This window comes from Arvicanthis niloticus, chromosome 29 (assembly GCF_011762505.2).
Source record: "Arvicanthis niloticus isolate mArvNil1 chromosome 29, mArvNil1.pat.X, whole genome shotgun sequence".
Lineage (NCBI taxonomy): Eukaryota > Metazoa > Chordata > Mammalia > Rodentia > Muridae > Arvicanthis > Arvicanthis niloticus.
In genome coordinates, this window is record NC_133437.1 from 5,178,295 (window position 1) to 5,322,473 (window position 144,179).

Sequence of the window (144,179 nt, forward strand, 5' to 3'; positions counted from 1 at the left end):
GATAAAAGAAAACATTTCAATAAATGGCTCTGGCCTAGAAGAATTCAAATTGGTCCATACTTATCTTCTTGCACAAAGCTCAAGTCTAAGTGGATCAAGGACCTCAACATAAAGCCAGATTCACCGAATCTAATAGAAGAGAACGTGGTAAACAGCCTAGAACTGATGGCACAGGGGGAAATTTCCTAAACAGAGCTCCAATGGCTCAGGCTCTAAAATCAAGAATTGAAAAATGGGACCTCCTGAAACTGAAAATCTTCTGTGAGGCAAAAGACACAATCAATAGGACAAATCAGAAACATATAGACTGGGAAACAAAATCTTCACTAACACTACATCTTATAGAGAGCTAATATCCAATATATATATTCAAGAAGTTAACCTTCGAAACAACCCCAAATAATCCAAAAAATTCGGTACAGAGCTAAACAGAATTTACAACAGAAGGATCTTTCATGGTTGAGAAGCACTTAAAGAAATCTTCAAAATCCTTACTCATCAGGGAAATGCAAATAAAAATGACTCTGAGATTCCACTTTACACCAAACAAAATGGCTAAGTTCTCAACATCAAGTGACAGCACATTCTGGGGAGGATGTGGAGAAAGAAGAACACTCTACCATTGCTGGTGGGATTGCAAGCTGGTACAACCACTCTGAAATCAATCTGTCAGTTCCTTAGAAAATTGTAAATAACTCTACCTTAAGACCTAGCTATACCACTCTTGGGCATATATCCAAAAAATGCACCATACCATAAGGATATGTGCTCCACTGTGTTCAATGGAGCTTTATTTGTAACAGCCAGAAGTTGGAAATAAACCAGATGTCCCTCAACTAAAAAATCAAAACAGAAAATAATGTTAACTTACACAATGAAATACTATTCAGCTATTAAAAATAAGGACATCATGACCTTTAAAGGCAAATGAATGAAACTAGAAAATATCATCCTAAGTGAGGTAATTCAGTCCCAAAAGGACATGCAAAGTATGTACTCACTAATAAATGAATATTAGACAAAATGTACCGAGTACCTAGGATACAACCCACATATCATAAGGAGTGTATCAAGCAGAAAGACCCAACCAAGTGAGGATGGTTCAATTCCACTTAGAAGAGAGAAAAAAATAATTATGGGAGGCAGAGAAAGAAGGAGGGATCTGAGTGGGAAAGAGGACTGGAAAGGGAAAAGAGGAATAGGATCAGGGATGGGGGAGACAGGAGAGAAACACAGAGGTCTAGGAGAATGAATGGAGAATGCTCTAGAAAGTACCAGAGACCCAGGAGCCAAGAGAATCTCAGGCCTCAATGGAGGTGAGCTAAGACAAAATGACCAACAATGGAGGAGGAAACTTGAAGAGTCCACTTCCAGTAGATAGACAGGGCTTCAGTTGGAGGGATATGGTTACCAACCTACAGGTAAAACTTCTCATTCAGAATTGTTCCTGTCTAAAAGAAATTCATAGACAAAAAAAAAAAAAAAAAAAAAAAAAAAAAAAAATGGAGAAGTGACTGAAGGAAATGTGGTCCAATGACCAGTCTAACTTGGAATCCATATCATGGGGGTTGGAGGGGCACCAAAGTTTGTCATTAACTGATGCTACAATGTGCTTACAGACAGGAGCCTAGCTTGGCTGTCCACTGAGAGTCCCTACCATCATCTGACTGAGAAATACTAAGGTACTTAACACCCAAACATTGGACTGAAGACTATTGGCTACAGACCCCTATGGTTGAAATAGGGGAAGGATTGAAGAGGCTGAAGGGGAGGTGACCTTGTAGAGAGACCAGCAGTCTCAACTAACCCAGACCTCAGGGAGCTCCCAGAGACCTAGGCACCAACCAGATAGCATTCATGAACTGGTTTGAAGCTCCCTGCACATATATAGCAGTGGACTGCCTGGTCTGGCCTCAGTAGGAGCTGTGCCTAATCCTCAAGAAACATGAGGCCCCAGGAAAGGGGAAGACCTCGTGCGTGGTGGAACACCCTCTCACAGGCAAGGGGGGGAGGAGGTAGGGGATGAGGAACCATAACTAGGTATACTTGAGATGGGGGGGGGGAGCTTTTTCTTTAAAACATAAAATGTTTTAAGAAGTTCAGGCAGAAATTTCATATTAATATATGGAAGCTCTTTGTTGTGCCATATCTGGAGCACATGCTAAAGGACTGTGCAGCTTGTCGCCTACTGCTTATATTGGGTCATAGGAATGGTTTTCTTGTATAATGCTTTTATACCCCTGGTATTTGTTTACTTCTCAGAAAACATTTAAAAAAAAAAAAAAAAAAAAAAAAAAAAGACTTTCTCTGGAACCACAATGCAGCTGGGAACAGGACACTTCCAGTTTCTATCTGTGCCTTGTGACCCTGAGCCATAGCCTCTATATCCTAGTTCCACCCAGAAAAATCTTTTCCCCCAGGAATGTTGACATATCCAAGCTCACAGGCTCACAGGAGGGACAAGCTCCAGTCAGAGAAAGCAAGGACAGCTAACACCAGAGATAATCAGATGGTGAGAGGCAAGTGAAGAACATAAGCAACAGAAACAAATGTTACTTGGTATCATCAGAACCCAATTCTCCAACCACAGCAAGCCCTGATACCCCAACACACCTGAAAAGCAAGATTCTGATGGAAAACTCACATTTTCTGATGCTAGAAGACTCTAAAAGAAGGACATAAATAAATCCTTTAAAGAAATACAGGTGAACACAGGAAACAGGTAGAAGCCCTTAAAGAGGTAACACAAAATTTTCTTAAAGAATTACAGGAAAAAAAGCAAACAGGTGAAGGAATTCAACAAAACCATCCAGGATCTAAAAATTAAAATAAAAACAATGAATCTCAGGTGCAGAAGATACCATAGAAAACATTGACAGAACAGTCAAAGAAAATGCAAAATGCAAAACAGCTCCTAATCCAAACATCCAGAAAATCCAGGATACAATGAGAAGACCAAACCTAAGGATAATAGGTATAGAAGAGAGTAAAGCTTCCCAACATAAAGGTCCAATAAATATCCTCAACAAAATTATAAAAGAAAATTTCCCTCCTAACCTAAAGAAAGAGATGGCCAAGAAAATACAAGAAGCCTACAGAATTCCAAATAGATTAGGCCAGAAAAGAAATTCCTCCAGTCACACAGTAATCAAAACACCAAAAGCACAAAAAAAGAAAGAAAGAGAGAGAGAGGAGAGAGAGAGAGAGAGAGAGAGAGAGAGAGAGAGAGAGAGAGAGAGAGAGAGAGAGGAAGGAAGGAAGGAAGGAAGGAAGGAAGAAAGAAAGAAAGAAAGAAAGAAAGAAAGAAAGAAAGAAAGAAAGAAAGAAAGAATATTAAAAGCAGTAAGGGGAAAAGGTCAAGTAACATATGAAGGCAAACATATCAGAATTATACCAGATTTCTCTCCAGAGACTATAAAAGCCAGAAGATCCTGGGTAAGTGTCATACAGAACCAAAGAGAACATAAATGCCAGTCCAGGTTACTATACTGAGAAAAAACTCTCAGTTAACATAGATGGAGAAACCAAGATATTCTATGACAAAACCAAATTTACACAGTATCTTCCCATAAATCCAGCCCTACAAAGGATAATAGATTAATAACTCCAACAGAAGAAGGGAAACTACCCCTAGAAAAAGCAAGAAAGTAGTCTTTTTTCAACAACCTCCAAAAAAGATGGGCACACAAATATAATTCCATCTCTAACAACAAAAACAACAGGAAACAATAATCATTTTACCTTAATATCACTTAACATCAATAGACTCAATTACTTAAAAAGATATAGATAAAAAGATACAGACTAGAAAAAAAAAAAAAAAAAAACAGGACCCAGCATTTTGCTGCATATAGGAAATATACCTTAGTGACAGACACTACTTCAGAGTAAAAGGCTGGAAAAAATTTTTCCAAGCAAAGGGTCCCAAGGAACAAGGTGGGGTACCCACTCTAATATCTAATATCAAACAAAATGGACTTTCAACCAAAAGTTATCAAAAAAGATGAGGGAAGACACTTCATAATTATCAAAGGAAAAATCCACACAGATAAACTCTCAATTCTGAACAACTATGCCCCAAGTGCAAAGGCACACACATTTGTAAAAGAAATGTTACTAAAGCTCAAATCACATATTGAACCTTATACAATAATAGATGGAGACTTCCACATCCTGCTCTCCACAATGGAAAAATCATGAACACAGAAACTAAACAAAGATATAGTGAAACTAATGGAAGTTATGAACCAAATGGATTTAAGTGATATCTATAGAAAATTTCACTCTAAAAGAGAAGAATATACATTCTTTTCAAAACCTTATGGTATCTTTTCCAAAACTGACCATATAATTGATCACAAAATGAGTGTCAGTCTATGCAAAAAAAGATTGAAATAATCCCATGGATCCTATCAGGTCACCATGCATTAAAGCTGATCTTCAATAACAAAAAATGCAACAAACAGAAATCACAAATACTCATGGAAACCGATCAACTCTCTACTCAATGATAAATTGGTCAGGGAAGAAACGAAGTAAAAAATTAAAGACTTTTTAGAATGTAATGAAAACAAAGGCACAATATACACAAACTTATAGGACACAGTGACATAGGTGCTAAGAGGAAAACTCATAGTTTTGAGTGCCTCCAAAAAGAAAATGGAAAGAACATATACGAGCAGCTTAACAGTACACCTGAAAGCTCTAGAATAAAACAAAGCAAATACACCCAAGGAGTAGATGGCAGGAAATAATCAAAGGTATGTCTGAAATCAACCAAGTAGAAACAAAAAGAACTCTACAAAGAATCAACAAACCAGGAGCTGGTTCTTTGAGAAAGTCAACAAGATAGATAAACCCTTAGACAGATGAACCTGAGGACAAAGAGACAGTAAACAAATTAACAACAAGAAATGGAAGAAATTTTAAAAACCATCAGATCCTACTACAAAATCCTTTATTTAACTACACTGGAAAATCTAGACAAAATGTATGATTTTCTAGACAGATTCCAGGTCTAGAATCAGGATTCAATAATCCCTCTAAACAGTCTCATAACCCCTAAAGAACTAGAAGCAGTCATTAAAAGTCTCCCAACCAAAAAAAGCCAAGGACCAGTATGTTTTAGTACAGAATTCGATCAGACCTTCAAAGAAGACCTAATACCAATACTCATCAAACTATTCCAAAAAAAATAGAAGAAAAAGAACACTACCCAATTCATTCTGTGAAGCCACAATTATGCTGATACCTAAAACACACAAAACCCCAACAAAGAAAGAAAATTTCAGATCAATTTTCTGTATGAATATTGATGCAAAAATACTCAATAACATTTTTGCCAACCGAATCCAAGAACACATCAAAATGATCATTCACCACGATCAAATAGGCTTCATCCCAGGGACGCAGGGATGGTTCAATATATGGAAATCTAACCCACTATATAAACAAACTCAAAGGAAAAAAAACCATATGATCAACTTATTAGATGCTGAAAAGGTATTTGACAAAAACAACACCCCTAAGTGTTAAAAGTCTGAATGATCAGGAATTCAAGGCTCATACCTAAGCATAATAAAAGCAATATACAGCAAACTTCTAATAGCAAACATCAAACTAAATGGCGAGAAACTTGAAGCAATCTCATTAAAATCAGGGTTCAGACAAGGCTGCCCACTCTTTCTATATCTATTCAATATAGTACTTGAAGTTCTAGCACAGCAATTAGACAAAAAAGAAAGAGAGAGAGAGAGAGAGAGAGAGAGAGGTCAAAGGGATCCAAATTTGAAAAGAAGTCAAGATATCACAGGTTATAAGGTAGTATACTTAAGTGACCCCAAAAATTCCACCAAAGAACTAATACAGCTGATAAACAACTTCAACAAAGTGGGTGGATATAAAATTAACTCAAACAAATTAGTAGCCTTCCTCTACTCAAAGGATAAATGGGCTGAGAAAAAAATTAGGGAAATGGCACCCTTCACAATAGTCACAAATAATATAAAATACTTTGATGTGACTCTAACCAAGCAAATGAAAGATCTGTATGACAAGAACTTCAAGTCTCTGAAGAAAGTAATCGAAGATCTCAGAAGATAGAAAGATCTCCCATGCTCATGGATTGGCAAAATTAATGTAGTAAACATGGCCATCTTGCCGAAATCAATCTACAGATGCCCTGCAATCTCCACGGAAATTCCAACTCAATTCTTCATAGAGTTAGAAAGAGCAATTTGCAAATTCACTCAGAATAACAAAAAACTCAGGATAGAGAAAACTATTCTCAACAATAAAAGAACTTCTGGGGGGAATCACCATCCCTGACCTTAAGTTGTACTACAGAGTAATAGTGAAAAAAAAAACAGGATGGTATTAGTATAGAGACAGACAGGTAGATCGATGTAACAGAATAGAAGACCCAGAAACAAACCCACACACCTGTGGTCATCTGATTTTTTTTACAAAGAAGTCAAAACTATCCAGTGGAGAAATGACAGAATGTTTAACAAATAATGCTGGCTCACGTGGCGGTCTGCATGTAGAAGAATGCAAATTGACCGATTCTTTTCTCCTTGTACAAAACTCAAGTCCAAGTGGATCAAGAACCTCCACATCAAAACTGAATCTAATAGAAGAGAAAGTGGGGAAGAGCTTTGAATATTTGGGAGCAGGGGAAACCTTCCTAAACAGAACCAAACTGGCTAATGCTTCAACAGCAACAATCGACCTCATAAGATGGGGATCTCATAAGACTGAAAAACTTCTGTAAAACAAGGAACACTATCAACAGGAAAAAATGGCAACTCACAGATTGGGAAAACATCTTTACCAATCCTACATCCTATAAAGGACTAATATGCAAAATATACAAAGGAGCTAAAAACCATCCAGTGGAAAAAAGACAGCATTTTTAACAAATGGTGCTGGTTTAACTGAAGGTCAGCATGTAAAAGAATGCAAATTGATCCATTCTTAACTCCTTTTACAAAGCTCAGTCCAAGTGGATGAAGGACCTTCACATAAAACCAGATACACTGAAACCAATAGAAGAGAAGGTGGGGAAGAGCCATGAACACATGGGCACAGGACAAAATTTCCTAAACAGACACCAATGGCTCAGGATCTAAGATCAACTATAGAAAAATGGGATCTCATAAAATTAAAAAGCTTCTGCAAGGCAAAGGACACTGTCAACAGGACATAATGACATCCTACAGAATGGGAAAAGACCTTTACCAATCCTACATCAAATAGAGGGCTAATATCCAATATATACAAAAACTCAAGAAGTAAGACTCCAGAGAACTAAATAACCCTATCAAAAATATGGTACAGAGCTAAACAAACAAACAAAAAATCCCAACTGTGGAATCTCAAATGACTGTAAGGCACCTAAAGAAATATTCAACATCCTTAGTCATCAGGGAAATACAAATCAAAATGACCCTGAGATTCCACCTCAGATCAGTCAGAATGACTAAGATCAAAAACTCAGGTGACAACAGGTGCTAGAATGGATGTGGAGAAAGAGGAACACTTTTCCATTTCTCATGGGATTGCAACTAATACAACCATTCTGGAAATCAATCTTGTGGTTCTTCACAAAATTGGATGTAGAGCTACCTGAGGACCCAGATATACCTCCTAGTCACATACCCAAAAGATGCTCCAACATATAACAAGAACACATCCCCCACTATGTTAATAGCAGCCTTATTTATAATAGCCAGAAGCTAGAAAGAACCCGCATGCACTTCAACAGAGGAATCGTTACAGAAAATGTGGTACATTTATACAATGGAGTATTACTCAGCAATGAAAAACAATGACTTCATAAAATTTGAAGGCAAATGGATAGAACTTCAAACTATCATAATGAGTGAGGTAACCCAGTCACAAAACACACATGGTGTGTACTCACTGATAAGTGGATATTAGGCAAAAAGCTCAAAATACCCATGATAAAACTCACAGACCATATGAAGCTCAAGAAAAGGGAAGACCAAAGTGTGGACACTTCAGTCCTACTTAGAAGGGGGAAGAAAACAATTACCGGAGGTAGAGGGAGGGAGGGATCTGGGAGGGAGAGAGGAGAGGGAATGAGAAAGGAAGGCATAATCAGGTGTGGGAGGGGAAGGGGAAAGAAATACAGAGGGTCGGGAAATTGAACAGAGATGTATAGCTGTTGGAGGATGGGGAACTGGGGGTAGCAACTAGAAAGTTTCTGATACCAGAGAAGCAAAAGTTTCCCAGGATCCAACAGGGATGCCATTAGCTGAAATACCCAACAAAGGGGAGATAAAACCTGCAGAGTTCATACCCAGTGATTAAGCCAGGCCCATGTTGGAGGGATGGGGTCACCCACCCATCTCAAAATTTTTAACCAAGAATTGTTCCTGTCTGACTGAAATGCAGAGACAAAGAATGAAACAGAGACTGAAGGAAAGGTCATCCATAGACTGTCCTACCTAGGGATCCCTCTCATCTACAGACACTAAGTCCAGACACCTGATATAACTGTCTCTTGAGAAGCTCTGCCAGAGCCTGACCAATACAGATGTGGATGGTGATCACAATGGTGGAGTTAGAAAGAGGAGGGATCCATGGCTCCAGTTGCTCATGTAACAGAGGATGGCCTTATCTGGCATCAACTGGGAGTTGAGGCCCTATGTCCTGTAGAGACTTGATACCACAATACCCCAAATTAAGGGAATGCTAAGGCAATGAGGAGGGAGTGGGTGGGTGGGGGAGCTCCTTCATGAAATCAGGGGAGCAAGGGTGGTGGGGTAGAGGATTTCAGAGGGGGAACTGGGAAGGGGAATAACATTTGGAATGCAAACAAATAAAATAACCAATAAAAAGAAGAGAAAAATACTTTCTCAGTTTAAAAAGGTTGAGGGCTGTTTAATTATTTGGGATTTGAACATTGTAGATTTAAGCCACTAATGTTTACTGGACAATCTGGAGGACAGTATAGAAATGAAATAAAGGCACAATGAAGACTAAGGAGCAGCTTTGCCTGTCCAAAGAGCCAAAGGTTACTCCAGTTTACAATGCTTTCCGTCTTCTCAGCAGAGGTACACCATGCCATGGAGTTATATGTGGCTGAGGGACAGGGGATGAAACCCTACTAAAAGGAGTGTGAGGAAGAGCACTGATGGTAGCCAGCTGGAGACAACACTCTGCAGAATGGGGTTTGACTTTCTGAGTTTGGACTGCTCCAATTCCATCTCATGTTTCAGTAGGCTGGGAAGAAACTTAGTTCTGGACAAAACTGTGAAGTTACATACATGTTTGGTGGATGTACTATGAAAATATAGCAGTTTCGTGTAAAAATGGAATGTGGGCTTGGCCTAACCTTTGCAGTATACATTGTCGTGCCACCTAACCTTGACTGCCAACTTACACGATTGAGATATTTCTAAGAGATAAGGAAAGCCTGGCCTGCCCAGAAAGCTGCTTGTAGAACACTGACAGAGGGAAGAGACATCTTGAATGTAGTTTCAGCAACTGCAGGCTAAAGACTTGGATGGAAGGAATGGAAAAGGGGAGAACCAGCTAGAGCATTCTCTTTCTTTACCTCTTGGATGACATTGTACCAACTGTTCTGAACCACTGTGTCCTATCTCTGCATGATGGACCAAAGCACCAAAACCATGAGCCACAGTAAATCACTATTCTCCTTAAGTGATTGATGCCAGGCATTTTTGAAGTCAAGACAAAAACTGTGGCTGAGACAGCCTTGACAGGAGTGTAAACTTCAGCAAATTTCCAATAAAAACAATGGAACACATACCAGTAACTCTCCAAAGAGACAATGCTTTCGTCTTTATTTCTTTTCTATTAATCACTCTTAATATTCAGATTATACTTCACAAAGTTATTTGTAATAGTAAGGCCTAGTAACTTTTATCAAACAAGAAATGATTAAGTATCTTATAGAATATAAGTCTATTAGAGAAATATCACTAAACCAATTAAACGGATATTTGTTCAGAGTTTAGCATGCAGAAACATGGCTAGAATATGATTCTGAGTGAAATATTATAGTATTAATTTCAAATGTTTCTTGTCACATAAAACGTATATACTTAGGTAAAATATTGAATCATGAAACTAACTTAAATGGTTATAGTTAATGTTTGTGGCATTCAGCATGAGGATGAGCGATTTTATTTTTTCCATTGCTGCTTTCTACTTCTTACAAATTATATTAAATTAACATTGCACTGGTCTTCTAGCTGAAAGACACAAAATATAGTGTCTTATTTAAAATACATTTTTACCTGATTCTTGCTTGAGGTATTGATAAGACTAATATAGCAGCATATATCTATAATTCCATAGTTCAGTGTATTTTATTTCACAAATTGCAAATATTATCTTAAATTTATCATTTGCTATTAATTGTAGAATTTTGGTAAGGGATGTTTTAGAAAACTCAAATCTTTTTTTTAGTTTCTTGAAAAGGATTTTTGAATACTTTAATCTTTTGTATTAAAAATAAAATATATTTGCTGCAAATGACTATTCTGTTTGCAAAATTATACTTCATATTAAGGATTTTAATTGTATTCTTTATATATTCCTTACATTACATTTCTTTTTATTGTGTTCTTTATATATTCTTTGCATCACATTTCTTATAATAGTTAAATTTCTATCACTCTAACACAGGCAAACTCAAGAATAATTCATTTTCCTGTTTATTCTGAGACAGGGTTACATTCAATTGTCCAGGTTAGCCTTTAACTCAGCCTGTAGACTTAGCAGGTCTTGTTTCATCCTCCTGAGTAAAAATATTAGCCTAAATGATAAGGACCAGCTAAACACATTAATTTTTACATATGTTTTACATTCTAGAGAAAGGGTTTAAGACTTTCTGCTTGATATCACTTCTCTTGCTATATATAAAGTTAGTTGGGATATTGACATTCTTGAAAATAGATGTTTTCCAAAGGAACTTGTCTATGCTCTAGTTCTGCAAAACAATTGAAAGTGAAAGACAGTGAATGTTCAGAATGGATATTTATTATTCGGACATCTAAAATTGTGGTAGTAATGACCACACCATCAAAGGGAATTCTAAGAATGTTTGATAATCAGAGAATTTAAGAAGAAATAGTTCCCAACATTTTGGCCCATTGTGTATATTGCATCCAAATTAATCATATTAAAGATTGTATGGCAGAGCACAAAGTTGTATCAAAATTGTTCTCTACATCTCAATACATGGTCTTGTATATCTTATATAAAATTCAGCAAATAAGGATAGTTTACTTTTGAACAACTCATTGGTAAGAAAGAAATGAAATCTTAATCCCACAAGATAAGGCTCCATTATGCCTTAAAATATTGGTGTTTATGCCAGAAATTTCCTTTGGTATGTTGTGGTAACCCAAAATAAGACAAACATGCCTGCGCAGAGTAACATTGATATGGGAAGTATTTTGCCATGAAACTGTATTCAGAAGAAAGCACTAACAATGAGATTTGGAAACAAGTCCACAAATTCGGTAGGTGAACATGCTTGTGAACATGCCTATGAACATGGAGGATATGCCAAATTCTTTATCTACTCGTGTGGCTTAAGTAATTGAATGCACATCTAAAGCAATTTCGCTGTTATCAATATTAATGATGATAAAAATGCGACACTGAAGAAAGTTCTTCTTAACATTACAAATGCCCAGTTAGTGTCTCATGCTGTGACTAAGATCTAAGCAGCAGAGATTTTAGATTGGAGAAACAACTATGGTATCTGACGACGCTGATAAACTATCAGAACTCCAGTGACCAACTGCATTCAATTATCATCTGCTTTTATGGGTCTATTTACTATTTCTTCCTAAAGCAAAAAGTTAATAGTAGAAAAGCACCCTAATGACTATAGCAAATTCATGACTTGGAGTTTATTATAAGGGTGTTCTCTATGTTTTATTTAGAAATAGCTGAGTGGAGTTAACAGGCAACAGTCCAGATTACCTTACATGGATAGCTGGTTTTCAAAACATCAGAAATCCTTAGAATTGACATGACAAACATTTCAGTATTAATGTTCATTTTCATTAGAGACCTGTCTGCTCCGGACAGCTTCCTATGTTAAATTCTAAGAAGAAATTGAGCATCCTTGGAGTTACTCCAGTTGTGGTGAGACAGCCACTAGGCAAGAATTGCCACTTTCCTTCTACAGACAAATTACTGTCCAGAAAAGGACACACTTGCAGAATAGTCGACTGATTATATCTGCCTAGACAGAGTAATCAGCCCTTAATAATTCTGCAGCACTAAGGTCTGTCAGATGATCCTGGGCCAGAAGGCAGAAGAACAGATGCTCCAACGTTTTGAAGTAGAGCGAGTGTCCAGGTGTTCAGAGGTCTCTATAAATTGGCTAAGTTTTAGAAGCTATGCTTTGTGCTTCCCACAATTATAGTCAACTCAGTCATTCTGGATTTCTGATGGGGTTGAAAACTTATAGCTATTTACCTTGAGAGAAAAGATCTGACATTCATCCTAAAGCCAGGTTCAGAACTAAATGTTTTAGTTAGGAGAGATGACAGAGGTGCTGGTAGGTCAACAAAAGGATGGACTGGGTATTAGGACTATCTTGTACCTCACTGGTACAAATTGGCATAATTATGCTCTAATTGTATTTTGAGAGAAAAGTTTCCTTTTAACAGGAAGGGTGATGTGTAGGAGGAGCTAAGGTGGGAGGAGTACTGAGAGGAAGAAAAGGAGTAAGAAGAGGAGAAGAAGAAGGAGAGGAGAAGCTAGGTGATGAAAGAGAGATAGAGGGGGGAGACAGGGAAGCAGATGTTCATGAATCTCCACCAGTCAAAGATAGTAGATATATCTAGGTTGGGTAGTGGGTTACACCTCTGATTGAACAATACCAAACTTATAAAGCCTATGATTAACATTTTTTAAAAAAATGTATAAATGCAAAAAGGAAAAGGGGGCATGGGATAGGGGTTTTCTAAGGGGGGAATGGGGAAAGGGGATGGCATCTGAAGTGTAAATGAAAGATCTAATAAAAAAATATATAATAAAAAAAAAGAATATCTTTGGAATTTTTAATGGAATCAAGGAAATGTTATAAGAATATTCCACGTGCAAATTTTCAGATGTATATGCTTACATTTATGTCTATATTCATAAGTATAACTGTGTATTATATTATGTTTATAAGTGTAACTGTGAAAATTGTTAAAAGACAAAGAATTTTTAAGTCATCTCTTGTCTCTCTATACAAATTAATAAAATACATTGTTTTAAAAAAAAAAGTTAAAAAAAAAGAAAAGCACCCTAATAAAATGCAATTATTTAAATATACAAAATAGTAAATCAACCACCGTATCTTCTAACAACAGTAAAGATAACAATATATACAGATCAAATTATTGAATGGCTCAACCTAAACCTAGGTAGAAATTGTGTGTTGTAAGTGTGTGTGTGTGTGTGTGTGTGTATGTGTGTGTGTGTGAATTCCATTCAACAGAACAGACTATGCATACCCTGTGACATTTCCTTTTAACATATGTGTTTTATTCACAGCAGTTAATTCTACTATTTTGTAAACAAGTGCACTAAAATATTTTATTGCCCTAAAAAATTAAAAGCCGTACTTCAGAGGAGTAAAAGCAAGCCTGGTAGAGTAAATCTGACAAAGTCCCATGGCTGGGGATCTCATAGGCCCTAGGAGTGATCCTACTATTATTACATTTTTAAATGGACCTAATATCAAAGTGACCTCTAAAAATGTATATCTTTATTCCAAGAACAGTGCAGCTGCCAGTCCTCATGATTCCTTCTACAGTGGATAGTGATTAATGTAGAAACTCACAACTGGTCATAGCAGAGAATGAACGTATTGGAGATACTCAGCCACAAATGGTATATCTATTCCATAAAGCCTTCCTACAAGGCTCAGAGAATACTATGGTGGGATATTCAGAAAGATTTTAAGAAAAGCAGGAAAGGACTGACAAAAATGAACTCAATAGGAAATGTAGTTGATGACATAACCTCAACAGAAGATCAAGCCAGTCAACACTCTAGCACGGTGTAGGAGAAGAGAAAGTACTGACAAATCACTGGCTTCTATGGAGGTAGAGCCAGTCTTCTTTAGTTGTCTCTGGCAGGTCAATCATGCTCCAGTGGACGGCTCCACACCCATGCTTATATGAGTAGCACGAATTAGACTCTGTGAGGTACTTTTATGAAAAAAAGATGAAGCTTGTGGTAGAGGAGCAAGGATATAGATTTGGAGGGGTTAGGATAGTAGTGGGCATGAATATGGTCAAAGTACATTGCATGAATGTATGGATTTTTGAAAGAGTTTTAAAAAGCATATTGTATTACAATCTTCTTAAGGTTGTGTAGCTTAGTGTTCTTTGAGGACTCCTAACAGTGTGAGTGGGTGTCTATGATTCTTTTGCCTGCTTTTCCACCCCTTTCATCCTACTGGCTTGCCTCATTTAGCCTTGATATGAGGATATGAGGTTCATTTTATTATAACATACTTATATTTACTTGATATCATTCCGAGGCATGCACTTTTAAGAAGGGAAATAGAGAAATGGGTCTGGAAAGAGAACAGAGTAAGGACGGACGGGGAGGAGTGGAGGAAGAGAAAACTCTGGCACTGATGTACTTCAAATACTGATGTATTGATGAAAGAACAATACATTTCAGAAAACTGTTTCTTCACATAATTTCTCTTTACTAAATTGAAATTTTAAGAACGTAGTTAATTGGTTTTATATTTCTGTTTTCTTCAAACTTCTGGATACACTAAGTAATACTAATTGCTTACTTAATAAATTAATTCATCAAATAATAATTTTTATTTCCATGTGGCTTCTATATTTGGTCAGCATCAGATTCTGATAAGGAACTTTTAAATTATTTTAATTTTATATCAAGTTACCAAAATTTAAACAGATTTTCTGATAGAATATAGAATATGAAATGGTTGTTTTTATTCCACTTCTCCTCAATTTACAGGGTAAATCCATGTTTGATTTGATGAGTAATTATATTTAGACATTTATCTGGCAAACTTGAATAAATTTTTCTAAGATGATAGCTCAGTATACTGTTTTTAAAGTAACAATATATAGCATGTAGGATTTACTGTGACAGCTTCTAGCATCAGCAATAGCTAACATTTATATAGCATTTCCCATGTGCCAGGCTACTAGCTGATTCAGGCTACTTGCCAGGCACTACTGACAGATTTTATGTATATTATTTTGCTTAATTCTCTCAATAATACTATGAATCTAGGGTTATTTATTCCCATTTCATATATTAGAAAACAGAGGTTATGAGAATTAAATAAGGTGTTCAGGATTATGCATGTGATAAGTAATACTGATTTCATTAGAAAGCTGGTCATTTGGTTCACATGGTAACTGAATGATGCATTAGAAAGCTCGCTTGGTCAACTGGCTTCAGAATAAGTGTGAAAGGCTTCAAAGTCTTCTAGATAATATTTAAGTGAGAAAGATAATATTAAACTGCAAAGTTTCCACTACACAAATAAAACCTGTCCTGAATTATTGGAATTTATTGCTGGCAGTGAACTCATAGGCCATGTATCACAGACTCTTTCTTACAATTTTTTTGTTGAATAATGGGCACCTGTTCTATAATGTCCAAACCTGGTAGAAGATCCTCAAGGAAGTGACACTTAATGTATTTGCCATCCTTTACCCAAGATTAAGGTTTGTCAGCCAAGACCAGTTAATGTTATTAAGAAAGATGGCCCACCTTCCTAGCCCTCTTTCACACCCTCAAAACTCCCTGAATTTTGGCTAGGTGATAGAGATACCCCAAGCTGGCAGGCCATCCTTTGTTTCCTGCCATCTGGCCTATGACATGCTGCCTCTTTGGTAACAATATTCCAGCTTTAGGATAACCTCATTGACTTGCAAGTTGTTTCTGGTTTTCTTTATATCTGAACTTAATATGTGAACTGTCACAATCTGGTTATCAATAATTGAGGACATACACTATGCTCATTGTTATAAAGTGTGGAATAGAGATTGAAGGGAAGAAGAGATTGCTTTGTTATGTGATACCAAGACCCGTTAACCTGCAACTCTGTTTCTGGATGTTCAGGGCTATGTTGTTTCTGAAAACAAACGTTTTGTTTGTTTTTTGTTATTTTGGATTTTATGGGGAGGGGGTTGGGTTTTATTGTTTGATTTGGGGTTTTTTTGTAGTAGACATTTTATAAGTATATTAAAAAATGTTTACTCTATACAAGCATTCCACAAATGGATCTGCATCTTATAAACTACTGTCGTTTTCCAGTTTCTTTATCCCTTTGATATTTTGTTATGACTTCAGCTTTACTATTTATGTCATAATTAAGAAGTCAAAATTGCTTAAATTTGAATCTCTAAGGTGAAGATTGATAATCCTTAAAGACTTATACTCTTTGTACCTTACATTTTAAAGTATTATTTTGTTTTCATTATGTAGGTAAAATTATTAGGAATACAAATAACTACATTCACTTAAAATAACATATCAAAATGAAAATTACGATATACAGTTTTAATAATGGTTACCATTTAATGAATATTAATATTGCAAATGTGTAAAGACTGCATATACTATATTAATGATCACATAGTAATGAATACACATTCACTGTAAGTCCTACTCAAACTTCATGGCAATATTTCCTGTGGACAGGACCTTTATACTTGGGAAATGCACAGCCATTCAAATAGTTAATATTTGAATCTGAGTCACTATTGAACCTGGATATGACAGTCAGTCCTGTAGATTTACCAATTGCCTCTCATATTACATATTATTATGCAAGTTCATTTGAAGTATGTTGTTGACATGTATTCCCTTTGTATCTTATTTTACTGCTTTATACCATGCTTACATTGAGAAGATGACAGATACTATTAACTCCTGTTTTGGGTGTTGTATATTTTTGCAATTCCATGAATATTTGTCTACCTTGCTTTGTGATACACTTAAGTTAATTAAAAATTGTTCGATTCCTTTGGATCTGGTTTTAAGATTTAATAATCAGGACACAAACAATAGTTTAAGAGAACCAACTATTGAGATACAATCTTTCTGATTATTCTACTAGGGATCTTGTAAGTACAGAAGCTTTCCCACTATGGTCCTGAATGGATATTGCACATCATTACAGCTTGCCCAAAGATTTTGTGGTTCCTTTCAATGCATGTGTTATACTGTAGTGTTTGCTTGAGACAAACCACAAAGTTCTCCAGGCTCTCCTTGTTCAATCTTACCTTTATGACATCATTACTGTGGACATTAGCTGACTTCATTGTTTTAGATTTTCTAATCCATCTTCTCAATTCAAGGTGTCAACTCCATTTCCCCTAGGCTTCCTCTCCTCATGACATAGGCCAAGCACTCTCTTGTGACAGTGAATGGGGCAACATAAAGTGCTGGTCTCATTTGTGTTTTATGTCTGAAAACCATCACTAGTACTTTTTTCTGTCTGATGCCTTAAAATATGTACGGTTTGGTGTGGTTTGGTTTGGTTTGAGTTATTTCTTATGGTATGGTAAATCAAGGCCTGCTAAATTTAAGTTTACAAAGAAAGAAAGAAAGAAAGAAAGAAAGAAAGAAAGAAAGAACCTATTATAACATTATTGATAATATGTTTTCTTTAAACATAATTTGAGCATTTTATTTTTCTTGAAAAGTTATTTTACATATCAGAAAGGGGATTTTCATCATGAAAAATATCTGATTTCAAGTTTAATTTTGTGAAATATAAAAAATAATAAAAATATTTTTTCATAGGTTTCCTATCTCTAGGGTAGTCTCCTTTTGTGATTTCTTTATTGTTTCTAGTTCCATTTTTATGTCCTGGATGGTTTTGTTCAATTACTTCACCTGATTGGTTGTGTTCTCTTGTAATTCTTTAAGGGATTCTTGTGTTTCCACTTTAAGGGCTTCTACCTGTTTACCGTGTTCTCCTCAAATTCTTTGAGAGTGTTATTTATGTCCTCCTTAAAGTCCTCTATCATCATTAGAAGTGATTTTAAATTTGAATCTTGCTTTCCTAGTAATATGGGGAATTTATGACTTTCTTGTGTGGGAGAACTAGGTTCTAATGATGCCAACTACCCTGGGTTGCTGATCCTTATGTTCTTACATTTGTCTTTTGCCATCTGGATCTCCTTAGTCTGCCCTGTGTCTGACTGGAGCCTGTTTTTCCTATTATCTTGGTTGTATCAGAACTGTGTAGAGTGGGTATTACTACTGGGGTAAGAGCAGGGGCCCAAAATCTGCTCAGTGCTCAGGCTCAGACAGAAAAGTACCACTGCTCTTGGCCAAGAGTGACTTCCTGGGTCCTAGTGGGTCCCAGTTACTCCCTGTTTGGGGCAGGCATTGCTGTCTGCTTACCTAAGATACTGCCTGGGTTAGAGCTCCTGGGATCCCTGCTTCCTCTGGGTTCTTTGAGATTGGAGGCAGAGTTGCTGCCCGAGATCTGCTCAGTGCTCAGGCCCAGACCAGAAGAAACAAGTGCTCCAGGCCGGGAGTGATTTCCTGGGTCCTTGTGGGTCCCAGTTACTCTCTGTTTGGGTCAGGCATTGCTGTCTGCTTACCTAAGATACTGCCCGGTTAGAGCACCTGGGAGGCCTGCTTCCTCTGGGTTCTGTGAGATTTGGGGCAGAGCTGCTGCCAGGGATCTGCTCAGTGCTCAGGCCCAGACCAGAAGACTAAAAATATATTTTTTTTTACGATGCAGAAAATAACCAACTGAAAAACCATGTGCAGGCTTTTTAATATTCTTACTATTACATCTCAAAACTCTTGTAATAATGAGTAAAACCTATTTAAAAATTATCTATAAGAACCCCTAAGACTCTAATTTATTCATAAAACATTTATTATTGAGATATCAATTAGTCTCAATATTGTTGCATTTTTCAACATATTTTAATGAACCCAGTATTTGCCACCTTCAAAGATCCATCTGCATTACTTGATATATATATACACACACACATACATACTGTATTGGGTGTTGTGTATTTTCTATTTCTGTAAGTATTCTCATGCCTTATTTTATGGCAATTAAATTAGCTAGAAATATTTTATTACATTAAACATTAGCTATGAAGATCAACTTTTAGGGATATCATAGATATGTCATATATATATTATATATATGTTATATATATACACATACACACATACACACACACACATATATATATATATATATATATATATATATATATATCAGATAAATACAATGAAGTGGATTATGTATGACTCTTCACACCTTGGAGATCATTTTGATAACTTTTATAATAAATATTGTATTAGGATATTTCAGGTGAGTGGCTTAGCATGTTTAAATTCCAGTTATTCTGCTTCATAATGTTGACTTTTCACTGGCTCAGATATTTATACAAATGCATATAAGTAACAAATAAATATTTATCAGAGCAGTACCTGTAAAAGAATATGAGTTCTGTAGATGTTTATTTAAACATACTACTGGTTAATTGTAATCAATTACAATTGATACTTAACAAAACTTGGGATATGCTTATCTATGTGTAATAACAGTGGATTTTCTGAGGTTTGTGAGTGTAAGAAGCCCAAAGTTTGCTTTCTAGTAACTTTCTAGAGTTTCAGAAAACTTGATGAAGGTTTTTTTAAAAACTAATTTGATCAGCAAGTGGAACGTTGTGAAAAGAAGGTATGAGACAAATCATAGGTATTCTGCTATCCTGAGCAGTATGAGAACACACTCTTTTTCCTCCCTCTCTCCCTCTTCCTCTTTTCTTCTCTCCCTCTCCCTCTTTCCCTGTCTCCCTCCCTTTCTCTCCTCCCCTCCCTGTTTCTGTGGAATACCAGTGACATGCCTAATGCAATGCTAGATCTAGTAGTTACATATACAGTTTGTTCATGAAAGCTAAGGAAGAGCTTCAGGAGCCAGCAGAAGATATTGAGAGTTCCAAGTCCAGGCTTGCTAAACCACAGCTTCAAGAAATGCCCATTTACACCTTTGAACACCAGATGAAGAACTAAGATGAAGGCAGAAAGTAAAATAATAAAGAACATCTATTTAAGAAGGCTTTTGAATAACCCAGAATTTGACTAGAGTTTCCAAAACACTGGTAGCCTGGTTCGTAACCTTAAGGAGAAACAAAATTTTAAGAAAAAATTCAAATTATAACAAATTAGAGAACAAGCTTTTGACCTCCTAATTTTTTGACAGAATTATGTGCCACTAATTTTTAGGTCTTGTTATGGATACACACAATGCAGTGTAATAGTTTATTCTTTGAAGACATGGAGCTATTATCATCAGACTTATATCATAAATATAAGGCTAAATAATAACTATTAACCCAAGGACATTTTTATTTTTATATTTAGATTCATTTATTTTATTATTTTGTGTGTATTAGTGATTTCCTGTATACATGTATTGTGTCTGGTTCCCATTTAAGTCAGAAGGGGACAGCAAATCTCCTGGAACTGGAGTTACAAAAGGGTGTGGGCTGCCATATGGGTCCTGGCAACCAATCCCAGGTCCTCTTAACTGCTGAGCATTTAAAGATTTTTAAAAATATTTAAATGTGTATTATAGCCCAGTGTTTCCAAGTTCTCCTGTTAGCATCATACATGATCATGTATGTAAACCATGAATAGTGAACTTCAGAGGCATTCATTAAATACAATATTAATATCAAAATAAGTCCTACAAATGAATTTGTGAAAAAAAGTATGTAGTTATGGAAATTCATATCCCAGGATGTAATATATTTGTCTTAGAGTCATGAAGATGTGGTAAAGAATTTAAGTTTTGTTACTTCAGATATTTATTATCTTCAGAGTATGAGTAATATTCTTTAATCTTTTCAAACTTCAACTTTTTTATTGAAAAAAACAGTTTTTGTAAAATACTGGAAATCATGTCTGTTTGGGCACAGGGTATTCACTATTTAATGAATATTATTTTTAATGACGACTCCCTTAACAATACAGGGTGATATGTGAGACTATATCAGAATATGTTAAAGCCAGAATATAAACAAATATTAGTGATGTAAGCAATTGGTAATGATCATTGATTAACCATCTAATCCATTTACAAACTCAACTTTGGAGAACAAATAAAGATTAAAAGAATAATTTGTGGGAAAGAAGTTTAACTGCCTGCTCACTTATGTGCTTCTGAGGTGGCACATAGGAAGTTTGGGCATCTTTAAACTGGCTGTAATTACCACACTATGATTCATCTGGGTAGTCTTGAGTGGGCTAGAAAGGCATCTGTGGTGTAAACCTTCTCTCCATTTATGTTTATAACCTAGGAAAAAGTCATGAAAAATATAACGCCCGGATTAGGAATGGAGGCTATATCTCAAATGGACAGTCCTTGCCTTAATTATTAAAAGTGTTAGAAAAATTTTGGTCTTTTAAAATGTTTTATTACTAGAAATAAAAAGGAAGTACCAGACTAAAGATTGGTTACGGAGTTTTTGAAAAGCATAAGAACTATAGACACTATCACTAAGTCAAAGAAAACATGTACAACAAGAAAAAGTACACTCTAAGAATACTCTTCACTCATGTTGAAGACTGTGGGAATGGAGATATTCTAGGTGCATGGGGATGGAACACACTAGAGGGCAAAACTTGGACCAAATGGTGAATGGATGAGTCCCTTAATTTGACAACTACCAAATAAGAATGTGGTTGACTTCTTCTAAGAAAATCAGTCTCTAATACATTTGGAACAGTGGACTAAGCAAAGGCAATTTGAGAATTCATGATTAGCTAAAAGTTTAGCAAGTTCTGGGGCAACTTGATAACACTTGAGCCTCTCAAACAACATGTGTCTGTTTATCTTCACAATTTCCTATTAACTTTCTCAATTAGGTAATTATAATTTGAAAAAAAATAGAGGCCATCAAAATATGTCATTAGCCTCAACTTACACATTAAAAATGAAAAGTTCAAAGAAAATGTGTGCCTATCTAGATTCTGTCAGTGAGGTTGAACCTGGGAAACAGGGCTGCTAAATTATCAGTCAGGTAGCATACACATGTCTTTTTACTCAGATACTCTATACTATTTTACAAATATGTAGAAATGAAGTTCACCAGGTCAAATCTAAAGACTATGAAAGATCACATATTAGATTGGAGAATATCTTAGGTGCAGATCTACTGTTTATATTTAATCTACTGGTCTGGTTTGCTCTGGATTTTCCCAGCTGCGTCTCAGTTTTCTTATAATGGGATGGTCCTAAGACATCTCTAAAGGTAGTTTTGGTTCCTATCACCATTCCTTTTCTAACAAGAAACTGGTGCTCTTTGTAGTGGCATTTCAAATGAAGAAGTGCTTAATTAATCACAGAAACTTGCTTTGGTGAGGTTTACTTCTCGGCATAGAACCATGGGGGAAAACACAGCAATCAATAGGTCACAAATATATCATATTCCTGATTCGTTTGGGATATTAGAGAAATTTTCTCTTTCTGAATTTCATCTGAGCTAACCTTAAAATGAAACACATTAAGAGACTGAGAGACTCTGGCATTTTTAAGGTCTCACACAGCCTACAAATACAAGGAAAGAAAAGACATTTTCATCACCTATTCTAGTGAGAGATACATCTGTCTTGTCATTTTAATGGTTTGGGAGGTGAAGCTCATGTTTGCTTTGTAGTCTGTGCATATTTTTTTTCTTGCTTTCTATTTTACTTTGTAGTAAACTGTTAATTGTCTTAAGCTTCCAAACATAACCAGAAGAAATGAGAGAAATGAAGTCCCCCCCCTTAAATGTATATAAGATGAGTGAGTAAATCTTCTGATTTAAAAATGAAAAGGAGAGATATGTTTCTAGAGATCTTATGAAATTTGGGCTGAGGTATTTACTCTAAAATTATTTTTTCTCATGAAGCCACACTGTTTCTGACTGGACTGTGAATGATGTCCTTTCTAAAGGAGGAAGGACCATGTGCCCTTTTTATCTCTGCTTCATTTCATTTAGTATGCGTGGTGGGCATGGTGCCACTCTGACTTTTAACCCTAATGGAGAGAGAACACAAGTTGACTGGCAACCTCTAGGGAAACAAGAGCTTTAATGACAATTTGAGTGTAAAATCTGGTCTCTGGAAGAAAGGTCACCACATCTGCATAGCCCCTGGAGTCAGGCTTAGAGCCCTGTCTGCTTTCAAATAAAGAAGCATTTGCTATATCTTAAGGCTGCTTTAGTTTGAGGTACAAGAAGCACATGACAGAATCAGGGGAACTGAGTGATGTTTGTGCATGTTTGACTGCACTCTGCATCCTAAAAGACGACTTTGGAGAAACCCAATCAATACTACAAGCATGTCTCAGACAGCAGGCTTTTTTTATTTCTGTTACAATAATGAATTGACGTCTCCCAACAGCAGGTATAATAAGCTCAACTCAACCCTTGCTATTCAATCACCTTTAACTGGTTATAGCTATCTAAAATTCACTGTTAACTGTAGCTTTACAATGCCCCATTGGCAACCTTTTATAGCTCTCTCTGCACAAAAATGAAAAAACATCAAAAACTCCTCTCAGTGCTATATACTCAGTGCTTCCTTGTATTTGCAAAAATGTTTTCCATTTTTATTTGAAGGCCAGTGGAAGACATTCAGACACTGCCCACAAAATGAAGTGATTTTGTCTTCAGTTAAAAATTATTTTGCCATTACTGTTAGCCCAGAGTTCCTATCATCATCATTTCTTATTGAGAAGTGATTTCATGTTATCTGTTTGCCCCAAAGCAAGCTAATGTTTTACAAATAAAAGTGAAGAAATCATTACTTTTGAACAAAACTTGTGTGGGTTTTTTTTTTTTTTTTTTTGATGTTTCTGAGTTTTTAAGTATTTTTCCTACAGATTGAAAAGGGGATTAATCTGTGCATAGTGGGAACGGATTAGTATTTTTTACTTATTTATTCACATAAATGAGAGAAAAAAGAAATGCTCATGAAGAATACAGTAAAATTGTGTCTTGGAGCGTATCCAGGTTTAGAACTCGCAGTTTGAATATAAATAATCACTTTTGCATAAGTGTTTCATATAGTTTTAATTTAATTTTAGATGCCAAGAATTTAATATCTTGGGGCTAATTCAACACATAAAACAAAAACATCCAATTGGGCTGTTTCAAGGACATATCAAATGAGTATCAGTCACTTTAAGATTATAATTTGATCAGTTCATAGTGTTTCATATATATGGGTAAATGTCCTCAAAAGTCAGCTTTGGGGAGTAACGAGTGACCCATGGAAATACCTGTGGCCTACTGACAAAACTGGTTCATAGCCATTGCATTTTAATTTCCAATTTATTCCATAAGCTTTGTTGATAGTGGATACTTTGAAGTTTGGCTTTTGTGATGTGAGGTGCAGGATGAGGCAGTGATAACAATAGCAAGAATTAGCTACAATGGCATAAAATAGGATTCAGTTTTAATTTCATTTCTAGAATCAGTACCACCAAAAATATAAGGGAAAGCAACATTTTGTAAGTAGGATAATGTGGTAATTAACACTGTGAGAAATTTTCTAAATTTCAGTATTCTGGAAAATGGTAACATGTGTATAGTTCAATAATATGGTAAATTTTTTTATACATTGGTTTGTTTTATAATTTTATACTCTGAATTCAGAATCAGTTTGTTTCTGTTTCTGAACAAATGGAAACTAAAGGTCCCATGGAAGCAGGTTTGGCAAAACCAAGCTTAAGAGTTCATAATGAAAATAGTGTCAAACTCAATTTCCCTTCCACTACCAAATAATTCTGAAATGTTTTGAAGTAACACTAGGCTGTAAAGTAATGCAATCTGCAAAATATCACCAATATTTCCAAACATGTGGTAATGATTTTCCTCACACTTAAAAGTGGCCCTGATTCTAACAATAAGTGCAGTTGCTTCACAAAAATGTTGATTTTTGACAGGTTTGCAAAGCACTTTTTATTAAGTACAATAAGTGATCACTAAATTTTCTGAACACTTCAAAGATACTCCATTTTAGTAGAGAAATAGCAGTGGTCAATGAAATCCTCATTGCCCAAAATATACACGAGCCACTAGGCTGGCATGCTAATGAATTAGACTGTTTATCTTGGAGACATTTATACTTTTAACAAGTATCACTTCTAAAACTGGGAACTCACCTAATTTCCTTTGACACATATTGTTTAAAACAACTTCTCACAATATTTAAAACATACAATGCATGCTTTAGTAATACATACATAAACAAAATTATAAATACTGATAAAGCATTGAATTTCTAAATAGATCTGAACTATAGACTCTTGGAAATCCATATTCATCTTAGAACTTTATAAAAGGAACTAAACTATTAGAATACCCTTTATAGTGTTAAAATGAAAGGCACAGAGAGAGGAAACTTCAAGTCCACTTTCATAAACAAGTTTCCTGTGTTAGAAACAAAACATAGCATGTTTTATATAGGATATTAATGACTGAAAGAAAATTTACACTCATTATGAAATCACAAATATTTGTCATTTTTTGATATGCCTTTATACAAGGTATTTGAAGTTCATCCACTATGAAAGAAAATTCATAGATATAGCACAGACATGGTCTTCTAAGTAAACAGCTGGCTTGCATGAAATCAGTACCTCTCCTATAACTGCTGGTAATGGATTGTTGCCTTGATTTTATACCACTTGACATCAGATTACAATACACTGAATAAATGTTAACCTATAATCCCTTTACTAAAAGTGAACATTGTTTGTCTTCCCTTGTAGAGAACACATTGATTTTCTTTTATTGGATGTTCAACCATTGCACCTTAGATTGATTACTTGGAATTAAATGTACAGAGAACATTTTTATTATTCTAAAACTGCCATCTTCACATTGAAGAGATGCACTCCTCCCCACCCTCTGTGCTTACAGAATGTACATTCAGCCAAGTCATTTGGATTTCTTTAGTTTTCCCATTTTGTTTCAGGGCTGCTGTGATGCTGACCCTGACTCTGCCCCCATGACCCTTGACCCAGACGCATCTGACCAGTCAAGGCTCTAGGGGTGGCAAATTAATAGAAGCCCTGCTTGTTAATTGCATAAAAGAAAAGCCGAAGAATTCATCACCTCAGTCATGGCCAATGCCTCCCTTTGACCCCCTTCTCCCACAAGGCTTTTGTTGGTGGCCACATCTGTGGTTTTGCTACAACCTACATATTTGCCATATAATTATTCAGCATCAAACCTTATTAATCAAATCGATGCTGTGTTTTAAATGGAAATTGCAGGATTAATACAAGCATTCATTTCATCTTGAAAATCTTGATGGCTTTAGCACATGGAATCCAATTGGAATATAAAGAAGAGATGTAGAGACCTGATTGAATTAGGGGAGGCATGGTGCACATTAAATTACATATGCCAGCAGGGTTCCATGCTTTTGTAATAAAATACTGCTTTTGCATCCATACGTTACATACCTCTTGTGATTTTCTGTTACTCACTAGCACTCTCACAACAAGCAAGTACATAAAAGGATGCCATATTTTTAAAAGATGTTTTTTAAAAATATTCAACATGCTTTAAATATAAAAATGCTGTCTTATAACTGTCATGTTGAATATAAGAAATTATCACTAGATGGTATATCTAAAATTATTTTATTTTAATAATTTACATCTGATACTTTTTATGTGATGGAAGGAGACAAGTATATAAAACCAACCTTTAATAGCCATTTTTAAAACTCTGAATACCTTTATAGGAGTTAAATAATTGGTAATTCCATTAAGAAATTTAAGTGTTTCATATAGGGCCTGGGAATATGTTTATATTGGTATTATTATATTTATTATAGAAAACACCAGGATTGAAACCTAGAGACCAAAGCTACACAGCAAGAATAATATTGACAAAGGACACTAAGATATTAGCCAAGCTCAATAGCTTTTTCTTTGGGGTTAACCCTGACCTAGTGTGAGATTAACATTCACACATCAATAACTCACAGAAACAAGGTCAAATTACATGGTTTACTTTTTCAAGTCAAAAAGTAATGCAAGGTCTAGAAATTTTCTTCTTCTGCAAAGACTCTATAGCTTTTGTTTCAAAGTGTTGTGAATCTGAAAAAAAAAAACAAGTGTCACTGCTTCGTGCTGGGGTGTGTGAACACAGAGTAATTACATTTACATAAGACATTGAAAGAGTGTAAATGTCAACATTTATAAAACTTAAAAAAATAACAAATAGTTACAAAACTAGTAAGGTAATTTGTTTAAGAGTTCAGTTGTGGAATTCTTATCATTATTTAGAAATTGAGTGTCTTAGACGCATTCTAAAATTATCTAGCTTTACTTAATTCAAAGGTCATGTTTTATCTTATTGACAAGCAAACATAAACTGGCTTCTAAGTTTGGTTGACTATATAGTTTTTGGTTCATGTCCCACTATATTATCTTGAGATTGACTGGGCTAGTGTTCCCATGTTGTACAGAGAAGTGCCCATCTGGCTCTTCCAAGATCAAAAGATCCTCCAGCCTCAGCCTCTGGAGTATCCAGCAGTACAGGCATAGGCCACCACACCCAGTGTATTTTCTTTTGTTTAAAAAAATGAAACAAAGCTCTTTCTACAAAGGGCTCTGATGTCCACATGTACCAGTGTTTGAACTGCACAAAGCCACAGCCTTCACATTTATAACCTTATGCTTGTGTGGTTTGTTGAGCTTTTCTTTATCTACCATAAAAAAAAAGAAATAGCTTGCCAATGGAAACGGCATCCCATATTTTCTCCCAGTCCCGGTTAGGTATACAGCACAAAACTTGTACTACTCTGTGACATCCAGCTTATTATAGATATCCAAAGTTATATGCAGATGCTTGCTTGCCATCATTTACTGACAGGCCACATTGAGTGCATTTCTAAAAATAACTTCATCTGGAATAAAATTTAGGAACACAATATGGAAAATGTTCGATAAAGGAGAATTATTTTGTGGATCACATCTAAATGCGAAGCCTCTGCCACATTCAACTTTGGTATACTTTGAGAACAGAAGAGTGCTCCTACACTTGGCTGAAGCAGGTCACTGACAAGAAGCATGCCTTCCGAAGAGCAGCTCCTGTGAGCCTGTCCTGTCTGGCTGGCATGAGGTTAGGCATCTCTCCCAGCCCTGCACACAATGCTGACATTTTGAAAGATGAATGTTTTTGAAATTATTATTTTAAAGATAAAACAAGAGTTAGTGTTGTAATGACAGCATATTTGTAACACTGCATTTGACGATCATGAAAAGAGGCTACTAGAGTATTTTTGTGATACAGATATATGATTTTAATATATTCCTTGCCATATTAGATGATTTTACTTATCCAATGTTATGTATACCTTATGCTTAGTTATGAGACAATTAGTTGTAAAATAAGTCAGATTGGCAACCACAGAGAGGATTTTAATAATAACATGATATATTAGTTAGACATATGTTACATTCCACGTATTCACTATAATTACCATGATTCAACATTTATCTGTGACTAGTAGTTTTATGTTGGAATAAACTCAGAGATAATATGGTTTATTCACCACACTGATATTAGGAACTTAGATTAAAATAGAAAATTTCAGAGTGAATGAAACTGTTAACCCTACAAATAATCATTTTTGAGCATAGTAAAATTTTGTGTATTAGTAAACATGGAAAGGATGGGTGTGTCTATCATGAAGAATTCATTGCAAAAATGGAGAGAGAAACCATGGTTGGGGGGGAAGGCAATGCAAATTTCCCACACAATGCTGCCAATATAGAAAGGAAAATTCTGTTGTGTCCCCCTTTACCAGAAAAATGTGTGTTTACTGGAACTTCTGTGATTAATAGTCAAAGAAAAGCTGTGAAGTGCATATGTGGTACAACATAAATATTTTAGGATCAGTTGGTAAAGAAATATGCATATGAAACACTTGCAAGTTTAAGATTTTTTTTTCTGGCCCAAAAATGAAAATGAGTTTGCTGAATTTCAGGGGATCCAAACCGTTTGAGACTTGCTGGAAATGTATACTAGATCTGGAGAGAATAAAACTAATTTTTTTCTATGCCTGTGGTAAAAGTAATTATCGTGTGTGTTTAAATTACAAGGAAAAACATAGATAAAGAAATATCTGAAATTTTCCACTACTGTGTAGTTAGTGTCATAGTTTGGAAAAGCTGGTGTGTTGGATATTTGGCCTGTAGCTGAAACTGCTGTTTTGATATGTTCTGAAATTTTAAGAAAATGCAGTATAGCTAAAGAACCAAGGTAGCTTATCATAGAACCTCCCTCTCTCAATCTGTCTCTATGTCTCTCTGTCTCTGTCTCTGTCTCTCTGTCTCTGTCTCTGTCTCTCTGTCTCTCTCTCTGGTTCTTGTCTATTGTTTAGGTGAATCATTTTAGTCATGGACAGAGCCATGTAAACTAAACTAAAGCTGTAAACTGTAAACTAAAATAAATCACTTCTCCTTCAAGTTCTTCTCCCAGACATTTTGGTTACAGTGATGATAAAGTTAACACAGTTAGAATCTCAAGAAAAATAATGCCTGCCTGTTTCAATCATAGAGAGGACAGATCAAAGGGAAGATTCCTAACCAGTCACAAAAACAAATGTCTCTTTGTGTGTTACATGTGTTGCGTGGTGTTAAGGCTTGAACCCAGGTCCCCAGCAATGCACAGGGAGCATCATACCATAGATGGTTTTAAAAGCAATGGATAGTAATACTGAACTTGTCACATGATGCTATTCTTTGAAGTTATTCTATTTAGTTATTGTCCCAAATTTCCACAGCAATATTTTAACTTGATCTTCTGGAATATCAGTGAAAAACTGCATTTAGACAAATGCTTAAGTATTTTTTTCTGGATGATATCTCTCTGGCCTATGAAAAAATGCTTCATTACAATAGTAAATATATGCTTCAAGAAGATGTTCTTTTCTGTAAAAGAAAAAAGAATATCTTTCTCTGCTAGTTTCCTTTATAAAACAAAGAAACTCTTTAAATTTGTTAATGTACTAGTCAGATATGGAAGTAAATAATGTATACATTGTTCTCTCGATAAGTCTCTAGTACAAAAATATTATAAGATAAATAACAGTTAAAAATAATGTTTCTTTTCTTAACAGTAGAGGGTGATGATAATAAAGAGTGTGTTTGAAGAACTCCATCACCAGATAACAAGCTACAAACACGGAGTCATTCAGGAAATCATTTTCAAACAAAAGCCTGATAAAAGATAGGAATTTTTCAAAGAGTGCACTTCCAGTCTTGAAATGATGCTTTATGCTTAACAGAATTCTTTGCAAAAGTATGTGTGATATATTTGTTCAAATTGTATAAAGGTTCAAGTCTCAATAGTACAATGTGCAAACTGACCAGCAAATGGACTGGGCTGACCTACAAGCTTTGAATTGCCACCTCAATTGACAAAACTGGGAGGTGATTTATTTTAATTTAGGGATTAAAATCAAGTTCCAAAACAGTGAAGAAAAAAAAGAATTAAACATAAATCCACCCATTCAGTGATCTCTTTCTAAAATCTTCCTCTAACCAGGAGTCTTTAATGAAGGTCTATCACACTAACGTATTATGTGTTTTTACCGACTAAACTAAAGACACAGTCTGAGATGATATCCAGTCTCACAGCAGCCCCTCAGATAGCCCAGGACATCTCAACAAACACTTGGAATGCTACCAAACCCAAGACGCCACTCCACATGATTTATGATGTCATTAATGTCAAGCTATCAGTGGACAAGAGTAAAAGAGACAACAGCAAAGCTGACTAAAAACAAATAGTTTTGATTAAACTCAAGGACGTTCAGTACAGCTTTCAGCAAAAAGGCATTCATCATTTCCGAAGCTGACCTTGTTTCTTTTTTTTTTCCCCTAACTTTGTTTTTTAAAACCCTGAATGTAAACATAATGCATGTTGGTATGCTTACAGACTGAGCTGTGTCTACTCCTTTAGAGACATCAAGCCAGAGCTACAGCAGTGCTTCCTATGAGCAGACGGGGTAACTTATTGACCCTTTTCTTTAAATTCTCCCTTCTTCTCACCTTTGAGTTCCTGGAAAAAAAATTTTGGTATTTTTAAATAAATTCTTTCAAATGTATTCAGATCCTTTCTACTCAATTCATTTGTTTAATGTTATTTTATAGTAAAGGAAAAACAGTAAAAGTTAGAAGTAATGGGAAAGATAGTAACGAGATAAATGAGAGGAGCGAGTTGTTTCCATGTAGAGATCCAAGCACAAACAATCCAGGGTACAAACCGTGTTTTCTAGAAACAGTCAAATTGTTCCTTTGAGTAACAGTACATTTACTGCTTGTAATAAACAGACACAATATCCCTTCGGTCTGACACAGGCTTTATTTAGCACATACAAATACGTATTTTTGCTTAAGCGAAAATGAAGATTAAAAAATGTAGAGTGGAAACAAATGATATTTTGGAGATTATGGGTTTTTTTTTTTCAGCATCAAAATTGGGCCAAGTCACCTAAGGAAATCTTATTTCATGTCCTCTTAAAAGCTTTCATAACTCATCCAAACAGGAGGAAACTATGAGTTTAGATTTATAAGTATATTTTAAAGACAGCCAGTAAACCCACAGGTTTTTTTTATTTTTATTTTAAGGTTTTCAACAAGGTTCAAATGTTAAACAGTGGTATGTTCTCAACATATTTCTAATGTCTTTGTAAGCATCCTAATTCTTCTAGTCCAATCATAATTTTATTTCATCAAAGTATGTTAAACCATAAGCTTTGCCGGGTGATAAGGCTTTCACAGGCATTAGGTAAATTAAATTATTCTCAATATCAGAATAAAATTATATAATATAGCTTTTAAATTTTATATTTGTATTTTGTAAGTTTTCTTTAATTCAATAATCCAGAATGCTGTAGTATTAATAAATGATGCAACACACCCTCTAAAGTAGTGTTCATTTTCATCTGGCATCCTTTGTTCCTAAATACTTAAAACAATCTTCCCAAAATGAGGTATATTTACTCTGATTAGCAAAACTTTCTGCTGAGAATTTTTATGGGAAACAAGACAGACTGTTTTATAAGCATTAACTGTGCATGAGAACATTTGTAATATTACCCTTGGAGAATAATAAACAGATACTAGAGATTGAAATTCTGACATAGTTTACAGAACAATAATCCAAACATCTGTTATAATGACAAGGGATTTGAGCAGAATGGAGCATACATTGGAAAGCTATGCTACTTTTAGTAGAGTTATAACATTAAATCAAAGCATTGCAGTCAAGGCAGCTTGCTGCTAATATAAACAGTTTTCTACATATTCCTGGGCCACAAGCCAGATCTCAGAATTCAGTTACAAGCACAAGGTCAAGAGGGAATCAACAGTATGAAATTACTGCCTATGAATCAAAAGGATAAATGGATAATTAAATACGAAAACAAATTAGGAGGTATACTCTCATTTAACTCATCAAATGAATTTGTCGAGCAACTTTATATATGAAATCTGTTTGCTGGAGCAAGATCAGTGAAAGCCTTAATGTAGTTATTGATTAAGCCCAAACTTTCAGCATTTTCCCTGAGTAAGGCTCACCATATCATTTTTCCTCTATGTACATGTTGGAGTCCAACATTTAATTATAATCATGAAGATAAATCTCTTGATATTATTTCCTTTGTGAAAGAAAAGAAATCACTCTTAAAACAAGTATAATAAATATAGAAGCTAGTTGTCTTAAGCCCAAGCATCTGAGAGAGACCTAATATAGAGAGCAACCAGCTTCTGTATATTTAATGATAAAACTCTAATTTCATCTTTATTACAATACATAAAATCTTGCCTCTACTGTTTAATGTCTCAAATTTTCTATAAAATTAAGTTTTAAGTAGATATAATTACAATACATTCTGAGATCAAATTATTGAATATGAATATATTTACATAAAGAATAACTGGGCTAAATGAGCTAGTTAAATATACAAGTAAAGATAGTGTCTTTAATCTTTCAAATTAAAATATCTACTTTCTCAGTCTAATAATACATGATATTGAAGATAAATAAAAGCGATGAAATACACACTAGTCTGAGATTTCTTTAGTTTTGCTCATGACTATATACACCTTCTATCATAAAGAAAAACATGTCTAATGCCTTCTATTTTGAAAGATGCTCATTTCTTAGCTCCCCCATCAAAGAGATCACAAAATGCTGAAAGTTACCAAAATTTAATAGTGATTAATATTGTTCTGAATTCTTTCAAAGTGCTAATTATGAAATGACAGTCTTCTAACATAAATGAAAATATGCATCTATGATCATCCTACCATAAGTGCAGGTGATGTTATCTCATCTCAAAGGCTAAGATTAGTCCTAATATGGGAGACGTGAACACACATTGACCTTTCCTCTTCATGAATGCAGCTCTCTAAGCTGTGGATTATATAAAAACTACTTCAGAAGACTGAAAGGTAGATAGCAGAGAACTATCCGAAGAACTATCTAAGAAAGGGAACGACACCAGAGCTGGAAGATCTACTGAATGAATGATGCATTTATAATTTTGAAATTTTATCCCTCCTGTCTTTTATTCTGCATGTAATACAGTGTCAGATTTGGAAATGGGCATCATTTTCCATCAGACACGAGGCTGACAAAGAGAAGCTCTCCAGCTCTGGCCTGAAGAAGATAAAAGAAAACTTGTAATTCTCAAGAGGATGTGAATAGAAATCTTTTTGCTTTCTTGCTTTTGTTCTCTACTCTGTGGTGCCTTATAAATACCCAGGATGTCCTGAATCCAATGTCTAAGGAAGGAGAAGCCTTCCTTTACCTCAGGTAGAACAGTGTTGTGAAATAGATTAAGATATTCTGTTAACATTTTTAATTTTTTTGGTTGTTTTGTTTTGCTTTGTTTTTTTTTTCCTGAAAGATTAGTAATCTCCGAAGAATAAAATTATCAAAGAGGTGAATAAAAGGTTAAAATGGCTAGAAATTACCATTGAAACTACAAAGAGAATACAGCTAAGAAAAAACAGTTTTGTTTAGTTTCCACAGTTTGCCCCTGATATATTCAGATATGAATCAGAACCTCATTAACATACCAAAGGCTCTGAGGATGAGCTAATGGATAGAATTATGTTCTGGCTTCAGACTGATCAATAGATTATGCATAGGCAGCAAAAAAAATAATAAGACTGCAATGGCTGTAAAAGTTAAACTGACTCTGAAGCTATAGCTTCCAGAAAAATAAAAATAATTATTAATGAGATGTAAATATTCTCTAATATAATATTTAAATGACCACAATATAGGCAAAACCACTTCGTATATGATGCACTGTGGAAACTTCACCTTATATAGGAAGATGAAACCAAGAGTCTGACTTGACACAGAGTGTATAAACTGGCAAGTACTTGCAAGAAGTCTTAGTATGTTTCAATTGGCAATAGCAAACTCTCCTGAATCAAATATTGAAATAGGAAGTGTTAGCAAGTAAAAGTTACATGCAAACAAGCTACTCATATCTGATTTAAATGCATCTAAACTGGTGAATAACATCTTGAGAGAATTCAATAGACAGCTTAACAATGGTGGATGAGATACTGACACTTTATTTTCTAGAATAGAAGTAAATTAAGTCCCCAAAGATATAAAAGATTTGAACAACATTCACAATGAGCTGTTTTGCAACACTTTCCTTAAGGAACTGTGAACAAATGTCTACTTCTACCAGACAGGCAGCAAAAACAAACAGAGGTATAAATACCAAAGACCAACTTTGTAGACTACTGAATTTTATTGGAGTTATTTAGAGGTATACCAGTGAGGGTTTCTAGAGAAGCAGAAATGGCTCAGAGACAGATGCATCACCAGTGCTCACCTCAGCACAATGGCAGCTCAGAAAATGAAACCTACAGTGCACTGTATAGCCTGCAGACAAGTCAGCAGGTTGAAGAGTGTCCTTTTCGGTAGTGCGGTTGATGTGAGTTCTTCCAAGGAGCTTGAGTGATTGAAGTTTCTTCCAGGTAATTCAGTTTGTGAGAGAGTATGTCTCAGCAGTCCTTTACTGTATATACATGCTTGCTGAGGCAGAGACTTAGTATATTTTGTCTGTTTTAAGGATTTCCAGAAGCTGTCGTTCTGTTAACTTTCTGAACTTAAAGAAATGCTTCATCTCTCACCTAGAACAACCTGTTTTTTTAATTATTATTGTATTCGTTTACATTTAAAATGTTATCTCCCTTTCAAGTTTTCCCTCCACAAGTCCCCTATCTCCTTCCCCCTCCCCGCTGGCCTGCTTCTCTGAGGGTGTTCTCCCACCCAACTACTTACTCCTGCCTCAGTGCCCTAGAATTCTCCTACACTGGGTCATCGAGCCTCCACAGGACCAAGGGGCTCCCCTTTCAGTGATGCTCCTTAAGGCAATCCTCTACTACATATCCAGCTGGAGCCAAAGTTCCCCCCATATGTTTGCTTCATTTGGTGGTTTAGTCCCTGGGAGCTTTGGGGAAGTCTGGTTTATTGATATTGTTGTTCTTCCTATGAGATTGCAAATCCCTTCAGCTCCTACATTCCTTGTCCTAACTTTTCCATTGGGGTCCCCACGTTCAATCCAATATTTGGCTGCCTACATCTAGATCTGTATTGGTTAGGCTCTGACAGAGCCTCTCAGGTTAAAGCTATACCTGGCTCCTGTTAGTAAGCACTTCTTAGCATCAGCAATAGTGTCTGGGTTTGGTGTCTGCAGATGAGATAGATCTCTAGGTGGGGCAGTCTCTAGATGACCTTTCCTTCAGTCTCTGCTCCACTCTTTGTCCCTGCATTTTCTTTTGACAGTGGGAATTCTGGATTAATATTTTTGAGGTGGGTGGGTGGCCTCATCCCTCAACCAGGGGCCATGCCTATCCACTAGGTATCTTAAATTTGTTGTAAATGTTGATGGTGTGATTAGTAGTTTGTCAATTTGATTGACTTTTTCTTAACCCAATTTCTGGCTTGATTATTGTTCGTGTTCTATTATTTATTTTCAAATTAAGTGCAGCTATTTTTTTCTTGTTTTAAATATATACTTCTATTTATCTCCTTCTTCTAAAGACAAAATCTCATGTTTATTGGAGATATTACCTACACACAAATTTTGTACATTAATTCATCTTATTTTATGTGTAAGTGTTTTGCCTGTTTGTACATGGAGGTCAGAAGGAGACACAAGATTCTTCGAAACTATAGTTATGGATGGTCTTGAATCACCATGTGGGTTCTGATACTCAATTTATGTCTTAAAACAAATTTAAGAAAGCAGTTCAATTTGATGTACTGTGAACAATAAAATAATTAGGCACATTTTTAATAAAATAATTTTCAGAAAAATACATATGTGTTTGTATACGTACCCAAACCAAAATGTGATGGAATAAATTAATGCATTTGTGTCTATGAGATAGTACCCAAATTGGACCACAGATTCATTATAGACAATTACCATTTGTTCTTTATTTCTCATTCACTGATGAGCTGAGCCCAAGATCCATATAAAAATTCAAAGATCTCCAAGTAGGTCTAGTGTTCTAATTTGTAGATTCATATATATTATTTTTAGTTATATCTATATTTGTGTTTCTGTGTGCCTATTTTGGTCCTGTGAATGCAGGTGCCCATGGAGAAGGCCACAGGTAAATAATACTATTGGAGCTGGAGCTATAGGTAGCTGAGAACTTCCTGAAATGATTCTGGTAACTGACACTGATGCTCTGCAAGGTCTGCTCTTTACTACTGGGTCATCGCCCCATCCACAGCAATCTACTTTTGAGAAGATTAAATTTGAAAAAATAATATTTTCTAATATTAAAGTTTCCTATTTGTAACCAAAACTGTGTTTCTCACTCAAGGACAGACATACAGAGAGATGAGAGTAGTATAATAAATAGTCCAGAAATATTTTTTTGCATCTATGATCAGTTAATTTTTACATGAATTTCAATACAATTCAGTAAAGATGTCTTTAAAATATGGTAATAATCGGAATATTGAACTACTAGATGAACACATGTAGAGAGTGAATACGAATTCCTGCCTCAGAATGTATATATGAACCATAGATCTGAGTATATATGTTAAATTTATAAAAATTGTAGAAAGAGAAAAAACAGAAGTCACCCTTTTAAACTCCATTAGGCATTTGTTTTTCTTATAAAATATATAAAAGGTAAACAAGACAAAAGGAAAACTAAGTGACTTACTTGAAAATTAAAATGTTAAGCTATAAATAATGCTATCAATTTAAAAGTACCCACTAAATGAAAGAAAATATCACCAAATATAAAATATCAGCTTTCGTCTTACTGTGATAAAGTGTGAGAACAAAATTTGAAAGCAACATTGTAACAGTAACAAAAATCATGGTCAGCAAAGACCACCAACAATTTGTTAAATATAGTCATAATAAAATATTAAGTCCCTCCAGGGGCAGGATGACCAAAAATGAAAAGGCATGCAAGGACGTGCCCAGACAAGTCCAAACAAGCCCAAGTGAGTAGTGGGCTATCTGGTGTACGTCCGTAAGGACTGGTGACTGCAGAAGCAGACGTGCATTTCAGGCCGCAGGCTGCAACCCTGGGGGATGCCCTGGGGATCTGGGGGAAAGGTGCAAGACCCTTCCCCATCGGGAGGTCAGAGGATCTGACCGTCAGGTTTCAGAACGTAAGAGATGGAGTGCTCCTACTCGGGGAGAAGACGTGGAATCCTTCTCCATCTGGGGTCGCTTTTGGCTGGTGCTATCAGACCAAACATGGTCAAGTGTGTTGTTTATGCCACCCGTGGCAGGGGTGAGCTGTGTTGTTTGTGCCACCCATGGCAGGAGTGAGCTGTGTTGTTTGTTTTATATGTTCTTGGACTCTGACTGATGATTGTCTTTTCTTTCTTCTAGACTGAAACTACTGTGTAAAACATCCTGAGTTAAAAAGAGATAACAAGAGATAGAGCCGCTGGTGAGTGCTGCTACAGAGCAGAGAGGTGGGCAGGTCCTTTGACAAGGGACATCGAAGTTTAGGTGGCCAGCCCATAACAAATCGGCAGCTTTCCACCTGCTGCCTATGAAGATAGGTAGAGCCCAGGTGATAAAAAACCTGGCAGAGGAGAGAGACATCTTCCTTGAGCCATGCTGGACAAAACAGCCGCAGCAAGATTATTCACCTGAGAGTTATAATTATTTTTTTTAAAAAAAGAGAAAAGGAACTGGTTAAAACTGCTTACTTAATTTAGTTTAAAACTTACTTGTGAGACATTCTTAATTTACACAAGAAAAACTGATAATTTGCCCTGCTCTGTGGCTAGGAGAAGGGCACCAGCTGAAAGAACCTTGAAAAGAACAGACTGTATTCATACCCCATCAACTGATCAGGCTGTGGTCAACAGCAGGTTGCAGAAGGTAAGGGACACCCAAAGGCCCACGCCAGATCCCATTGACAGATCTTGAGAGAGCTACATGAGACCCCACTAGTTTTCACAAAGGCACATGAAGTTAAGCAGGGATCAGATAAGTTACCCACAGCCTTTCTAGACTAGCTCATAGAGACATTCTCTCAGTGTAGACAAGGCTTCAGAGGCTAGAGAGAAATGATATCAGGGAGAAAGGAAAAGAGTAGAGAAAGAAAAGAAAGATAAGATAGATGGGATCATAGACAGAATTAAAATTATTGATGGTAATAGCAAGTGAGAGAAGGTTTAGTGTAAGTCTAGAAGAAAGGAGTGGAGAAGAGGAGTGAAAGATAAAAGATTTACTGTAAGTTGCTGTGAAAGTCTAGAGGAAAAGAGTAGAGAAGATAGAAAGTCTAGAGAGAGGTGAAGAAAAAGAAAGGTGACAGGAAAGAATTTACAGAAAGCAAAGAAGAGGGACTCCAATCAAAGGGAGATAAGAAACTTTTTGAAAAGACCAGTGTGCACATTGCAAGTAAAGGAGCCAGCTTTGGGGTCCAAGAGGGCCCTAACAAATAGAAGCCAGGGCCAAGAAATCCCAGGCCTTGAAAAACACCTCAAATGGTGAAGATATTAGATTTGTGTGAAGACAGCAATTAAGATAGACAGGGTCCTCCTCCAGGCCAATGGGCCAAAATATATTTATGGACTACCTGAAAAATGGTGGACTAAGAGATGGGCTGGGTATCCCATTCATTTATGGTCTTCCTAGACTGTTCCTACCCTCTATTGGGTTGAGACTTACTCCCCAGGATGGGGGCCCAGATGGACTGCAACTAACTGACAAGAACTCATGGGTAGAGGAAAGGCTTCTCCTACTGACTCCAGCCGGGAGCCGAGGTAACCTGCTTTACAGACGGGAGCAGTTTTCTCCATGCTGGTCAGAGACAAGCCAGCACTACTGTGGTGGACACAAATGTCATCTGGGCTGACTCCCCACCCCTGGGATCATCGGTGCAGAGAGCAACATTGGAACTTGGGGCTGACAAGAAAACCAACATCTGCATGGACAACAGGTATGCCTTTGCCACAGCCCATGTCTGCAGGGCTATCTACCAAGAGAGGAAACCCTAATGAAGCCAACAACTTGTGAGTACTCATTGCTGAGGATACCAAAAAGAGAGAAGACTCAGTGGCCTGAGACAATAACGGGATAGATCAAGTGGCTTGATACGGGAGCCTGTTCCGGTTGTGGGCCTAAGAGATGGCCTCACTTAAAACACAGAGTAAGAGAAAGAACTTAGATTACTAGCCATCCTGCCAGCTACTATCTAGAGGAGAAGAGGCAATGGTGCATACAAAAAGGGAGAACTATACTCCCCAGAAAGCAAAGGATTTACCAGGCTAAATTTACAGATGGACTCTTAAGATATGAGTACAACCAAGCAGCTAAGAGATTTAAAGCATATAATAGACCTCAGGTGTTGGGCTAGAGAAATAATAAGATAGTGTAGGATATGCCAGCAAGTAAAGGCTTATGAGACTTAGAGTGAATAAGAAAATACCTAGAAGAGAACAGCCTAGAATAGAAGTTTTCCTGAGGTTTTCAAGTGTCTGAGATAATTAGATCAGATAACAGACTTGTTTTTGTCTCTAAGATAAGTCAGGAATTGTCAGAAATATTAGAGACTAATTAGAAGCTCCACTGTTTATACTGTTTCCAAAGTTCAGGACAGGTAGAGAGAATATACAGAACCCTAAAACTAATTGCCCTCTGGAACTGGCGCTGGCTAGAGATTGTCCCTTGTCCTTATTCCATACCCAGAATGTCCATCATGGGTGAGAAATGATTTTTCAGGCTACTAAGAGACTGTTCCTGGAGCTGTTGATCATCCGACCTTCTTGAAGTTCATCATCACCACCTGTGACTGATGCCAACTGGAGAAGATCCAGACACCTGAGTAACCCCCTGCTGTTTAAGACATCCCCCACCTAGAGGCACAGAGATAATGCTGCCTTGGAGGGTGGGACTCAGTGTGTGTACACTCAAGGTTAAATGACAACTTGTGATTCCAAGATTGAAATAGAAATGTGAATTCAGAGTTATATAGATTTGTTCCTTTTACAATTTCTCTTTATTATGTATGTGATTATATGTATATGTAAAAGTCAGAGGAAATGTTTTGAGACCCCTAGTCAATAGAATAGAGCCCAAGAAGCTCTGCTAATAGATACTTAGTGCCTAAGATTGATAAATGGTGAGCTTACAGTTCAAGATTAACCCTTTATATATCTACTTCTGTCTTTGATGAGGTCAAAGATTATTTCGTACTTGTCCAGCTGGTCTCCCCGGTTTATTACCACCCTACAGGCACTTTTGAATATGAGTTTGAGATACACCCTATACGCTTCTGCAGAGAGCCTATTTCCTTGACCCTAGCTGTCATACTGGGACTTGGAGTGGCCGCAGGTGTGAGAACAGGTACTACTACACTAATACAGACACCCTGTTATTTCCAATAGCTAAGAGCTGCCATTGATATAGATTTGAGAGCCTTAGAACAATCAGTACTTCCCTCTCAGAGATTGTTCTGCAGAACAGAAGAATATTAGACTTGCTGTTTCTTAAAGATGGAGGACTGTATGCAGCCCTCAAAGAAGATTGTTGTTTTTATGCTGATCACATGGGGTAGTCCGAGACTCAATGCAGAGACTTAGAGAAAGGTTAGATAAAAGACAGAAAGAAAGAAGGACTCAACAAGGTTAGTTTGAGTGCTGGTTCACCCACTCTCCTTGGATGACGACACTGCTCTCTGCCATGGCTAGTCCCTTGATAATTTTTTTTTTTTTTACTTTTGGTTTTAGGCCCATATGTGATAAATAGATTGCTAGCTTTTGTTAGAACCAAAATAGATACTGTTCAACAAATGGTGTTGAGACAAAGAGATGAGATTCTAAGAGTCAAGATAGAAGATACTGATCTTTAACTTTAAGATTAAAGTTATTTCAAACAAAAGGAGTAGGGAATGTGAGAACAAAATTTGAAAGCAACATTGTAACAGTAACAAAAATTCATGGTCAGCAAAGACCACCAACAATTTGTTAAATATAGTCATAATAAAATATTAAGTCTCTCCAGGGGCAGGGTGACCAAAAATGAAAAAGCGAGCAAGGACATGCCCAGACAAGTCCAAACAAGCCCAAGTGAGTAGTGGGCTATCTGGTGTTTACTTTTCTCTCCCCCTTTTCAAGAAGTCCAAGGTTTCATGGTCAAAAGTAACTAGTCATCCTGCCAGCTCACACACAGCCGATTCTGCAAGTTGCTGATGTTTGAAATATCCAATCATATGTAACTGTGCCAAATTTTCCTGCTCTCCCCAACCCCTACCCATAAATATCCCAAGTTTCCTGGGTTCTGGGTAGGAACCTTTATCTCCTGTGTGAGATATGTTCTGGCCTGAGGGCCCTCGTCATTAAACCTCCTCTGCAATTGCATCAAGAAGGTCTCTCATGTGTCCTTGGGGGTGTGCAGGTCCGGACTTGAGTGAGGGTCCCCTTTCGGGGGTCTTTCAAAAGCATGTAACCAAGCTTGCTTAAAAAGGAGAGTGAATTTGCTGTATCTTACAACTTCAGAAAGATATTCCATAGCAGAAAGGGACACAATGGTAGCCAAGGCTGGAGATAGTGATGCTGGGAGATCTCATCTTTAGTTGTCAACACACAGAGAGTGGTGAAGCTGTGTACTCTCAAAGCCTGTCCCCAGTAGAATACATCCTGCAGCCAGACTCCACCTCACAAATGTCCCATGACCTCCCCAATTTGTATAACTAAACAAGGACTAAGTGTTCAAATATAGGACATTTCTCATCAAAACCACCACATAATTTATTGGTTTATTTAATGACTTGCATCAAAAATACAAAAAGAACTCCTACTTCTTGATCACAAATTACAAACAACATAAATGAAAATGGGGAAAGGATTTGGGTTGACATTATTCTGAAGAAGATAGGCAATAAATGGCCAATATGTAAGAAAAAGGTATCAGATCATACACATTGAGATAAGAATGGCTGAAAGACAAACAATTATAACTTTTGTTAAAATTCAAGTAGATTATTATACATTGATTATGAATACAGTTAGTAAAAATCTTCAGGAAATAATTAGCAGATCTTCAGAATATGATGCATAGGGTATACCCATATGGGTTCAAAGAAAAAGAAATATACAGTACCACAAACTTTACAAGGATATTTTTAGAACATTATTCATATTAGTAAAATATAGAAACAAATCAAATCTATATTATCTCATAAATCCAGATATTATGGCATAGCATATGGCTAGATAATATGCAGTGAGTTAGAACGATGGCTATGGCTCTGAGCACTGGCTTCTCTTGCAGAAGATTGAGATTGGAGCCCTAGCACACACGTGACAGCTGACCACCATACATAACTTCTGTTCAAGGATATTTGTTGCTTTCTTCTGGCCTCTGTGCATACTAACCAAACAGGTGGTATAACATACACATAGAGAGGAACCTACCTACTACATAAAATTAAAATTAAAACAAGTTTAAGATCTATTTAAATGAAATATTATTACTAAGTAAATCAAATAGACACAGAAATTTGTTATTAGCAGTTGCCTAGAATTAGAGTAATATAGGAGAAAATTAATAAGAATTATTTGTGGGAAGTCGACAGAAGGCGGCTATCATCCATTGTAGCCTTCTTGAGCCATATACCCTGAAGAGACTTGATTACATTAGCCTACAACAGCTGAGCACACTCTGATAACATCTTGCTTTAGATACCCAGGATTTTCACTTGGGTGTGTGAGCCTTAAAGGTGTGTGACTTAAGGGTTTGACTTAGAGATCAGATTTAGAGATAAGACTTAAGGGCATGATTAAAGGTGTGACTTAGAGGCGTGGCTTAGAAGTGAGACAAATAAAAGGTGAGAGGCAGACAGAAGAATGTATCATAGAATCAGAACAATTTGGAATAACAGAGAAACAGATTATTAGGCACTCGGGAGTACAATTTGGAACTAGGAATTCGGTTAGAGAGTACAACTTGGAGTAGGAATTAGGTTAGAGAGTACAACTTGGAGTAGGAATTAGGCGTTGAGGAAGAAGACACTTGGACTAGAGAACTCGGAAGAAGAATTATTAGGTATTAGGCACTTAGCACTTGGAAGAAGAAACTTGGAACTTGGAGGCACTAGGGACTAGGAACTCAAGACTTGGAACTTGGAAAGAAGAAGACTGAAGAATAAATGGGATTGAATCACACTCTGTCTGGTCTCCATTCCTCATGTCCATCTTCACTCTCTCTCTTGCTGGACCCTGACCCTCAGACTGGAGCAGCCTGAGGCAGTACAAGCTCTAACAAGTTAGTCCTCAAGACTTTTGGCAGTGCCGGTCCCAACATTGATAGAGTGGTCCAAGACATTTCTGGCCCCCAAATGTGGGTCAGCTTGGGCCTCGACAATTATTAATACTAATAGAATCAAGGGTTGTTTCAGAGGAGATAAATGTACCACCAACCCCATGTATCGTTATCATTACACAACTTCAATAATCTAGTAAAATGTTTAAATGTACATTATATTAATAATATATATATACATATACACATATATATACATATACGTGTGTGTGTGTGTGTGTGTGTGTGTGTGTGTGTACTTTTGGCCTTTCAATTAAATAGAGATAATGAGAAAACAGTACATCTGAAAAACAATGGATCTTGTTTTGCTGGATCTTGCCAAAAAGAAGACTGTCTTTTCTTTCTTTTAGAGATACATATATTATCCATCTATACCACTTAATGTTTGAACATACAGTATTTATGATTGGGAAAGAGTATCCCATTTGATCTATGTATAAAAAAATAATGTATGCATTTATGAACTGGAAGCAATTTTAGATATAGTTTGTTCTTAGAAATAATAAATTGAGTGGCTGTAAACATTGTGGGCTGAGATTTTTTTTTCAGACATGTTTTCTAACCAGTTCAGTATGTCACTAATAGTGTCACATTGTAGCTTATAAGGATAAGAAAATGTTAACAGTGGGAGACAATTTCAAAGCCTTTGCAAAATTTGTTTTACCACTATCCATGGAATTTTTTATTTCTCTTCATCCTTATCAGCATTTGGTTTTCACACACTCTTGCTACTTACCCACTTTTGTGGTTTTATAATGAACAATATCTCTTTACCAATGTTGCAAGGGCTCATGTTTCTCTGAAGAATGATACCCCAGACTCAAGTAGTATGTAAAAGCAAAGAGTGTTGTATTCTGAAGAAGTACAGCATGTGAGGGTGAGAGGAGTGGGTCTCCCATTACCAAGATGGAGACACTCAAGTGAGCTCACAAGCACTATTCAAAGCACATCAGGGGAATTCCAGGGAGAAGTAGGTGACCTTTTTCTTAGTCTGTTGGCTCTGTCTCCAGGGACATTCCAGAACAACTGCTGGAGCCTGGGGGCCTGGAAACTGTTACTGGGGAAGTCTGGAGACTGTTGCTGAGGAAGTTTGGAAACAGTTGATGATCCATAGGCCTTGCCTCTGGCCACGCAGTTTCTGACTAGTTACTTGAGGCCTGGGGTGTTTGCAGTAACTGACTTGCCTGGACTAGTCTGGACTTGCATAGTTCTTCAAAACAGATTTAGGCCTACTCTCGTGAACTGTCAATTTGAAACTTGTCATGGAGTCAGCCAGTTTCATTCCCCACTTCAGTAATGGGCCATCTTGAATCCTTGAGATGTCTCTAAGGTCTGCTATTGTTTGAGAATCATCAATTGAATGGATGAACAATGGAAATCTGTTCTTTGACAAAAGTAATTGAAGCATTGATTATGCAGACAAAGCTAACATCAGTAGGATAAGAGACATCAGGGCAGAGACAAGGGTAGTCAACCAAGATCATTGAAGAGAGACTCATACCAACCCTGAGATTGTTCTTTTTCTATTCTTCTGTCTTGTAGTCTCTTTCTGACTAACACCATAGATTCTTTGAGCACCCCTGAGTGGTCAACACAAAACAATATTTCTCACCTAAGGGTGCTGAAAGAATAGGCCTCTTCTGTTCTATCAGGCTACTTCTGCCAGGGAGGGTAGGGAATCCTGCAGGGCCATGATGGACTTTTCCATCTCCTGCATATCTGCATGTATTGCCATTTATAGGGCCTTGTAATTTTTATCTTGCAGTATTAGGGCTGAAACCCCTACACTAGTAGCTCTAGCCAGGCCTATACCAAAGAGAGAACCTCCTTTGTAACACAGCAAAAATGGCCACCCTTTTTACCCCATTGTTTGGAGGTGTTAACTGGTTGATGACATCTTCCTCAGAGTAATATGTCACTATAGGATAGTGTTGGCAAGTGGGTGGTGTAGCAAAGTGTAAGCAGCAAGCAAGTAGGATCAGGAACACCAGAGTTGCAGTTTCTGTGGATTTACATGGTGTGATGACCTTCCTTTGTTCTTATGGTAGTTTGTCTGGAAGTTTCCTCCATTGGGACCTCAACTGCTGGGTCATTTCTCTTTTGGCTGGCTTAATGTGTGGGTGGTATATCCATGTCCAGATCCTGTCTACCTTAACAGCCCCTGGAAGAGTCAGAATCAAAGTGTAGGGTTCTTTCTAGTGAGGTGTCAGAGTCGTATGGCTATGTCTCTTAATCAAGACTTCATCAACTGATTCAAAGTAATAGAAGTTGGATAGGAAGCACACTCATAAACCTGGTGGATGGCAGGCCAGAGTTGTTTCTGGACCCTATGGAGAGCTTTTAAGGATTTTAAAAGCTTATGTTTTTATTTAGCTAAGATATCAGACTGGAGGTTAGGCAGCATGGGAGGTGAAGAACTCTAGGGGTTTTCACCAGCCTTACACCCACCTGCCTCAGGTCAGGGTAGGCCAAGTTCTAGCTTCTTGAGTAAAAAATTCACAGAATGTACTTGACCCTCTGGAAAGTCCCATGTAGAGTTTGAATGCATGTCATGCTTGCTAGCCAGAAGATTTAAAGGTCAATATGCTTAGCCAATAGATTTGAACTGTAACCTTGCTGATGTAACCTGTTCCCCTAAAAAAGTATAAAAACTGTTTTTAATAGCCATTCGAGGTTGTCTTCTCGTCACCTGCCTCAAGGGACTGATTGAGGGTTGACCCTGTCATGTCAGGAAATAAACCTCTTGCTTTTGTATCAATCTGCATCTCGTTGTCTCACTCAGGGGCATCTTGAAGTAAGTACCACTGACCAAGGGTTGGGGGTCTTACAGAGGCACCCTCTTATATAGTATCTCAAAGGGATGAAACCAAAAGTACAAGGAGTATTCCTAGCCCTATTGTAAGGTAGGAGGCATACCCAGTCACGAACAGTTTCAAGGGTTAGTTTGGCCAAGGCCTCCTTCAGGGTCTGATTCATCCTCTCTACTTGCCCTAAACTCAGGGGTCTCTATGCACTATGTAATTTCCAGTTGGTCCCCAGCATCTGTGCTAGAGATTGAGTTACCTGGGAAATGAATGCTGGTCCATTGTCAGACCAAAGCAGGGTAGATGTATTGGCTGGTTTTGTGTCAACTTGACACAAGCTGGAGTTATCACAGAGAAAGGAGCATCAGTTTAGAAAATGCCTCCATGAGATCCAGATGTAAGACATTTTCTCAATTAGTGATTAGGTCAGAGAGGGCCCATTGTGGGTGGTGCTGTACCTGTGCTGGTAGTCTTGGGTCCTATAAGAAAGCAAACTGAGCAAGCCAGGAGAAGCAAGCATCCCTCTGTGGCCTCTGGAACAGCTCCTGTTTCCTGACCTGCTTGAGTTCCAGTCCTGACTTCCTTTGGTGATGAACAGCAATGTGGAAAGTGTAAGCTGAATAAACCCTTTCCTCTCCAACTTGCTACTTGGTTATGATGTTTGTGCAGGAATAGAAACCCTAACTAAGACAGTAGGCAGTTCATACCTGGGTATGGGTTTTAGAAGTTTCATTGCCACTACTCTGGCAGTCTCCTTCTTTGTAGGGTAGGCTTCTACCCATCTTGAAAAGGAATCTGTAAAAACAAGCAAATACTTATATCTATATGTTCTTGGTTTTATTTCTGATTAATCTATTTCTCAATTATCTCTGACTATTGACCCCTGATTCTGGTTCCTGAAGTAGCTCTTTGAATGGAGCCTGAGGGTTTCACAGCCTGGCAGGTGGGACAGTGTGAAATTACCTGATCAACCAAGTATCTTCAGTAATATATTTTGTACCTTGCCACCTGTAGCAATTTCTCCAGTTTTCAGTGACCTAGGTGTAAAGCTTGATGAATCTGATGAATGAGTGGCTTTTCAAAGGATGGTGTGGCTGTTAGAGCTCAGCGACCATCCATATCTACTCTAAACTCCTTGGCATTCTGCTTGATCTCCTCTGTCATCAGCAGTATATTCAGAGATGGCTTGGAGTTTGGGGAGCAGCAAACCTACCAATATGTTGGGAGTGGATGCTTGTACAGCCTTCCTTGTGGCTTTATCTTCCCTCAAGCTATTTCTGATGTCCCTTTCTGGTGCCCAGGTCAATGAATTATGACCAATGTGAGACAAAGCCATAATACTCCCAATAAAGTAAATATTTCTTCCTTACTTTTGATGGTTTTTCCTTTAGTAGTAAATAATCCCTTCTCTTGGTACATGAACCATAGCAAAGGCATATCTGTTGAAAGTGTAGATGTTAGCAATGGCCCCTTTCATCAGTTTTAAAGCCAGGCTTAGAGCCTTTAGTTTAGCTTTCAGGGCTGAAGTTCTCAGCGGCAAAGCAGTTGCCAAATAACAGAGTCCAAGGCCACTAGAGTTGGCCCTGCATACCTAATTCCATTCTGGATGAAGCTGCTTCCATCCCTAAAGTAGATATGTTCCATGTCTGGCCAGGGTGCATCAGTCAAGTCTGGCCTGACATTATGGAAGTATACGGCAATCATGTATAGAGAAATCATGCTGCACATTTGAGGATGGGTCAGGAAACAGGGTGGCTGAGTTTAGGAGAGCTGATGAGTTTATGTATGTGAGGGGAATTCAAAAGTAGAGCCTGAACGTGCACCAGTCTGGCATTGGACAGTAACCAGTTGGGTGGATTCTTGAGGGTTTCCTCAATAGCATGGGGCAGGGGGTGATAACAAGGTCCTGCCCCGTGGTTATTTTGTCAGCATCCTTGATTAGCAGAGCAGTAGCAGCTATGATCTGTAGGCAGGCTGAACATCCTTGGACCATCAGATCCAGCTTCTTAGATCAATAAGTCACAGGCCTTTTCCATGGTCCCAAAGTTTGGATGAGAACCCTCTTAGCTATTACCTTTCTCTGATCCACTTATAAGTAGAAAAGTTTGTGAATGTCAAGGAGGGTCAAGGCCTGTACCTCTAATAAGATTCTTCTCAGAGTCTTAGAAGCCATGAACATTTCAGGGGTTTATTTTGTTTTGTCTTCTTGGCCCCTGGTGGTCTCATATAATGGTTTGTCTATGTCAGTGAACCCTGGCACCCAAATTCTACAAAACATGGCAGATTTGCAGAAATTCCTGTACTTGTCTTTGGGTTGATGGAACTAGGTGGCTGAGGATGATTTGCTCTCCGGCATCCAACAGCATGTGTTGGCCTCTGTTAGAGTATGTACTCCAGATAGGTGACCTCAAGTTGACAAATCTGGGCCTTCTTAGGCATTCAGTAGCCAAGTTGATTCAGCTTCTGTAGCAGGTCTTGTATGGCCTCCTGGCATGTCTTTAAGGGGGGAGGGTTTCAATCAGGATGCCATCTACATACTAAAGCAGTTATTTGGGTTGGGCCTATAGGTACTCACTCAAGTCCTCATGTAGTGCCTCATCAAAGATGGTAGGTGAGTTCTTGAATCCTTGAGGCAGGTTTGCTGAAGTCAGTTGTCCGTTGAAGCCTCTCTCCAATTGTTTCCATTCATAGGAAAATAGAGGCTGGCTTGTGGGTGCCAGGGGCAGCCTGAAGAAGACATTCTTTAGGTCAAGCACAGTATATGTTGTGTGCTCAGGAGGGAGGCTGCTCTGCAGGGTGTGTGCATTTGGAACTGTGGGATGGATGTCTTCAACCTTCTTATTTACCTCCCTTAAATCTTGTACAGGTCAATAATAACTAGAATGAGGTTTCTTGACTGGAAGAAGGGAGTTTTTCATGCAAGAAATCAGAATCCCTGCCTCTCAGAGCTGATTAATGTGAGGTATGATCCCTGTTCTGGATTTTCTGGGCATTGGATATTGCCTGATTTGGACTGTGGTAGCCCCAGATTTTAATTGGACTAGAACTGGGGGCTGATGTTGGGTGAGTCTCATTGGAGATATATATATTTTCCCAGACCTTGGGGACTTCTGTCAGAAACCTCTTAAGTAACAGGCTTAGAGATAGGGCTGGTTGAGAGAACAAATTATATTCTTCTTCTAGGGTCAAGGTCAAAATATGGATAGAGCCATTCTTATCCACCACTTCTTTTCTCTCTGGGCCAAATGGATTTGGGTTATCATTTTTGTGAGGACATGGACCTGTCAATGGAAATGGACATTTGGGGGTGACCATAAAAGAATAGGTTAGCCATCCCACTCCCAAGTCCACCTTTCTTCAGGTAGTCCATGGATGGGGTTTAATTCCCATTTTCCGTTGCACCCATGCTTTTTTATTTGACAGAAGCCCCAGAAGTTGTTTCAAAACAAAATGCTGTGCCCTTGTGTCCACCAGAAAGTCTATGGGCTTCTCCTACACCTTTAGGGTTACCCAGGGCTCATGGAAGGGGTTGGGCCAGACACCCTCAGTCATCCAGTTCTTCTGATTTCAGAATCTTTGGGCCTTCTTTCTGATTATTCTTAGGGCACTCATGCTTACAGTGGCCTTTCCCTTGCAATTGGCACATTGTTACCTCTCTAATGGAGGGCAGGTTCTTTCCTCCAGTGGGGCCTGTCTTATCTTTGCCCCTTCCACAACTTAGGTTTTTCTGCTCTCTTTCATCAGGATGGTTGCCAGTTGTGGTAGGGAGTAGCACAGTAGCACTTTCACCAGTGCTCTGGTCTGCGGATCCTCAGGAGTCACCTGGTTATTGAAACCCTTCTCAGCTAAATACTAACTCAGTCATTTGCTTGCCCACAAAGCCATCCAGGTGCTGATGCTTCTGATGGATAACAAAAGGCCTCTCAGAGGCCCCCATCAGAATCTGATGCTAGCCTTGGAGCCTCTCCTCACCTTCAGCAGTGTTAAAATCCCATTTGGGTTGAGTCAAAGGAAAGGCTGAATGATTGCAGTCTAGATTTGAGTGGGCAGCACATTTGCAATAATTTCTGGGCTGCTCCCACGATCTTCTCTCTCTCTCCTCTGTTGTGAAGAAGACCTGAAAGAATTGCTGACAGTCATCCCAGGTGGGCAGGTGAGTCAGCATAATTGAATCTAGAACACCTGTGAGAGCTGAAGGTCTTTCTGAAAATGGAGGTTTCTGCAACTTCCAATTGTAAAGATCATTAGTAGAAAATGGCACATTTGTCATAAATTACCTCTCCTGAGGATCTAGGGGTCCTATAGTCTGGAGAGGTAAGGCCATAGTAGAGTCTGCCTTTAGGCAGTATGTGCCTGAGTATGAGGTGGACTACAAGTAGAGTCAGGAGAGTCAGGGGCTGCTCTTTCCTCTGACTTCAATGGGTAGGCAAGGGTAATGGTGGTAGGAGCTGGAAGATTGGGAGGGGAAAGATATCCTTCTCTGGAGCAGAAGTGGGGAGCAAGCCAAGAGCAGAGGCTTTAGAGGAAAAAGGTCAGGGAGTGATGAGACTGGTAACAAAAAACATCTCATATAAAGAGGGGGCTTCTTGATTAGGTATTACCACGTTGTGATATATGGCACTTGCTCCATGTAGCCCCTGGCCTCATAAACTATAGCCTTCACCCTGCAAATGATGGGGAGATGAAAAGTTACCTCCTCAGGCCATACTATACTACTTTATAGGTGGGCTGTTCATTCCTGCAAAAATGGTTGGTTTTCTGGGATGAACAACCAGACACGAGTTTTCTGCTACTCAGAAAAGTCTGTAAAAAAATGTTCAGGACCAAGCCCAGTGGGGTCCTCTGTGTCTGTCCCATTTTAGAAATAAAAATTTGTACAAGCAGACAAAAAGCAAAAATACAACAAACACAGAAATACAAAGAAATATGTTTCTGGGAAAAAGGAAACAAAATGAAAAGGCTATTTCAGATGGTCTTTCTCTCTACGCATGGGAGGCCCACAGACCCACAGTCCTCTGTTGCCTCTGGCTGGGTGACAAAGTACATGCACTTTTTGTCCCTCTCAACCTCCAGATTAAACCTCAAACAGAAACATAGAGATGGATAAGATGAAAGACCACTGGGAGCCAGACTTACTGTTGGACTCTAAGATCTAAAACCAGGAGACATGCTCCCCCAGAGACACTCACAGACCAGATGGGAATTGCTGCAATAACATGAGGTTTAATGATAATAATAATCCAGTGCACTGGGGTTCTCTTGCGTACTGGCAAGAAGAACATTGAGTTGAGGTTAAGAGCAGTTTTTATACAGTTTAAGGGGTAGAGTAGAGAAACAGTGACTAGGCACAATATAATTGGCAGGACAGTGTGACTTTTAAACTGATTGGTCTTTGGGGAATGTGGTGGCAAGGACCTCCCTTGTCTGTAAGTGGCAAAGGTTGGTCTTCCTGCTAAATGTGTCTACTTGCTCTGGGCCTTCCTCACCCGCAGGTGGGTTCCCTCTCCTGTGGTCTGAGGAATAATAATCAGCCTCTCCCTTCCTCCTCTGAATGTTAATCCAGCAAGTGTCCTCTGACTAAGGAATGTTATTTAGCCTCTCCCATGGGGTGAGGAGGGGACAAGTGTTTCAACATTCCTCTTCACAAACCACTTCACTATTTGGGTCAGGTGGTCTCCAGCAAATCCCAGACAAGAGCCCCAAATGTAAGGGTCCATGATTCAATGAAGAATGATATCCGGGATTCAAATAGTCTGTAAAGGCAAAGAGTGTTTTATTCTGCAGAAATCCAGCATGCAGAGTTCTCCCATTACCAAGATGGAGATGCCCAACTGAGCTTGCAGGTCCTATTTAAAGCACATTAGGGGAATTCCAGGGAGAGGTGGGTGACCTTTTATTTTAATCTATTGCTGAGGAAGTATGGAAACTGTTGCTAAACCATTGCCCTTGCTGTGGCCATGTGGCAGGGCAGTTTCTGATGACAGGGCAGTTTCTGACTAAGACCTGGGTTTTTGCAGGAACTGACTTGCTGGGACTTGCCTAGACTTGCCTGGACTTGCTCAGTTCTTGGAAAGAGAGATTTAGGTCTAGTCTCCTGAACTGCCAATTTGAAACCTATCATGGAGTCAGACTGTCTCAATGTTATTTATATCTCCCTAATAGTATAGAGTGAAAAATTATAAAGGCCATTTTATGAAATATGTGTAGATTTTTCACCTTAGACCTTGGACAGAAAAGTGCAGATTCCAGAACGAGGAACTGAAAATAAGATTTCAGGCCTTCATACCCCAGGACACTTGCTGGATGAATTACATTCCTCAAGCCTCAAGCAATAGGCCCACCTATGGGTGGAAGAGGCCCAAGGCAGGAAGACACATTCCTAACTACAGATAAAGATGCTGCCACCTAGGTGGGGCTATAGCCAGGTAATAGTTAATCTGAAATAATTGGTAATGGCAGGATAGGACACAATGACATGATAAAAACCACATTTTTGAGAAGAATGCAGGGTGATTTAGACATGACACTAACCATTCAGGGTGGGTTTCTCTGGAATGTTTCGCTATTCTTATGTTATGTATCCTTGGCAACCCCTCAGCCCCGCCCCACTCCCCTGGTTTGTGGTTTTTCTCTTTAAAACGCTCCACGGACTGGATGTTGGGGTTGAACCCCACTTCTGCGGGAGTGCATGGTGAGACCGCTGGCTGCCAGGCTTCTTCCCTAATAAACCTCTGCTGATTGCATCCAGGTATGGTTTCTTGTGATCTTTGGGTGGTCGTGATCTCCTGAGACTTGAGGAAGGGTCTCCCGAGTATGGGGGTCTTCAATAGCAGCTGATTTCTAGGAACTTTTGCATATCAATATTAAATTTAATGTCTTTTTAACACATATTACAAATGTCTCCATTTAATAGTTGGTGTGTTTTCTTACTGACAAGATTTTTTTTCCAAAAACATTTTGATATGAGGTACTTAACATATATGTCTGTTGAAACTGTTTTTTTTTTTTTTTTTTTCTTTATTCAGTGACTTTTCTATTTCTCAACACAATCTTTATTTGGAAAGATATTTTTTACTTTTATTTTATGTGTATGAGGGTTTGCTAACATATACATATATGTACCACTTGCATTCCAGAGGCTGGTGGGATCCATAAAATGGCATCAGATCTCCTGATGCTGGAGTTATAAATTGTCATAGACTACCACATGAGTGCTTGGAAGCCCACCTGGGTCCTCTGTAAAAACAGTATGATCTCTTAACTACTGAAATATTTCTGTAACTGTCATTTTTCATATCAATAAAGAGAACTTATCTACAATTATTTTAGGCATTATAATTTTTTTTATGTTTTTCAATATTATAACCCTCCAGCTTTAATTCTCCTTTTTAAGATAAATTATTTTATTTATATCCCAATTGTTACACTTGCTCCCACTCCCTCCTCCCAGAGTTCTTTACTCATTCCCCTTCCCCTTTGCCTCTGAGAGAGTGCCCCTCCCCCACTGCCAGGCATCCTACTTCCCTGGGGCATCAAGTTTCAACAGAATTATGTGAATCCTCTTCCACTGAGGCCAGACAAGGCAGTCCTCTACTACTGCTACATATGAGCAGGGGCTCATGGACCAGCCCATGTATGTTATTTGATTGATGAATTAGACTCTCCAGTTGGTGGCTTAGGATCCCAGGGTTCTACAAAAGTTGACACCGATCATCTTTCTATGAGATTTTCATGCCTTCAGCTCCTTCAATGCTAACTCTTCCATAAGGATCTATGACCTCAGTCCAATGGTTATTTGTAAGTATCTGCATCTGTCTCAGTCAGCTGCTGGTAGAGCCCCTCAGAGTACAGTCATGCTAGGCTCCTGCCTACAAGCACAACATGGCATTAGTAACCGTTCGGGTTTGATGCCTGCACATGGGATGGATCCCAAGGTGGGCCAGTCACTGGGTGGTCATTCTTTCAGTATCTGCTCCATTTTTGTCCCTGTATTTCCTTCAGACAGAAAGAATGCTGGGTCAAAAATTTAAAGGTAAGTTGTTGACACCATCCTCTCACCAGGAGCAAGAGGTTCAATCTACTTCAGGTTCAAGTTTCCCACTGTTGGGCATTTTAGCTAAGGTCACCTCCATTTGGTCCTGGGAGCCTCTCACCTCACAGGTCTCTGGGACTTTCTAGAGGTCCCCTGACTTTCATCCATAGGCACGTGCGAAGACCCCCAAACTCAGGAGACCATTACTCAAGTGTCGGGAAATCACAGCCACCCAAAAATCACAAGACACCGTACCTGAATGCAATCAGCAAAGGTTTATTAGGGAGAGTTGGCTAGCCAAGGTCAATTCGGTTCACTCACTCAGGAGTTGAATTGACAAAGCCAGTCAGTCTGAGAAGGGTTTTTAAAGGGGGAAACCACAAACCTGGAGAGTGTGGAGGAGGTGAAAGGTTGCTAAGAAAATATAACAATAAAAATAGCGGAGTATTCCAGAGGAATGCAACCTAAGTGAATCAGGGTTATGTGGTATTCTCAAAATGTAGTCTTGCCCTGTCATTAGCTCAACTATTTCTCAGTTGGTGCCCTGTCACTTGTCCTGTCATTGTGGTTACTAGCTTCCCAGCCCTACCTAGATGACTTGCATCTTTTTTTGTGGTCAGGAATATGTTTTCCTGCTTTGGGCCTTCCCCACCCACATGTGGGTTTTCTTCCCTGAGGCCCGAGGAATGTTACTCTTCCCCGAATGTATCCTGGGGCAGTGAAGGCCTGAAATCTTACATTTAGTTCCGCTTTCTAGAACCTGCATTCTTTTGCTCAGGTCTAGGGGTAAAGAAAAAGCCTGTATATATTTTATAAAATGGTCTTTATAATTTTTCACTCTACACCTGCATATTTCCATTCATTCTCCTGGCCCTCTGGGCTTCTTTTCTATCTCCCTCACCCCATCCCTGTTCCTTCCCCCTCTCCCCTCCCACCCAAATACCTCCCTCCTCTGCCTCCTGTGATTATTTTGTTCTCCCCTTCTAAGTGAGATGGAAGCATCCTCACTTAGGCCTTCCTTCTTGTTAAACTTTTTAGGGTCTATATGTTATATCATGGGTATGCTGTACTTTTTGGCTAATATCCGCTTATCAGTGAGTACATACTGTATATGTCCTTTCGAGTCTGAGTTACCTCACTCAGGATATTTTCTAGTTCCATCCACTTACCTGCACAGTTCTTGTTCTTAGTAGCTGATGTCCTAGTTCTTAGTAGCTGAATACTATTCCATTGTGTAAATAAACCACATTTTCTGTATCCATTTTTCAGTTGAGGGACATCTGGGTTTCTTCCAGTTTGTAGCTATTACAAATAAGGCTGCTATGAACATAGTGGACTGTGTGTCCTTGGGGTATGGTGGAACATCTTTGAGATAAAATACCCAGGTGTGGTATAGCAGGGTCTTCAGGTAGAACTATTGTTAATTTTCTGAGGAACCACCAGATTGATTTCCAGAGTGTTTGGATAAGGTTACACTCAGCAGAAATAGAGGAGTGTTCCTCTTACTCTAATCTTGGCCAACATGTGCTGTCAACTGAGTTCTGATCTTAGCCATCCTGACTGGTGTGAGGAATCTCAGGCTCCTTTTGATTTGCATTTTCCTGATGACTAAGAATGTTGACATGTCATTAAGTGCTTCTTGGCCATTTGTGACTCCTCTGTTGAGAATTCAGTGTCACTCTGGACCTCCATTTCAAATTGGGTTATTTGTTTTTTTTGGAGTCTAACTTCTTGTGTTATTTATATATGTTAGCCCTCTATCAGACTTAGGGTTAGTTAATATCTTTTTACAATCTGTAGATTGCCATTTTGTCCTATTGACATTTGTTTTATAGAAGATTTCAGTTTCATGAGGTTCTATTTATCAATTCTTGATCTTAGAACCAGAGCCATTGGTGTTCTACTCAGGAAATTTTCACCTATGCCTAATTCCTGTGCCTAATCTCACTTCTACTTGATGACATTTCTTGTTCTTATGATTGAGCCTCTAGTAAACTTTGGTTTAATTTTTGTAATGTATAAGTATGTGTAGGGGCTTTCTCATTTTTCTAAAGAATTTATTTAAAATGTACTCTTTGAGCAAGGTGATAAATATGGATCTATTTTCATTTTCCTACATATTGACAGCCAAGTAGACCAGCACCGTTTATTTGTTGAAGATGCTTTCTTTCTTTTTTTTTTATTGTATATGTTTGGCTTCTTTGTCAAAGATGAAGCACCTGTAAGTGTGTGGTTTTACTTCTGGGTCTTCAATTATATTCCATTGATCACTGTGTCTGTCTCTGTACCAATATCATGCAGTTTTTAACACTATCAATCCGTAGTCAGGGCTGGTGGCTCCCTAAGTCATTCATTTATTGTTAAGTATTGTTTTCACTATTCTGGGTTTTCTGCCTTTCCAGATGAATTTGAGAATTGCTCTTTCCATGTCTTTAAAGAATTGTGTTGGGATTTTGATGGGGATTGCATTGAATCTGTAGATTGCCTTTGGTAGGATGGCCATATTTACCATAATAATTCTGCCAATCCACAAGCATGGGAGATCTCTCCATTTTCTGAGGTCTTCTTTGTTAGGAGCCGCGGCGAGCGGAGATAGCATTCGCCATTACAAGATGGCGTGGGCATCCTGTGCTCCCACAAGTAAACAACTAAACTGCGCAGGTGCAAGAGGCAAAAGCGCACCAAGCCACTGCCCATCCCGGGGCGTAATATGGGGTGATGAGTGAACAGCCAATCAGAAGTGAACATTCCACTCTAGGGTGCATATAAGCAGTGCCTTTTCCGGGCTTGGTGTCTTCCGCTTCAGCTGATACAAGAATAAAGCCTCGTTGTAGTAACTACCTGAACACTGCCTCCCGTGTCTCTCTTGCGGGCAAGGGGACTTGGAAGGGGCGCGGAACATCTGGTGCCAAAACCCGGGAATTTCAAGGTGCCGCGGAGACCCCCCCACCCCCCGAGATTCGGGGCGGGTTAAAAGACTACAGGATCGAGGTACGTCTCTGAGAGATATGTTTGGGGTGGAAGCCTTTGTTGCGAGTGGATTTTCACCCATTGCCACCGCTGCACTAGTTGGCCTCTTGCTTGTGCTGTTTTTGCTTTTAGCTTATTTGTGTTGTGGGGATCCAGCTCGCAGCACAGCTATTAGTGAAAGTCAAGATGTTTCAAGAGAGGTCCACTCCAGGGTATCAGAAACAGAGCATGTTAGCCGGCATCAGGCCAAGGAGCCTGGGGAAAAAGATAAGGCCAAGGAGCCTGGAATGGAGAAGCAGGCAAAAAAGCCTGAGCAACAGAGACAGGCCAAGGGACCTGGTCAAAGAAAAGAGTACTCAGAAGGAACAGGGGCCACTGCAGGGCCTGTTAAGGTTAAGGACCCTTCACCAGCTGGTGAAGAGAGAATGGAGGTCAAAAGGACCACCCTATACCCCATTAAGGAGCTTGCAGCCATAGACCTTAGAAGCTCCAAAGAAGAAAGCCTAGAGGAGGAGGCAGCGGCCTATGCAAAAAATAACCGTTCTGAGATAAGACTAAGAAAGACCTTGAGTCCCTTGGCCCTGCCCTTGCCTCTGGCCTATACCCTGGGCAGCGTCTCTAATTCATTTCTCAGCCCAGGAGATTGGAGACAGCTACAGCTGGCATTTCCAGTCTTTGAAGGGGCAGAAGGTGCCCGTGTTCATGCCCCAGTAGAGCATAGGCAGGTCAAAGAATTAGCTGAGGCAGTACACGCATATGGAATTGGGGCTAATTTTACCGTATCCTAAGTGGAGAGATTAAGTGCAGCTGCTATGACGCCAGGAGACTGGCAGGACACAGTGAAGGTGGTACTTAACAATATGGGCCAATATTTGGAATGGAAAGCACTCTGGCATGAGCAGTTACAAGCACAAGCCAGAGCTAATGCAAGCATTGAGAGTCAACAATTATGGACTTTTGACATGCTGGCTAGAGTTGGCATACACACAAACGGCCAGACCACTCATCCCTGGCAGGTCTATGCACAGATAGCATCAGCTGCAATAAAGGCATGAAAGTCTCTCCCTAGGAAGGAAGGCAGTAACCTTTATTTGTCCAAGATAATTCAGACATCTAATGAGTCTTTTTCTGATTTTGTGGCCCGAATGACCGAGGCAGCGGGTAGGATTTTTGGTGACCCAGAACAGGTGATGCCATTGATAGAACAAATGGTCTTTGAAAATGCTACATCGGACGGAATGCCGCACAGTCATTGCCCCTCATAGGAACAGAGGGTTACAAGACTGGTTGAGAGCCTGTCGCAGCTTGGGAGGTCCCCTTACTAATGCCGGACTTGCAGCAGCAAACTTAGAAATGGCTGCAGTCCTCCTTAAAGGTCAGAATCGTGGAAAATTCCCTCTCTGCTGCTGGCTGATTACACAGATGACATTATTATGTGTCATAAGGATTTAATTACTTTACAGACCTCATACCCTTTATTATTAAACACCTTGGAACAGTGGGGTCTGCATGTTGCTACTGAGAAAGTTCAAATTTCAGAAATTGGCTCCTTCTTAGGGACAGTTATCTATCCAGAAAAGATAATTCCTCAGAAATTGGAGATTCGTAGAGACCATTTACATACTTTGAATGATTTTCAGAAATTATTAGGTGATATAAATTGGTTAAGACCATTTTTAGAAATTCCCTCGGCCGAGCTGAAACATTTATTTGATATTTTGGAAGGGGACGCTCATATTTCCTCACTGAGGGCCTTAACACCGGCTGTAAGCCATGCTCTACAAGTAGTAGAAAATGCTTTACAAGATGCCCAACTAAAACACATAGATGAAACCAAAACCTTTGACTTATGTGTTTTTAAAACTAGACACTTACCAACTACTGTGTTATGGCAGGAGGGGCCCTTGTTATGGATCCATCCCAATACTTCTCCTGCAAAGACCATTGAATGGTATCCAGATTCAGTTGCTCAGCTTGCCCTTTGTGGACTAAAAGCAGCCATTACCCATTTTGGAAGGGAGCCTAAGGTTTTGATAGTGCCTTATACTGCCAATCAAGTCCAAATATTAACGGCGACCTCTGATGTTTGGGCAGTGCTGGTTACTTCCTTCAATGGTCAAATAGATAATCATTATCCTAAGCACCCCATTTTACAATTCGCCCTAACTCAAGCTATCATATTTCCATATATTGTGTCTCAGGAGCCACTCCCAGATGGAAAGGTAGTTTATACAGATGGGTCAAAAACAGGAGTGGGTTCCTATGTGGTTAATGATAAGGTTATATCCAAACAATACCATGAAACCTCACCTCAATTTGTGGAATGCTTAGTGGTGTCAGAGGTTCTGGAAATTTTTCCAGGTCCCTTAAATATTGTTTCAGATTCCTTCTATGTGGTTAATGCAGTAAAAGCATTAGAAGTTGCTGGGTTAATTAAGACATCTAGCAGACTTGTAGAAGTTTTTCAAAAGATTCAGCTTACCCTGGCTAAGTGAAGATTCCCTGTCTTTATAACTCATATTAGGGCTCACTCAGGCTTACCAGGACCTATGTCTGGTGGAAATGACCTGGCAGATCGAGCCACAAAGTTGATTGCAATTACCCTTTCACCAAAATTGGATTTGGCTAAAGCCTTTCATAAAAGGTTTCATGTGACAGCTGAGATGCTACAATGTTGATTTAAGATCACTAGAAAGGAGGCTAGAGATATCGTGACTCAATGCCAAAACTGCTGTCAATTTCTACCTGTTCCCCATACCGGAATTAACCCTCGGGGAATTAGGCCATTACAGCTCTGGCAAATGGATGTTACCCATGTCCCATCCTTTGGCAAATTACAATATTTGCCTGTCTCCATTGATACCTGTTCTGAAGTTATGTTCGCCTCTCCATTGACTGGAGAAAAGGCGGCCCATGTTATTCAACATTGTCTTGAGGATTGGAGTGGCTGGGGAAAGCCTAAAATCCTTAAAACTGACAATGGACCAGCCTACACTTCTCAAAAGTTTGGACAATTTTGTCGCCAAATGGAGGTGACACACCTGATGGGTCTTCCTTACAACCCTCAGGGACAGGGCATCATTGAGCGTGCTCATCATACCCTTAAAACTTATTTGATAAAACAAAAAGGAGAAGTTGAGGAAGCTCTGCCCACGGTGCCACAGGTTATTGTCTCTCTGGCACTTTTTACTCTTAATTTTTTGAATTTGGACAGTCAGGGCAACACAGCAGCTGATCGCCATTACCTGGAACCAACTAGGCCAAAAGAAATGATAAAATGGAAAGATGTTTTGACTGGTCAATGGAAAGGCCCGGATCCTATTTTAATAAGATCCAGGGGAGCAGTTTGTGTTTTTCCACAGGAAGAAGACAACCTGTTTTGGTTGCTGGAACGCCTGACACGATGCCTCACAGTTGTGGACGATGATTCCTCAGAGGGTTCCCCTATGAATGCTTTTGATCGCTACATTGATTCTCCAAGCTTGGGTTCCTAGTATATATAGTCAATTTAGATGGGCTATCCTATATGCTTTTCCAAAACCTATGCCCTTGCCTTCTTAAAAGGCGCCGCTTCTGCTAAACAGAATTTCTCCTATACCTTTAACTATACCGAGCAAATTAATGCCTCACTCCAGTTTGTGTGTATCCTCCATTTCTTTTCATCTTATCCAACCACTCCTTTAATACTTGTACCAATGTAACTTGCTTTATGTCCCAGTGCTGGTCTGCTCTTGTCTATAAGCAGGCCGTAATAGCCAGAAACCACAATGGATCCCTATCCCTGTTCAGATGTCTGGGACCTTGACTTTATTTCAACAGAAGAGAGATTTTGATATAACAGCAGCCATTGTCACTGCTATTACCATCTCTGCAGCTGCAGCTGTGACAGCCGGCATAGCCATGGCTAATCAAGTTACAACAGCTACTGTTGTTAATCAAATTTCAGAAAAGACTTCTGAGGCTTTGACCACTCTACAGAAAGTGGATGCGCACTTGGCATCAGGCATTCTGTTGGTCAATCAGAGAGTTGATTTTCTCCAAGCCCATGTGGAACAACTCACAGATGTGGTTCAAATGAGCTGCTTGTCAGCAACCCCACATCTATGTATTACACCTCTGAGATTTATGAACGATACACTTATTCAAAACCATAAACTTTCTGCTTATTTACAAGGGAATTGGACTAAGCAGCTGGACCAGATGCAGCAGCAATTGCAAATCCGGATCTTGAACCTTAATGGAACACGAGTGGACCCTGTTATCCTTGGCGATTTTACTTCTTGGCTTACCTCTGCATTTTCTTTCTTTAAGGAAAGGATGAGGATAGGCCTGTTTGGTGCAACCCTATGTTGTGGATTAGTGTTCATGTTATGGTTGGTCTGCAAGCTCAGAGCCCAACAAAAATGTGACAAGGCCGTTATCGCCCAAGCACTGGTAGCCTTGGAGCAAGGATCTTGCCCTGAAATTTGGCTATCTATGCTAAGAAAGTAACTGATGACTGAGACCCTCAGTCGATGCGCCCCAAGAGTTCAGCCCATTGCACTGAGTCGATGAGAGGTCTAAGTCTAGCCAGCCCTTGCCTGAATAACCGTGGTACCTAAATATTTAGAGGTGTTTGCAAGTGGGTACTCGACAGGGAATGTTCCAGGAGTGTGGATAGATTTCCTGAAAGTATGCCTGATTGCACAAAGGTTTCATGCCAAGAAACCTCCTCCCCTGGTGGTGCCCCAGGGTGGAGGCTCCCTTTCCCCGACAAAAGGCATCGAGATGGGTATGGGAAGTATTACTCATTGCATGATGACAAGAGAAGAAACCCATTACAATATCTTATTTTGCACAGGGGATCAGGCCTCTGCTTTCTCTCACTGAGTTGGTGCAGCGCTTGATAGGCAAAAGGCTGTTCCATCTTAATAAAATTGAAAGGGGGAGATGTTAGGAGCCGTGGCGAGCGGTGATAGCATTCGCCATTACAAGATGGCGTGGGCATCTGGTGCTCCCATAAGTAAACAACTAAACTGCGCAGGTGTAAGAGGCGAAAGTGTGCCAAGCCACTGCCCATCCTGGGGCGTAATATGGGGTGATGAGTGAACAGCCAATCAGAAGTGAACACACCACTCTAGGGTGCATATAAGCAGTGCCTTTTCCGGGCTTGGTGTCTTCTGCTTCAGCTGATACGAGAATAAAGCCTCGTTGTAGTAACTACTCGAACACTGCCTCCCGTGTCTCTCTTGTGGGCAAGGGGACTTGGAAGGGGCGCAGAACACTTCTTTAATTTCTTTCTTGAAAGACTTGACGTTGTTGTTGTACAGATCGGTTACTGTCGTATTTCTTTGGTTAGAGTTACCACAAGATATTTTATATTATTTGTGGCTATTGTGAAGGGCGTTGTTTCCCTAATTTCTCTCTCAGCCTGTTTATCATTTGTATCAAGGAATGCTACTGATTTGTTTGAGTTAATTTTTATATCCATTCATTTTGCTGAAGTTATTTATCAGCTGGAGAAATTCTCTGGTAGAGTTTTGGGGGTTGCTGTTGTATACTATCATATTCTGCAAATAGTGATACCTTTATTTCTTCCTTACCAATTTGAATAGCCTTGATATCTTTTTGTTGTTTTATTGTTCTATATAGCACATTGAGTACTATTTGAATAGATATGGGGAGTGTGGGCATCCTTGTCTTGTCCCCTATTTTAGTGTGATTGCTTCAAGTATGCCTTCATTTAATTTGATATTGGCTATTGGTTTGCTGTATATTGTACATATGTTTAGGTATGGACTAAGGATGATGGTTTTGATGTGTTCTTGGATTCAGCTTGCAATTATTGAGTATTTTTTCATGGATATTCATGAGTGAGATTGGTCTAAAATTCTCTTTTATGGTTGGGTCCTTGTGTGGTTCAGGTATCAGAGTAATTGTAGCTTCATAGAATGAATTAGGTAGTGCTCCTCCTGATTCTATTTTATAAAATAGTTTGAGGAATATTGGTATCAAGTCTTCTTTGAAGGTCTGGTAGACTTCTGTACTAAATCTATCTGGCCCTGGGCTTTGTTTTGGGTTTGGAGGCTTTTAATGACTTTGTTTATTTCCTTATGGGATATGGGCCTGTTTAGATAGTTTAGCTGGTCTTGATTTAACTTTGGTATGTGGTATCTGTCTAGAAAACCATCCATTTCACCTAGAATTTCCAGTTTTCTTGAGTATAGATTTTTGTAGTAGGATCTGATGATTTTTTGAATTTCTTCAATTTCTGTTGTTATGTGTCCCTTCTTATTTCTGATTTTGTTAATTTGGATACTGCCTCTGGGCCCTTTAGTTAGTTTGGCTAAGGGTTTATTTATCTTGCTGATTCAAAGAATCATCTTTTGGTTCTGTTGATTCTTTTTATTGCTCTTTGTTTCTATTTGGTTGATTTCAGGCTTGAGTTTGAAATCTACTCAATATTAATTTCAGCCTTGATTCAACTTGTCTTGGGTGTGTTGCTTCTTTTTGTTCTAGAGCTCTCAGTTGTGTTAAGTTGATAATGTAAAATATCTCCATTTTTTGGTTTTTTTTTTGTTTTTTTTTTTTAACCAGGGCACTTAGTGCTATGAATTTTCCTCTTAGCAATGCTTTCATTGTGTCCCATAAGTTTAGTATGATGTGTCAACAGTTTTCTTAAATTCCGGGAAGTCTTTAACTCCTTTTTTATTTCTTCCCTGACCAATTTATTATTGAGTAGAAAGTTGCTCAGTTTCTACATATACATGAGCTTTCTGGTTTATTGTTGTTGTTGGTGGTAGTGGTGGGTTTTTTTTTTTTGTTGTTGTTGTTTTTATTTTTTTTCCTGACATTGAAGACCAGCCTTAGGCCATGGTGATCTGATAGAATGTATGGACTTATTTCAATCTTCTTGTATCAGTTGAGAGTTATTTTGTATGCAATTACATGGTTAATTTTGGAGAAGGTACCCTGAGTTGCTGAAAAGAAGGTGTATTCTTGTTTTAGGGTGAAATGTTCTACAGATATCTGTTAAATCCATTTGTTTCATAACCTCTATTACTTTCATTGTGTCTCTGTTTAGTTTCTCTTTCAATGACCTATCCATTGGTGAGAGTGTTGTGTTGAAATCTCCTACTATTATTGTGTGGGTTTCAATGTGTGTCTACAGTTTCTTTTATGAATGTGGGTGTCTTTGCATTTGGGGCATAGATGTTCCGAATTGAGACTTTCACTTGGTGGATTTTCTCTTTGATGAATATAAAGTGTCCTTTCTTACTATGCCAGATAACTTTTGATTGAAAGTCTACTTTATTATTTATTTAGGATGGCAACTCCAGCTTGTTTTCCTTGGACTACTTGCTTAGAAGTCCTTTTTCCATCTTTTCTGTCAGAGATAGTGTGGGTCTTTGTTATTGAAGTTTGTTTCTTGTATGCAGCAAAATGCTGGATCTTGTTTGCATGTCCAGTCTGTGAGCCTATGCCTTTTTATGAGTGAATTGAGTCCATTAATATTGAGAGATATTAAAGGCAGATGACTGTTGGTTCCTGAATTGTTTGTTTTTGTAGATGGCTTTATGTGCTTGTGGTTCTCTCCTTTTGGCCTTGTTGTGAAATGCTTAATATCTTGTTTTTTGTTTGGTGTAGGTACCTTCGCTGTGTTGGAGTTTTTCTAGTATCCTTAGTAGGGCTGGATTGGTAGATAGTTACTGTTTGAATTTGGTTTTGTCTTGAAATATTTTTTCTTCATCTATGTTGATTGAGTGTTTTGATGGGTATAGTACCCTCAGCTGGCATTTGTGTTCTCTTAGAGTCTGCATGACGTCTGACCAGGCTCTTCTGGCTTTCAAAAGTTGAGAATTCTGGTGTAATTCTGATAGGTCTACCTTTGTATGTTACTCAGCCCTTTTCCCTTGCAGCTTTTAATACTCTTTCCTTGTTCTGTGGGTTTAGTGTTTTAATTATTATGTGATGAGAGGATTTTCTTTTATTGTGCCATTTATTTGGTGTTTTATAGTTTCTTGTACCTTTATGCTCATCACTTTCTTTAGGTTGGGGAAATTTTCTTCTATAATTTTGTTAAAGACATTTTCAGGTCCTTTGAGCTGAGAATCTTTGTTCTATTCTGATTATTCTTAGATTTTGTCTTTACATTGTGTTTTGAATTTCTTGGATGCTTTGGGTTAGAAGGTTTTTATGTTTTAAATTTTCTCTGACAGTTGTGTCAATCTCTTCTACAGTATCTTCTATACCTGAGATTCTCTCTTCTATCTCTTGTATTCTGTTGGTGATACTTATATCTGTAATTGCTGATCTCTTTCCTAGCTTTTTCATTTCCATGTTTGTCTTCACTTGTGTTTTCTTTATTGTTTCTACTTCCACTTTTAGGTCTTGGACTGCTTTATTCAATTCCTTCACCTGTTTGATTGTGTTTTCCTGTATTTATTTTAGGGATTTATTTGTTTCCTCTTTAAGGGCTTATACCTGTTTACTTGTGTTTTCCTGTATTTCTTTCAGTGAGTTACTTACATCCTCTTTAAAGGACTCTATTATCTTCATGAGATAGGATTTTAGGTCAGGCTCCTGATTTTCAGATGAGTTAGTGTATTCAGGGCTTGCTTTGGTTGAAGATCTGGGTTCTGATGATGCCCACATATATTGGCTTCTGTTGCTTATGGTCTTGTGCTTGCCTTTTGGCATCTGGTTGTCCCTGGTGTTTGATGGTCTGGGTAACTTTGTCTGGAGTCTACCTCTTTTGTCCCTGGGTTGCTTCAGGTCTCCTGGTATGCCTGCAGCCCTAGATGTACCAGACCACCTGTGGAGCCTTCTAACTGGGTGCTCTTCAGAGAGGCAGAGAAGCTGGTGATCTTTTGCTCTGGGCGCAGTAGATCTCCTGGGAGGCCTTCAGACTGTTAGGTCTTCAGAGGAGCAGTCAGGCTGATGTCCTGTGTGAAGATGTTCTCCAGTGGGGCTCTAAAATTGTGGTTTCTGTTTCCCTGTGTGCAACAGAATCCAAGGTGGCTTTCAGTCTGTTGGATCAGTTGCCCTGAATGACATAAAGCCCCAGGTGGTCTTCAGACTGTGGTATCTATTGCCCAGTTGCCCTGTGTATAGAAGAGCTCCTTCAAGCTGTGGTGTCTTCAGGGGAGCAGAAAAACTCACAATCAGTTGCTCAGTTGCCTTGTGTGTAGCAGATCTCCTGGGATACAAGTTGCCCCATGTGCTGCAGATCTCCTTGCATGCCTCAGGCTATAGTGTCAGTTACCCTGAGTGCAATGGATCTTCTGGGATGGCTCAGGATATGATGTCTCCAGAGAAGCAGACTAGCTAGCAGTGTGCCCTAGCAAAGACCAGGCAGAAGGTGTGGGGTATTCGGTGGGGCAGTCAGGTGGTGATGGGTCCAGAGTCCACTGGACTCCCAGAGGCAGCTCTGGGAATTCTGGAGGGTTCTTACCAAATGCTCTGAGTGCAGCAGATCTTCTGGGATGGCTCAGGGTATGGCATCTTCAAGGGAGCAGACTAGCCAGCAGTCTGCCCCAGTAGAAAGGTCCCAACATGTGGCTTTCTATGCAAAAGAAAAACCCACATACTCTACCAAATACTAAAACAAAATACTAAAACTAAAACAACATATATACAGTAGAGGACTACCAGGTCTGGCCTTTGTCAGAGAAGATGCACCTAACCCTCAAGAGATTGGAGGCCCCAGGGAGTTTAGAGGCGTGGAGGGTCGTGGTGGGGACATCCTTGTGGAGACAGGGGGCAGGGAGTAGGTATGGGATGTGGAACAATGGACTGGGAGGGGAAGAAAATATGGAGATTAAAATAGATAGATAGATAGATAGATAGATAGATACATAGATAGATACATAGATAGATACATAGATAGATAGACAGATGAAATAGATTATTTAAAAAAGTATTCTTTGAATTTAAATTATTTCAATCAATGTTCTATGTATACAAAATGGGTTTATATCTAGGCACTCTGTTGCATTTATTGATGTTGTAGATCAGTTCATTAATACCAAATGATCTTGATTACCCATGTTCTTTTAATTTATGTACAAGCCTTCCAACTTTTTCTTCTTTGGTGTACTTGGATATTCTAAGAAACTTTGACGCTTCCTGTAAGACTCTCTGTGTTAATATTTACATAATGTCTTGCTAGCAGTTGGAATGGATGCTGTGTTTTGTTTATGTATCAAATTAGAAAGCATTAATATTTAACATTTAGAAATGTATTTAACATTTATTTCTTTTATGCTTTATTACATTAATCATTATGTCAATTTTCATACATGTGTCAATTATATGATACGAGTTTTATAATAGTGAATTACAATATGAAATTTATTGTAAATTATTTTAAGGATTTTATATTTTAATTTGCTAATAGAGGTTGTATAAAACAAAACAAATCCCAGGTGTTTATTTTAAGACTATTAGTCTTTTCCATATAAATAACCTCAGCAAAGAAACTGTGCTGGTCAACTACTCTTGAACATGAGACTTCCCAGGAAGGGCTTGATAACCCAGCATCACTCTGTTGGAGAAAACTGATTATCCCTCTCCCAGTAGGTATAAGTGAAAACTCAGTTGTAAACCTTTACACTCACACACTCACTCACTCATTCTATTATTATTTTTAAAGTATATCAAAATAAAATATAATAAAGTAAATCAAAACTATCACTCCAGAGTTGGACAAGACAAAGCAACAGAAGTAAAATACACCAAGAGAAGGCACAGAATCAGAGACTCACTTGTTTGCTCACTCAGGCATCCCATAAAATATGTCATGTATGTCTTAAAACAGGATTGTTCAGAGAATTTATTCTGTATTTATATTAACGTTGATGGAGAAAAATTTAATAAAATCAGATACAGATAATGTTAGATATAGAATTTTTGTTCTTCAAAATTTAACTGTAGAAATTTCTACCAACCAACTCTCTAAACTTTTTGTAAATTACAAATGGATATTGAATTTCTAAGGTCCATGGTATGTTTGTATGCATTTTCTTTTTTGCTTGTTGATATAAACATGTTTTTTTTAAATGTCAAATGATCACTTATAGGTAGTAAATATGCCTTTGCTATACTATATAATTGTTTTTGCACAATGTTGGATTTTATATTAATTTATTCTGATAAATTTTGTATATTTATTCATGAACAATATGAACTATTTATTTCTTGTCTTTTTTATTTAATAATGAGTAATGCTATCTTTATAGAAAGATGTATTATTTCTTTTACTATTTTCTGGAATAAGAGGTGAAAGATAATGTTATCAAGATAGCTTGAGTAGACAGGGCAGTGGTGGTGCACGCCTTTAATCCCAGCACTTGGGAGGCAGAGGCAGGCAGATTTCTAGGCTAGCCTGGTCCACAGAGTGAGTTCCAGGACATCCAGGGCTACACATAGAAACCCTGTCTCAAAAACAAACAAGCAAACAAACAAACAAAGATAGTTTGAGTGATATGAATCTATTATCCCAATCTTAGGAGGCAGTGCTAAGAGTATTATGACTTCTATGCTAGCTGGTATTATCCACAATGTGTTCCAGGCAAGCCTAGACTATACAGTAAGACATCATCTTAAAATTAAAATTGTATTAAAATAAAATTGTATTAAAGTTTCTAAACTGTTTAATAATAATCATTAATTACTTTCATAATAAAATGGTCTTAGTATATAATTTCTGATTTCTATTATTTTAAATTTGAATAAATGTTTTAGTACTCAACATGTGAAATACACTGGTGACTGCTCCAAGAGAATGTGAACAGAGTCATTTCCATTTTGTTGAATAAAATATTCAATAATGCAAAAGATTGAGCAAAAGAAAAATTCTCTTTCAGATATCACACCACCACTGGAGATGTACCACTTTCACCTGTCAGTTGCAGTTATGGGTAGTATGGATCTGTAACTAGAATATTGAAATTTTCTATTCTTTATCTTCTATATTATTTTAATTGAAATACAATTATACCATACTCTCCTTTCTTACCTCCTTCAAATTCTCCAAGCTACCCTGTTTCTAATTCTTCCTATGACCTCCCACAAAGTTGATTGCCTTTTTCTATTTAATTTTATTTAATATAACATATGTATTTGTATGCATACATATGCTGTGTCCATTATTTTGTTTGTGTATATTCAATTTCAAGTCTGATCACTCTGGATTCTTGACAAAAAGGAAATCAAGCCTGATAATGAAAACCTACCCAGCTTTTCAGGGCTAGTGAGGTCATTGACCACAGAACAGAATCTACTACCACCACTTTTTTAGACAAGCATTATTCTTTCTTCATTCTAAATCTTATCATTATACATACAGGGAAGTGTAGCTACCACTCTCACAAAAGAAACTGCTCTTTAAAACAAATGAAGACCATAAGAGGGGCAAAAAGTAAACCTGAACATAAAACAGGTAAGAATGGATGATGGGAACTCAGCCTCAATACTTCCATGTACAACATAGCTGTGACCATCACTGAAGAGGAAGTAGAAGATTAAAAAAGGCCAGGATATGAGGAAGTCTGATATGAAGCAATTTCTCCAAGAAATGAATGTATAAAGAGATGCAAACAATAGCAACATCAACAGTGTGTTAACTTGAAAGGAGTAAAGATTTGGGGGATTCTACACCTATACAAAGATCTTGAGACAACCAAGGACTCCTGAGAGAAAAAGAACTAGCCTTTTCCAGGCCTGCATCTTCCTGCCCTCCACCATTGGTTGTCCAAGGCAGAGTGGTCAGTCCTAAAATTATTAATCTTTTTAATTTTACTGCTTTTGCCTCATATATCTGACAATCCGCTAGGGACAAGCACAACAACAATTCTTACATATACTTTAACGAAAGCACTAGCATTATGCACTGTCTTTTTTTCTTTTTTTAAATATTGGATAATGGCTCCTGTTCTGACATCTGCTTTGTATGATATATTTCTGTGTATTTGTTTTTATTATTGTTTTAAAATTTGATATTTAACACTATTTAGAATTGTCTTTACTTTCTTTTTAATCTATCCACTCAATTTCTATTAATTGGTATATTTGACCATTTAAATTTTAAGAGATTATGAATATAGTAGTTTGAATAAAAATGTACCATACTTACAAGTTAAATTCATTAGTTGCATCTATCTGTGTCAGGAGCCGTGGTGAGCGTGACAGCATTCACCATTACAAGATGGCACGGGCATCCTGTGCTCCCACAAGTAAACAACTAACTGCGCAGGTGCAAAAGGCAAAAACGCACCAAGCCACTGCCCATCCTGGGGCGTAATATGGGGTGATGAGTGAACAGCCAATCAGAAGTGAACACACCACTCTAGGGTACATATAGCAGTGCCTTTCCCGGGCTTGGGATCTTCCACTTCTGCTGATACAAGAATAAAGCCTCGTTGTAGTAACTACCTGAACACTGCCTCACGTGTCTCTTTCGAGGGTGAAGGGAACTCAGAAGGGGCACGGAATATATCTGTATATTCTTTGTCTGCATGTTTTCTTTTTTTAGACTGGTATTAATTATGCTATTATAAAACAAGTGTCTAGGCAGTGGCTGTTAAGTAACAAAACAAACAAGGACAATTGAATGTAGGAATATTAATCAATTTTCACATCTCAATTTTTAAAATAATTAGTGGTAGTTGATTAGAATAAAGCATATGAAAACAAAATGCTGATTCTAGTTGAAAAAAATTCTACCATTAGTGAAGTGCTTTTTGTTATTTGGTAAAAAAAAAAAAAAGTAGGTGTTTGAGTGTTCTTACTTGGAGTATGCTCTTTCTTACCACTAGTTCATAAGTAAGTACTGAGTAGTTTAAAATTTTTAACAATATGGTTTATATATACCTATCTTTTTACACATCCTCATTGAGAAGACAATGTATGTTTAATATTAATGAACTATTAATGTAATTAGTTGTAACTAATATAAATTAGTTTCCTATCACATATTTACTTGCGTGAATAATTTCAACTTAATTTTACTCTTCTTCCTAATGAATATATAAATAATTTAATTTTGAGTAATGACTACTATAACTAATGTTACTTATATAGTAGTATTAAATCAGTCTGCATATATTTACTTTCTCAACCAGCTTAAAATGTTAGATTTTTTTCCATTTGAGTTCTATTTCCATTAGTCTTACAATATTACACTCACTAAGGTCAAATATAATCAATGTGGAAATAATTTGGGCAGCTTGGAGTTCTGCAAATTCATATAAAGTGGCTGGGTTCATTTCATTTTTTTATGTTAGGTGACAAAGACTTTCAGCACATGTCTGTATGAATTTTTTAATATCATTGCATTCCTAGAAAAATTCTCCAATAGTGGATCCATCTCAAATATTAAGGTGAGCTTTTGTATCTGGTATTAGTCAATAATAGTAAAAGAATCTGAAACATTGACAGAACACTCTGAGAAAAGAAATTTGGGTTAACCACTCAATCTTTAATTTCAAGCCTAAAAGAATTTAATAATTTTCTCCATTTAGATGCAACATGAAATATGTTGTCTGTTGTCTCTATTTAAAAACCTAACATAGAATAAACTGGCTACTCATTATGATTTTGTAGTTTTATGAACTAAATGAATTTAATTCACATTATCAATAATATTATTTAAAAAAATAGGCCTTAAACCTAAAGCAATATGAGTATAGCTTTTTGAAGACCAGTAGAGCAGCTCAGAGAAGTACTAGGGAGGCATAGAGTGCATGATTTTGGATTGAATCCAGCCATGCTTCAGAACTTCCACTATTTTATCCCATAGACTATTTCAGTGTAACTGTTTGACATGGTGCCCTTGCCAGTCTCCTAACTATATACCCTTTGCATTTCTTTGGGCTTGCACTTAAGACTTGAAAGTAAGTACAAAGTGAATTAGATAGAGTACTATGTTCTAAGATGCTTTAATACAATTAGATACACTAAAGTCCAGCTTAAGAGAAAACAGAATTTTCAATTATAAAAGTTAAAAATGATCTAACACTTCTTGATTGTCCAGAGACAAGCCAATCTCCCTCTACCTCTCCCTACCCTCCCTCTCCTTCTCTCGCAATAGTAGGTTTTGCATTTCAGTCATTGAGCCATCAAGTTTTAAATTATTAATTGTTCATGTCCAAACAAACGTTTATGCCTGAGACTGAATGTCATATAAAAAAGTGTCATATTGAAGAAACTGAAGCAGGAATGCTAAAGGCCTTGGTTCGCTAAATGAATATTGACTGGCTCATAATGCTATGATATAAGCTTTAGAGAGTCTCAAGCCATATGCTCACTGCATCTGGACCAGTTTTTTATCTCATCTCAAAGAATCAGAGTTTTGCTCTATTTAAAGGTGATCAGTCTGATTTGGAAAGTATCTCTAAATTTCCTTTAATTCCTACAGATGAGCAATGACTAGAAGATAATTATGTAGTCATGTAATCTTCACTACAAAACATGGTTCATGATAGATAATGTGCTAGCATGTAAATATAAACTATTGTCTATACTGCTCAATACATAACCAAATGAAATTAAATCTTTAAATCCTCTCCCCTGGCAATGAGCAAAGAAATACCTTGTTGGTGGTAGTATTCTTATATCAGTCAGGGGCAGAGCAGATGGCAGTCCTTTGTTCATCCTAGCTTGATGCCTGGCTATGGAGAGCTTTTGGGGCTGCTTGGCAGGAATCCGACATTGGCCAAGGACAAGGAAATGGGCTTTAGGCAGGAATCTGACATTGGGCCATGACAAGGAAGTAAGTTCAGGCAGGAATCTAATTTTAGGCTTAAACAGAGAAGTAATTTCAGTCAGGAGTCCAAGTCTAGGCTAGAACAAAGAAGTAGGCCTCATAGGCCTCAGGCATGAATATGACTGTGGGCAAGGACAGGGAAGTAGGCTCAGATACTTTTGTCATCCCTATGAGCCCTTAGAAACAGCAAGGGTGATCACAGGGGTGATTACGGGGGTGATCATGGGACTTTGTATATTGCCTTGTTTGTTCCTTGACTGTATCTATTGTATTGTTGGTTCCTCAACCTAGAACTGACCTAAATACTTGCATGTAATTAAAAGGGTTTAAAAGAAAATTGGGAATAAACAAACCTGCCCTCAGCCTCAGAACTGGCTGGGATCCTGCTGCAATTTTGTCTAATCATCTCTTTTCTTTTAATTCTCACTTCTGTGCTGGAGAACCTGTTGACTGACTGAGTGAACGGGCTTGGTCAGATGGTGTCTCAACATTGGGCTCCAGTAAGCAGGATACTGTGCAGGACACCATGGGAATTAGAAGCCACACAAAGGAAAGTAAAGATTTTGGCCAGCGGTAAGTAATGGTAAGTAATGGTAAGATGTGTTTTGTGTATGTGTTTAGAGTATGCTAAAATCTAGAGAAGTGAAGGTTATTCTCATAGTCTTTGGACCCTGACTAGAGATTGTCTATACCCTAGACATGGGTTTGAGAAAAGCAGTCCTCCCTGACAATTTGGGGGATGCTTTGGAGAAAGAGAAGGAAAAGGAATGTAAACTGTCTCAGAGCTCTCCTAGGAACAGGAGGAGGTCAGGAGACGTCCTGCCCTACCTCCTCTCTGGCTCCTACTGGAGAAATTCTTAGTTCAGGATGGATCCCTTATGTAGGATATCTGGGTCCCTTTCATGGGACATGTAGTCCTCTTCCCTCTCTGTCTATTGTCTGTCCTTGGTGCACCAATCTGTCCACATCTGTGTTATGTCTGTGTTTTTGCTTCATTGCTTAAATGTTTTCTGTGCTTCATGTTCAAAAGAAAAAAATGGTTACTTTATCTGCTGGTTGTTCAGCACTTGATTCAGTTTTTAACTAGTTCCAAAGAAAAGAAAAGAAAAGAAAAGAAAAGAAGAAAAAAAAAGAAAACAAAAAGAAAAAATAAAAAGCAGTTTCAATTGGCCTTTGGAGCCCCGCACCTGTGGTTAGGAGTCTAGCACAGCTGGAGAAGCCCTGCCATGGTCTCATTGTCTGTAAAACCCACTCAAAGGGGCCATCAGTTTGTTTGTTTGTTTGTTTCTTGTTTTTTGGTTTTTTTTTTTTTTTTTTTTGCTTCTGTAGTAAGGATCTGATGGTTGTTTCTCCTAGAAAAATCTGTGACTATGACTATTGGGTTGAGCAGTTAACAAGATGCTTCTCTTGAAATTACAGCTAGTAAAAGTACAAATTTTGTCCAGTTTAAATAAGTAAATGTGTGCAGCCACTTCATTTTTGTTTCTGACTGGTTTTAAAAGTACAAATATGTTCTACATGTCTTGGTTATAGATTATTGGCTTAGAAATTATTGGGTACAATTAAAATTTTGTAAAATTGATAACAGAAAGTTGGTTTAAAACTGGTAACTCAGGATTGGAGTCATTCTAAACAGCAACACGTGGCATAAGCCGACCTGGGGAAACAGGTCTCTAAAGATATGTCTAAACTAGGTAATATTTTATGTATTATAAAGACTTATAAAAGATTTAGGGCAGTGTATCTTTGAGGTATTGGAGGCTGTACTGTCTTGCATTCATGTGCAGAAATTGGCAGCCAAGCTTTGCAGCATGGGGGTGATGCACTTAGTGTTGATTTTGGAGAAACTGGATTGATCCTTAGAGGTTGAGTTTTGCTTTCCAAAGTTATGGTTGTGTTCTGGTGTTACAAGGGAAACTCAAAGATTGTGGTTGAACTACCAGTGTTCCATTGGCTGCAATTTGCAGTTAGATCACAGGTTTGAATTTTAACTCACACATATCACAACTAAGAAATTTGGCAGGTGGAGGTTGTTGCAGGGTTTGCTGTGAAGGGTTGATGAGGCTATGGAACTTGAGGGCATAGCAGCATGGCTTGCCTACTCTAGCTGCCATTCCAAGAAATGCATATAGAATTATTATAGATATGGAGGATTATTTTATACTGTTCCTTTACATTCTGGTGACTGTGGGAGGTTTGCATTTAGTGAGTTTGCTTGTAATTTTGGAGAATCCATGAAGTGATATCACTGGAAAGTTTTGCCTCAAGTGGATAATAGCCTTACTTGTGTAAGAAATTTTGTTGCTGCTTCAGTATAAGAAGTTAGGAGTTTGAATCTTTCAGTGTATATTATTCATTATATGGATATTTTGTTAGCTGATCCCTTTGAAGAAATTTTACTATAAGCCTTTGCTCTCATACAACAAGCTTAAAAATTTTGGGGAGTGCTTGTTGCTCCAGAAAAGATTCAAAGGCAATATCTTTTTCAATATTTGGGGCCTCATTTATATCCTAAGCAGATTGTGGCACAGAAAATTTCAGTAAGAAAAGATAGTTAGGGCTGGAAAGATGGCTCAGCAGTTAAAAACACTGACTGCTGTTTTGGAGGTCCTGAGTCCAATTCCCAGCAACTACATGGTGGCTCACAACTATCTGTAATGGGATCTAGTGTCCTCTGCTGGCTTGCAGGTGTACATGCAAAAAAAGAGTTTAGTTTTAATTCATTTTCAAAAGTTGTTAGGAGATATTAATTGGCTAAGACCTCATCTTAAGCTTACTACAGGAGAACTTAAACCTCTGTTTGATACCCTCAAGGGAGTTGCAAATCCTAATTCCCCTCGACAGTTAACTAATATGGCTTTGCAGAAGGTGGAGGAAGCTATTAGCCAACAACAGATATAGTATATTGACTATGATCAATTGTTGGCTGCTTGCATCCTTGCTACAACCCATGCACCTACAGCAGTCCTTTGGCAAAAGGGACCATTAATGTGGATTCATTTTTCTTCATCTTCAAGTAAAGTTTTAACACCCTATTATGAAGCTGTGGCTTTTAAAATACAGAATTGTAGAATAGAATCAAGAAAATATTTTGGGAAAAAAACCTGATGAAATACTCCTTATTCAAAACAGCAGTTAAATTGGTTATTACAGAATACTGATATTGGCCTATTGCATGTGCAAGCTTTTCAGGCAAAATTGATAATCATTATCCAAAAGACAAGTTGTTACAGTTTTTCTCTATGCATGCTTTTGTGTTTCCTGTAAATTTACGCATGCAGCCCATAGAAAATGCACTAACTGTATTTACAGATGGCTCATCTAATGGGAAGGCAGCATATGCGATTGGATTGCATGTTCACTCTCTTGAGTTTCCCCCTGCTTCAGCACAAATAATTGAACTACATGCTGTAGCTGCTGTTTTTGAAATGCTGAAAAAAACCAAGCTTTTAATTTGTATACTGATAGCCAATATACAGCTCATGGTTTACAATTACTTGAAACTGTTCCTTTTTTAGATACTGCTAATTCTCAAATTTGGTAATCACTTGTGCAAATACAACTCAATTTGAGATAATGTACAGTTTCTTATTTTGTAGGACATTTAAGAGCTCATACTGTACTGCCCAGACCCCTTAGTGAGGGCAATGCGACAGCAGATTTGTATATCAGGAAGGGTATAGGCCTTACACAGGAACAGTTAGCCAAACAATCTTATTCTTTACATCATCAAAATAGTAATAGCTTGAGGCACTGATTTGGTATTTCTAGAGAATGGGCGCGTTAAATTGTAGAGACTTGTCCTGAATGTCCTCAGTTTCTACCTGTATCACATAATGGTGTTAATCCCCGAGGACTTATACCTAATCAATTATGGCAAATGGATGTTACTCATTTCTGATTTTGGAAAATTAAAATATGTGTATGTGATTATTGACACCTTTTCAGGGTTTCTAGTTGCAACTGCTTTAACAGGAGAAGCAACTAAAAATGTAATTAGTCATTGCCTACATTGTTTTTCTATGCTGGCTGTTCCAAATCCGATTAAACAAATAATGGAACTGGCTATTACAGTCAAAAGTATGAGATGTTTTGTCAACAATTTAATATTACCCATATTACTGGGATTCCTTTTAATCAAGGAAAAGGAATTAAGCAACAGGTATTATGGAACTTTAAAACAATATCATCATAAAATAAAAAAGAGGGAGTTATATTCCTATACACCACTAATTTATTTAAATCATGTTCTTTTATTTAAAAATTTTAAAATTTGTATGCCAAGGAACTCTCTGAGTGTCTGTGGCATCTTACAACTAGGCATACTTTTGCCTAGGTGAAATGGAAGGATTGATCCGCTTACACACATATACCATGGTCCAGATCAGGTATTTAATATGGGGAGAGGGAATGTTTATGTTTCTTCTGCAGGATGCTGAAGGAGCATGCTAGCTGCCAGAGTGATTGGTGAAACATGTTGATGCTGGGACCAAGAATGATGCTGACCTGTGTGCTTACTGAGTGCCCTGACAATGGTGACTGGGAAGCTGTATTGGACATATGTTCCTGACCCACCTTTGCTTGCCTATATCGCAGATTGGACAAGCTGCCTTGCTTCAAGCTTTTAGACTTGGTAGGACAGAGAATCAAAAAAGAGAAGTTATAATGACTCTTCTACTTTCTTTAATGTTACCAGTTATTCTGACTCATTCATGGACTGATCTAGAAATGAATCCAATATTGGAAATGACAGCCTTCATTTGGAAGGTTGGTTCTGGACATTTTCAAAGACATATTTGGAAGTTAGCTGTATTTCTCTATGATGTTAACAAGAGATGAAGTTGGGACAGGCTCTGGATTTCAAACAAGTGTTAATGTATGTGTTAAGGCTCTTTTAATTGTCATGTTAAAATTACATTTGTTTCTTCTACAGTATTTAATGTAAGTTGTGTTGATTGTACACTTTCTAATTGTGTTATTGTATTGAAAATTGGCATGTATTTTATGGTGGTATATCAACCAGCTTTTATTTTATTGCCTGTGAGTATTACAGAACCTTAGTATTCTCAAAAAACTCATAAGTACTTGAAGAAATGAGTCAGGCTTTAAGCAGAAGCAAGAGGGTAGTGGGCTTGATTATAGTTGGCATAGCAACTTTGATTACATTAATAGCTAGCATCACTGCTTCAGAAATTGCTTTGACACAAGCAGTTAAGACAGCTATGTTTGTTAATCATCTAGCAAAAAATATTACTAATATTCTTAGTATTCAAGAGGATTTAGATAGACATTTGAAACAAAGAATTGATGTTCTTTATGATACTATTCTAGTTATTGGAGAGGAAGTTCAGGGTTTAAATGTAAGGAGCCATCTCAAGTGCCATGCCAAATACCAAAGGATTTGTGTTACTTCTAAATTTACAATGATAGCCACTAATTGGAAAAAGGTTCAAAGACACTTGTAGGGTACTTGACATAATTCTAACACCTCTTTGGATGTTTTAGCTTTGCACACTGAGATTACAAATTTAAAAAAGGCTGCTCCACTGAGCTTGGATCCAGCAGATACTGTTGATAAAATTATTCATGGTCTGATGTCAGTATTTCCATCTTGGTCAAGATTCAAGAATGGCATATATAGCTTGATCATGCTAGCCCTTTTTGTCCTGGGAATACTTTTATTCCTGCTCACCATGTTAAAGCTTGTCTTTAACAACATGTTGGCAGCCAAAGTACATGTCTTGAAACTAAAAATGGACCCCCAAATTTAACAGGCTGGCAAGCTAATGACAGGAAACCTTACCAACCTAAGACAGAAGTGCATTGCTTTTGATAATGCGTATTCAGTGACGGGTAAGTGGGGATGTTCTTGTCAGAATGACTTAAGACAGGCTCAGTCTTGTTAAATAAAATAAAGAGGGGATGTGGAGAGCTTTTGGGGCTGCTTGGCAGGAATCCGACATTGGCTAAGGAAAAGGAAACAGGCTTTAGGCAGAAATCTGACATTGGCCAAGGACAAGGAAGTAAGTTTAGGCAGGAATCTAATTTTAGGCTTAAACAGAGAAGTAAGTTCAGGCAGGAATCTAATTTTAGGCTAAAACAGAAGTAATTTCAGTCAGGAATCCAAGTCTAGGCTAGAACAAAGAAGTAGGCCTCATAGGCCTCAGGCATGAATATGACTGTGGGCAAGGACAGGGAAGTAGGCTCAGATAGCCCTTAGAAACAGCAAGGGTGATCACAGGGGTGATTATGGGTGTGATCATGGAACTTTGTATATTGCCTTGTTTGTTCCTTGACTATATCTATTCTATTGTTGGTTCTTCAACCTAGAACTGACCTAAATACTTGCATGTAATTAAAAGGGTTTGAAAGAAAATTGGGAATAAACAAACCTGCCCTCAGCCTCAGAACTGGCTGGGATCCTGCTGCAATTTTGTCTAATCATCTTTTTTTCTTTTAATTCTCACTTCTGTGCTGGAGAACTTGTTGACTGACTGAGTGGGCTTGGTCACCTGGCTTAGTGGCCAAAGCTTTATTATGTCTAGGACACATAAAAGTCAAGTCAAATCCAGGCAGTGTAGTCTGGGAGGGGGAAAATAGACAGAGACCTGAATTCTGCCATGCTACATGGTGCAGGCAGGGTTGAATCCTAGAGATATGCCCTCCATCTTATGGCCCAGGAAGGCCATAGTCACACAGAGCCCCACCTACCACCACAGAGGAGCAAGATAAACAGATGCCTGCTTACCACCATGCCACCTACCTGGCTTCCTATGCACATCACAGGGAGGTCTTACATACCTGCTTGCTGGAAAATATTACCCAGGGGCTACAAACCTTGTGGCCAGCCTGCAGTCAGAGCCACTGCCATGTTGTGGATAGAAGAGAGAAAAAGAGAAGTGGAATAGCTTGAGCATTATGAAAAGAGACAGAACTTGAGGTTGAAGGTGGAGAGTAGTAGTCTGTTGTAAGTAACCAACTTGGCCACCTGAGGTCCCACCCAGTCCAAGCTGCCACTTATGACCATTTCTGGGTTCAAAGTTACACAGAAGCAGGGCTTGGAGTTGATGTGAGTGGCTCATATTTGGGCTAGAGAACATGAAGACATCCCTGGTTGGGGCAGCTGCTGGGGTGTTCAGGAGCTGTGCAGAACTGGCCCTATTCCTCAGTGCCTGAAACTCTGGAGAGCTGGATCTACCTTTCAGAGGTAGCAGCCCTCAGGACAGTAGGACCTGCATGTTTTCCTGGTCCTGGTGGCAGGGATGTGGATGAGCTGTCCCTGAGGGTATAAATGTGGGAGAGTTGATACCACTACTTGTCTGCTTCATGGTGGAAAGGTCACAGAGATGATTGCCCTCCAACATTTTGCAGTCTGAAAAGCTGCCCACAGGGTCATGAGCACAGAGAGTTAGCCCTGCCCTTCATCAGCTGCAGCACTCAGAAAATCAAGCCCTGCATCTTGCCTGGACAGCACAGCAGAGTTGACCCTGGTGGTGGTCTAGGGGCAGGATAGCTGGCAGGATGACCAACCATCCAGGCCCAGAACCATGTCTTTTGGAGATTCTTTGTCTCATGTTAACACGGGGTAATTTTGTTTTGTTTTATTTTTCTGGTTGTTAGTTGGGTTAATTATTTCATTTGTTTTTTGCTTTCTTTCTTCCTTATAGATCATTTACGCATATAGTATCATGTCTGGTTCTGGGTTTTTGTTGGATTCTGGAGTGTGTGAGCATGTGTGTCTCTGAACTATATGTGTTTCTTGAGTCTTTTCTTTGTTTTTTTTTTTTTTGTTTGTTTTTTTTTTTTGCTGTTTTTAAAATATTTTCTTTGTTTTTACTTTATTTTATTTTTACTATTATTTTTTTAGTTCCCTGTTAGTTTTCTAATGTGAGACATAAAGGGATAGATCAGATGAGAGAGGTCGAGACGGGCTAGAAAGATTGGGGAAAGTGAGACTGTGATAAGAATATATTGTATAAAGATCCATTTCATTTTTTTAAAATAAAATAAAATACAGTAAGACAAAACAAAATCTAATCATTAGAATGAGAGCAAACAAACAAATAAACTGAAAGAATAAAAGAGCCCAAGAGAAAGCACAAGTTCCAGAGTCCCACTCATTTGTGCCCTCAGCAACCCTATAAAAATACTATACTGAAAGACATAATACACACATAAATGGTCTGATGTAGATCTACGCAGGCCCTGGGCATGCTGCTTTAGTGTCTATGAGAAGAAGAACTTTGATTTTTCTAATTCAAAGGGCCTAGGTTTTTTTTTTGTTGTTGTTGTTGTTTTTTCATTCTTTCTGTTCTTCCACTCTTTCTTCCATCTCTTCCATGCATTTATTTCACTGAGCCCTGAGGGGAGAGATCTGGTGGTGATATCTCATTTAGGGCTGAGTGTTCTAAGGTCTCTTATTCTTGGCATAACATCTGACTATGGACCTCTGTATTTGTTCCATCTGATACAATATGAGTCTTTGCTGATAAAGATGATAGCTGAGTAAGACACCAATCTATGAATATAGCAGAATGTCATAAAACAAAATGTTATTGTTGTTTCTTATTTTTGTTTGTTTCTTTGTTTACTTGTTTTAGAACAATAGTATTGTGTTGTAGCCTAAGTTTCTGGGCTATCTAGTCTCAGGTTCTTGGTCACCCAACCAGTGTTAGAGATCTTGTGCATTGGGCCTTAAGTCAAATTAAATATTGGTTGGTTACTCTACCTAGCATATCTTGCAGGTAGGACATCAATGAAGATCAAAGGGTTTGGGAGTGACTTAGTGTTTATGTTTCTCCTTTGGTAATGTGCAGTGGTGCAGTGTGCCTTTCTATACTAAAGATGGAATAAAATAGGCAAAAAGACTCTATCAACTCAACATGTCCAAGTTCAATGAGATGTTTAGCTATTGTCTACAACAATGGCATCTTACTCTCAGTTTCTGGAGAGCAACCTGTAGGTTTGGCAACAGACTGGATGGTTTGGTGATTCCCATTGACCTCTTTGCCCAACAATTCAATTAGCTGTAACATAATTCCAACAATGAAAGCTTCATTTGGTGACAAGGAATGGCCTGTTGGGGTTCAGTCTTCCTTATTATTTGGTGTAATAATTCTGATCACTTTCTATAGCAGGAAGTATTAAAAATCAATCAGCAGTTCCCACACTACTGACTGTACCACTCAGGTCCAGCATGGTCTCACTGGGCTACTTACTCTTTCTAGCTAGCCTCCCTCCCCCCACCCTTTGCTGCTCCCAATAACCTTTCCCAGCTCCAGTTTGCTCTGGCTCTAAGCCCTACACCCCAGCCAGGAGTTCCCATCTTGAAGACTCTCTGGCCCAGGGCCCCTGAGACATTGGGGTAGTTGCTGCCTCCACCCACCTCCAACTTCACAGACATCACAATACTCAGTAACCTGTTAAAATCAAAATTTAAGCTTATAATTAACCAAACAGATTTAGATACCAACAATTCTCAAATCACAAGATACCAATAAATGATTTCAGAACAAATAGATAATGATAAAGCTGCCCACACAGATTAGACAAGTTAACCCAATTATTCTAACCTTAGTATCATAACTATCTGTGTCTAGTTAAAGCAACGCTGCTTCAAGTCTTCCTCTATCAAGCCTTCCCTCTCCCTCTCCCTCTCCCTCTCCCTCTCCCTCTCCCTCTCCCTCTCCCTCTCCCTCTCCCTCTCCCTCTCCCTCTCCCTCTCCCTACCCCTCTCCCTACCCCTCTCCACCTCCCTCTCCCTTTTCCTCCTCACTTTTCCCCATCTTTTCTCCCCCTCTTTCCTCGCCCCCTCTCCCATCTCCCTTTCCCTCTCCCCTCTCCTATCTCCCTCTCCCCTCTCCTTTCTTCTCTCCCCCTCTCTCTCCTCTCTCTTTCTTCTCCCTCTCCCTCCCTTTCCTTCTCTCTCTCTTCCTCCCTCCCCTCTCCCCTCCTCTGCCCCCTGCAACTCTTAGCTTTGCCACTCTTTTCCCTGCCCAATCAGAGGCCTCCTGCTGCACTAATATTTAAATAGATTGAACAGGAAAAATCTTGCCACAACTTTCAAATGTGTATATATTTTAGAAAGATTTAGTTGAATTAGGTTTTCATACTTCCATTCAAATGGTTCTTCAATTTACATCTCTCTTTTATTTTCTGTCCCTCTTCTTCTTTTGCCCTCCCTGTCCCTACCTGATCCTCCAGTTTCAGTGCCCCCATCCATCTATAACTCTTTTCTATTTTCTTTTCCTAATTAGGTCTCTGTTCCCAGCCTAGTTGCTTCCTATATACCTAACTTCTGTGGTTGTACCAATGACTTAACAGCTAATAACTCATATAAGCAAATATATAGCATAATTGTTCTTTTAGCTCTGGCATACCTCAATTGGGATTATTATTATTATTATTATTATTATTATTATTATTATTATTATTATTATTATTTTGTTCCATTCATTTACGTGCAAATTTCATGTCATTTTTTTAATGGTTAAGTAAATGAAGAAGTTTTCTTCATTCTTTTGCTGAGGGTCATCTAGACTGTTTCCAATTTCTGGTATTCTTTTCCCATTCTGTATGCTGCCTATATGTCCAATTTATAGTGTTCTTTACCTTATAAAAACTTTTCACTTGCAGGGGGAGGAGGTGGAATGTTGTTGGTTTTTTTTTTTTTTTTTTTTTTTTTTTTTTTTTTTTTGAAAGGAAACCTAGAAGGGAGATAACATTTGTAATATAAATAAACCAAATAACCAATAAAAAATACAAAACCCCCATATATTAGTTGTTGATCTTAGTGCTTGTGGTAACACTGCTCTGTTCAGAGAGTATGTTCCTGTGCCAATTAGTTTAAGGCAATCCCCCAATTTTCATCTATCCTTTTCAGTGTATTTGATTTTATGTTGAGATCTATAATCTATTTGAAATTGAGTTTTGTGTAGTGTGATAAGTATGAATCTATTTGGATTCTTCTACCTATAGTCATATAATTTGAAGGGCACCATTTGCTGAAGATTATGTCTTTGTCCCACTGATTGTATGTGGCTTTTTTTATATCAAAAACTAGATGTCCATAGGTATGTGGAGTCATGTCTGAGTCTTCAGTTTGATTTCATTGATAAACCTGTCTGTTTTTGTGTCAATACCATGTCTTTTTAAATATAACTCTGTAGTATAACTTGAAATCTGAAACAGTGAAACTTCCAGCAATTATTTTGTTATTCAGAATTGTTTTTACATATTCTAGATTGTTTGTGTTTCTATATGAAGGTAAAATTTGACTCTTAAAGATGTATGAAGAATTGTGTTAGAATTTTGATGGAGCTTGCATTAAGTCTGAAGACTGCTTTTGACAGGATGACCATTTTACTATTTTGACCCTAAGAATCCATGAACATTGTTGATCTTTTCATCTTAAAATATTTCTTCAATTTCTTTTTTCAGTGTCTTAATAGTTTTTATCATACATGTCTTTCACCTGCTTGATTAGACTTACCAAGAGATATTTACTATCTTTTGAGAATCAACATCTTTTAAGGATATTTGTTGGGGGCTGACTTTTAACAGAAAGTGGCTATCAGCTTTGCAGCCATCTTGAGCCATATACCCTGATATGTGACTTGGATTACAATAGCCTACAACAGCTGAGCACACTCCGGTAATCTTGGTTTAGATTGAGATTAAAGGTGCATGAGTTTAAAGGTGTGTGACTTAAGAGTGTAATTTAGAGATAAGATTTAGAGACAAGACCTAAGGGCATGATTAAAGGTGTGACCAAAAGGCATGGCTTAGAAGTGAGACATATAAAAGGCAGAGACAGAACAGAACAGAGAACCAGACACAGCAGAATGAAGACAGGTAGCAGGCACTTGGAAGAGAACTTGGAAGAAGTAACTTGGAACTTGGAGGGACTAGGAGCTAGGGACTAGGCACTAGGAACTCAAGACTTAGGACTTAGACTGAAGAATAAACGGGATTGAATTACACTCTGTCTGGTCTGCATTCTTCGAGTCCATCCTCACTCTCGCTCTTGCTGAAGCCCGACCCGAGGACCGGAGCGGCAGCTTGGGCCAGGATACAGTGGCCACCCAAACGTGGGTCGGCCCGGGCCTCAACATTTTGCTTGGACCACGACATTTTTTGGCTGCCCCAACGTGGGGCTAGTGTGGACCCCAACAGATATTCTGAAAGGTACTGTTTCACTGTTTTAATCTCTACTTGATTTGTAATTTGTATATAGCAGGGGTGCTAATTTTTAGAAGTTAATTTTATTTCCAGCTACTTTTCTGAAAGTATTTATCATCTTCTTTTGTTTCCTGGTGGATATTTTAGGGTCAGTTATGTACACTATCATATCATTTCTAAATACAGGTACTATGACTTCTTTTCTAATTTGTATATCCCATTGATCTCCTTCAGTTGTATTATTGCTCAAGCTACGGCTTCAAATACTATATTGAATATACATGGAGAACATAAACAAACTTGTATTGTTCCCGATTTTAGTGAAATTGCTTTGAGTTTCTCTCTATTTAACTTGATGATGGCTGTATGCTTGCTTTAAGCTGCCTTTATTATGTTGATGTATATGTCTTGAATCCTTAATCTCTACAGGACTTTTATCATGAAAGGATATTGAAAAAAAAGAATTCTTGAGATATGGAGTTTACTGTAGTATTTCCCATGTTTCAAGTTCAACCATGAGGGATCATTCAAGTGGAAGAGGGAGACAGCAGAGGCAGAAAGAGGATGTGAGGACTCCATATGTCCTCCTGGCTTTGAAAATTGAAGGTTTTGAGTGAAGGAATTCAAACTGTCCTGAAAAGCCAGAAAAGGCAAGGAAACAGACCCTCCTCTAGAGTTTCCATAAGGAACCACCCTGGCAGAATCATGGCTTCAAACCTGTGAAAGACACTTCAGAATTCTGTATTCCAAGACTGTGAGAATATAGACTTGTTTTAAGTCACTAAATTCTTACAGTTTGTTACTAAGTCAAAGGGAAATGTATATATATTCCAAAAGCAAAATCTCTCAAAAGTTTTCTTTTCCTTTTATTATTCCTACTCCTTTCCCTTTACACTCTGTATATTTCATAAGACATTTGAATTTTTTTTTAGCAAACATATATTCATTTAACTTTATTATGGACATCAAAACTCTAGGGAATGACCAAAATGCCAAATACTGCATGCTATCAATGTCCCTGCTTGCTTAATGTGTGCTCACTTAAAGCAAATTATGGGTTGCATTTTATTTTTTAATTTTTTTCTGCTTAAAGTATAGATTTTGGGTCATGTTGCAGCTGTGTGGGGAGAATCATTCCACAACAAAAAAGAGACACTGAGAGGGAGTGTTCCTTTAGAGGAAGTAGAGAGGAATTAATCTTTACAGTTCATAGTTAAAACTGAAGGGATTGGGCAAATGATATTGAACAGGGTACACAAAAGGCTATACAGAAAAGGGCTGAGTTACTATCCTTTAAGTATCCTTTTTGGAATGACCTACTGACTTGTGTGTGTCACAATGAATTAGAATACTAGACTTCAAGTATTTTAGTACAACAATAAGTCTTTTCTCAGAGTAAATTTATTTAAAACCATGCATTATTATCATAACAGTTGACAAAATACACTTAGTGTGTTTTTAGTACCTAGATAAGTATTTTAAAATTAAAATCACATGGCTAAGAGCAACTGATAATTCAGTTGCATGATTTTCAACTTTGAGTTGTGCTTAATGGGCCATAATTAAAACCAAGATTTATTATTTTTATTCTTTATTCAGAATAATCTCACTTGAAGTGTTATTTATGGAAATGAGTTGTTGGATGTACCTTTCCATCATCATAGCTGCCCTCAGTTCTGTCTATAGAAAGAGAAAATTCTCACACTTTTGTGTTTCTCAATGTTTCCTGACCTTATGATGCTGTGAAACTCACATACTTACAGATTATGTTATTTTTAGAATCCACTTGATGTAATAGGTATTTATTTTCAGGAGCTCGAGACATGGCTCATGCTTAAGAACACTGACTGATTTGATTCCTAGGATGCACATGGTAGTACACAATCTTCTCTAACTTCAGTTCCAAGGAATCTGATGTCTTATTCTGGTCTCAGCAGTTGTCAAGCATATAAGACAGAGACAGACATATATGCAGGCAAAACAACTAAATGCAGTAAATTAAATTAAAGCACACAGCAGGCAATTATCTTATAAGATTAAATTATATAATTTTCTATTCATTTATCTGTAACCTAATATATATTGACTTGAACCACTTTTGTTTTTTACAGAAATGATTAAAACTACAATAATACCTAGCTACAGGAATAAAACTATCTTCTTAATTAATATATTCATTACTTTATCCTGTAATAGTTATAATGATACAAACATCAAAGATTACAATTATAATAGTTTTTTATATTATGTAAATTAGCTTTTATTCAGTAGATGTAATTGTTGTCTTGTAGGCTTACTGTTGAATAATCTCACCCTTTCTAGTTCTTTCAGAAATCTGCCTCCCTGATTCAAATCATCTATTCTGGCTCATTATCCCACCAAGCTGACTGAATCAATCTGGCTTCTCTACACACTGAATTGCTCTGTTTGGAAAAACAGCCTCTAAGTTTTGGGAACCAAATTGCACTAAATAGAACTCAACTGAACTTCACTTACTAAATTGTCCTCCGTTCCTGACTTTCTCTGTGCTTCTTGTCCTCCATTACTGACTCATTCTGTGCTGCTTTCTTAAGTAGCCTCTCTTTCCTGTCTTTCCTTGTGAGAGTTGGGCTTATCCAATCTCTGACACTTTCTGTCAAATCTGTCTTTGATTCATCACTTTGTCTGCCCCTCAGTTAGACATCACTTTCAAATATGGCTGCTTCCTTCTGCAAACTAATTTTACCTTCATTGCTTGGTATTAAAGGCGTGTACTAAGGGTATGTCTGTATTCCAGCCAGATCATACTATAAATCCAGTATGTATCTGCATTTTGGCTGGATCATTTAGATCTAGAAGGTTTTTGTATGAGATCCCTTGCCACAGTAGCCATATTGCTGGATTAAAATTTCTCTACAAGATTACTTGCTATGTTAAGTTGCTATGTAATCAGCTTTTATATTATGTGTTAATTTAATAGTAGATATATTCTATCATTGAAATTCTCATCAAAATGCTTATAAGTAAAATAAGATTAAGTCTACAAAATAGTAGTACATATGAATTGGGTTTATGATACATAATCATATTACCAACTAATTTAGTTTTTAGCCAAATTAATAAGAAAAAATTGAGATGAAACAGATTTCTAATATATAATATCCATTTCAAAGTCAGTTTAAAATTTCATAGTTAAGTACATTTAAGACATATGAAAGTATCTAGGATTGATAGCGAAGGACTGGCTTCGCAAGAAAAATTAAGATTCTTCTGAAACTGCCTTAAATAAAGCATCCAGCATATGATAGAAATGGATCACTTGTTCTCATAAATCTGGCATTTAAACTGAACTAGTTATGAATATCCATGACAGAAAGATTTAGCCCTATGCCTCATCCCCCAACCAGTGACTAAATAATTAGTCTTCCAGTTAATCTTCATTAGCATTGTCATCTTCCACCTTGTCCTTTGAAAACAAGATTGAGACAGAAGGATACTTACAAATTCATATTGAGAAATATGAAGACTATAAGCCATTTATATGACAAAGGTGGTTGGAAGAGACAGCAAAAGTTATTTCGTTTAATCTATAGATACACCAATGTTAAATTGATTAAAATTTCAAAGGCAATTTCAGGGCATGGTAATGCTGATGAATAGTCTACAGACAGCAAAGGGTAAGATGAAATGCAGGCTATCAGGAAGCACTAAATTGTCTTTCACATGCTCTGTACCCCTATAACATGCCTACTCTCTATTGCGACACATATGCTGTTCGTTCAATCATAGAGACTAGTGACAATTAAAAAGAGTTTATGATGAGAGATAATATATAGCCATAATGTTTTGTATTCCCTCCCAAGATTCTTCATCAGAACCAGAGAAAGTAGTGAATATTTACCCTCAAAAAATCAATTACATAATATTGAAAGAGAAACTTATTTTAGGAACTAAATTATATCAGTTAAGGAAAAACTTAAAATGTGATTTATATAATATATAGTGGGAAATAAAACTAGACAGATTTATTTCATGTTGTTTCATATTTAATTTATGTCTTATGTTTCTTAGTTTCCTGACTAGGATATTGAGGTTATAGATATAAAGAATTTGCATAACTTAATTTTAAATTTGTGATGAGCAAGAAGCATTGGGAGCATGTTGACTAGATCCAGCAAAAGTTGTCAGATGTTGCTTTAATTGTTTGAGTAATATTTCAATTACTGCTTTGTCTTTTTTTGTAACTCAGAAAGAAAGAATCCAAGAAGAGTAAAGTAAAATGAGCAAAACCAAGAGATTTCATTAAAATATAATTTTCCTTAATGTTAAATTATTAGTCAGAAATTATTCCCTCAATAATCATTTAATCATTGAAAAAATCAGCAAATGTGCATCTGTACAGGATCCATGAGGTTTGTGTAAAGATAAAATATATTAGTGCTCTTACCTCTTGTAAGTGAACATCAGACTCATCAGTAGAAATGACATTTTCATCCATATCCACAGACAACCCTGTGAGAAGCTCCACTGGGCTTTTTACCTGGTTTTTCTTGTCTGTGTACAAGACTACTTGAGCAAAAATGTCACTGCCATTCAAAAGGAGCAGATGGGGTAACTTTCCAGTAATATTTAGAGAATTTACCTCATAGTCGAGAACAGATTTGAAAAACTTTCAATTTAACATTTCCATGTAACAAAATTTTTCTTCCCAGACATAAATTAATTAGTGTGTTTATTTCCCAGACACCAATACTAGGTAATGGATATAAATCTAAGGCCCTCAAGGTGATTAAAACTTGAAATAAAAGTTGGAAGACAGAGTATGATCTCTCAGTATATTTTCAAATATTTTTTTCATTATAAACTAATGCTGTTTTGTTTTTCACCAAAAGGATAATGAGTTTAATTCCTTGTTTGTATTTATGTTTTGTTGTCTATTATACTACATTCCTGCAAATTATAACTTTAAAAATGGGCAATTGATTATGTTTGCAAACAAACTTTTGATATTTTAGTTGCATAATCGTGAAGAAATTAATGATTTTTCTCATAGGTGGCATTTCTTAGGTTGCAACAAAGTTGTTTTTAATCAGATTATAATACTAGTTAAGATCATAGTAACTAAAAAACTTAAAGTCAGCAATGGCAACAACACTTTTATTGAGAGAAACACATAATCCTCCAATCTTTTGAAAGCCAAGTTCAGGGTAGTATTCAGACATTAGTTACAATAGTTTTAATTCCTACTGGATAGACATAATGAGCAAGATCTCTTGCAGAAAACCCAAGTTCCTTCTTGGTATACAGATGACATGGCTCACAACCTCTTGTAACTTCACTTGCAGGTGATCAGATGCTTCCTGCCAGTCTCTAAAGGCATCTGCACACACAGACACTACTCATAGTTAAGCTAGTGTACACACACATAGAAACAAATGATAAGTAAATACGTCTTTAAAAATATTACTAACTAAAAACCCAAATTCACAATTAAATGGGCAGAAGCTAAGGGATACTCTGTAAAGGTCCCTTTTCCCTTTTGACCCCACTGACTTTAGAACTGGCTCTGAACTCATCCTGGATTGTGTTTTGTGCACGTTTAAAAACATATTTATAAAAATGTTCTTTAATACTACATTGCTGAGTTTTCTTGGAGGCTATTCACAAAATTTTCAAATAAAACATTTATATTTGTTAGAGAAATTCTGAAAATAGCAAACCTAACCTACAAATCTCAGGAATGGATTTCATTTTTGAGAAGCATTTCTCTGTGTAGTCCCTGGCCATCCTAGAACTTGTTTTGTAGATCAGGCTGGCCTTTAACTCATAGAGATCAGCATCTGACTCCATTAAAGACATGCACCACCATTTCTTGGCTTATTTCTCCTTTTTAAAAGGGCGAACAACTATATGCTATGTCTTTAATATGCTAGAACAACCGCTGTGTTGGACACATATTCTTCAGCACCACAGTGCATGGAGGCATGTCCCTCTGGAGGCATTTTATGTCTTGAGGGTTATGACTTCTGAACAGATTCTCCAGATAAATTCCATGAGTTGACTTTCATTCTTCTGCTCTGTTTGGAGATAGCACTTGCCCCACTTTGTACTTCCTTGTCTGTTTGCCCCAGCTTTTTGCCATGTAAGGATGCAGCACGCGTCTCTAACATCAAGCGCCAGCACCTCCACCTAGTCCTTCCAGTTTCTCTGTGAAACTCTTGAGAAATGTGTGCCCAGGACTATGATAGAATATGCTTAACACATCTCCTGAGATGATGTTGTTTCCGAATAATGTCATTTTTTGAGTAACTGAATTAACTGAGTAAATGTAGCATAGTTTTCTGATTTTGTTTTTAACAAGCTGGCCTCTAACTCCAAACCAAAATGGAAATAATAAACATATATAATTATAATGCCTCAAACAACTGTATCCAAGATCAATAATTAACAATCTCATTTTGGAATTGATTTCCTATTATTTTAATGTAAATGGAAAGATTTTTATATTCAAAAATTTACAATTATCTACAGAAAATAGCATTTCTTATTTCTGTTCAACTGATCTGGACTGATATGACATAATCTCATATGTATCACCTCTGTTACAGAAGAAACTACAACAATGTAGACTGCAGGCAACATGTTCTCAAAGATAGCACGATTAATATTTTCATGTTTCCTTAGCAGATAATACAATTTACAGTAAATGAATCCTGTCAAAATTCAGCACTATCTTTACATTTGCTTACGACAGTGAGTAGGAGGTATTTGCTCAGTACTGATTATATTATGAAGAACTGTGTGAATGTGTGATAATTTGTCTCTTTTCATATCCAATCTCTCACAATGAGGTAGGTTACTATCCTTCAAATTTAAAGACAAGAAAATTGAGTTTTAAAATCTCAAAGATATCTACAGATAATAGTTAGTTAAATGACACAACCAGATTAACTTGAAAAAATAGTGTTGTCAGAATTAATCAAGTATTTTTGGTATCCAAAAAGCTAGCTTGTGAAACAAATATATATTCACCATTCTTCAGTAATCAAACTTACACAGCTCCAGCTGCAACTACAGATGCACATAGCCATGTTGCTAAAACCTTTAATATCTTACAAATAAAATGAGTCTACCTTTAAAAGAATAAAAATTATGTTGACAACAAGCCATGTAGTGTTTGGGTTGTATCTTCTCTTGGCTTACATTAAAGAATTATATTAAACACATTTCAGAATCAATTTAATCAATTAAGGAAAACATTACTATCAACAGAAAATCATTATTGACTATACTTTATGGAAAAATGGAATATTATACTATACCAAACTAGAAAGTATATTAAACTGTTGCTGACAAAACTTGTCTTAGGTATATAAGCCTCTTTCTAAATATAGCACTACTATATACCAATTTCTTATTGCCAATTACTTATGAATAGGTTGTAGCTACAAAGTGTCGATTTTGATCTAAGCAGGTTGTCTGTTCTGAAACTGCTCCATCTTCTTTGATTTGTATAGCTATTGTAACTTTTCAAAGTTAGCTAGACCCAACACTAAATATACCTTACTGTCTTCCAAGCACCACTGAAGACAGCATATGCAGTATGCATTTATACATTGTTCCAGATATGTAGCTTAGACTTACACAACAAAGTCCCATTGTTAATAACAGCTGCTAGAGGTTCTAATAATTCCTAGTTCACTATTACATGATTAAATTGGGTGTTTACATGAAACAAAATAATCATTTTCCCCAAACTTCAAATATATGGAGTCCCAACTATAAAGTGGCATTCATTATATAGTAAGAGTAAACATGAATGCAATCATGTTATTATGTGTAGGGATTTGTTGCTTTTGAGTATGCATTTGGTTTTCATTAATTTTTTGTAGTTGACTGCATTGATTTCAACACAACATAAATTCTGGTTAATTCTCGCTATTTCTTGTTATGGTTTAACTGTAACTTTCCCTTCTAAAAGTTCAGTCTTTCTGAATTTATCTCTTTGTAATTTTCCAAAAGAATTATCTCTGTGTTTACTCTCAGGTAAGTTCTTAGAAATATGATTGATTAGTATTGTGAAACAGGAACCATAACTGAGTTTAACAAAACATTACAAGAAACCAATATAAACAAAATACTTCATTGTTCATGTTCAAAATGCCATTGATAATATGATGAATCATTTATTTCACATTTATGTTTTATATTCCTATAGAGCATGTTGTGTTATTTATTATATATTCAACAAATTATTTTAAATATGCGTATGTATGTTTCCTGATTTTAAACTGGTTTTATTGATTAGTCAAATTTGTTTTATTTTTAATATTAATGACTTGTTTTTCATGTTGTTTTCAAATATTGCTTGTGATTTTCAATTAAGGTTTTGTTTATCAAATTTTTCTTTATTAGTTTTTATGTTTCCCCAAGATTATAAAATACTTGATATTTTCTTTCGGTTTTAACTTTAAATTCAAATAATCAAATAATTTAGGAATTAACAGTATAGCAAATTCAACCTTAATCTTTCATCTTTATGATGCTTTAATTTTAATAATAATAGCTGAAAACTAGAATTCTTGCTTTTTTAGATAGAAGTTGCATGTCTTAGTCCATAAGCCCATAAATGGAATTCAGTGAAGTTAGAAACAACATATACATGCCTACTATAAATTTCTAGTGTGGCATTCTTATTCCTGACAGATGACTTTTCAACTCTCAAAAAGTCACAAAATCTATTAAAAATTACAACTAAGTTTTTCTCTCTAGGAGTCAAAGTACATAGTGTATCCTTGCAGAAGTAGATTGACATTTTATACTGAACAACTAACTGGACAGATAAAATGCCTTTGTGGTTTTTATACCTCTTAAGTTCTGCTTAATCACTGACTGATATCAATTCTATTTAACAGTCTTTCATAGAAATGGTGTTTTAATTTATTTTCAAGTAGAAATGCTTATAAAGTAGAACCAATGTAATAATTTTATGAATATAAAATAAAAGCTTAGAATCACAGAAGTTGAATGTAGAAGGTAAAATTTATACATGTTCTCTGGATTTGAAATATATTATGGAATACATATGTGATGGAAAATTATTGCAACAATTTGAAGAAAACCCTTTCTTGCAGGGGCAGAAAGAATCTTTGCTTAGACATAATAAATACTCTTAATAACTTGTTTTCTTTTTTGTAGGCAGTGATTTGAATGGTTTAATTGTGTTGACATCTTTCATTCTCTCCATAACTCTGAGCACATTGGAGCACCAAGATATAGGTATCCAAGGACATGATATTGTACAGCAGATTCAGAATTAACTCCAAAGTGTGTTCCCACATTCCAGGAAGTCCTTAATACTGTGATGTTATCTCAAAACTTCTGAAATCTTCAGCTCTGTACTTCAATGTTCTTGTGCCCGCAGATTGTGAACTATTGAATAGATTCAGTTTCAATCTATCAAAAAGAAAGGTCTTACTTCTCTACAAAATGATTATAAAAAATGATTATGATACATAAAATGTAGACATGTGGGAAAAAATATGACTGAGATACCCAGGGTTCCTCCCGCCATGCTGTGGGTAGTTGGCTGGGAACGCTCTGGGTTCCTCCAGCTGGAAGTTGGGCCCAGCTGCTCATTAACTAAAAGCCACTCCCCGGCTCCTCACGATTGGAAGTCCTTGGGTTTCCAAAACTGGTTTATTCACATGGCGATGGTGGATGGATCTGGATGCATACCCCCTAAACCCAGGGTGGACCTGAGTTAAAAGGGGAGGAGGAGAGGAGAGGGGCTGGGGAGGAATGTTTAATCGGCTCCACCTCTGGCCTTCAGGTACCTCATTAGTATGTAAATCGCTCTAGGGCCTGTGGAATGGAGATTAGACTTCCTGTTAGGCCCTACATAGACACACTAACAAATCAAAGTACAATGCAAATGTGAATTCTTACTATCATTACAGAAGTGATTCCAATTCATTTCTGTGCTGCTTGCAATAAAATCTAAGAATATGACATTTGAGGCTTCAATCACATACACTTAAGAATTTATCCACCATTTAGTCAAATACATATATAACCAGAAATTATGTCTTACAGTGATTACCATGATAGCAAAAGTCCCCACTTTCATGGATCCTCAGTGAAGTTTAGTAAATGAAGAAGACTTTGTTGAAAATAAGCCACAATCCAGGAAATGAAGAATTCTGACTTTCAAGCAAAGAATCAAAACATAGCATAACTTTCTATACTTAACACCATGAAAATCAATTCAACTGAAAAAATATTTCACAAAATACTTTAAAGAATTAAATTCACAACATGCTAGAAAGGAGAGAAACTGTTCCATATGAAAAATTATAAATTTCATCCCTAGTGAAGAAAGCTGTATCACTCTGAAAGCAATGTGAATTCGCGTGTATGCATGCATGCATGCATGCATGTGTAACAATGTGAATTTGTATGTATGCATGTGTGTGTGTATGTGTTTGTTGGTGGTGTATATGGTGTATATGTCTAAGTGATGATGTGTGCATGTGTCATGCACTGGCATGCAGATAAAAGCTAAAGTTTATGTCAGGTGTCTTTCTTTGATAACTCCATTCATTCATTCATTCATTCATTCAGTTGGTTATTGAGATATGCTTATCCAATCACAGTCTTAATCCCCCAGGAAAGTGCCACAAAGAGCTGTACTTGATAGAAGGCTTACAATTTTACTTGAATGCTGGAGATCTGAACTTAGAAGGTTATGTGTGCTTGATAGGTATATTACCTATATGAACCATTCCCAAAGCTCCAGATAAACAATTCCCAGGACTAGAATTCAGACCAGTCACCATATATTAAGTTTATTTTTCTCAAGTTGTCATTCAAAAGCTAACAGTTGGAAACTAAGATTTTGATCCTTACTCTAAACTACAGATAGAAGTGATTAAGTTAAACTACCAATTCCTAATCCTTGGAGGAAAGCACACAGCACAATATCACCAACAGCCAATTAAGTACTTCGTCAATAACTGAGAACAAAGTATTAGATTCAACTAATCTTGATAATTAGCCAAGAAAATCAACCAACCCTGCATCAAATAAGATAAACTGATAGAATTCATAATGCTAACAAATCTGTTTTATTGTAAGATCAATGAACCAAAACATTAAACTAAAGCCTTTGGTTTTAGTTTGCAGTTGTTCTCTGGATAGATCAGCACTAGAATCAATATTGCAAACTAGACAAAAACTCAAACAATGCCAACAAAGAAAGCTTTAGGCAAAATTATATTATTCTAACTTGTATTATAAGATACGAACAACTCTCAAAATAGCACTAAATTCATAAGAATTATACTGTATGGTGATATACTTATGATCCTGTGGGTTTTCTTATAACAGCTTCACTTATGTATAATTTCTCAGCACCATAACCACATGAAGATTAAAGTATGAATTTCTGAATTTTAATACAAATATATTTATCTAACTAACTAAAAAGCATCTTGAAAACTTAACACCAGACATTATCTGAGAGAGATTAGCTGAGTCAATGGCTTGCAAGTTTTCCAATTCTTGTATATATCCATTTGATGTTCTCTGACTCTCATGTCTGAAATAGTTATCTCTTTAATTTGATATCTCAGCATTTATATTTTCTTGTATATTGGATTATCTGAATGTTAGACTATAATACCAAATGCAAACATTGTATCAGTATCATCTTTTTAAATCCACTATTGTACCAACATGCTGTAGAGGGCTGACATAGACTAGATTTCTATCAAATGCTTCATATATAGCTAAATAATAATTAATTTAAGTGCCTATGAAGATAATTTTGTGTAATAGCACAAACTGGAGATCTTAGAATAATTACTTTTAAAAATGTCATTTTTACTGTATTCTGTTAATTTAATGTGATATATGAAAATTCATGATTGGAAGATTTTTTTTTAATTTCAAAAAAGGCAATCATTATGTTATTTGAAACTTAGGATGTTGTTGGTAATAATTGTTACTTTTTTTTCCAATTATATACATGGTGCAAAGTTGGCATTTATAGTTTCTCAACATTTCAACTCTGCTTAAAGTTTGAGAAGAAAGCTTTACCTATATAGAATATGAAAAAAACCATGAAACACCAAAAGATGTCCATCTGTTTCCTTTTATGAGTTCTAAATTTACATGATAAAAGGCAGAAATATAATAAATCTATTTTTCAATAAGAGACAGTTTAAATCAATTGTATCAACAATGAATTGTGTAAAAAGCTTTGACACATCTAATTTTAAAATCTGTTTCCATCCTGAGAGGATAAAAGAGAAGTCGGAGCTTGTAGCCTTTTTCAGTTGAGGAATTTTAGGGATCCATGGCTGAACACCATAGGCAGATAGTTTCAGTTTTGCTCTTGAACATGCATCAAGCCCTTTGCCAACATATAGTCTTTCCTGTCACACTTTGCACTGATTCTAAATGAGTGAATGAGCTATGTCTCCTGGCAGTCTTACTGCATTTCAATCTCCTCTTTCAAATCCAATCTGCACTTGCTAAACCTGGTGATCTGCATTTCAAACAAATGGCATTGACTGCATAATTTTATATCATTAATATTCTCAGGAAGTAGGCTAGCTGGAAATATTCTCCGGAAGTAGGCTACCTTCTATAATAAAGGGGAAAGAAGTTGTAAGAGACACTTGTAAGATATTTTCAAAAGTGGAAAAGCTGAGTAGAGAACAAAATCAGATTGTCAGTGGGGAAAAGTTAAATGCATTGATTTTATTGCTGAGGTTCAGTCACAACACCACCCCCATGTGACAGCCACAGACAAAAAGAGTAAGAAGTGTATATTGCAGAGTAACATACTGGAAACTCGAGACCTCTGAGTCATAAATACAAGATTTGCTAATAACTGTTGCATGACAAACCACTTAATTTCTGTCATCACTTTCCATAAAATATTAGACAGGTTGAATCTGCCCAATGAAGATTTTGTGATTAAAGTGAACTGGCAGTTACGGGAAAAGGGCTTTCAGATTGGGGGTGTATTCTGCCTCTATTATCTCTGATAATAGATGTCTACCAAGCAAAAAGTAATTGTTCTTACACTTCATCTCCTCTGGGTCTTGTCTGAAGTAGATATCAAATTGCTGGGGATTTAAAAAATGGATACTAAGTCTTCTTCACATGGTAATATGGATTAGTAGGAAAGGGGATCAGATATTGTTACTAGAAAATGTTTATGAAGGTAGATGAATGATGTTTTTGTCTATACATCCATTCAAACTGTATGTTTTGAACAATGATGTGTGTGTGTGTGTGTGTGTTTGTGTGTGTTGCTTAGAAACTAGACATGTAGGCATGAGTTTTCATGCCCAGTAAACTGATTAAATGAAGCAACTGAAACAATGCATATATCATCAAATTTTGAACCCAGTTTACAAATTATCAAAAATAATATTCTTATAAAGTGTATGAAAACACAAATTTGACAAATTTTACCACTGTTAACTCTGAGTAATCATTGCATAAAATAATCATTTTTTTTCTATTGTGTGTTTCTTTAATGGGCTCTACAATCAGAGCCGAGTTAATTCTTACATTTACATTAGCCCATCTTTTACTATGTGATCAGTTCTTGGTTTTGAAATGCCAAACTCAATAGTTTCCATAATTTCCCACTTATAGGCTATGTTGTAAGCTAGTTTAAGAAACATATTCTCTGGTCCCAACCTATATGTGATATGGCTCTCAAAAGAGAGGACTAGAAATAGGACTATTTTAAATGACCTCCTCAATGGTATTCTCAGAAATGTTTAGTAAATGCTTGGAAGTGCACCCTGGTCTTGAGCTCTTCTGCAGTTATGTATAAAAACACAATTGGTATATATTTTATAAATTAGTTTCCTGTGTATCTTTTTTATTTTAGTGAGTATAACATAGGATAGAGAATAAGGCAAGGACTATATTAATTATAAAGGTGTTGAACTCTAATATACCTTAAGGTCTAAATTCTGAATAATTTAAATAATTTGTGCAATTTACAACAAGAATGCTTCTGACAGTCCTGGCTCTCATGAAATAATTTTCAGCAGATGTTCTAAGTGACTTGCATTTCTTTGGTTAACTAAATTACATGAAAAAATTTAAATTGGGTCAGTGATCTCTCACAATTCAATAGTTTTAAGTGTACACATAGAATAATTTTTAATCTTGTGTTAATTACCATCTGCCCTATTTTTAGAGGAAAATTATTTTAAAATATAGACAAGGAATTTCCTATAGTTTTGGTATTTTCAGACCAATCTCCCTTATTAATACTGATGCAAAAATACTTAGTAAAATTCTCGCAAACCAAATCCAAGAACACATCAAAACAATCATCCATCATGATCAAGTAGCATTTATCCCAGGAATTCAGGGATGGTTCAATATTCAAAAATCCATCAAAGTAATTCACTATATAAACAAACTCAAAAGAAAAAAAAAAAAACACATGATCATCTTACTAGATGCTGAGAAAGCATTTGACAGAATTCAACATTCCTTCATGGTAAAACTCTTGGAAAGATCAGGAATTCAAGGCCCATACCTAAACATAGTAAAAGCAATATAATAAAGCAAGCCAGTAGCCAACTACAAGCTAAATCGAGAGAAACTTGAGGCAATCCCACTAAAATCAGGTACAAGACAAGGCTGCCCACTTTCTCCCTACCTATTCAATATAGTACTGGAAGAGCAATTAGACAACAAAAGGAAGTCACAGAGATACAAATAGGAAAAAAAGAAGTCAAAATTTCACTATTTGCAGATGATATGATAATATACTTAAGGGACTGTGAAACTTCCACCAGAGAACTCCTAAACCTGATAAACAACTTCAGCAAAGCAAAGTGGATAGACATAAAATCAACTCAAACAAATCAGTAGCCTTCCTCTACTCAAAGAATAAACAGGCTGAGAAAGAAATTAGGGAAATGACATCTTTTGGCGCTAAACGAGAGGCAGCAAGAACTCGTATAGCTGCAGTGACACTATCAGATCAGCAATCTAATTTGGATCAGGCCATAAAGGCTCATGAGTTATATCACCTTAATTCTAAAACTTTAAAAGGGATGTTTAAAATTTCCAGAGAACAAGCTAGACAAATTGTCAAACAATGTCAATCATGTGTTAAACTTTTACCAGTTCCTCATTTGGGTGTAAATCCAAAGGGACTGATACCAAACAGTATCTGGCAAATGGATGTTACTCATTATAATGAATTTGGCAAGCAAAAATATATACATGTATGTGTAGACACATACAGTGGTTTCATTTATGCAACATTACAAACTGGAGAAGCAAGCAAGCATGTGATCACTCATATGCTTGCTACAATCACTGTATTGGGTGTGCCTAAACAGATAAAAACTGACAATGGCCCAGGTTATACAAGCTCCAGTTTCCACCAATTTTGTGAAAGACTGGGAATACTACATAAAATGGATATTCCATATAATCCACAGGGCCAAGGTATGGTAGAAAGAGCACATCGAACCATTAAATGTCAATTTGAAAAAATTAAAAAAGGGGAATGGTATCCTATCAAGGGATCCCCCAGAAATGTCCTTCATCATACACTCTTTATTTTAAATTTTTTAACTTTGGATTCTGAAGGAAAATTGCTGCAGATAGATTCTGGCATCCTGATACCAAAAAGAATTTTGCAACAGTCCTCTGGAAAGACCCATTAATTGGAACCTGGAATGGGCCAGATCCAATGCTTATCTGGGGAAGAGGTTCTGTTTGCATATATTCCCAAACTGCAGATGCTGCATGTTGGCTGCCAGAGAGACTGATTAAACAAACAGACAACAATAACAAATCCAGGGAAGAGAAACTCCCTGAGAAGCGTATTTTTTCTTCACAGGAAACATCCCGCTCATCTCCGGCTGAAACCAGGAGGGGTTGTGGGTTGGGCCTTTCCCTTTAAATTGAGAGCTGAACATTAAAGTTTTGAGCCCTGATCAGAGAATTTTGTCTTGGCTTCATCTCTTCTCGCCCTCCGCCCCCTTTCATTCCCAGCCCCCTTTCAGGTGAACCAAGTTGACTTGTGGCTGCGGGCGGCTACAACATCCTTTACAATAGTCACAAATAATATAAAATACCTTGGTGTGAATCTAACCAATTAAGTGAAAGATCTGCGCAATTTGAAAATTCATTTAAAGTAACAAAAAACCCAGAATAGCCAGAACTATTCTCAACAATAAAAGAACTTCTGGGGGTATCACCATCCCTGACCTCAAACTGTACTACAGAGCAATAGTAATAAAAAACGTCATGGTATTTGTACAGAGACAGGCAGGAAGATCAATGGAATAGAATTTAAGATCCAGAAATGAATCCACACACCTATGGTCACTTGATCTTTGACAAAGAAGCTAAAACTGTCCAGTGAAAAAAAGACAGCATTTTCAACAAATGGTGCTGGTTCAACTGGAGGGCAGCATGTAGAAGAATGCAAATCAATCTATTCTTATCTTTTCGTACAAAGCTCAAGTCCAAGTGGATAAAGAACCTTCACATAAAACCAGATACACAGAAACTAATAGAAGAGAAGGTGGGGAAGAACCTCGAATACTTGGGCACAGGGGAAAACTTCCTGAACAGAACACCAATGGCTTATGCTCTAAGATCAAGAATTGAAAAATGGGACCTCATCAAATTTCAAAACTTCTGTAAGGAAAAGGACACTGTCAATAGGACAAAATGGCAACCAACACATTGGGAAAAGATCTTTACCAATTTTACATTTGACAGAGGGCTAATATCCAATATATACAAAAAACTCAAGAAATTAGACTCCAGACACCAAATAACCCTATTAAAAATGGGGTACAGAGCTAAACAAAGAATTCTCAACTGAGGAAACTCGAAAGGCCAAAAAGTACCTAAAGAAATGTTCAGCATCCTTAGTCATCAGGGAAAAGCAAATCAAAACAACCCTGAGATTCCACCTCACACCAGTCAGAATGGCCAAGATCAAAAACTCAGGTGATAGCAGATGCTGACAAGGATATAGAGAAAGAAGAACACTCCTCCATTGTTGGTGAGATTGCAAGCTGGTACAACCACTCTGGAAATTAGTCTGGTGGTTCCTCAGAAAATTGGACATAGCATTACCTGAGGACTCTGCTATACTACTCCTGGGCATACACCCAGAAGATGCTCCAACATATAACAAAGACACATGCTCCACTATGTTCATAGCAGCCTTATTTATAATAGCCAGAATCTGGAAAGAATCCAGGCGTCCTTCAACAGAGGAATGGGTACAGAAAATGTGGTACATTTACACAATGGATTATTACTCAGCTATTAAAAACAATGAATTTGAGAAATTCTTAGGTAAATGGATGGAACTAGAAAATATCATCCTGAGTGAGGTAAACCAATCACAAAAGAACGCACATGGTATGCACTCACTGATAATTGGATATTAGCCCAAAAGCTCTCAATATCCAAGATACAACTCATAGACCACATGAAGCTCATGAACCAGGAGGCTAAAGTGTGGGTACTTTAGCCCTTCTTAAAAGGGTAACAAAATAATAATGAGATCAAATATGGAGACAATGCGTGGGACGGAAACTGAAGGGGGGCCGTCCAGAGACTGCTCCACCTGGGTATCCATCCCTTGTGCAGTCACAAAAGGTAGCCACTGATGTGGATGCCAAGAACTGTATGATGACAGGAGCCTGATATAGCTGTCTTCTTAGAGGTCTGCCAGAGCCTGAAATATACAGGGGCGGATGCTCACAGCCAACCATTGAGCTGATCATGAGGTTCCAATGGAGGAGTGAGAGAGAAGACTGAAGGAGCTGAAAGGGTTTGTCGCTCCATGAGGAGAGCAACAATACCAACCAACCAGAGCTCCCAGGGTCTAAACTGCCAGCCTGGCAGCACATTTGAAGGGACTCATGGCGCCAGCTCTATACGTAGGGGAGGATGACAATGTCAGGCAGAGTTGGGGTAAGGAAGCCCTTGGTCTAGTAAAGGCTGGATGCCCCAGTGTGGGGGAAATCATGTGTGGGGTGGTGGGAGTTGGAGGGTGGGGGGGGCATATTTTCATAGAAGCAGAAGGAGGGGGAATTAGATAGGGGATTCCTGGGTAGGGAGGGAAGGGTATTACATCTAAAATGTAAATGATATATCCAATAAAAAATATTAAAAAAAAAAACCCTCATCTAGTATTTGATGCCATCTGTCTTGTGATTTGAAATATTATACGTACCACGGTATAATGTACATTTTTTGGTAGGCTACTTATTCAAAAGTTTACAATGTAAATATTTTCAATCTAGACTATACTTTTCTGTAATTTCTATGAAAACATATATCACATGGTGAAATTATTTTGTGATTAAAGCCCTGATTGTCTAAAGCAATGAATATTTGCTAGTCTACTATAATTTAATCACTGGCAAATAAATTAGATTCATCATCAGCATCCTATATCCCCCTGGTGGATGGGGCTTGATACAGATTTATAAAAGTTTGTGGGAAGTGGCTCCACTCTCGCCATTACAAGGTGGCACTTGGCATAGGCATTGCTTGAGAGAAAAGACAACTCCAAATATGGAGTTCTATGCACTGAGAGTTGTGGTTACCCGATCACCCCACCTCGCCTCGTTGAGAAGGGCCAATCTCCAGTGACTTTGTGGCAGCTGCTGATAGGATTAATGCAATGCTTATAAGGGCCTGCGGGAGAGGGGGAGAAAAAGAAGAGAGAGAGAAGAAGCTTGCTGTACAGGGATAGCTGAATAAACCGCTTGAAGAAGAACATGGTTGCCGTTGCCTTATTCCACAGGTCGGACGTGGGTAGCGACAAAAGTTGAGAAGCAAGCTGAAAAAAATTTTGCTTTTTATAAAACTCCAAAAAGTATAGGTGCAGCTGCATGTGCAAGTGAACAGAGCCCTGGGACTTATATTCCACCATCCCCATGAGATAATGCTTCTGAAAATTTGTGTTCCTGAACGTCATGTGTTCCACACAGACTCTGAGCCTCTAGACTATCTTTAGACTACATCAAGCACATCCACTATGAAATTCCAAAATTCTTAGAAGTTATGGTTTTCAAAGCTGTAATTCACAGAGATCTTTGACGTATTTTGCCACATACTTTCCAAATCTTCCTTCTCTGGCTTCAAATCTACCTCACATGGACATGAGAATGACTAACAACGTACTACACTGGCATGACTGTCAAATCCTTAATAACTTTAAAGCAGCATCACACATTTTTGTTTGTCTTGCCTGCTAATTTTGTGAGTATTCCTAGTTACCTACTCTGTCACTTCTGTTTCAAATCCAGAGAATTGAATAGACCTTTGCTTTTAATTTATAATGAAACTTTTCAAACAGCCACATCATTCTCTTATAATCTTAAAAAAAGTACAATTTATTAGAACACCTCCCCTCAATTACTCTTTGAAAAAAATAATGTGGAATTAGTTATTTCCATCTGAGTTGATATTACCACTCTGAAGCATCTATCACAGTAATGACCTGGGTAGTTTATTGATTTAATTATTTACCCAGAATAACTATTACTTCATGAGAGGACCGTCTTTAGTTTTATTAAAATTTCATTTCAGTTGCTTGAAGTTAGTTTTAATAAAATCTAATGAATAAATAACGTTCAATGAATTTAAACCTTAAGAATTCTATGTGTGAGTAACTCCAAACAAAGCTGTCAGGTAGGCTGGACAAGGTGGAGACATTTGTGTTTATCTTTCTAAAGGTTAATAATAATAATAGTGGTAATAGTAATATTAATAACAGTTGAAAAGCAATGGAATTTTATTATTAAGATTTTGTGTACCTAATTTTTTTTTTTTTTATGTTTTCAAGTAAAAGTCACCTCTTTCCACATCATGATAAAAAAGAAAGATTACTTCTATCAGTTTGGGGGAAGGATGGTTTGAGCATTCCTTCAAATGTGCCACAAACATCACCATTGGTTTACACAGAGAAATCAGTGAATTTCCTCAGTTTGGTGTTAATCAAGAAGGTTAGGCTACCATCTAGCCAGTTTTCCCCAACTTCTTTCCCAAAGAATATAAACAGGATGAAGAAATCACTTCTAAGTAAGGAGCTTAAGAGTGGTTCTGTGCATCCCCAAGTACTCAGATCACTCAGCACAGGACAAGGGTGGTTCTGTGTATCCCCAAGTATCCAGGTCACTCAACACAGAACGATGGTGGTTCTCTGTATCCCCAAGTGCTCAGATCATTCAGCACATAACAACAATTACTCAATATTATGCAATTACAATTTTTTTAGAGGACATCTTGTGATTTCTAGGCATGTATACTTTTCTCAGACTCAAATTATATATTCATCAATCTCATAGTCCAATTTGTAGGTATATAGAAAAGTCAAATAGAAATGTTTCCTATGTACTTGTTTCACATGGTGCTGTGATAAATGATACCAAAAAAAAAAAAAAAAAAAAAGTCTTTGAAGTAATTTGAAGTTCTAGGTGGAATGACGTAAACATGGAGTTGTATTTTTAGAAGACTGATTCCAGTGGCCCCTAGGAAAATTCCAAAATACAATTTGAAAAAAAAGAGAGTTATAGCCATCATCATGTAGAAACACTTCACAATGCTTGCACTCCAGAGAATGGATTTTTTTTCTTTTTAAACAAAAATATTTAATTTTTTTTACACTTTTTTTTTTACAGTTTTTAAGCTTCTCTCAGTCCACCATCTGACTGTTCTCCATCCCATACCTCCTCCTCACCCCCTGTCTCCATGAGGATGTCCCCACCTCTACCCCCACCTTACCAGACCTCCCCACTCCCTGGGGCCTCCAGTCTCTTGAGAGTTAGATGCATCTTCTCTCACTGAAACCAGACCCAACAGTCCTCTGCTGTATATGTGTTGGGGGCTTCATATCAGCTAGCATATGCTGCCTGATTGGCAGTCCAGTGTCTGAAAGATCTCAGAGGTCCAGGTTAATTAAGACTGCTGGTCTTCCTACAGGGTCGCCCTCCTCCTCAGCTTCTTCCAGCTTTTCCCAAATTCAACCACAGGGGTCAAAAACTTCTGCCTATTTGTTCGGTATAAATATATGCATCTGATTCTTTCAGCTGCTTGTTGAGTTTTTTGGAGGGCAGTCATGATAAGCTCCTTTTTGTGAATAATCCATAACCTCAGTAATAGGGTCAGGCCTTGGGGCCTCCCCTTGAGCTGGATCCCACTTTGGGCCTGTCACTGGACCTCCTTTTCCTCAGGCTCTTCTTTATTTTTGTTCCTGTAGTTCATTCAGACAGGAACAATTATGGGTCAGTTTTTGACTGTGGGATGGCAACCCCTTCCCTCACTTGATACCCTGTCTTTCTGCTGGAGGTGGACTCTACAAGTTCCCTCTCCCCTCTGTAGGGTATTTCATCTAAGGTCCCTCCCTTTGCGTCCTGAGAGTCTCTCACCTCCCAGGTCTCTGGTACATTCTGGAGGGTCCTCCAAACTTCCTAGCTCCCAAGCTTGCCTGTTTTCATTCTTTCTCCTAGCCCACAGGGCTTCAGTTCTTTTCATTCACCCAATTCCTGATTAGAAGGGATTTCTTATAGTGCTATCAACTACAATTTGTTATGCTTTCCAAACAAAAGCAAACTTTAATTTGGTGGGTATTTATAACTGATTTCTAGGTTTGGGCATTGAAGGATGCTATAGTGGAAACTCAGTAAAGGCTAGCTGGGGTGTTGTGACAAAATGCCAGACACCATAACCAAGGCAACTCTTACAAGGACAACATTTTATTAGGGATGACTTACAGGTTCAGAGGTTCAATTCATTTTCAAGGCAGGAACATAACAACATCTAGGCAGGCATGGTGCAGGAGGATTTGAGAATTTTACATCTTCATCTGAAGGCCACTAGCAGAATACTGGTTTCCAGGCAGCTAGCATGAAGGTCTTAAAGCCCACACCCACAGTGACATGCTTGCTCCAACAGGACCACACCTTCTAATAGTGCCTGGCCCTGGGCTTAGCATTTACAAACTGTCACACACAGTAAACTTTAATGTGCAGCTGTTTTTCCTCTATGCTGACATAGAGTCCTCAGCACGCCATAGTGAGGTTCTAGTTTCAGTTTTTTGAGAATCTCCATGCTGGTTTCCATAGTGGCTGCACTAGTTTGCATTCTTGCCAACACTACACAAATGTTCCTTTCCCCATTATTCTCGTGAGTATCTGTTTTTCTTGCTGATAGCCACTCTGTAGAGAGCTAGACACCATGTCTAATGTAGTCACCTTCCAAAGTATGAGGGGAGAGAATTTTAAGTAAAAATTGGTGAGGATGCACCATTCAGTAACTACTGGAACACTTGTCTCTTTGCACACCTTCATGCAGAGGCTCTTCATGTTGTCTTTTGTAGCTAAGATAAAATGCAGGATCTTCCAGGCAAATTGCATGACTCCATTTCTGCTGTCAACTCATTTTCTAGACATGTTGTTCCCTTTTGTGAATCTCACACGTTTGTATCCCCATTTTTCTAGCCATTTGCATTGGCAGCTATCTAATATAATAGTTCTTAACCAGTGTGTTGTGACCCCTAGTACCATCAGAAAACACAGAGATTTATATTATGATTCAGACAGTAGCAGAACTACATTTATGAAATAGCAGCAAAAATAATGGGTGAGGGTCACGACAACATTAGGAATGTATTAAAGCACATGTTAAAGCTGTATAAAGTCACATCAATAGAATGGTTAAGAACCACTGATATAATGCAATTGTTCTAAGCTCTTCAACACATTATCCCAGCGTTCTAAGCTGAACATTAGTTCTAAAAGCAATTACCTTGGACATATTATACAAACTAGTCCTATGGACGTTTTGTATTTATCTTTATTTCTTTTATAATAATCAATGAAAAAAATCTACTCCTTCATTTTTTGAGAGGTGATGTACGTTCTAACTGTGGCATGATTTCACTGCTAATCATTAGACTCTTAAAGAAAAATCATCTTATTTTTGTGTTAGATATAAAATTTCTAAGAACATTCACATCAGAAAGAGCACAGAGAAACCCAAATGTAAAAACCTTTCCCATTGCAATTGATTAAAAGTGTGCTTATTTATCTATTCATCTCAATTTTATTATTCAATTTATTTATTTACCTTAATTTTATAATTTAATTTCTTTTGGTGTTTTACCTCATTGAAATCCACTATAACCTCACCATTAGCTCCTGCTAATTTAGGTGAAGGTAAATTTAATATTAGAAAAGATCCAAAATTCTTAAAGTCAGATGCATAATCTGTTGAATAGTTTCAATAATTCTTGAAAGTAAATGATTGAAATTACAAGTTCTAATTTCAGTTCAAATTATGATGTTTTAGAAATTATGGTATTATTAAATCTTAGATTTTTATTTACTTTCTAGAACAGTAACTTGTGTTTCCATACAGAGAACAACAAAGAATTATCTTTTTATATTAATGACTATATTGTTTGATTTTTATACAGCAAACATACACATCTCCCCCAGAAATTTCAAAGAAATAAAAGAAACAACCGAAGGCCTTTAATAAAGGGTTTATGCATTTAATGTGTAAATAGCTTACAATCATATCTGGTTATTCACCTTCATGAAAACCCGAAAACAGCTAAACTAGAACAAACCTATGCTTCCCAAATCTTCTCAACTGTACCCAGTGAGCACTTAAATCCCATAGCAGGTTTTCTAAGGCTCATCACTGTGACAAACCTCATGTTGCTCAGTTTTTGATAGAAGGGAGTCTTTTTTATTTTTATTTTTTGATAGAAGAGCCTATTAACTTTAATGACCAATAAATAGGAATTGAAAGTAATATTTTGTTAGCAATGCTTCTTTCCATAACTATCTATGCATGCTTCATCTCTAAACATGTAAGTTGAAAGTCCAGTGCTTTGCTGCCATGGTTGTAACCCTCCATGGCTTGTCACCTCTTACAAGGGATAAGACTCATTTTTTGACTTTTCATCTTTCAGTTTTGAGTTCCCTAAATGTCCTTCAGAGTATAAGTTTGTTGCTATCATATGAGAAGTGAATTTATTTATTTGTGTATGAATTTTTATAGAGTAATTTTGTTATTTATTTTGGTGGACATGTCTAAAGTACACCCAATTAGACAAACTTTTGGGTATCCAAATTGTAGGAAATTTTGTTTTATGGAGTGTAAAAAGCTCCTAAATACAGGATTGATGTTAAAGTTATAACTGGAGACAAATGTGTGGGATTTTGTGTGGATTTGGTTTTTAAAACTTGGCTTGAAGTGCCACCTTCATGTGGCAAAGCAATAAGACAGCATTAAGGGAACATTTTAGTGTTTATGGCAGAAACTTTCCTTTAATGATGTTTGTGTGTTTTAAAACTAAATTTCATAAGAATATTTAGTGGTAGTAACTCAGAATTAATATTTCCCCTTATTTATTTAAAGAGTAAGTTTTCAAATTGATCAATACGACCCTAAAATATGTGTGTGTGTACAAATGTACCTCGTGTGTGTGCACATACGGAAGGTAGAGCTTAACATCAGATTAGTTTTCCCACCTTAATCTTTGATAAAGGGTTTTTCTTTGAATCCAGATATAGCAATTTCACCTATATTAACTGGCAAATGAATGCCCTAAACTTACCTGTCTCTGCTTCCTCCAGCACTGGGACTGCAAGCATATACCAAAATGTCCTGGGGATAGAAACCTCAGGTCCTGGGAACCAAGTACTGTACCTATTGAATTTTTTTTTCTTGGCCATTCACATATTTTAGAAATAACAACTAGTAGACTTTAGTTTTATATACATGGTGATTATTAGAATCAAAGGAAAGAAAAATCCATGCTGTAATCATTTATTTAATTTAGTTTAGCAATATTTTCTTCAGAAAATAGTTGGGCTGGAGAGATGGCTCAGCCGTTAAAGGCTAGGCTCACAACCAAAAATATAAAAAAAATAGTTAAGACCTTGAATTCTGGAATGCTCAAATGGACTAAAATCATATTCCTCTGGGGTTTCTGTCTTCTGAGAATAAAGCTACCTTTTCTTATAGATTGCCACTAATCTTAAATATAGGCTTCCCATGTAAATAATTTACAAACTATAGAAGCAAAGCTTCATAATGTTTGGCACTATGTAGAATGGATTTACTAATGTTTGTTCTTACAGTATCTTGTTTAAAGAACTATTTTTTTTCTAAATAAGATTTTCAGAGTTAACATTTATAATTCATAACTGTTCTTTATAATATTGTACAATATATTTTGTAAGTATTAATTCTCATGAGTGTCCCTATATTTGTTTAGATTTTAAGCACAGTCCCAATTCAACAGTCATTAACTTGATATTCAGAGCCATGTTCAACGGACTACTTCAAGTTTACTTCCAATTGTGAACGTATTTAAATAGTGTTTCCTTGAGTGCAATACAGATATAACTTCCTTATATTTATGTAGGTACCAAGAGAAAGGGTGTGTGATGTATATTTAATACTTATTTTTCTTCTTATAGTTTATAAAGAACTGTTTAACATTTATATAGGGGATCCCCTGCACAGATGGATGTATGCAATGCTTAATGGAATCTCCATATTTCAAGAATATTTTATTACATATATGATCCATATTAATAGAAAACATGTCAGAATATTTTCAGCTTTAATACTATATAAATAATTTTTAAAAAAGCAAGATCTCTTGTATTTCTTAAATACTCTCATGTTAAACTGACCTGTTCTGGGAAATTTAAGCCAAAACCCCACCAGTTTCTCAGATATCAAGACAGTGAGCACTGAGTGGCTATACAGTTAGATATCTCAAATTCTAGGCAGCTATACCCTAGACAGACTGATCAATGCATCAGAAACTGGATATTTCGTTACATACTCATATTAGTAAAATTTGTACTTCTCTCTCTCTCTCTCATGCCCACTCATCAATTTTCTCAATAATTGATTTTCATAACTGTAAAATCATATTTTGTGATGATTATTATTGAGTATTTGATGTAAAGCAAACCTTATTCTTGGTTCTATGCCTAGAAAATTAGACATCCTTTGCTGAGTCAGTGGTGATGAGAGCTGAGTGCTATTCCAGAGAGTTAATTTTACATGGTATCTCACAACTGTTTGTAACTCCAGTCCAAGGGAATTCTTCTCCCTCTTCTAGCCTCCACAGGTACCAGGCATGCAAGAAATGCAGACAAAACACTTATACACTGTCTTATTTAGAGTTTCCATGGCTACGAAGAGACACCCTTATAAGGACAACATTTAATTGGGGCAGGGTCACAGTTTCAGAGGATCCGTCCACTATCACCACAGCAGGAAGCATGGCAGCAACCTCCAAATGGATATGGCTCTGGAGGAGCCGAGAATTCTACACCTTGATCCAAAGGCAGCCAGAAGGAGACTGGATTCTACACATTGGGCAGAGCCTGAACTTAAGAAACCTCAAAGTCCATCTCTGTCTTCTCTAACAAGGCTATACTTATCCCTACAAGGTCATACCTACCACTACTTCCATTATTCGTGGGCCACGCATTCCATCACATGAGTCTATGCAGACCAAACATTCAAACCGCCACAATCGCGTTCAATGAAATAAAAGATTCAGAATAGTATGCATCTTCTAGTTCAGTTGTTACTTGAAATATTTAAAAGCAATCCACGCTATGTCAGCAGTGTACATGTGGGCTGGCTCACCAGGCACCAGCAAGGCTGGCCCAGCCTATTCTTATCTTGTGGAGACTTCCTGACCCGAAGCTCCAAAGTCTCTCCATCCAGCTTGCTAAGTTCCTATTGGCGGGCCGTTGCCTCGCCAGCCCCATGCTTCTAAGTTCCCATGGCCTTTTGGGGTGCACTTCTTGCAAACCCATGCTTTGCTCCCATAACTTTTCCTCTGGTATCCAGTGCAATCACAGCGTGAAGGAAAATGCCGTACAAATTTAGTTCAGAATCAAAAGGTAACTCAATCGCTGGGCACAGCCACTAGCATCCTAATTTTGTAAGCTATCCTAAATATAACTCCTCTGATGGCAGATCCTGGAGAATCTGCAATCTGAACCAGAGGCCTCTTGATAGCTACACATTGTCCTCCAAGCTCTCCTGGTCCAAAAGCAAGACACCTTTTCCTGCCTCTCCACTACTCCTTCTCTACTCAGAAGTTCCACCTACTCCTCGCCCAGTGATTGGTTCCTAGAAATCTTTATTTGTTAGGGGAAGGTTCACAGGAAGACACAGGAATACGTGGATCACCCCTGGTCCCAGGCAGCCCTTCTTGGGGAAGCAGAATTAGCATCAAAATACAAAGATCACCAGGCCTATCCACAACATTCAGTGGTCTATTTTTTTTTTTTAAATAAAATTTTCTGCATTGGAAGTGATTACATGGGAATTGGAGAAAGAAGAAAGAAGTGAAGAAGAACGAAGAGTTGTAGGATATTGGCGAAGTCCTAAGCAAATATGTATTGTAGACATTATCACAGAGAAGTAAAAAACACCAATACCTAACATTCATGGCAAAATATTCCTGAGTTTGTGGTCAGGGGAATGCAAAACCTTTCTCTGGTTCAAGTACTGATATTAACAGTGTCTACAGAAAGTGCCAAAATGAGCTTCCTCATTCTCAGTGACTGCAGCCTGAAACTGCTCACCTACAGATCCCACAGAGATTAGCGATCCATTTCCTAGTTCATGTTGTGAATAACAAACATGCTGAGTTTCCTGGCTGCTGCTGCTGCCGAGTGCAGCAAAGTGCATGCCCCTTCCTGACTCCAGCTTTTCTCTGTATGTGTTTTCATTCTAAATCTCTTTCTCTTATCAACCTCAAGCTTTGCAAGTTGAGACAGAGAGAGGGAAGAAAAAGAGGAGTAAGGAGAAGGGAGGGAGAAAGGGGTTTGAACAAAATCAAAAACCTCATTTTGTAGGGAGAAGAGAGTGGGAAAGGAATGAAGTCAAACTGTATAAGTATAGTAATATTTTGTGAATTAAATGGACCTCAGGACACTTTCCCAGTTGTCTACGCTATTCAAGGTGTAGAGTGTGCTTCAGTTTCATAAACACTGAATCAAATGTTCTTACTGAGATTTGCAAATATTTTGTAAATATTTATTGAGATTAATGTTTTTTTAATGTCTTTTCATTTTAGGTAATATCTTGTATTCATAAACAAACCAAAGCTATGGCATTTGTTCTTTTCTTCTGCTTGCCTTGCTCAGCAACTTAGAGATAACGATTCTAGTAAAGTTTGATTTGTTTATTTACTAGCTGGTTCTTAACCTTGGTTCCTATTCTACCCTTTTCTGCCTTTTCTTTCAGTGTTTTTCCTCTACTGTAATATACCCTCAATTTGATAATATATTTTTTATATTTAATTACTATTTATCATTAATACCTAAGACTGCATTTAAACTTTTATATTTTCCATGCTCTCTGGAATTATATATAACCCATAGTCCAATGTGTGATGTAATGCAAAGTGAAGAAATACTATGTAAATTTTAAATCTTTACAAAGGGATTAAATTATTGCCCATTTTACACCCAGTATACATTATCCATAAGATCAACTCACAGAATAGATTATGTTAATGTTCATAGACACAGAATACTGGACATAAAATATTCTTTACTAAACTACAAGTATAGAAAAAAAATTGGTGTAGGGGTAAAAGTTAAGACAATAGTGATGCAGGATGTGAGCTTAGATGTTGGTTTTGCCCTTTAACACATGGTAGCTGTATGTCTGAAACTTTTTTTAAAGTCTCCATAGTAATAACATGTGTGAGTTCTTGAAGATTTGACCATCTTCTACTAAATTAACGTTCTGGAAATAATTGCAAATAGCAGTTACTTTTGTTATCCTTAAGACTACTACTTTTTTCTCTTTACCCCAGAGAACTCAATTTCAACAGTGTAAATGTCTAAAGGTGTTCAGGAGACTAAACGTGAGGCCAAGAAGACAGAGAAGTGAGTCATAAGGAATCACTTAGCTCACTTATCGTGACGCCTGCTCTAATTTGGTGTGGCTCGATAATTCTGGCACTCCTACTGATGTCTGCAGAAAGACCGACAACTGGGATCTAGTAGTTAGTATAGAAATAAAAGTAAGAAGAGAAACGGAGGTGTTTACAGCTTAAGTCTTCACTGAGGAAAAGGAAATAAAATCACAGCTTACACTGTTCAGAAGGCAGCCATTTCTCCTTTTACAAAAAATGTGCCTGAGGAAAAGCATGACTTTAAAAGCTGGTTGCATTTTAAGTAGTATTAGGCCGTGTTAGCAGTCTAAAAGTTGTTTGCCCAAGGATATGTTAACATTCCTTCCATGATATGCACAGGCTTCGGGTGTACTTTAGAAAAAAAGGTAAAGTTCTGTTCAGTACTTGATCTGTATACTGAGTCAATGTAAAAAAAGAAAAACCATTACACTAATATCCCCTTTCTAAATGATTTCTTTTATTTTTAAGATAATAATATAACATTATTTCCCTTTCCTTTCTCTCTCTAAACCATCCCATATACCTCTCCTTGTTCTCTTTGAAATTCATGTTTGTCTTAATCAACTAGTGTGTGTGTGTGTGTGTAATATGTATATATGCCTGTGGAGGTCACCAAACAATGTCACTTTTCGGTTCTGTTCATACCTTATGGCTCAAACACACACAAACACAGGTTGTAAGACTTGGCACCAGGTCCTATTACCCACTGATCCATCTTGCAGGATGCTATCAGGTTTAATTACTGTTTTCAAGCACTCTTTACTGCTTTGCTTATTTAAACTATTAAACTTCCCTCAAGTACTTTAATTGACTGACAACTATCAGACTCTTCTGCATCCAGCTGGTGTAGTCATTTCTAGGAAGTGGATCTGGGGGAAGTCTATGTCAGATAGAGATAGATTACAGATCGAAACTATTACTGTTGCTGTATAGTCCTCCCTGTGGTTAGTCAGTGAAAGGTATTGCTAATGCTACTGACAGTCCTTTGAGTAGGGGGCAACTACAAATTAAGTCCCAAAGCCAGAGCTCAAACTCAGTCATCAAGCAATCTTTAGTGTGAAGAATTTTTAAAAATGTTTACAGCAAAGAGTTTCCAATGGAGCCACTGAAACTTCGAAAGGTTAAACTGATGGTCAAAACTCAGCAATATTTGATTACAACCTGGGAGACCACCAGTACTTATGTGGCTGCTGCTGCTTCATTTATGGCTGATCTGCAAGGTCTTGGGAAAGCTTTGTTTTGGCCATGACAGCTTTGGATGATGCCCTAGATGACTCCAAAGACAGACTCTGTAAGCAACATGGTAAATGTCTTTTGTCAGGGCAGGAAGGAGCACACTTCCTACCCATGGCAGCTGGAACAGTCAAGTCAGACAATGTGATTAAGTAAAAGTTTATTCTAAGAAACTAGAGGTTAAGCCTGTGTGTGGAGGGTCTATCACCACTCCTCACATCAAGCTGGGAAACTAAATAAAACATATGCTATACAGTCTATAGTAAGACACTAATGATAAAATCAGGTAGGGACATGGGCATACAGATAGTAAGCTAAGACGTCTAAATGAGATGGAAAGTATACAATGGACAACACCAGCCTGGAGACTAGAATCTGGAGACTCTCTGTGGTCTGGAAGTCCTAAGCCACACTTCTAGGCACTAAGAGCTGGCCTAATGATTTTATTTATTACTGTGTTTTAATCCTTGAAATAATGGACAGAGTGGTAAAGTAGGCTGTTAGCTCCAAGCATACCCAACATTAGCTATAGTCTGGCTAAAGTGATTCAGGAAAAATCCTGATTTTCTAAAATGCCGTTCTGTACATGGTAATTTTTTTTCACTCAATATATTACTGTAGGGTAACAATGAAATCCTTATCACAAATAACAGTGGGTTCCTGTGAATGAATTAGGAAAAGGCTAAAAGAAGTTGAGGGGGAGGGTGACCCCATAAGAAGACCAGAAGCCTCATCTAACTTGGACCCCCAGATCTCTCAAACACTGAGGCACCAACCAGCCAGCATACACTAGCTGGTCTGAAGCCCCTAACACTTATACAGTAGAGGACTGCTTGAACCAGCCTTAATGAGAGAAGATGTTCCTAACCCTTGAGAAACATGAGGCCCCAGGGAGTGGGGAGGCCTGGCAGGCTAGAGTGGTGTAGGGTGGTTTGGAGTGAGGGTGGGTTGAGAGTGGAGTGGGGTTGGGGTGAGATAGGGGATTGGGGACATTCTCTTGGAGATGAGGAAGAGGAATGGGATGAGGAACTGTAAGAGGACAGATAAGGAGGGGGATAAAGACTAGACTAAAAAACAAAGATAATTTTAAAAAATAAAAAATAAAAAAACTAGACCATTATAAAACAAATTAGACATACAGTTTTATATATATTAAAGAGTAGAAATCATTATGTCTACTACTTAAATACCTTGAATATTACTTATTATTAAAGGTATATGAACATCATGGAGATAAGTTCTGAAAAATACAAGTAGTTTCCTATTTTCTTTTTTCAAATTAAAGTGTTATCTAGAGTGACCTCTACATCAGTTAAAGATTTCTAGACTACTGATATATTGACTTAGGTTTTAAAAGAGTTAAGTAGAAAAATAAAATTCAGTGATTTAAAGACTGAATTAACATCAAAGATGATGTTGCCACTGTTGAAATTAAGTTGTAAAATTTAATTAAAATGTATATCAATAGTTTCCATGTTTTATGGAATCAAGTTTGGCCTTGTCATGTTTTAATACTCTGCTTTCTGAAAAGAGATCACAAGATTATAGGTGTGTTTTTGATAGAGAAACATGAAAATGTATATTTAAAGGTTTAATTTCCACAATGCCTATGGAATACTTTTAGGAGAATTCCATCAATTACTAACTCTATTGCTAAGAAGCCATAACTTATTTCTCTAAAATGTGATTTGTTTTTGTAATATACTTTTTATTATGTTACCTTTTAATCTTAAGAATACATTTTATTTGTACATCAAAATGGTGACAGTTTTAGCTTTCATTCACTGTGATGATTCAGATTAGACTGTGCTTGATGGGCCAGTACGTAAAGAAACACACATGACAGAGGCTTAGTACTTGTAGTTTGCTCTTCAGCATATGCTCTGATGCCTCACGTACTGAGTCTACTGTATTGGCTGTAAGACTGTGACCATATCCATTAGGTGACCATTTGTACAGCTGGAGAGTTTTGCTAAAGTTAATCATCAGCAGATGTATAGATGATTTCATTTCTCTACCTCTGCAGTTTTCAATGGGAAATTATATGAACATTTATCTAATCTGTCCTAGAAAAGGTAGCAAAATTAGTTTAACATTTTCTGTAATACTTGTAAATGTAAGGAAAATGGTGAAATGTTGAGTCATTTCTTGCTATATGTCTGTAGCTGTTGTTGTAGCAGCAATGATGGTATTTGCAGTATGTTGCATGATATGAAGTCTCTGGAAGAAGCAATACCCTTAAAATAATTATAGGTTGGGTAATATTTTGTATGGTGGTATGTATTGTATACAAAGAGACAACAACTATACCTTGAATTCTGGTAAAAAATGGTTTTGGTATTGATCTTACTAAGTATCTTATACCTTTGAGAAGGCATTAAATGGCTAATCAAAGGATTTAGCTTTACACTGAAGTTGGTAAAGTGATGTTACCTCTAACTACTTTTGCTATTTTTGTTGTTGATTCATTCAAATACAAAGAAGGCACCACAGAATCTCTTTATGTGGAGTTTAATTATTGTTTCACCTATTGATACTGTTATGATGGGTTATATCCAGTTTTCTAGTGTCTTGTAAACTCTGTGTCATACTAGGAAATGCCAATAGAACCTATATAGAGAATGTTGTTCTAATTGCCAAAATCAAGTAATCTAAAGCATACATTAAATGTCTATCTTCCACTGTAGGGTATTTCCTTTCCAAAAGTGGTTCCCTAATGGATATTAGATTAAAATAATACCATAGCAGTTACACATATTGGCTTTTTCCAAAATTTACACTACAGAGATAAAAAGATAATATACTAATTTTCATTTGTACTTTTATTAAACAGTTAATATTAGAGAACCCATGGCAACCAACATTTAGTCAAACAAATGAATAACTCCACAGAGAAATTATTTGTAAAATATATGCAATATAAATTATCATGTACAGAAGGCCAAAACAGAATTCATTTTATACAGATATGAGGCTACTCAACTCAATCTTGGGATGATGACTTTAATGGTGGCCTTAGCAAAAAATGCATATTTTAACCAGGCATATTTACAGTTCATAATAAATGCTTAGATTGAATCAAATTAGTATGTATAGTTGGAGCTTTTTACTGTTTAGAATTATTTGCCTTCCTAAGTAGTAAATCTAGATGAGTTGAGTGCTCAAGTGATTTTAATAACAACACTTGGCATTTGTACAGTGCATTATATTTTCTAAGTGCTTTATAATTACAGTATTAATTAGTTAAGCGACACAGTGATCTTGTGAAGAGGTCTACATCATTATCCCCTTTTACAAATGAGGAAACTTTAAATAAAGACACAGCTACTCACATACCTACTAAATCAGGTTAATACTAAAATACCCTTTGCATGGCTTGTGCTGTTTAATATTGCATTTTATCAAGAACAATTTATATTGTTGTCACATTATCATGGTTCAGAATACTAGATAATAAGTCCACTCACTAATTAGGGATTTTCATTGACCTATACATTTTCACAAAGCTAGTTAACCCAAAATAAATAGAAAAAAAACAGAATTATTTTCCCTCTTAGTTTCAACACCTTGTGTCTCCTATTAGATGAGATGTTGATCAAGACATCTTAATATAAATATGAGTAATGTCCTGGAAGGATTCTCAGTCTCTCATCTTCAGATAACTCCTCCTAATCCTTCTTGTAGTATTTCTAAAAATTCATGTCAGAACGTCTTGAAATAATACTTGAAAAACTAATGAGGTTTGAAAATTTAGTAACATTTCTTTAGTTTATATACCTCATGCTAATGAAATAAATTTCCAAAACATTATGAAATCATTTCAGATTACTTTAAGTATACAACTTGAACATGCATTATTAATCACTTATTTCTGTTTGAATATCTTAGAGAGTTTCTAAATTAATAAGACAAGGGTCTGCACTCAACTGGCTTGTAGTTTATTTAGAAGGATCTAAACATGAAAAATTAGAACAATATCCAACAAATATTTGTTACATACTTACCATCTATCAGGCATAATTTTAGATAACAAAGCAGATAAAAATCAGTTCTAGTAGCTTGCATTATAGTGAGCAAATTAAAATATTATTCACACCAAAATAACAGAGATTTGGAATACTTACCAATGAGGCTTGAAGAAAGGAGGGCTCAGTAGTTATCTGACATTCAATATCCTGAAAATTTACTGATAAAAACAGGATGTTAATTATATATTACAAATTAAGTAAATACTTTTAAAGAATGTCAGAAAACATGTAGCATACATAATCAAAATCTTGGGAGGGTCATGGGATGCAGAGTAGAGATGTGAGCGTGAGTAAGCCATGGAAAACAGATAGTAAGTAGAGCAAAGTGGGGACCAAATGCTCTAATATTTGAACTGTTGTAGCTAGAAGCAACAGGCATGGTTGGAATTTGGAATTTGAATTTTGATTTAAAGAGACAACAGAGACAGAAACAGAAATAATCTGAGAAAGTACAACATGTTTATTGACTCAGGTCAGTACTGGCAGAGATGATGGTCAAGATAAATGATTCTCCTCCTTTCTCTGCTAAAATGAGAATTGGCAGCAAAGTAGGTGATGTATATTCCCTTTTCTCTTTCACCTTTACAAAGCAGAGACAGATAAAAAACAAGCAATAGCTGTAACTCTATTTTCTTATATATCATCATTTATTTTATTCTTTCTGTATTTTTTTTCTTCCTTAAAAATATCTATATTAGGCTGGCCATCTCCTGCAACCAGGCCAAAATTCCAGTGAAGAGACTGAGACACTAACCCAACCATAAAGCCTTACACCCATAATTTGTCCTGCCTACAAGTTGTGCAGGGGTAAAACATGGAGCAGAATCTGAGGAAAGGGCCAATCAATGGCATGAGAGGGAACCCATCCTTGATACCATTAATGATATTCTGCTATACATGCAGGAACTCAGCATCACAGAGGCTTCACACAGCAACTGATGCAAAGACCCGCAGCCAACATTCCCTAAGTGGAGCTTAGGGAATCCTGTGGAAGATAAAGAAAAACTACAGAATCAACTAACCTGGGCCCATAAGAGCTCACTGAGACTGAACCACCAATCAGAGAGCATGCATGGGACAGACATAGGCCCTGTGCACATATGTAACAGTTGTGTAACTGGGTTTTCATGTGGGACTCCTAAAGCAGAAACTGTGGCTGTCTCTGATTACACTGCCTGCATTTGGATCCCTTTCCTAACTGGGCTGAATTGCCTATTCCCAATAAAAGTTGTCTGTAGTGTTACTACAACTTGGGGGAATAAAATTCTGCATTAAATGGTCAACTGAAATTTCCTGAAAATCATGCAAACTAAAAACTGTAAAAATGTTCAAAACCAACATGATTACATAAAAATTTCAAATGTATAGGTTAAGAACAAGAAGTAAACTCATTATTAAATTACAAAAGTATTAACTATCTTATATAAAAAGACATGGTGTTCTACAGCAGTTTATGTCTCTTTTGTGTTACAGAAAAGGTAGTTGGGTTTTAACAATTTTATACAGATTTCAGATATTTATTGATCAGAAAATTTTTTATTCATATTTAGTAATTTCAAGCAGTATGTCCATACAGAGAATGTTGGAAGTATAGAATAGTATTTGCTTTTTTTTTTTTTAATGTGGTTTCCATGATTTTCTAGGAGCTTCTCACATAGCTGTGGGACCATTCTCTACTTTCAATTTTAAGTGTAGTATCCAGTACATGGTGTTGACATACAAGCACTATAAAGGTTGTTTGCTTGTTGACTAAGTTATAGACAAATTTCAAAAACATTCTTTCATAAAAGAAATGTATTGAGTTGAAGAGATAAATTAATGGCTGTGAAGCACACTCACTACAGACAGGTTGTAAGCTTTATTGCATCAGAAGAGACAGAACCCCGAGTCTAGTTTCATGAAGTAGGAGATTCTATAAATAACCAGTAAATGGCCAACATAACCAGGCATGTGATTTGTAATATTGGTCAACAAGGCTCAAAAAATTTATCCAGTACACACACTTTTATCTTTACGTATACCATTGCATTAGATCTGAAAGAACCTGGAATTCATTCTATCCTGAGTTTGTGCCCCTCAATAGGCATGGTGTTCTAAACAAAAGCATTACAGGACATCCTATTTCTGGGAAAATTCAAGGGAAGAGACTTAGAATAGAGCTCCAGAAATTAAGTGTTTCCCTATGTGAGGATTTCAAGCTTTACATTAATTCTTTAGAACAAATGAAAAACAGGATAAAATATGTTGGCTTATTTGAAAAATCATCCTGCAAAAGGCAGGTTAGCACCTAAATGACATTTTTCACGTTTGCCCCCCAACTTCTTGAAGTATTGAGAATTAAGAAGGCCTGCTCCACAGGAGAGATTTCATGCGTGATCCTGGAAACTGGATCAAACGCTCATGAATGGGAATATCAGAGGCCCTTGTGGAGATGAAATCTCACTGTTTTGCTAAATTCTCATGCTGTAAGACTTCATTCTAAATATTTATGCTCATACACATATGTGTGCTGCTCAACTGGTGTCAAATAAGTCTCTTTTGCAGTAGGTAGTTATAAATGACTGAACGATAGCCATAATAGCTGTTAGTGAATTATTTATACCAATATCTCACCATCCAACGCTCAGGGAACTTCACAGAAAAGAATGCAGATAGTGGTGAAATGGTGACTTTTGAGCACAACAAAGCTACTTCAGGTATCAGCTAACAGCTGTGGTTATCTTCCCAGGAGCTAGCCAAGATCAAGGTGATCAAAATTCCAGAGCATACTGGGAAGGGTCACAAGGCTCCCTCCGTTTCACTGCTGAGGAGGAGTCATTGCCTTTTGGGGGTATGGAGTACAGGTTGTTCCTGTGCTGAAGGATGACCACACATTCACACCCATATGAACAGCACTAACTGAACTAAGGGAGTTATTAATAGCAAGAAAAAACTACATGAATCTTGGAGAAAGCTAAGGTCGGGAACAAAAGGGGTCATTGGGAGATATTAGTGATGGATAGACATTGTATGAAACTTTCAAAGAAAAAAATTAATAGAAATAAGACAAGAAGGAAATAAAACAAACCAATGCCCCACCCAAACATACTTTTGTTAAAATAGATTTCAAATGGAGCTCTCCTACGACTTGCTCTTGGGGATTTCTTGCATGAAGAAGCTCTGTCATTTCATTTCTACCCTCTGTGTTTAAACCAATCCCCTTTTCCCTTGCCCCCTCCCTCTCTCTTTTGTAAACCTGGACATTTTTTTATGTCCACCCAGTTCCCAGATAATGACAAGGAGGATTATTTTACTTACAATGCTTTTGCTCTTAGCTTAGGTTTGTTTCCAACTAGATAATAACTCTATTATTTAGTTTATACTAATTTAAATTCTGCCACATAGCTGCTTACCTTTCCTTAATTTCATATGTCCAACTTCTTCCAAGTCAGGATGGTGAATCTCCAGCACCTGACTCTTTCCCAGAGTCCCCATTTCTGCTGATGTCCCAAGTTCTATTCTGCTTTTTGCTATAGGCCATAGGCTTTACACTACAACCAATCAGAAGATGCTTTAAGGAGGCAAGAAAGGACAGATACACATCTCCACACAGTGTGTATAATCATTATCCCTACACCTTTTTCCTCTTTATATTTTGAAATATTATCTCTTGATTAAACCAGACTGAACTGGAATCAGTATTTCATTGTCTCAAACTCCAGAGTGTGAGTCAACAATTACGTTGCCTTTCTTACATTTTTATAGGAGAAATTAATTTCTTTCTGAAAAATATAGGTTGCAAACAAAAAGTTCCATGCCTTGTTCCTGTAAATATAATTAAAATCCATTTGCACTCATTTTCTATTCATTTTCTTTTCCTTCCTACATATCATACACCACCACCAAGAGAGAGACTAATGAGTTATAGCTAATAATATGGTGATTTATTTTTCTTTGAAACCAGCTTTATGTATATACTTGAGTGAGAGAAATTTCTCTGAGTCTCATTTTACTCTCATGTAAACAGTACGTCTACTAGCTCTTAGCACTGCTTTAGCAATGTTCTTGGAGGATTAGCTAATAAACTTGTATAAAAGAAAAATAGAATGTAAAATATCAGACACAAAAATATATAATTTTCAGATTTTGCAACTTTAGCCTGGATATTTTACCACGAAGCCATTTAAGAAATTATAGCCAATTTATGTGTAATTATAGTTCATGGATTTTTTTTTAAAAAATAAAATAGCAGCATAAATATAAATTTATTTTGAAATAAATTATATTCCCTAATTTGCATGTCTTAAAGCTATATTCCATTCTATGATGTGGCTTGTTAAAAGATAGTAAAGATAAATGTAGCTGTGATGGTGGGACACTAGCCACAGAGTATTAGGATATTTTCAAGAAGTGATAAAAGAGATTAGTTGATTATAGCCCACCTCTTCCTGCCACATGAAGACACTAAAGAGGCCAAATCACTGTGGCCAGAACTCTAAACAGAGACCAAACATTACCAGATCCTTTAGTTTGAACTTCCCAGGCTCTATGTATATGACAAAATAACTTCAATTGTTTAAGCCACTGTGGGGAGCATATTGTCATCCTGAGTAGACTAATGGAGTTACTAGAAATAAAATTACTTGAAGAATGCACATCATGTTGAAAACTTTTGAGAATAAGTGAAAGCAGACAAATATACAGAGAACAAAGGCAAAACTCAAACATTACAAAGCTGTTATACCAACACATACATCTAATTTTAGAATTGGGAAAAGCTCAAACACATGAACTTAAAGGAGATCCCTATCTGTGAGATACGTACAGCAGTAACCCTCTGTGAGAGAAATTTTAATATCCCTATTAGTACCTGGAACTTCTGAGCCCCATAGATGCCATGTTTGCCTATAAATTCATACTTACTATAAAGTATAATATATAATATCTGGTGATATATTTTCTCAAAATACTTCATGCCATGGAAAAGACTGAACTTTTTCAAGACATTGTAGACTGTTGGGAGCCGACTTTAGTAGAAAGCGGCTAGATCAACTTTGCAGCCATCTGGAACCATATACCCTGATGAAAGCCTTGGTTTTCAAAAGCCTATAACAGCTGAAGCACACTCTGTTAAATATATTGTTTATCCCACATAGTTTGTTTTGCTGTTTGGTGACCTCAGCTGTATGGTGCACGTGGCATGAGTTCATGGGCTCCTGGCAGGGTTCATAAGCTGCGCCCTGGAAGGGCTTGCGGGCTCGCCATCTTGACTACCAACTGCTAAGCATCCTGAGTAAACTGCTGTGAGAAGGAACCGGTTGTTCCGTGTCTTAATTCCTGCTGGTCAGGGTTGGCGCAGCACAGTAGACAACTTAATATTATGTCATGAGATTATTTATGACCGTTTACTTGGCCTACCAGTTTACTGAGCACTAAGCCTAAGCAGCTTTAACCTGCCTATAACAGATTGTAACCAAGCTTACATGGCCTTTGTAGTTCCCATGGGAGCAGCTTTCACAATCGAAGCCAAATGCATTACTTCAGTCTTAAGTTATGTGCTTATCCAGGCCCCTGACCAGGGTAATGTATGTGTGTGTAGGAAGAGCTAGGGTGGGAGGAGTAAGAAGAGGAAGAGGAAAAGGAAGAGGAGGAGCTAGGGAGAGTGGAGATGTAGGAGGATGGAGAACCATGAAGGTATGGAGAGCAGTCGCTGGTAACAACTTTTATTTAGGTTAGCTAATTGGGAAACAACTCTCTTTGTATGGGCATATTGTTATTGAGCATTAACAAACATATAAAGCCTTCAATTAATCTTTAAGCATTAGAGTCTCATTTTATCACTGGACCTGCATGGATGGCAGAATGGTCTGGGCAATGCCCAGCCTTGTGGAGACAGCATGGAAGATTGACAGAGCCATCTCCCACTCTGGCGTCTTATGGGTGGCAGGGTTGGTGTTTCAGGCTGGCCCTTTCTAGCTGCAGTGCACACATGGCCTCTAGCCACTGAACATGGTGGCCGAGCTAGGCAGAGCCACCGCAGCTTAAATAGTTGGCTTACCCAGCGACCGATTTAAAATAATTACTACAACATGTGTGCTGTCTTAATCACTTGGTAATAACAAGCAACAGGTTGAACGCAACCTTCAACAAACCAATACCCAGTAAATGTTGTAAGAAACGTGTGTGTGTGCACATGTATGTTGATATATACACAAAATCATAAACATATGACCTATTCTAGGTCAGTTGTGATCAACTCTTACAAAATTGTAATAATTAATGCAAAACTACATTTTTGTTTTTTTCCTATACTGTGTTTTCTGTGATGTTCCATAAATGTAGAGTAAAACTTTTTTGATGGACAGGCAAAAGGTAGGCACACACAGACACAGGCAACAGGAACAAATAGATCAGGCACACACCAGTCTACAAACAAAAGATACAGGGGGAAAAGTGAAGAATCCAAATTTAGCATTGCTCTTGGTCAAACAAATCCACAGAGAAGACTGTCTTTATTATGGTGGCACTGACATACTTTGTTGTTAAATGCCACTTTCATTTCTTCAGATCATAAAATGAGATGAAAGCCATACCTCAGCTTTGTAAATACACAATTGGGACTGAGACCAGAGTGTTTCCTTCTCAGTTTTAACTATACCTAGGCCTAGACCTGCAAGCTTCTAGACTCTACAATTTAAATTTTCAAACTGACTGATTCAATCTGGCTTTTCGTGACTTTGGCCTGAATAGCTCTGTTTGACATCATTCTAACTTTGATAATATATTCGAATCTTCTGGTTCCTTTTCATTGTCTTGCTTGTTCAGTCTTCAATCATGTCTGGCTTGTTCTGTCTCTGTCAAACTATTTCAGTGAAACTGTCATACACATATACCACAGCACACACCAGACACCTCACACTTTCTCTATCTGTTCATAAGTAACCTCTCCTTTCTGTGCTATTCTTTCCAGATTTGAGAGTATACTATCTCTGACTTATTCTGTCAAATCCTTCTCCAATTTGTTACTTTATCAGTTTCTCAATTAGGTGTCACTTTCAAATATGGCTACTTCCTTGTACAAACTAACTTTACAACTTCACTGTCAGGGATTAAAGGTGTGTAATAGAAATTGACTGCATTCTAGACAGATCATACTGTAAACCAGGGTGTGTCTGCATTCCAACTGGATCATGTAGACCAAGTTGCTGGTTTAAAATCCTCTACAATTTGTTGCCACCCTGTGGTAATCAGTAATGTTTTAATTAGTAGAATAAACAAATATATAATAACTAAAAATAATTACAACCATATATTATAATAAAAGTTATATGATTACAGTACGTATGTCTTTCAAAATACATTACTCAGGACAGGAAACTTATTTCAGAGGTAGTGTAGTGACTAGTATGTAGAAAACTGTGCCATCAAATCCTAGCTTTTCCAAAGCCTTTAACAGAATATGTTATCATACTTTTATATTTTCATATAAAATCTCTTTGATGTACATACATTATCAGCAATGCTACTTTTGCATTTAAGTAAAATAATTATTTATATTTGTATATACTGCTCATATTATAACAATACATTGGAGTGAGGACTAGAAATTGTTAAAAAAATAAATATTAGTTCTTGTAAAACCTTTTGTTAAAATTCATATTTATGTTGGTAAATCTCATTAAAAACATAGACTTTGAAAGCAAAATTATTATAAAATCTATCAAATCCCCTTCTGAATATTTATTCAAAACACTGGAAAGGGCATCTTCAAGAAATACTTAGGAACTTACAATTATATTACTATTATTAACAATAAACAAAAGGTAGCATCATTATTAGTGTTGATCAGTTGGTGATTGAACAGAAAAACCTGGTGCACACATATGGAGGAATAGTATTCAACCTGAAAAGGAAAATATTATATGAATATCATTTATTATAAATGAAAGGAGTAAATTACCAAAACAAAAAGTACATGGTTGCACTTATATGCTGTATCTAGGGTAAAAAATTCAAGGACAAAATTAAGATGGGGCTTACCAGGTATAAGATGGGCATGAGATGTTCTGTAGTGAATTCAAAGTTTCTTGTTTTTTTAAATTTCTTATTGGATATTTTATTTACATTTCAGATACCATCCCCTTTCCCCATTTCCTCTCGCTAGAAACTCCCTATCAGATCCCCCTCCTCCTTTTTGCTTTATTACAATTTTTTAAATGTTAATCAAAGGCTTTATAAGTTTGGTAATGCTCAATAACAATATGCCCATACAATCAGAAGTATAACCCAAGACCCGACCTAGATATATCAACTACTTTGGCAGAGACACTCGAACATCCGCCTTCATGTCCCCCCACTCCCATCACCTAGATCCTCCTCTTCTTCTTACTTCTCCTCTTCTTCTCCTTACTCCTCTCACCTTAGCTCCTCCTACATATCACCTTTACTGTTAAAATAAAACTTTTCTCTTAAAATACAATTAGAGCATAACTATACCAATTTGTGTCAGTAAGGTACAAGGTAGACCTAATATCAAGTTCATCATTTTTTTGACTAATCAGAACCTCTGTCATCCCTCCTAACTAAAAGACTTAGTTCTAAACCTGGCTTTTTTTTCTTGGCTTTAGAATGAATGTCAGCTGAAAAACATCCTCTCAAATGTTTTCTCTCAAAGTACATAGTCGGGATTGGCTATGAAACTATAAGTCTTCAACCCCATCAGAAATCCACAATGACTGAGTTAACTGAACATATGGGAAGCACAATGCATAGCTTCTAAAACAGCCAATTTATAGAGACTGCTGAACACTTGGACAGTCCTTATACTACAAAATGTCCAATCTTCAGCCTTCTGGCCCAGGATCATCTGACAGACTTATTAATGCAGAATTATTAAGGGATGATTACTCTGTCTTGGCAGATACAATCAGTCGACTATTCCACAGGTGTGTACTTTTCTGGAAGGTGATTTGTCTGTAGATGAAAAGAAGCAATTCTTGCCTAGTGTAACTCCAAAGATGCTCAATTTCTTCTTAGAATCCAAGACAAGAAGCTGTCAGGAGAAGACAGGTATCTAATCAAAATGAACATTAATACAGAAAAGTTTGTAATGTCAATTCTGTGGACTTCTGATGTTTTGAAAACCAACTATCCATGTAAGGCAATCTGGACTGTTGTCTGTTAACTCCTCTCAGCTATTTCTAAATAAAATATAGAAAACACTCTAACAATTAACCCAGAGCCATGAATTTGCTATAGGCCTTTAACTCATAGGCTAACTATCTCAAATTAGTTAGAAAAGTTAAAGAAGGACTTGGTCTAAGCCTTGTGTTCCTAAATGTTATATAGGTACAATACCTATAAGAGTAACAATATTAATCTCACTTTTATATTAGTAAGATGCTCATACCAATGAAAACCTTAAATTTGAAATCAAAGTAAATTCTGTATCATTTAAGAAATTATAACTTCATCTTAATAACAATTATACTTATTTCTACCAATAGGTTATGGCTATGTAATAAATTCTAGCTAATCCTCCCTGTTCCAACAAAACCACGACTTTTCCCTAGAAAGACAGCCCAATATTAATCACCTCAGTCCCCAAGTCCAGGGAATAGGGGTGCCAACTCTTCATTAACTTCTTCCAGCTGATTATGGGCATTGAGATATTAAAAGAGGGGTGGGGGAAGAGTAAATTGATAAGCTTCTGACACTATGTCTTCACTGCATCCAGCTGGAATTCCAGGACATCAGAGTTTTGAGCAGGTCTTCTCAGCTTGCCTGATGAGTAGATACACCTAGGCTATGTATTCTGCAATATACAATTCTCAAAACAAATTTTAGTATGAAGATAATTTTTTGTTTGAATTCTGGAATCTAGTCTTCTGGAGACCTGTCTCTGTCATGTTTAATGCATATAATTCTGAGAGTTTCTATGAGGGTGTACTCCCACCATCCTTCCATTCTCGCCTCCCTGCTCTTGAATTCCCCAACACTAGGGAATCCAAACTTTCAGGCACCAAGACCGTCCACTTCCAGTAATGCCTGGCAAAACCACCCTCAACTACCTATACAGTTGGAGCCATGAGTCCCTCACTTTGTGTTCTTGGGCTGGAGATTTTAGAATGGCTACTCCAGCTTGTTTCTTAGGACCATTTGCTTTAAAAATTGTTTTTCAGGCTTTTACTCTAAGGTAAAGTCTGTCTTTGTCACTAAGGTGGTTTTCCTGTATGCAGCAAAATGCTGGGTCCTGTTTACATATTCAGTCAATTAGCCTATGTATTTTACTTGGGGAGCCCATGATGTTAAGAGATATTACCTAAGATACTGTCCAGGTTAGAGCCCCTGGAAGTCCCACTTACCCCTGGGTTCTGTTAGATTGGGGGCAGAGCTGCCACCTGGAATCTGCTCAGTGCTTGGGCCCAGACCAGAAGGACCCAGTCTTTTCAAAGTTTCATTTTAAGAAATAAAATTGTTTCTGGTGATTGACCAATAGTGTAAATGGTGTTACACTGAACTGGATGATTTAAAAAAAAATGATTACTAAGTGTTTTGAGGCACTTTTCTCCTCTTAGTAGCTCACTTCTGTTCGGAGAAATGGTCATCCCCCTTAAAAAGCTGTTTATTTCCATTCCATGATGAACTTCAAGGCACAGTTTTTTTTCTCCATGTTTTTTCATGGTCACAGCCAAGATTTTCTCCTAAGCAGTATCATGCTTTTCTCTTAACCTCTAATAAAATTGTTTTGAAACTACAAACAAAACAAAGCAAAATAATACCTTAAACAGTTAGATATATATTTTATTTCTTCTATCAAATCAATTTGTTTAAAGTTCAAAAGCAAGATACCAAGCAGTATTCATTGAACAGGAACACTTAATCAATTAAAAATTCCTATTAAACACAGAATCAGTACAGAAGACTTGAAGATTAGAGAAGTGTGAAATTTATTTTTTGCATGGACGTGGAGGGACTGAGGGTTCATTTCATTTGTGTACCCCATACATGCCTGATATCTGTGGCAGCCAGGAAGGGACATCAGACTCCCAGGAACTAGGGCTGCAGATGAGACACCGTGTAAGTTCTGAGACTTGTACTTGGATCTTCTGGAAGAACAGCCGATGTTTAACCACTCGGGCATCTCTCTAGTCTCAGCTTCAGCATAGTTTGATAATTGGTTTATAATTATGATTGCCTTTGTATAATATAATGTGTTTACTTTCATACTTCCAGAAAAATACTTAGAAAGATTGATTAATGTGCATAAGCAGACATATTTATGTAGAAATAAAAGAAAAGTACATACTGATTAATAGATATATATGTATATATACTTGGATTGGACAAAACAAAAATGAAGTTGTCATTTGATCAATTGACATTCTGAATGATAAAAAGTCAGTCTCATAAAATTCAGTTAAAAACTAATAAAAAACAAATTATATTTCATATCAAAGCCCATTGTAATGAAAAAATATATCTTAGCTTGATGTGAAAAAAATCTAAAAATCTTCTGAGTTCTTGATGTGCCTCATCTGAAAGTGTGCTTGCCAAGGATTTGGGGGCTGAATGACATTTTAACTCAGTGAATTATGATACTAAAATTAGCTTTTTATTTTATAGTCCTTAAATAGAGCACTTATTGATAGAGAATGGACATCAGCAGGGGGGATATTTTAAAACACAATTTCCTTTGCTGCTTGATTACTGTTGATATATATTGTTACATATTACTTTGTATATAAAGTTGTTTATATATAACAACTTTATCTTAAGACAATATTTACATGCTTTAAAAATGACATTGCCCTTCTTCAATTTGCATTAATGTCAACAAATCAAAACTGAAAACTCATATTTGTGAATGGGAAGATGCTTAGAGTTTGGTTGAAAACTCTTTCCACTCTTGATGGAGCTTATGTTCCTTAGGCACATGATGTATAGTAATGGCTGAAACATGTAATAAATATCCTTCTTACTAATGTGTTGCATTTTATTAGCTAGATCAATATTGCTGTAATTTCCACCCATTAGCATCTCATTGCTGTAAAGTACATAAAAATATTTACATTAACACTGATCAAAATTGCAACAGCATGTATTAAAATATGAATGACATATAATCAGAGATTTCTGTTTCTACTGCCTCCAGTTATTTGTGACCCCAGATATGAAGTTCAAGTTTATACTTAATAGCACAATTATGTAAATCTGTAATTCTAACACTGAATTACAGCTGGTAATGATCAATAATTATATTTATGTATGATGTGAAGTTAATACTGCCACCGTAGATTAATGTAAACCACAAAATCATTTCTGCAGTTGAGAGCTAACAAATCATCATAAACAAAGAGAATGAAAACAGTCTCTTCAGGGCCTAATTCCTCCAGCAGAAGAAACAGATTTTTTTTTTTTTTTTTTTTTTTTTTTTTACTTCCAATGAATGTTAAATTCTTGATAGAAGAGAACATGATTCAGTGAGACACTGTGATGTCTGATTACTATACTGGTAATTTCTATTTCAGCTTTGAGATAGGAAAATGATGGGAAATATCTCATAAGACTTTGTTCTGAAGACATGGGAGAGGGAAGTGAAAGATAGAAAAAGAAATTGCAAAATGATTACATCAGGCAATTTATTAAAACAATCCAAGGATCATAGACATCCTTTGCTTTATTCAAGACTTCAAGATCTTTTTACAAACATGCAATCAAACCATTCTTTCAAGATCATTCTACAAAAACCAGATAAACAAGTGTACCAGGAATTATACAGAGCACCAATGTCACATTGCATTATTTCTTTAATTAGTCTTGAGGCAAAGAAACAAAAGTAGAAAATATTACAGATAACAGAATTTAAATTTCAACAGTTAAGCCATGACTAAATTTGGCAGAAAGTATGAAAATGAAGTAGAATCTTGTAGACAACATTGAACTTCTTTCTCTCTTTTAAAATTTATTCACTTTACATCCTACTCATTGTCTTCCTCCCAGTCATCCCTTACCCCAATCCTTCCCCTATCCTCTCTCTCCTTCTCCTCTGACCGGGTTAGTGATCCTAGGGTATATCTGGAATATCAAGTCTTTGCAAGGCTAGGCATATACTCCCACACTGAAGTCAGACAAGCCATCCCAGCTAGAAAAATATATCCCACATACAAGCAAAAGCTTTTGAGATAGGCCCCTGCTCTAGTTGTTTAGGACCCACATGAAGACCAAGCTACACATCTGCTACGTATGTGTGGGGAGGCCTATGTCCAGCCTATTTGTTGTTTGATTGGTGGTTCAGTCTCTGAGATCCCCAGGGTTTCAGGTTAGTTGACTCTGTTGGTCTTCCTGTGGAGCCCCCATCCCCTCACCCCACATTCCCTTCCTCCATTTTTCCATAAGGTTCCCCAAGCTCCATCCATTGTTTGGACTTGGGCATCTTCATCCACCTGAGTCAACTACTGGGTGGAGCCCCCAGAGACCAGCCATGATGGACTCCTGTTTGCATAACAGAACATCACTAATAGAATCAGGGATTAGTGCTTGCTTATGAGATGGGCCCTAGGATGGGCCTGTTATTGGTTGGGCATTTGCTCAATCTCTGTTACATCCCTTGACTGCAAATCTTGCAGACAGGATAAATTTGGCTTGAAAGTTTTGTGGGTAAGTTGGTATTTCACTCCACTGGTTTTCCTGTGTGGCTACAGGAGGTGTTCTCTTCAGGTTCTATATCCCCATTGCTGTGAGTAACAGTTAAGATCACTCCCACTGATTCTTGAATGCCTCCCTTATCCCAGGTCTCTGTCATGTCCTAGAGAAGTCCCGTGCCTCACTATTCCTGTCAGCTGCTCATTTCTATTCATATGACCATCTGGCTATTTCTCCTGTCCCTGCCCAGATCTGATCCTGAACCTCTCCATTCCCCTCTCTGTCCTCTATTCCAACTACTTCTCTCCCTCCATCTACCTCTTTTGACTATTTTATTCCTACTTCTAAGTTAGATTCAAGTACCCTCTCTTGAGCCTTCCTTCTTGTTTAGTATCTTTCTGTCTGTGGAGTATAGCATCAATATCCTGGATTTTATGGCTAATATCCACTTACAAATGAGTCTTTAGCATGCATGTGATTTGGGACTAGATTGCATCACTCAAAATGATATTCTGATGTTCCATCCATTTGCCTGAAAAACTTAGAATGTCTTTGTTTATAATGGCAGAATAGGATTCATTATGTAGATGTACCATGTTTTCTTTATCCATTCTTCAGTTGGGAGACACCTATGTTATTTCCATTTTCTGGCTATTATAAATAAAGTTACTATGAACACAGTTGAACAAGTGTCTAGGTGGGATGGTGGAGCACCTTTTGAGTATATACCCAGAAGTGGCATAGCTGGGTCTTGAGGAAGATCCTATCAAATTGACAAATTGATTTGCAAAGTGGTTATACAAGTTTGCACTTTCACCAACAATGAAAGATTGCTCCCCTTGCTCCACATCCTTGCCAACATGTGCTATCTCTTGACTTGTTTATCTTATTCATTCTGATGGGTGTAATATGTAACCTCAGAGTTGTTCTGATTTGCATTTACCTGATTCCTAAGACATTGAAGATTTCTATAAGTGCTTCTTAACTGTTCAAGATTCCTTTGTTAAGAATTCTGTTTAGCTCTGTACCCCATTTTTAATTGGGTTATTTGAGTTTCTGGTGTCTAACTTCTTGAGTTCTTTGTAAAATTGGGATATTAGCCCTCTGTCAGATGTATGGTTGGTGACAAACCTTTTCCAATCTGTAGGCTATTGTTTTGTCCTATTAACAGTGTACTTTGCCTTGAAGAAGTTTTCAGTTTCATGAGGTCCCGTTTATCAACTGTATATCTTAGAGCGTAAACCATTGGTGTTCTGTTCAGAAAATTGTCTCCTGTATTGATGCATTAATCCTGTATCAGAGGGTTTCCCTCTTTCTCTTCTATGAGATTTAGTGTATCTTGTTTTATGCTGAAGTTCTTGATCCACTTGGAATTGAATTTTGTGTAGTGTGATAAATATGGATCTATTTCTATTCTTCTACATGTAGACATACAATTAGATCAGCACTATTTGTTGAAGATGCCTTTCCCTCAAACTGTTGCACAAAATAGAAAGAGAAGGAACACTGTCAAACTCATTCTGTGAAGCAACATCTACCTTGATACTTAAACCACACCAAGACTCAACAAAGAAAAGGAGTTTCTGACTTGTTTCTCTTATGAACATCAATGCAAAAAATATTCAATGAAATACTCACAGCCTGAATCCAGGAAAATATCAAAATATCATCTATCTTGATCAAGTAGATTTCATCTAAGGAATGCAGGGATAATTAAATATATGAAAATCCATCAAGGTAATCCACCATATAAACAATCTGAAAGAAAAAAAATCACATGATCATCTCATTAGATGCTAAAAACACCTTTAACAAAAATCAAATAACCCTTTATGTTAAAAGTATTAGAGACATCATGGATACAAGGCACATAACTAAACACAATCAAAGCAATATACAATAAACCAACAGCCAACGCCAAATGGAGAGAAACTTAAAACAATCCCACTAAAACTAGAGACAGGACAGGCTCCTCATTCTCTCTATCTATTCAATATAGTGTTTGAAGTTCTGGCCAGAACAGTAAGATAACTAAAGGAGATCAAGTGGATTCAAATAGGAAAGGAAGAAGTCAACATATAGCTACTTGTGAATGATTTAATAGTATACATAAACTACCCCCAAAATTCTACCAGAATTCATACTGCTGATAAACAATTTCAGTGGTTGTATACACAATTAACTCAAGCAAATCAATAGCCTTCCTTTATACAAGTGATAAATGGGCCAAAAAAGAAACTGGGGAAATAACACCTTGTACAAGAGCCACAAATCATTTGGTATAAGTCTAACCAAGCAAGTGAAAGATCTGTATGACCAGAACTTCAGATCCCTGAAGAAAGAAATTGGAGAAGATATCCAAAAATGGAAAGACCTCACATGCTCATGAATAAGTAGGATTAACATAGTGAAAATGTCTCTCTTACTGAAAGCAATCTACAGATTCAATGCAATCCCCATCAAAATTCCAATGTATTTTTTAAATAGATCTTGAAAGAAGAATTCTCAGCTTCATATGGAATAACAGAAAACTGAATATACAAACAAGCCTGAACAGTAAAAGAACTTTGGGAGAAATCACCATCCCTAACATCAAGCTGTACTACAGAACAATAATGATAAAAACTGCCTGGTATTGGTATAGAAACAGACATGTAGATCAATGGAACCAAATCGAAAATCCAGAAATAAACCCACATATCTATGGACACTTGATTTTTGATAAAGAAGCCAAATTCATACATGGTAAAATGAAAACAATTTCATCTTACTGGTGTACTTAATAAACACAAGAATATGGATGAGTCACCCTGTATTAGTATAAGATCAACAAATTCAGTATTTTAAAATTAGTATACTCTTTATATAAACTAAAATCAATCTCATCATTCTTCATTTTTGTTCACCACTAAGATTAAAAGATGAGGAATTGACTTGGAGAATTGGCATTTTATTTCAGATTTATTTTCACTTGTTTTTAGAATGAATATATACATATATATGTGTGTGTGTGTGTGTGTGTGTGTGTGTATGTATATATATATACACACACACATATATATAGACATACCTATAAAGAGAAAAATATAATTTTGCTTTCTATATATATGTAAAGATAGATATAAATTTTAAATATATACACATATATACTGTAATATATAAACAGATAATGCTATATATATTATATATGTAAAATTATATATATACGTATATGTGTATACATACACAGTATGGTGGTTTTCACTGGAGAGTCACAATTCTAATTACTTAATTACTTGCAATATAACCTATTTTACACACTTATACAGGACATAGATAATATTAATACTCCATTTTAAAGGTAAACAATCTCAGGCACACATGGGTTCATGTTTACATGTAGAACTTAAGATGATTACCTGAAGCTGGAATTATTTTGTTTGCTTCACACAAAACTACAGAATTCAAATTTCAATATTATTCAATATAATTCCCTTTAAAACTATTTTTAGTTTCTTAATTTGGGCTACTATAGAGAGAAATCTTTACCTACCTCTATTTAGAATATTTCTTCTAACTTTGCTGGTTGTTGGAGCTCAAATAAATTTTTTTTTTTGCATTGGGATCTGTCCTCTACATTGTAGGGTGTTGGGCTCCATCTCTCACTTTGATTCACTAGCTTTAGTTCTTCGTAAGCATGTTTCCTGGGTAGCAGACTATCTCCAGTTAAAATACAGCAAGTCATAGTCTAGCAAACAAATATAGTTAAATAAGCCTACAGTCTATATTTCTCAATGACACACAGTAAACAACAGATATTACCTTTATTTTTCATCTACTTAGGATGAAAATCTCCCTGTTTTGGTTTTATGAAGGGTATGTCTGGGAAATGAGTTAGCTATTTTTGTGTCATCATGCCTCATAATGACATTGGAAATGATGGGCAGCTCTCTGGTCCTCTATGGACTCTCAGCTATGGAAGGACTATCATATTCACTTGTTACTCTGTGAATACAGTCACAAATGTATGCAGACTTTGAGGAAGAGGTCATGATTATTCCCCATAATCTATTGACACAGCTGCTTAATACATTCAGAGAACTGTGGTTTTGTTTGATATGAGAATGTCCCCTGTAAGCTCAGATACCTGAATACTTCGTCCCAGTCAGTGGTGCTTATTTGGGGAGTTTTAGATGTTATAGTTAATGTTGCTGAAGGAAATGCCATCACTGATGGAGCACTTTTGAGGGTTTAAAGTCATATCACTTCTAGTTTATATTCAGCGATTTATGTTTGTTGTTGAAATGTGAACTCTCAACTCTTAATTTTGCCACTATATTTTGCTTCATGTCATAATGTATTATTAGGTCTCTGAAACATAACCATATTGTATAAGTCCATCTATACGTTATCTTAGTCATGGAATTTTATTGCAGCAAGAGAAAAGTAAAGAATATATTTTCCTCTATGAATTAATTTCTCTATTTTAGATGAATGTCTAGTTCTTTTAAAAATGTCGTTCCAAACACATCTCTAAATAAACATGTAAATACTCTCATGTAAACACAACTATCTTAGGTCAGCCAAATTAATTATTGTCTGATAATTCAAATTTTCTCTCTGAGCAACCTAACCACATCTTAGCAAAGGGAAAATAGTATAACTTTAAGCCTTGCTCCAGAAGTTTCTTGTGACATGATTTTCTCACACTGAAAAATTTTACTCATTGACATGGGGTAATAGATTGACATATTTTTATCTGTTCCCTGTGAGAATTCCAAGGTGGCTTAACTTCAGATAAATTTGATCATCTCAAATTTTTAGTATAATGATGATTCAAAAACAATGTATTTATGAGAAATTTATTGACTCAACAACTATCTTTTTGGCATTTAATATGTGCCAATCATTGATCTAATAATCACAAAATAGCTCATTTAACACATATAGACATTGTCAAGTACGCACAACTATTTTAATAGTCTCCTCACTTTAGACACATCTGAGGCATAGAAAAATTTAAAACAACTTGGAGGACACATGACCAATAAATAAAGAACCAAGATTTGGGCAGCTATGTGTTTCTGTAATGGGAATGAGCAATGCGACCATATGATTCTTTTTGTTACGCTCTGAATTTTAAAACACCTATATATTTCTCCATACTTAGAATTCTTTTTATCAGGAAACAGGTTTTTCAGTTTTTAGCTCAGGACTTGTAAAATAAAGCCCACACACTAAGTTCTGCCTGCAGGAATGTGTGTGTGTGTGTGTGTGTGTGTGTGTGTGTGTGTGTGTGTGTGTTGAAATGGAGTGTTATTGTTACGTTAGTTGGCATAATTAAAATGATTATGTTGGTTTATTATGAAATGGCTTAGTGGATAAAGGTGCTTATCACCAACTCAGAGTACCTGAGATAAATCTTTGGGACTCAAAAGGTAGAAAAAAAATGACTCCAATAAATTGTACTCTTCCCTCCACATGCAAACACTTTAATAAGTGAACCCCCGTACACACGTATACACAGTAAATAGATAAAAAATTGAAGATTGAGTTTTTAAAAATATGAATTTCTTTGTTTTTTAAAGACAGTCTCAAATATTCCTTCTGGCCTGCATAGCTGACCCTCCTACATTCATATCTACACTACTAAAAACACATATAAATCCAACTGCTTAGCCTATATAGTGATGCTTGTACATATATGATTGTAGGGCTGGCAATTAGGTGTTACGTATCCAGTTAAGGGGCTAATTCTCCCTCTATCCATTGTAGCTAGTTCCATGTCGTTCTTAAACTATGGGTGAGACTCAATCGGAATTCTCTTATCCCCATTAGCATGTCTATTCACGTTGTCATTGTTCAATTTTCATTTAAGCAGGAATACTGCTGACATACCAGGGGTGTGGCTTCCCTGTCATTTTTAGGAGCTACAACTTCACAGCAGACTTTCTGGTCATCTGAGTCTTACAATGTTTCTTCATCCATGATATTCCAGGAAGTTTTAAGTACAGAAGTTGTGTTGTAGTTGGGCACACCATTATCATTTAAAGAAGACACTGTTTGTGTGAGTCATGAGCAAAGGACTCTCCTCGTCTTACATAGCACCCGCCTCACTTACTGCTTTTTGTCTTGCCACTTTAAGAGCTTGAACTGAAACATATAATCTAGTCTCTGGAAATCTAAATAGACATAGATATACGAATGAAAACTGCCTCACTTAGGCTTATGTATTTGAACACTTGGTCACCAGTGTGTAGCACTGGGGGAAGCTGTGGAACCACTAGGTGGTGGGGCCTTATTGGATGAAGCATGTCATTGTCATTGCAGGTAGGCTTTGATAGCTTCCAGCCTCATTCCACTTCCAATTTCTCTCCTTTCATAGTGCTTCAGTTAAAAGATGTGATCTCTCTGCTTCCTTCTCTGGACCCCTGCCACCATGCCTATGCTGTCATTATGAAATCTTTTTCTGACATCTCCAGTCCAAATTAATTTATTTTTTTAAAATTTTTTTTGTCACATCACTTTATCATACATATAATAAAATAACAAATGAACAAGACAAAGAGGATTGACTAGTATCTTGAACATAAACTGAAATCAGGGGCTTAGAAAAATGTACAGAGAACATTGTTTAAATGTTAATGTTCATTCATATGAATTACTTTCTGACATTATATAGAATTATTATAACTATGTAAAATTATAAAATACTATAAGGGGAAGGTACTATATCCTCCCTCTTGATTAGAAATAAAAATTACTCTAGCAAGTGGGGCAGAGTTGAATGTTCACTTGGCCCAGATGTCCAGTGTAGAAATTTGCAGAAGACTCTAATCTTGTGTACCCATCATTGAAGATGTAAAATGTTCATGACTCCAGTGAAAATATTTCATCATATTTAGGTTATACTTGTTATCTGAGTTTCATGTTGGTCAAAGGATTCTATGAAATGTCAATTGTTCACATGATTCTCTATAGAATATTTGTTTCCTCACATGGATCACATTTCCTGGTACATTCCTCCAAATGAAGCAAACATTCAAGAATTTACTAAACAGGATAGAATAGATTATAAAGGCATAAAGTTTTGTGCATGGTATAAAGATTATCTTTGTATTATTCAAATACTGATTTTTCTGCCCCATATCTTGCTGCAATCTGTACATAGTAGTGACCTACTTATTCTAAAAAATTCCTGTTTTAAGTTTGTGTAAACACTGTTCCGTGTTCATTGTCAGGTAAAGCTGATCATCCAATGGCTAAGCAAAAGAGATAATAGGTCTGGGCTTTTGCCAACCATGGGAAGAAGAAAGGGAGAGAGACAAGGAAAAGAAATTTACCATGAGGAAGTGGTCCTGGAAAAATCATAGAATTTCTCTGTGAAAACCCAGAGAGCCAGATGAATGTTAAAAGGCAAGTATATCAGGGACATGGCTGTGTGGTAGCCAGATTGGTTTAGAGTACTAGAATATATCAATGGCTACCTGGGTATAATGTGGTAAAGCTTGATTAAATAAATCCCATGTCTCATCATTTTGGGAGCTATCTAGGGATAGAGAAATACTGTCACTTTAAAATTGCTATTACATAAAACCTTTTTCAAGGTCATTTAGCTAGATACTGAGACTTTACACAACTACAGCTGTTGCTAGTTTAATATGGAATGCTAGCATATAGGGATAGCAGCAAGGGAAATCTGTAGATAATATAAAAGTGGTTATATAGAAATATAATTACATGAATATGCTTAGCAGTATTCAGCCTCAGAATTAGCCTATGCTGTGGTGCTGCGATTGATAGTATGTGAGGAACCAAGACTACACAGGCATGAAGTAATTTCAGGTAAGCTAAGGATATTACATAAAGAGAAAAGGAGTCTCATAACTAGGAGATTAAAGTCTGTACCAATATCACTATTCAATCACTAATATAGAACATAATGATGACAATACTCCCAAATTGTTTTGATAATAATCATTTTAAAAAGACAGAAGTGGATTAAATACTGAAACTCAGGTCTGTAATCCAAAATTCTTCATGAAAAGAATTCATTTTGTTCATCATGCCAATTATGAATTGCTTACTCATAAGCTAATCCATATTGAGAGGCTACAAATACTAACTGATACTATGATTGTTCTATATGATAGGAAAGTTACTAATCTAATTTTGTCTCTTCTTATCTTTTAAAAAATGTATTACTGATTTTTTGTGAATTTCATATCATGCTTCCCAATCCTACCCATTGCCCTGTCCCTCCATATCTGGCCTCCACCCTTGCAATATCCTGCAACCACCATCAAAAAACCAAAAATTAAAATTAAAATAAAATAAACAAATAAATAAATAAATCTTTGTGGGGAGGTGGGCTGTGAGAAGCAGCTGGGTGCTTGGTTGAGCATAAGCCTGGAACCCCGAACCCTTATTGGATGGCAGGAATTCGGCTCTGCTCCCAGGCCCTGGTTCTTTTTATTTAGCTTTAGCCCTTTACAGCTCCTCCCACAGAGAGGTCTATGGCCATCAGTCAGGAACAGGCCTCAGGCCCTAGAGAGATTTACATACTAATGAGATGCCTGAAGGCCAGAGGGTGGAGCCAATTAAGCATTCTTCTCTAAACCCTCCCTTCTTTCTCCCTCCCTATTTAACTCAGGTCTGCCATGAGTTTCACCGGGGTGCACATCCAGATTCAACCAACATCTATCACGTCAATAAAGCCGTTTTGGAAACCCAAGGACGTTCTCATGTCATTGGGTCTGTGCAGTGAGGAACCTTAGAGAAGGCCTTTAAGGAGCTGCTGTAGCCATAGCATTGTGCCTAACTTCCCGCCTGGAGGAACTTTCAGCATTCCCAGCCACCCTACCTGCACATTTTGATGTGGAAGCTGTGGCATGTCACAGTATATATAACCTTTTGCCCAAACAGCTTTATTTGCAGACGTTCATTGCATTGAGTCATTGATCTTTTCTGAGACGTCTGGCTTCTGCTACAGCATCAGAATTGGATCCTAACATAGGGTCTTTTCTTGAGTATTCTGTTACTGCCTTATGTCATGGAGATCCCACAGCTTTGATTCTGTAAGACTTCTCCTTTGTATTTCAGCAGTTTCTAGATGGGGTAGTGTTGGGGGCCGACTTTTAGCAGAAAGCGGCTATCAGCTTTGCAGCCATCTTGAGCCATATACCCTGACATGAGACTTGGATTACAATAGCCTACAACAGCTGAGCACACTCCAATAATCTTGGTTTAGATACCTTGGGTGTGTGAGATTAAAGGTGTGTAACTTAAGAGTATGACTTGGAAGTGTAGAGATCAGATTTAGAGACAAGACCTAAAGGCATGATTAAAGGTGTGACCAAAAGGCATGGCTTAGAAGTGAGACATATAAAAGGCAGAGACAGAACAGAACTGAGAATCAGACATAGCAGACAGAGGAGACACTTTTAGAAGACACTTAGAGGAAGAGAGACTGAAGAATAAACGGGATTGAAACACACCCTGTCTGGTCTCCATTCTTCGATTTCGCCCTCATTCTCTCTCTTGCTGAACCTGGACCCGCGGACCTGAGCAGCAGCTTGGACCGGGATACAGTGGCCACCAAACACGGGGCAGCCCAGGCCTCAACATTTTTCTCGGGCCCTGACAGAATAGGTGTTAGGGAGAGCCAGTTTAAAATCTTGGATCTAGAGTTTGGTGATAGCTGAGTTGGTTATAACACTAACGTTTCTCCACTCTTGATATCAGAGCAAGCTCTCCTGCTTATCCCAGGCAACTGGCTAGTAGAGATGGCCTTGGTTGCATGGGGAAAAATCAACTGGCCTGGACATCATGAGTGACTTGGAAGACACAAGTATGGGAGAGCTTGGACCACACCCAACCTGGGCAGGGTTTGAGAGCTAGCCCCACCCATCACTCGCTGCAGCACTTGAGAGAGCCTCCCTCCTTACCTGGGCAGCACAGTAGAATTGGGCCTGGTGGCCTGGGCACGAGAGAACCTCCTGTGAGGGTGTGAAAGTGCGAGATTGGGCCCAACCCTTGCTGGCTTGAACAGGATGCAATGGACCCATCCATTGCTGGGGCAGTGCTTGAGACCTGGCCTTCGTGGCTTGTATTCACAAGACATGGTCTAGATGACATGAAAACTAGAACTAGAGAGGTACTCCTACACACATTCTCTCTCTCTCTTCCATTCATTAATTTACTTATTCACTTTATATCCTGGTAGGAACACCCCTCCTCTCCTCTTAGTCCTATACTCTCAAAACTTTTCCCCTTCCCCTTTAACCCCTTCCCTTCTTTGAGGAGAATGGAGAAGCCCCCTCCCCCCTGGGGACCACTCCACTCTGGGACACCAAGTCTCAGTAGGACTAAATGAATCCTCTTCCACTGAGGCCCGACAAGGCTGTCCAGCCAGGGGAAGGTGATCCAATGGCAGACAACTGAATCAGAGACTGTTCCTTCTCTCTTGTTCAGTTGTGTTCCATGGGGAACTGATTAGGCTGCAGTGCCTATAATGGCAATACTCATGTTTGCCCCATAGTGTAGGATGCTAGCCTTGGCGTGTCAGTTTTTCATATTATACTCAGGATCCACAGTCAGGCAACAGAGTCAGAGATAGCCCTTGCTTCAGTTTTGGGAATGGGCGACATGAAAACCAAGCTTTAGA

At 37.1% G+C, this 144,179-nt stretch overlaps 1 pseudogene; it reads left to right on the top strand.

Moving 5' to 3' along the window:
• The first annotated feature begins 73,273 nt into the window (after window positions 1-73,273).
• LOC143440514 (small nucleolar RNA SNORA48) lies at window positions 73,274-73,387 on the top strand (annotated as a pseudogene).
• The last annotated feature ends 70,792 nt before the right edge of the window (window positions 73,388-144,179 follow it).